The sequence below is a fragment of the Aricia agestis genome, chromosome 10, assembly GCF_905147365.1.
Source record: "Aricia agestis chromosome 10, ilAriAges1.1, whole genome shotgun sequence".
Lineage (NCBI taxonomy): Eukaryota > Metazoa > Arthropoda > Insecta > Lepidoptera > Lycaenidae > Aricia > Aricia agestis.
Genome location: NC_056415.1, coordinates 376,452 through 512,288, shown reverse-complemented (window position 1 = coordinate 512,288; position 135,837 = coordinate 376,452). Strand labels below are relative to the sequence as shown.

The following is a 135,837-nucleotide window of genomic DNA, read 5'->3' as shown; positions in this document are numbered from 1 at the left end:
GGTAGTTTACTTTTTTAAGTGATAAATCTGCCGATCCGGTTTTATAGGTTGAAGACATAACGGTTTCATTATCCATACATATTTTTATAAATCAAATATTTCTGAATGTGTTCCTTTCCACGTTTAAACCGCTAAACTGATTTTGATAAAATTTAATATAGAAAGTTCTCGATAGGACATATTTTCTCCGAAACATGCAGGCATGCAACGTGATGCTAATAAAACCTTTTTTTACTCGTATTGTACCCATACCAGTATTTTTTCAGAATTCATTCTGAATAAATAATCGTGAGCTATACCATGGACGACTTATACATACAGAATTAATAATCTTCCTTCGTGTTCACTGTATGTCTGAAATTCTATCTGCAATCTAATTTTATAAGAACTAAGTTAGTCTTTCTCTCGGCTGTAGCAGTTAGAGGCTCGGATTTATTTAACAGTGTGTGTATGTGTGTCTGTCTGTCGCGGCGTGCCAACGATTTGTGTCGACGATGTATGTGTAATGCGCCACTCGAACGAACCGCGTCTGGCTGCTGCTACACCGATGTGTAACACATACTATATATTTTTTTAATTTTGAGTTAATGGCTATTACTAAGTCTTATTAACTGTCAACTTTCTTTCAATACATAATAAAAGTTTGGCAATGTTTTGAGTAAAATATTTTGCAATTAAAATAGATTAATTAGAAATAGATGCGACTGTTTCCTGAGAAATATGTTACATAAAATGCGGTACAGCTTTACCCGTATTTTTTGTGATTATTTTACAAAAGCGACACACTATTTACCTACAATTATTACATTTGCTATCTGGTAAAAGTAGCTTCAAAATGTGACACATTTCTTTTGTTTAAAATGCTTTTTTTAATCGCTGAATCCTTTTGTATTACTGGTCAATGTTGACGATAACTCTTTGGCTCTGTTTGACGTTAAAAATACTCCGACGTCCTTCGCTTAAACGCTTCATAACGAAATCGGACAGCGCACGCTAACTGATAATCCATCATTATTAATCTGACACTAATAATTACCGCTATTTCGCTTACAAGCGCATTACAATTTCTCTACCATAACTCGCTCGCTGCGGTGTGAGCGCGGCCCGTGCATCAAGTGTATTCAGCGAACTAATTAGTACGGCTGCTCAGTTTGTCAATCATGCACCTCACCCCTCTCGCGCCGCGCCCCCTCACCCCCGCCGTCGCCCCGCGCCGCGCACTCTAATTATTTAACTTCGTCCCGCTTTGAGCCGCCTCCGGATTTACTTTGATTAGATCACGGCAATTTTGTTCGCGCGATACGCGGCTGAACAGATTGTAAGTTGTACCTGTGCTGCGGTTTCATACATGTGCCGTCTAGACTTTAGATAGTTAGAAACAATTAAATAGTAGGCAAAAGCTTCAATTTTGGTTGATTACATCCAGTTGATCAGACGATACGGTGATCTGATAGAGGTACGGTGTTGGTTTTAAAATATTACTTGCTTCTATTTTTTACACAATATGCCTAAAATATTACATCTATAGGCCAACACAAGCTACTCTAAATTTTAATCCAATAGTATCCAGTACAATCTCAGACTTTGTTAAAATTATGTTTTATTCTATGTTGTGAGTTATGCTTTGCGTAAGTGTATTCCAATGAAATTATTATTTTTTAGCAAAAAATTTAAACTGACTTCCAAGGTAAAAACAATAATATTCTTAAAAATATGATGTAAAAAGTATGAAATAATTCTTATTTTTCATTAGTGCCTTTTTCGAAATTTGATTTAACCTCAACCAATTCCATACTCAATTTTAATTTTTTTGAAGTCGGTACCAGCCAAGTTTTATGTCAAGTATCTGATCAGTTCTGGGATAAGAATTATTTCATACTTTTTAGATCATATTTTTAAGAATATTATTGTTTTTACCTTGGAAGTCGGTTTAAATTTTTTGTTAAAAAATATTAATTTCACTCTTTTTAGTTATATCTACAAGATATGGATAGATATCTAAAAGATACGCATAAAGATGCCATTTACCATTACGAATATTAATTACTATTCCCATTGAGTTACTGTAAGCGAAATTGTGGTAAATGCTTGCAGTTATCTAAGCGATGCTTCAATTTCCAAACTTTTATCTTTAAAGGTTCAGGAGTTCTGTTCAGTGGCTTCAGATCAAGAGACACCTTCGTATGAAATTTCACTTATTTGTAACATAATATTATGTTTAAGTTACTAGTAACAACATCTTAACGACCATTTGTGTTTTACTTAATAAACAAGGATTTACCTCGATTGCTCATAGATCCCATCATCAGATCACCACTTTCATAATGTTTATATGAAATTAAGATTCTGTCCTATACAAAACACAAGATTTTTGAAAATCGGTCTACAAACAGCGAAATAATCATCAAAATCATATGCTGCGATGCAAAATATCATGAAAATGTATCATAATGTGATAATGCATTTTTTATTTAAACGGGCTTTGGCCCACCACACATTCCCACCACTGTATCTCCTGTGTCGCCAGGATGGACAGCGGTATCCAACCACGAAAACCTTTTGATATGATCTCAGTGATGATGCATGGCATAATTAAAGTTGTGATGATGATGATTAATCAAATTGATATATTGGCTTATGCTTTCAGTTGTTTAAACAACGCCCAAATTCCCGAACCTGGATCTATAAGGATTCAAAAGTTCTGTTGGGCACCTTCAGAAGCAGGGTATAACTAGGTGCAAAATCTAATTTTTTGGTAGCATATGCCTCAAATACTTCAGAAAAAATCAAAATCACTATTTGTTTCCATTCAAATTTCAAGGAGTCCCCTCGATTCCTCATAGATCCCATAATCAGATCACATCTTTTGTGAACATGGTATCAAATTCGAGTTAAACCCTACACAACACAGAAAGAATTTTGAAAATCGGACTACAAACGGTTGAGTAAACGTTGAACATACATAAAAAAAAATACATAACCTCCTCCTTTTTGGAAGTCGGTCAAAAATTTTACTATTTTTTTTCTAGTAATTCTAGATATTGTGACTAAATATTTGGCTGTACGTTTTCTAATCAAAAAAAAATCTACATAAAACCATTAAAAAAAAACGAGATGATGCCCGCAACTCCGTTGCGCCAAAATTACACGTCCCGCCAGAAAACGTACATTTTTCCGGGATAAAAAGACGTATCCTATGTTCTTTCTCGGGACTTAAAATATCTTCATACGAAGCTCCAACTCCAGCAAAATCAGTTTAGGTAAACAGGCAGACAGACAGACACACTTTCGCATTTATAACATTAGTATGGATAATATATGTATGTTAGTCCTTAAGGTATTTATTATAATATGAATATGTATGTTAGTCTGTAAGGTATTTTGCATTATGGGCCTAGATGCCTGAAATAAATGGTCAAATAAATAAATATGTGTTGTTCGTAACATTAACCTACTAATACCTATTACGTCCAAGTCCTGTACAACTCCACCTATAATATTCACCCGATACAAGTGACTAATGCTCGAGTGATTCCTAAACAGCATTTGCATGTAGGTGAATAGGCAATAGGGATAGGCAAACACTGCACAGTGTCCGTGCACTGGTATATTGCACAAGTTGCTGACCGCCGATCTCTGGCCGACCGCACGCAACTGGCCCGAACTAGTAATTGGACACTCCAGCTTTTTGTTTCTAGATGTAAGGACATGTAACAAAGTATATAAAAGTAAGAAAGTACAAAGAAGAAAAAGAGGATTAAAAGTTGTTTCCACTAAAGTTTTTCACCGATTTTGTTGAAGTTAGACACAAATATAAAAAAAATGTGGCTCAGTTGGTGGGCTGTTGGTAGGGTTCGAATCCCGCCGATGGAGCAAAAAGTTTTCAAAGTTCCTGGGTCATGGATGTCTATTAACCTTTAAGTACACGCGTTGTTTTGGGTAACGTTCCGTCTCGCGTGGGGTCTAGAAGTACCCCAATATAAAATTTAATATTTATATAAATTCAGAATTGTTTAATATTTTTTAAAACCCGTTTTATAATATAAGGAAATATCATATTTTATTTATGAAAAGCATTTATAAATAATAAACTAACCATTATTTAGACAGTAAAGAACATTTTTATGAACTAACCAATCTCGTACATAAAATTTTTAGGGCATATGTTTAATGTATAAAAATTCAACAAAAGTGTCTGCTTCTGACTAACTTATTATTTTTTTCTTATAAAATAAGACTTAGAAATAAGTAGTCAAAAGAAAAATAAACACTAAACATTACAGAAAAAAAATTGACAATCCCTGAAAAGAACTACCCTAACCTTTGTCCTGATAACCTGTATATCAGTCACTGCTGTCGCATACATGCAGAATACAGGCTAAAATAAAATAATAATTGTTATAATAATAAGTAATATTGTATGTTTTTTCTTCAAATGTGACTTTTATTAATGTAATTTGACCTGTACGTATATGAGTCTTGATACTTGAATTAAATGATGATTCTTATTATTATTATTATTATTATTATTATTATAAACTATAAATTATTTCTTGAACAGGCAAGGTAAGTTATAAATAATTTTACTGAATGAGGCTTACAAATAGCTCTATAGCAAGGCTTACGGACAATTCGTTCTGGGACAAAAATAGCATCGTCGCTTCATTTTTGGTGCACTAGGTCTAGCAACCTCTAACTCTTCCAAAATGTTTCCAAAAACTTTCAGAGACATTAAAATTGTATATGATTTGAGCAATTTGATTTTCTTTTAGTCGGCAACACATTTTTCCATTTATATTTATATAAATAGCCAATTCGAAAAAACAAATAAATAAACACTTAACCAATGTGAAAAAAAGTATATACGCTAAATCACGGGTGGGGTCTGCAGGTATCCCCACATAAGCAAAAATGTTACTTCTCTTAACAGAGGAGCGACGGACTTTTACTCACTGAAAGACCTCGCGTTGCATTGAGATTAGCCGAAAACTTGCGATCGTAACTTCAATTTAAAAAAATACCGTCAAAAAACAGCGCGTGGGGTCTGCGTAGACCCCGCCCGTGACGTTAAAGGTTAAATATGTGTATTATATAAAGAAAAAACTTAAATATAATATGTATAGTATACAAGTATTAAATATATTTCCGTTGTCTGGTACTAGTAACACAAGTCCTTCAGGTGCTAAACGGGGCCAGACTGACGTGGTGTGAAGCGTCCATATATATTAAAATATTATTAAAATATATAAAGCTACCTTTGGCACGGAAAAAAGTATAGCTCCCGTAGGATTCGATTTGAGATCAATGCGAACAATCATCCAGATATAAAAAATACTTAAGGTGGGTTGCACCAACTTACTATAAGTATCACTGTAACTTTAACAATAACTTTAACTATAACTACAACGCAAAATGTCAAATCTTTGGTTACAGTCAATAATGGACGCCATATTTAACGATAACATTAACCGCTCAAACTTATATTATCGAATTTTTTTCGTGAATATTTACTATGGCTTACATTGTTGTTGTAACAAATATTTATCCTGATGATTTTTGCGGATAATTCATTTTTTACACTCTCAACCCCATTAACTGCACAGTGTAATAGCTTTAACAAAAAAGTAATCGTAACATACATCTGTCGAATTCTGTGGTCAAGGTTAAGGTTAAAGTTAGGTTAGCCTTAACTATAACCATAACTATGACCATAACTGTAACTATAACCACGCCTCTGGTGCAACCCATTCTAAATCGACTAGCATATTCAAATTAAAATTGCACTTTGTAAGTCGAACTCATTCGAGTCGAGAGCAGTTATACGTGGGAGAGCCATGCTTCGGCATGAATGGGCCGGCTTCACCGGAGAAATACCACGTTCTCACAGAAAACCAGCGTGAAACAGCGCTTGCGCTGTGTTTCGCCGAGTGAGTGAGTTTACCGGAAGCCCAATCCCCTACCCTATTCCCTTCCCATCCCTATCCTTCCCTATTACCCTATTCCCTCTTAAAAGGCCGGCAACGCACCTGTAGCTCTTCTGATGCTGCGAGTGTCCATGGGCGACGGAAGTTGCTTTCCATCAGGTGAACCGTTTGCTCGTTTGCCCCCTTATCTCATAAAAAAAGCCTAGCCCTATTCAGAATTCACAGAATAAAAATAACATTATACTATGAAAATCAGACTGCACTGAGAGCACGTTTTTAAAGTTAAGATTTTACGAAGAAGCGTCACATGATGTGCCATTCATTACTATGTAAGAAGTACACGCTTGAAGTGAAATTGAAGAAATTTGCATACGCCCTCGGCCCGCGCCCCGCCTGGCTCCGCCACTGTAAAATAATGCACCTAAAATGCTGGAGCATTTTATCTCACAGTATCATGATGGTAAATAGACTGCAGCGAATTTTTACAGTGCTAAGTGGGGTAGGATTTTGTTTTTCCTGGTATAAGTAAGGAACTAAACTTGAAAGTAGATTTATATTTTTTCGGATAATAACGCCCGTTGTAGATCTAAAGTCGTTAATAAAGTAATAACTGCCCTCATTATCAGGTAAATTTGTCTACGTTTAAATATTTTTGATATGATGTCCTAAATGGGAAAGGGAAAAGAAACGAATAAAATAAAATAATATTCACAACGTGGAAGAAGGCTTACTTTGTTCACGGCATTGTGTTTATTGAAAATGTGTTTAGACACAAAATCTGCGGGGAGTTGTGTGTTAGAAATAATTGTCAGGCTCTCCGACTGCCGGAATCGGTAATACGATTAAGTGAATTGCCCTGTTAACTCTGTTCAACGGCACCCGGGGATTTACCCCGCGCCCCTCGCCTCGCGCCCCTGGCCTGTGATGGTTAACTATGACTCTGAAACTTAACTTTATTATCATTAACACTGACTGACTTTAGACAACGTGTCACAGTTCATAATCATAATTTCTAATTATTCAATTATTGTAAATTTATTAATAGATTTTGCGTATCCCTCAGTCAGTTAGTCTCCTTTTTGTCTAAACAATGAAAATAGTAGCTTTAAATCTTATCCGCTATCAGTTATCACCATGTAAAAAACTAAACTTACTTACTGAAAATATCTATCGCGAATCGACTATGTCTAAACTTGAATTTCGACACAAAAAGACGTCTCGATAAACCATATTTTCCGGTTTTTACGAGGATCTGTAAACAAACGTCCATCCAGCGTCAAATAGAGGAACAGAGCTGATAGTGTTTGCCATTCAATAGACTGAATTTGGAGTTTCACGAACGATTTGTTCGATCGATAGACAAATGTTCGAATGCAAGTTTGAGTATTTGATGAGTTCGCAGATCAGAACTGCAGACTTCCCCACTCCCCGCCCCGCTCCCCGCTCCGCCTGTCCGTCGTCCGCGTCTTAGTCCTTTGTTTCGACAGTCCGACTGTAAAGCGGCTGGGGACTAATTATAAAACTATATTTGAGCCTGTCTAGTAACTAAGACGATTGAAATCACTTACGACGATACGATTGAAATCACACTTGAATTAAGCGGCTCCTATAAGACACTGTTGTTACTTTCCATGTTTGTGATAGGGCTTAGGAGACTCCAAACTTGAGGTGTTTAAAAATTCGGTAAGACAATAAACGTAAGTAATATTGTAGAATGATTGTAATGTATAGGAAACGAGAAAAGTTCGTTAACGGCGCAGGCCGCGTGACTCATAAAACGGAGCGACAAAAATTCCATTTACGCGACACAAACACGGACAGAAATTGGTATCAACATCGAATATTATCAATGGGACTGTAAATGTTTTTGTACCGAAATTGGGGCTCAAAACCGAATCAGTCTCCCGATGAATAATATTTCACCTGTCGCAGGGCGCCCTGTCAGGGCGCCGGGGCAGGGCGTCGGGGGCTTACGGCGATAATCCTGCGGCTGAAGCGCCTCCTTCGGTTTAATTTGTCGGTTAGACTGTCACCGCGCAAGTAATTGTTTAGAAATTGGAACGTATTTTTGTAGCGGCGGGCGAAAATGAAATTTTCATTGTACGAAAATTCCTTTCTACTTAACATTTTTGGGGTTCGACGGGCGAATTGTAAATTGAAGTGTGTGCTTGAAAATTTCCTCGCATTTATTTAAAATAAGTACTTAAACTGTAGGTTGGGTTATTGCTGTGTAGTTAGACAAATAACGTCCTTACTCCTTAGTTTAGACCTAAAACCACAAAATCTCGATTCTAGTTAGGTTTTAATTAATAATTCATTCTAATACTTAATTAACTTATGTACTAACAGTGCACCTTGCTAAATGTAGTGAGTAGGTACATAAAAATGCAACATTATTCAAATTATTGTAGACTATCTGACCCGGCAAACATTATTTCGCCACAACAAATGTCATTCCAGCTATGAATTCAGACCCATAGAATATGCATAAAAGACTTAACACAATCAGTCCAGCCGTGTCGTAAGTTGTTAGCAATCAACATCGCGACAAGAGAATTTTATGTACAGAACCAGCGTGCCCCGCTCGCGCTTGGCCCCTCACACCGCACAATGAACTCCTCAGCCTCACGCAACAATTTCTCCCGCGTAATTCCACCTCATCATCATGCATAAATAACACCGTGGACCCTGACAGTAATAAGGGAAGCGAAATTCTTTATCCTTTACATCTTAACACAAGAAAAAACAAATATAATTTGCAAAAAATTGTAGGTGTCCCAATGTTTTTCTTTTGAGTACATTTTGGAGATTTAATTATAGATTTTTATATAAGCCAAGTTAGAGGTTAAATGTACTGTATAACCCTCTATAATATTATATTACAAGCTACACGGCGCATGTCCTTCTATCAATCGTTTAGACGTTGTATAAAGTTAAGTAAAATAAAAACGATAAATGAAACAAATAATGAACTTGTGAAACAAAGACATCTTATGTCTGACCTATATCAATTTAATGTTAACAAAAGCATTTTCATAAAATATTAAAATAATATTGTTTTTTTGGAAAATGTGGTAAATTAACGTTGGCCCATTGTATTATGCTCCTTGTCCACTTTCATTTTAACCCCACCATAACATCTGTTATCACCAATCACTTACCATCAGGTACCTCTGCTCGTTTGTGGGAGGGCAAAAAGCGAGCTCGCGCAGGCTACGAGCCCCGGGGGAAATACGCGACTGCAGCTACATTAGCTCTTTATTAATAACATTTTGGCGCAGTACCACCTGGACTTTAGTGGTTTAGTGTTGAGTTTTAGTGGATAAAGGTAGGGATAAAACTAGTAGTAGTCGTAAAGTATGTAAGCGTAATTAATTTTACTTCCATTAGATGTTAGATGCTTGTTGCAATTGGTGCATTGTGGTTCATCCATACTATCCATACTCATCCATACGTCTACTAATATTATAAATGCGAAAGTGTGTCTGTCTGTCTGTCTGAACCGATTTTGCTAAAATTTACCATGGAGATACTTGTCCCGGGGAAGGACATTGGACACTTTTTGACCCGAAAAACTGTACGGTTCTCGCGCAATAAACGAGTTTTGGCGCAACGGAGTTGTGGGCGTCATTTATTATGAAGATATACTGGTAGAAAAAAAAACTTCTAAAATAATAAAGAAAATTTAATACTGACTGTGAGTCTTGTTATCCACAACAATTTTGCACATAAGTATAATTCTATAATAGGTTGCCACTTGCCCATAACCTCGGTTTTTTGGAAATTCGTACATAATGGAAACCGTACATTTTGCTGGCCAAAAAGCAACTGTATGTCAAATAAATCATAACAACGGTTAATGTAACAGACAAACACAGTTTGATGATGTTAACATTATTACTAACCTCGCAAAAGCTAGTGTATTCAAAACAAAGCATTTCAACTGAAATATACCCTAAGCTATAAAGCGTAGTCACTAGACGCCCACTAGGGTAAATACCCTGTCGTTGGCACTCCTTTTATTCTAATGCCGTGAAAGCGCCTGTGGACTCATGAAATATACACCTACCTTGTATGAATATTTTAATTTCACTATCGTATGCGCGTGCTAGTACACTCCTGTTAAACGCTTCATTAAGTTCTTGATTTATGGAACTGGGTTTTAGGCCGGTGTAATAGTCAGTACTCAAGATGCATCTCGGTCTCAAGACGCGGTTCTGCTCTATGATTGGACCAAATTTTGACAGCCAACCAATCACAGAGCCTGAACCGTGTCTTGAGACCGAGATGCATCTTGGGTACTGACTATTTATACCGGCCTTAGTTTTCAATTTGAGAGCATTGATAACAGCAGATAAGACATCCTAACGCAATCCAAATCCGTACTATCCATACTATACATAACCATAACATTATAAATGAGAAAAATAATGTGTTTGTCTGTCTGTGTGTCTTCCTGTATATCTTTTAAATCCTTTTAACCGATTTTTTAGTCTCGAAAAAGAACATAGGATACTTTTTGTCGCAGAAAAAATGCACGGTTCCTGCGCGATAAATTGTTTTTTTTGCAGAATGGAGTTGCGGTTATCGTCTGGTTCAATTTAAATATGGCCGACTTCCATCCAAACTGGCATGTGAACATTTTTACTTACGTTTTGGGAGTGTCAACCGAAGGGAGTGTTAAACGTAGTTAAGGCCCAATTTCACTAACGTCTGTTAGTGTTAACAGCTTCTTATAATATGTAAATGTATTGTCTTCTCTTTCATTCATATGAAAAACGAAAGAGGTAACGTGATACGTCTTATTTGAGCATTAAATTTAACAGTCATCGGCGAAACTGGGCCTAAGTAGCCTTGTAAGAATTAGATTGAAAATTATTTTCGCAACATTGAAGAAAATTATGTTCAAGCAATTTCGTTGGGAGAGGTTGTAATAAATCAATCCTCGCGTGTGAACTCTAAACTGTGAGGTGTATTGTTGAGCTTATCCTACACTGATTAATTATCTTTTATTTAAAAGGCCCCTCTACACTTCATGATAGATGTCCATGATTGCCAACATAATTGCAAAAGCTGTCAACTCACAATCTCACTGTTAACTCTGCGTAAAACTTTTTATCAGTCTATTTACTTCACCTTGATCTCACAAAATATTACCCTTAATAATTAAAGCTAAGCATAGTAATATTTTGAGCTATAACAATAAAAAATAATACAGTTTTTTACGTTTTATAAATTGCTTCTTTAATATTTTCGTTGGGTATTATGTAAAAAGTTTCAGCTTTATGTATTTTTATGCTTTCTAAGAAAAATATTTTGTGTAAATAGCTGTAGGAATGCGATAAGCATAAAATCTATTTCTTCGAAAATGTTAAAACCCACTTTAAAAGTGAGATGTAGTAATATGCATAACATGAAGTCAATTAAACAACTCGTGTAATTAGTGAGTATTCAGACTTCCGTTTCCGAGTTTGATAAATTACCTCCGTGTGAACTTATTAATTTCCAAGTTTTAAGGTGAGACCGCACTAGGCGTAACTACGCTGTTACTGAGCGACAAAGCTACACGTGGGAGAGCTATGCTTCGGCCCGAATGGGCCGGCTCGACCGGAGAAATAGTACGTTCTCACAGAAAAACGGTGTTAAACAGCGCTTGCGCTGTGTTTCGCCGAGTGAGTGAGTTTACCGGAGGCCCAATTCCCTACCCTATTCCCTTCCCTACCCTCCCCTATTCCCTTCCCTTCTCATCCCTACCCTCCCCTATTACTCTATTCCCTCTTAAAAGGCCGGCAACGCACCTGCAGCTCTTCTGATGCTGCGAGTGTCCATGGGCGACGGAAGTTGCTTCCCGTCAGGTGACCCGTTTGCTCGTTTGCCCCCTTATTTCATAAAAAAAGCCAAATATTATTTATATGAAAAAAATCTTACAATCTCGATCATAATAAGAGGTCTGACTACGCGGCAGTTATGCGACACGGCACTAGATTGGAGTAAGATAATTGAAGTGTTTACCTTTATCAATATTATAATATTATGTGTAAACTGACCCTTCACATTGCAATGAGATGCAATGCGATCCATTTTTTGGAGCCAATCAAAATTGTAATAAGCAGTCTTACACCGGGGACAGCAAATTTGATAACACAAGTGTTTATCTACTTGTAGCAGCAGTAGTCAATTGCGTAATTTTTTTATAACGCTTTTAAAAATAAATCGCCTCGTTACGTCGCAATGTGAACTAACCCTAACTTCTCGCATGTTAACCGACTGCGCAGGGTAGCGCGAGGTGGCACGGCCTGCGCGAGGTGGCACGGCCTGCGCGAGGTGGCACGGCCTGCGCGAGGTGGCACGGCCTGCGCGAGGTGGCACGGCCTGCGCGAGGTGGCACGGCCTGCGCGAGGTGGCACGGCCTGCGCGAGGTGGCACGGCCTGCGCGAGGTGGCACGGCCTGCGCGGGAACGTGTTATGCGTCGCGGTGCAATTGACTCGCAACTTACAATAAAACTTGCCGACGGGGACCGAATAATGTATGCGGCGTGAGGCATACGCTGGAGCGAAATGGGTATGTAACTCCGAAAATATATTTAACGACTCTCATAATATAACGACGACGGTAATAATATTATAGTAATCATAATATTATAATTCTTCAAAGTTGCTTACTTACTTACAGACACTTTTTTATATTAATTTAGTATCCGTGAAACCATGTTTTTATATTAGTATCACAAAATATTATGTCAAGCTGTTGTGACTATCACAAGTAGATATGTTCAGTAACCTATAAAATTATAACTTGACCTTATCGCTAGTCAATTAATTTTGTAAAGTTATCTGTCGATGAAATTCGCATTAAACTGTGTTGTAAGCCGTAAAGTTATATAAACTATATTAAACTATGTTGTAAGCTGTTATATTATATAATATAAATTATATTCAAACTTGACACTCTTGAATATTTCGCTCGATGCTTGAACCGAGCGTCATACGTCTGTAGTAAAAGCGTGCTGTGAAAGTCCAAGTTTGGCGGAAACTTAGCGCGAGCGCACCTCCCTAATTGGGTAAATATAAGACGGGCGCCTAAATCGCTCCAAGACGGGCCGTGCGAGCGGAAAGCGGAAAACAGCTAAATGAAAACGATAATCGTGAACCGTATAATAATTATGATCTTAACATAAAATAAAAAAAAACTCTAGGAGTCTCGCTAAAAGTAAAAACGAAATGGCAAGAGCTACTGTTACATTTTCAGGCATTGAAGGGGGACGAGAACGTCCCAAGATGTCTTACGATTTTTCCTGATTCCTGATGCTAACAAAATAGCATTTTTTACTCATTCCAGTAAAGTGCACATGCCGCTAAATGAGAGTGTACTTTAAAAACAGCGGCATCTGGAAGGATGGCGATATAAGCAATAAGATAAAACGTGGGCGGAGTAACGCGACTTCGCGGACAGCATAGAATAGGCGGATAGCGATTTTAAATAATGTCAAAATGACGATCAATCGATCGCATTTGGCAAAATCTAACGTTACGAGGTGTTGCACTAATATACAGTAATGCTGACGGATGGCAGTACTCGGATGCCTGACGAGTCCATTCGTTCGAACATTCCAGTAATTAGCTAGGCCGGTGATAATTTAATTAATGGCAGGAAACACCGCGGCCGCGCCGACCGCAGCGGAATTAACACATTGACGTACGGGATGTGACGTCACACAAACACGTTTCATTTGTCAAAAATTGTATGTAACGAGCAATAACTACATAAACTTATTCGAAAAAATAATTATGTGACTTGTTATTTTAATTATTATACTTTAGCTTAATTATTAGGACTAACTTAAAAATTATATCTTTACAGAGCGATTCGAATGCGTTCATAAAAAATTAAAATTGCGGAAATACGAGATAATTACTATTATAATAATTACGAGACAAAGACATTCTGTGAATAAAGAATTTGAATTTGAAAAAGAGTCTCCACTCTCCGAAAATATCACGTATTTTTATCTAGCAGGTCTAGGTCTAGGGAAGGTTGCATTAAAAGTCCTTAGTACGACGCCCTAACCTCTAAAATACTACTATTACCCATAAATACTAAGTATTGATAAATGTGATACTTTTATAATAACGAGTTAATCAAATCAAAATAATAATGAATATTTTGTTAATCGTCTAATATACTCATTACCTAATAATCTAAATGATATAACATTTTGCTCTTGAACTTGGGAAATACACAGCAACCTCCGGGCATGGAAAATTACAGAAAACGTCAAAATGAACGTCAGAATACATTCCGGCTCGCAAAGGAAAACCGCCCTCAGCAGCAGTAGTGTTATTGTTAGTGGAAATGTAATTTATACACCTACGAAGTTAACATGTAACATTGGTCTATTTGCACCGGTTAGTTTAATATAGTATCATTGTTTGTATGCTTTATCTTAATGAATACGGAAGACAACAACTATAATAATTATTACTATATTAAAGCAGGTTAAGGTTACAAGAGATATTCTGTCGGCAGACAATATTTTTTTTCCCAATTTCACCAACGACTGTTAAAGTTAATGCTCGAATTAGTATTTTCTCTTTCGTTTTTCACATGAATGAAAGAGAAGACATGACATTTAAACAAGCCGTTAACACTAAAAGACGTTGGTGAAATTTGACCGTAGTCTCCCAAAGGCAATAGCACTAGTCAGACGATCCCTCTGCTTTACTACCAATTCCATTAAAAAATTCTAAACAAACGTATATCAGCAAACAAAACAAACCGTATATTATGCCCATATATTAAAAGAATCCGATACGAATGCATAATCGAAATGATAAGCGTTTAGACCGCATGAATCATACATCGTACATACATCACATACACATACATCATACATACATACATACATACATGTAAATCGCCCACGAATGATAATCAAACATGATATATTTGGGACCGGCTCGAACTCATATCCGCTGGCGGCCATTATCGAAATTAGCTGGTGGCGTTGTTTGACAATTTGTCTATATTATTATCACCAACACCTCGTTTTGGGGAATTGAAAACTAGCTGATGTTTGTGGGCTAATTTTGGAACATTATTTGGTCACTGCATCTGTTGTAGATCAGAGCGACTGTTGCAGACCTGTTTAAATGTTGTCCGTGTTGCACATTTTTTTTATTGCAAGGGTAAATTATGTATTCGTCCGCATTAAATATTGTCCTACATATTTTTCGGGACACTCGTCTTTTTGATGACATAAAATGTGAGACGCGTAAATATCAAACGCCATCAAAATTAGTTGAATGATCGCCTAAAGAAGTAACAGAAAGATAAATAGTTTGTATCATGAACTTCGCGAGAATGAGGAATTGAGGGAAGTAGGCAATTAGTAACTGTTCTAGAATTAACACTTTAAAAACACTCTGTTTTGTTTATCTCAGAGTTTGTAACTCATAAATATAGTTTACACAAACTGAGTAACAACTGTTTATTCACCAAACTCTACAAATGTTTTGCAGATAAGCGTGGGATTTGGAATCCTTTTTTGTGAGCGTATAGTGGGTAATAGAATGCTTGAAGTTTTTCCTAAAACTGTCAGAGAGGAGCTGTCTCGCGTCATATTCGGACATAAAAACTGGGCATGGGAAGTGGGGAGTGGGGAGCGGGCAATATGAAGAAAGGGGATTTACCCTCGTCAAAGTGACGACGGGCGTCGTAATAACAGCGAGCAAGTGAGATAAAACAGTACACGCTACATGATGAACTCTAACTAGCGAACAATTTTTGTCAACACTTGAAACGTTAGGCCTCTTCGAAGTAAATATTCTAGACATTTTTTGGCAAGATTTTGGCTTAAACGTATTAAGTCAAAATCTTGCCAAAAATGGGAGAGCGATGCTTCGACACGAATGGGCCGGCTCGACCGGGGAAATACCACGTTCTCACAGAAAATCGGCGTGAAACAGCACTTGCTCTGTGTTTCGCAGAGTGAGTGAGTTTACCGGAGGCCCAATCCCCTACCCTAATCCCTTCCCTACCCTCCCCTATTCCCTTCCCTTCCCATCCCTACCCTCCCCTATTACCCTATTCCCTCTTAAAAGGCCGGCAACACACCTACAGCTCTTCTGATGCTGCGAGTGTCCATGGACGACGGAAGTTGCTTTCCATCAGGTGACCCGTTTGCTCGTTTGCCCCCTTATTTCCTAAAAAAAAGAATATATCCTGATTCAAACGAAGTAAATAGAAAGTAACAAATCTTACATAAAGGGTAGTTGGTTGTGTCAAAATGAAATATTTTACCCATTATCGAGAAAATGAAGCAGTCCTGCTTTTATGGCCTCTGCCACTAACACGTTTAAAAAGACGAGTACCTTTCAAATTCAATTGCGTACCAAATATAATATTATGACTACGTTATACCTAATATACACATGAAAAATAATATCTTCTTTCTGGCGTATTCGGTTGAATAGGCTATTAAATGAACATCACCATATTGGTGTTTTAAATTTTGCTTCTAATAATTTTGGCGCGCCGGATGCCTCCAAAAATCTCCACCACGTATATTCCAATTTTCCATAATATTTTTCTCGCTAAAGAAAATGCAAAAGAATAGACCCCGCTCCGCCCGACAAAACAATAACTTCGGAACCTGCAAAGGGACAAAAAAGGCAAAATAAGAACATCTGTGAAAAATGAAAATATAAATGAAGGGCTCTGTTAATATTATGATCCGCTTGTCTGTTGCACATGACGGGGGTTAAATCTCTGCTTAGACGTCGCACGGTTTACTCCCCCCATCCCCTTTCCCCTCTCCCCTCTTTTTTCCTCCTCTCCGGGCTATTCACGTTTCGTCCGCTGTTATTTGTATAAGATTATCATTTCGGATTAAGTGTCGGTGAAGTAAATATAAAAATATTGTGTATAACATGGTACTGTGTTTTGGAGGCGATCCCACACAATAGTTGTTAGTTTCTATTAAGGGCCAACCCACACGTACCACAATCACACCACGTCGCGTCGCAACGACAAAATGCCGTCAAGCAGTGGTTACGTGTGAATGGTGTCGCTGCAGCTTTTTGTAGTTGCGTTGTGGTACCGACAAAATGTCGACGTGGTTGCGTTGTCGCCAGTAGTTGCGATGTGGTTACGTACGAAAGTCAATGAAACTGAGGGGAGGAAGAGCGCGGGTGGTATGCGCGCACTGTCATTGCATCGACGCAACGTTGTGATTGCGATGTGGTCGGCCACTAGTTCGCTTGTGGTTGCAATGTGGTGGGTATCACACAAGTGGTTGACAACGACTGCAAAATGTGGTACGTGTGAATAGTCCAGTTCATTTATAATACGAAATTTATACGCCCGACCACAAGGTGTGGTGGTGGTACGTGTGGGTTGGCTTGGCCCTAAGTCGTTGTTGCATGGCGACATCGCCTTTGACTGTTACCCAACTTTCCCAATCATGATGACTTTGTATAAAAACTCGCTGTAGATATTCATTTAGAAAAGGGTAGGTACATTGTTATACAACAATCATCCAAGCATTATTTTCTCTCAGCCGAAGTTTACCGTTAACAGTATACTAAGTTCATATTACTTTGCAGTTTCCGTCATACTTTGTAGTTCGGAAAAATCGATAGTAATTAATTTGGGCGAGCGAAACCTCGCAAAGTGAACTCAATATCGATGCAACGATACACGACACCGACCCGAAGTTGCCGCGAGTTGCCGCGTGAAGTTAGCGGGTGATCGACGGGCGAGTAAGGTTTTTATAGTGTAACAAGGCTTTAAATGAACGGCGAAAAAAGGAACTAACGCCGCCATCGTACAAAAAAGCAATTTTCGACAGATCACCTTTACCTGCAGCGCCTCTACCCACGTTCATGTAAAGCGTTGTCGCACTGTACAGGCGAATGGCAGATAAGTACAACTGCAGCCATTGCCACTAATTGTCAACAGCAACCACCGACAGTTGGTGTCGCTTGCAGCTGTTACGTGGCGCTTATAACGGTTTTGTAGGTTTTGGAACGAAGTTCCTTATCGCGCGTTGCAAAAGAAGACAGAACAGAAGACACTAATTGACGTCGACACTTTTTTAGTACCTGCGAAGTAGGGGTACTTAGTATTCCTGTGCGTTAACTAGATTGCATTTTTGAGAATAAACAGTGACATCTACCGGACGTTTAAATATATTTTTTAAAATTCCACAAAATTATCGTTAGTTTTCCTGGGCGTCAATTATAGATGTCATTTTTTTATAACTTCGTTCCATCCGAGTGTCCCAACTCCCATAACACCTCTCAAGTTTTTGTTTTTCTTTAGTACAGTAACCAGTTCCAAAATTACTTGATATTTGTCATGCTATATTTTTAACTCCGCTTGCAATGCAAAACCAAGGCACGGAGCAATATTGGGACTGTTTTGCTGGCTAGTCGATCAGCATCAACTAGCCACGAGCTGCGTCGGTATTTAAAACCGCGGTCTTACTCGCCCGTCGATCACCTCTTTAACAAGTTTCTTACTAATTGCCTGTCGAATATTGCGCTATATTCGGTAGTGTCGCGCTAACTTACTGATTTATTATTCACGAAAGAGTATTGTTCGGTACTTAGCCAACGATTACGCGGTTATTAATTGCGTTTCTTTAATCCGACTGGTAAACTTTTGCCATTGGAGTTTATTGTAACAAAATGTTAGATATTCAGACTATTTGAACAGAGATCTTAGTAACAATAATAATAATAATAATAATAGCTCCCACACCGGTTTCAGTGACGGTGGCCGGTTTCATTGAAACCAGGCCAGCTACGCAGGAGTAATTTTATAGTGCCCAAGTATGTGCGCAGTACACAAGAGCACTCTCTATTCCTTTACTCTCATAACCCAGTGGGACGGAAGACCGACACGACTGGCGAGAGATCAGGCGCAGGACCGACTTTTTACATGCCCATCCGACGCATGGATCATCTTACTTGTCAGACAATCAGGTGATCAGCCTGCATTGTAGTAACAAAACTAAAATATGAAACGAGAAACAGACCCGAGAATACATCATTTGGAATTGTTATTCCACTTTTAAATTAGTCACAAGTCATAACACATACAATAATGACTATTTTTTATACGACGTTTGTATTTAGAACAGTTATTTACCTAATATACCACTTCGAGACCCAAAACATTCGCCAAATTGACGTGTACCTCAAGTAATATATTGTCCATATTTAGTACCAGTTCCAGTTAGTGATATTTATTGGGCGTCACGCGTGTAACTTGAATTTATAACTCGGCAATAATTGTAATATTCCCTCTGGATATAAATAACAGTTACTTACTGTTTATGTCACTTGCGGCTTATATTGACGTTTGTATTGCTATCGCATGTTTTTCTATTTAACATAAGTACTTTAGGCTATTTAATTGCAATGTGTTCATGCTAGACTAAGGCAGTACCAGCGTAGACAGTAAAGAAAAAGTCTTGTACGACGTTTCACAACGTTTCTGTAAATATTTTAACATGACGTGTGCACTGTGCAACATGTCGAATTTTGGTCAATTTTTTTACTACATGACGTAGCGCCCTTTGGGTATGTAATATTCTGTATTATTTTATAATGCTGTAGATCGTTATCATTAAACAGGATAATTATTTAAAATTTATGGAATTTGTACTCATTAATACCTTTAATGTTAGCATGAATAGACAATATCTCGATTTGGTTTTTACTTTGTCAGTAATAATTGATCGAAAATTATAATACCTTCTACGTTGGGCTGCAGTCAGTTTGGCCTTATAGTAATAACTTACATTGGTGTATCATGGGGCGACTTGGAGATACCACTTATCAGGGCGAGTGAAGCGAGCCCTAGTATATCCCACAAGACACAACCTGTACAATTTGTGGTACACTTTACGGAAAAACTATCACATCTATTGATTTGTGCTTAACATAGTCATTTTATTGATATAATATGTAGATGTGTTATCATCAGTCAGTCAAGATGTGACGACGCGAGCCCTCACAAAGCTCGGCTTTTAGCTAGTATTATTACTTTCCTAGAGTTGGAATTAAATATTGTAACGTGTACTTAGATGGATTGTAAATACCACCCGTACCACCAGCAATATTTCTGGACTAATACGACCTGCAAACGAAGAAGAGAGCATATTTCTAAAAGGCCGGCAACGCACCTGCAGCTATTTTCATGTTGCGAGTATCCATAGGCGACGGTAGTTGCTTTCCATCAGGTGACCCGTTTGCTCGTTTGCCCCCTTATTTTATAAACATAAAATTTCGGATTTGAACGATTTTCTTGAAATATTCTGTACGAGTGTTTGTATTATATCCCGTATAACTCTATTATTATACAAATACGGGAAGTTTATGCGCTATAAAATCATACGATACATCTCACGTTTTATCGCAAACGGTGACATAGTCGCACGTACCACCTTTACACCATACCGTATAGTTCAGAATCATTCTACCTCTGTTGAGTATAAAAATAGTCCTTATTCCGTCAGTATAAAATTCTTTCGGAGGTATATTAATCTCGAACGGGGTACATTGGTACCCGCGACACGTCCTGCACTGCACCTTACAACTTCCCCGCGGAATGAAAATTTCATACGTACAGTCTGTTTAAAATATTTTGCCTCGCAGTTTATATGAGTTTGAACCTTAAACAGTAGACATAAAGGTTATGTATAAGGTAGAATAATTGTGAATGCTGTAGTTAAAACATCGCGGTTTATGCAGCGTTTACTTACGTGCCCCGTCCGAGTCGAAACGGTTTATAACAAAGGCTTATAATGTTTTATTTACCATTTGTATTATATAATTTAGATTTCTTTAAGACTCCTTATCTGGTAAGAATGCCGAAATACCAATCATTGCAGTTTGACTTAGTGGTATGATCGTAACTCGTAAAGTGTCTTCTTTTCTGCCTTCTGCAGCTCTACCATGAGTTTAAAGCTATAGTTTTTGTCGATTCTCGATACCGACTAAGTATTTTTTTAGTATGGCGATTTTAGTTCCGCAAGTGACTGCTAGAGGCGCTGTAAAATTTGCCATACTAAAAATTTACGTAGTCGGTATCGAGTATCGAGATATACTATAGCTTTAAACTCATGGTAGAGCTACTGTAAATCGGATCCGACTGCCAATCATCGTGACCATTGTATTCTGTGATCATAATCACTATAGCCATAAGATCATATTCTTTAAATTTTGATCTCTGAAGCTTAAAAATTAGTTTTGTATGAAATATTTATTAGCCGACGCACAAGTAATAATAATAAGCATTATTAATATAACATTAGGTACAATATTTTTTTTAATATATTAAACTAATATAGCTCAAAAAAACATGTTAGATAAAGATAAAAGATGGGTACATTTTAATAGCTAACATATTGATATCATGTGGAAATTTTATTTTCTAACATAAAAATCTGTTAAGACATCGTTGAAACGTTTATTCCTAGTTTATCTTAACATTAATAGAAGCGCAGGATAATCCGAAGACGGTGCAGTAAATATTTGTGTTGAATATAAAGTTATAGTATAACGTTAAATAATATTAGCCATCGCGAGCTCGGATATGCAAACTAGCTCTCATCACTCGTCCGCGGGCTCCGGGACTATTTTTATACAAGGCACAGTGAATTATGTATTAAATTGAGTTTCTTTTGAGGCTCTTTGTTTGGAATAAATATTGTCTTATCATTTTAACCGCAATTCGAAAGGTATACTAACCTACGAAGGTTTATGTTTTTTAAATGGGTAAAAACTGGTTGCGGCATACAAACTATACTTTTGTACAAAAATGTTGCACTTGACCAACTTACATGAACATTGATGTATATAATATGTAAGAAAAAAAAATAAAAAAATAAAAATTGTTTTATTTCTGAATAAATTTGAATCAAATATTTTCAGAATGTTGAACTACATGTTGCCTACCACCGGTTCGGGAACTAACCCGGCGAGAAGAACCGGCGTAAGAAACTCGCAAGAGAAACTGTTCTAACGGCTACAAAACATCTACAAGAAGTTGAAAAGCAAGCAAGATATTATACGTGGGAGGGACATGCTTCGGCACGAATGGGCCGGCTCGACCGGAGAAATACCACGTTCTCACAGAAAACCGCCGTGAAACAGCGCTTGTGCTGTATTTTGCCTAGTGAGTGAGTTTACCGGAGGCCCGATCCCCTACCCTATTCCCTTCCCTACCCTCCCCTATTACCCTATTCCCTCTTAAAAGGCCGGCAACGCACCTGCAGCTCTTCTGATGCTGCGAGTGTCCATGGGCGACGGAAGTTGCTTTCCATCAGACGACCCGTTTGCTCGTTTGCCACCTTATTTTATAAAAAAAGATGAGCAAAACTGCAATTCCCAACAATCTGATATTCAAAGTTAATTCTGCGACTATCGCGAAACTTGGGGAATTTATCGCGGCCATACATTTCATTATAAGTTGGGGCTAGAACAATAAAAATTAGTGCCGGCGATGCTAGACCAAGTTCGGAGCCTTTTAAACTTTTACAAGCGTTTTTAATAATGTTCCGCGCTATGTAAATTCGGCGAAGTTTTCCAATATAAGTTGCAGCTCCAAGCTAGTGCCGCCGTCCGCCGTCGCACGCCTGAAATATCGCATCGTTGCTGAATTATACGATCACTCTTTGCTTCTAGCGGGTCGAAAATTGTTTGCCTATTTAGATTGTATACATGAATATGTAGAATCTTATAATATAGGGGGCTTCAAAATGGGTATCATGATACACTCTTTGAAAGTCGAAAGTCGATAATCGATCTAGCTAGGAATCCTTTTTAGAAAATGTCATTTGATTCGTGTTTTATCGAATACCGAGCAAAGCTCGGTCAAATAGCTAGTATTACTATAAATACCAATACCAATTTTGATAAAATTGACATAGATAAAGAGTAACACCACATATATTATAATGCGTCTGTCTGTGGTTTTTAAGTACGGCGCGTCCGCCGTCGCATGTTCGAATTGTCACATTATAATATTATTGCCTAATATGCATTTTTATTATTTCACACAACTTGTAGTTAGGTTCTTATACCTTAAACTGACAAACCTATTTTGACAACAAAAAGCCAATATCATAACAGAGAACGTTTAACACAAGTATATAGTATAAAATGCCATTCAGCAAAACGCCCAGTGTTCTTTCAATCCGGAATCATTTGGGCGTGCAAAGTCTTTGTAAAACACCTCACCCAATCACTCATCTCTGACCTCTACATGATGTCGGGGTAATCGGCGGAGTGCCCCTACGTCCCCTACGTCCCCTACGTCTCCTTCGTCCCCTACGTCTCTGAAATTGGATGTGAGAGATTTATGACAATGTCCGACTGAGAGAAGCTGATATGGTTTGGCAATCTTCAAAATTAAACCAAAGAGGATTAGTTACAAGGAAACTGTTGGAAAAGGATACAGTATTATAATTCTTCAAGAAAGTATTTTGTCTGTAATAATAACAATAGTATAATATCTATGGACGCTTCACACCACGTCAGTCTGGCCCCGTGCTTAGTACCCGAGGAATACTATTATATATTTTTAATACTTTTATACTTTACTTATACTTGATTAATTATATCATACACACCCATGACCTAGTAACATTGAAAACTTTTTGTTCCGTCGGTGAGATTCGAACCCGCGAGCTTGAGCTGCCACAAACTTAACCATTGAGCCACAGGGGTCGTCAAGTCAAGTGTGAAGGAAGTAGTTTAGTAAAATCTGAGCGGTTTTCTTCTGACTATAAACTACCTTAACTTCTCGAATGAAACTTTCTTTAAGAAAGAGCAGTAGGTACATAATATTATTATACGTGGGAGAGCCATTCTTCGGCACGAATGGGCCGGCTCGACCGGATAAATACCACGTTTCACACCGAAAACCGGCGTGAAACAGCGCTTGCGCTGTGTTTCGCCGAGTGAGTGAGTTTACCGGAGGGCCAATCCCCTAACCCCTACCCTATTCCCTTCCCTACCCTCAACAATTCCCTTCCCTTCCCTTCCCTACCCTTCTAACCTATTCCCTCTTAAAAGGCCGGCAACGCACTTGCAGCTCTTCTGATGCTGCGAGTGTCCATGGGCGACGGAAGTTGCTTTCCATCAGGTGACCCGTTTGCTCGTTTGCCCCATTATTTCATAAAAAAAAATAATATTATTATTTATGTGTATATATAACATTGTGGCTGAACAGTATTATAAATTAGTGGTCGTTTTCTTCTATGAAATGGGGTTTTATCTTCATTTGAAGAAACGGGAAATGTTTTATGTACAATTGGTTTTCCCGCAATAGCCCTAAGTATTTCTCTGAAATTTTGTATACAGGAAGAGAAACAGACTAGCTGGGTCTGATTTCTGAGAAACCGCGCAATTTTAGTACTTTTGACTTAGAGCAGTATGATTTTTCAGGTACTTTTATTTAAATGTTGCCCGTAACTGAAAATGTGTTTAGTTGTTTAAGTGTAGAGATAACATAACATACATACTGGTAATTTATGTGCGTCGTAGTGCAATCGCAAAATAAATAATACATTGTATATTATTGTAAAAACGTAACATAGTAAACGCGCGGCGCGAGGTGTGGGGTAGCATTCGTTTGTTTTTTATTCTTTTCCAATTTACTCAACTGCCACGAAGCCGGCCCCAACACTCACAACAAACAGGCGGGGCGCGAGGCGAATGCTAATAACACGGTCCAAATATGATATTGTGTTTAAATGTGAAATATGTGGGGGTTCTTATGAAGAAAAAGGGTTTACCCTTGTCATGGCAGTTTACAGGCGCCATGCGTCTTCATTGTAGAAACAATGAATCGGTGTTGGTGTCGTATCGCGCTTGTTGCTGCTTGTTGCCGCTTATTGCCGCTTATTGCCGCTCGTTGCCGCTTACTGCTCGAACGAACATGTTACACGCTCAGCTTTGTAAGCGATATAAGCCCATGCATTTGTTGCTATTACCGTACTTTTACAGTAGTTGTATCGCCTCGTTTTCCTGGCTCAACTTAGCGCAGATAAAAACTATTCATAGCCTTAAGATGTAACTGCCAAAGCAATAAATCTATAATAACAACATTTTTCTTTTTAAAACTAGGCTCTTGCATCCATTGTGGATGATTTATACAGTATTTTCAGAACAAAGTAACCACTCTTCAAATACTGTACTGCCTGGGGCAAGATTTTAAATGTCCGTATGGTTGCCCAAGCGCATATGGCATTCTCGCAACATAGTCGGCCTAGTCCAGAGGAAAGAACAGGTTTCCTCACGATGTTTTCCTTCACCATATGAGCATCCGTATTGTGTACTTGAGATCAGAAACTGTCTTATTGGTACACGGCTCCACCCGGGATCAAACCTGCACCCTCTGCAAACCAAAGATCTACCCATTAGGCCACGGATACTTTTCTATTTTTTTATTTATCACTAAAGAAAATTCAGATATACACGCAATAATAGCACTTGTAACAATCGTAAAAAGGTGGGAAGCGGTTTCGGAGCGTGTCGAGTGGGTTTAATTAAAGTTTGATGATGATAAGGAGTTTCCTGTAATTGCTGAGATCCAGAAGCGGAGCGGGGAGCGGGGAAGAGGTAGGGTTGTCAACGATGATGAAATATAATTGATTAAAAAAGTTAGAGATGTTGCCTATGAGGCACATGAACTCCTACTAGCATAGAGACGAAGCGAATTTTTTAATTGAAGTAAGGGTGACCCTCTTAGGGTTGATTCAGACCGCAACACGACGCGTAGATGCATTTCTAAATTAGTATGGATTTGACAGATTCGCAAGATGTCTGACGCAATTGAAATCTGTCAAATCCATACTAATTTAGAAATAATTACGTATTTCGTTACGGTCTAAATTGACTGTGTAATTGACTTACACAGTCAATTTAGACCGTAACGAAATACGTAGATGACATGGATTTAATAGATTTGCAAGACGTCTCATGCTCACGAAATCTGTCAATTCAGTACAAATTTAAAAATGCATTTACGCGTCGCGTTGCAGTCTGAATTGACACTTATAATTCCAATTACTGCGCTTATGATAATTATCATAGACATAAGCATGGAGGCCGCAAAGGAAGATCTTCCGACCGAGCGAGGTGTTATGCCCGGTCAGGCCGAAGCCCACGTGATACATTTCAGCTGTCGTATATACTGACGCGCTTAGAAAACTTCGATAGCGCGATGCAGGAATGTTAGGCATATTGTGGCTACCGCCACAATATAATAAATCGACGCATAGCGCATCACAGACACACTTTGTGATTGCTTGGTGCCATTTTTAATATTAAGGTATGACAATTTCAACCCCTTAAGTTTAGGAATATTTTGTTTTGATTCTAGAAGTATTTCCTCTTTAATAAAGGCCAGACAACTACGCAATATAATATCATCACGTAGGCTTTTGGTATGAAGTGTGTTTGGCGTGTGACAGCCCTAAGCCGAGGGGACCTGACAGAACATTAGTCGACCCTCGTTACACACCTGACCCGTGACGCTTGTTTTTAGTTTTGTTCCTGTTCAGGGTCAACTAATGGTATACTCAGTATATTTGAAATAAATCTAAATAATATATATTTGGTTAATCTTATAATTAAATTTTTTCTTTGAGAGAGTCGCGCCATATTCATAAATACCGATAACTTAGTCAATTTCCCCGATTACTGTATGTAAAATTGACTTTTGATTTTATCTTTTAAGTTATAACCAAATTTTACATAGTGATAATTTACATAACATTATTATAACTGAAGACGTGAACGGAAAAATCAGGTAAGTAACAGTTTAAAATTTGCCGTTTTTTTGCATAAAAATATATGGAGGCTTTAGGGTCGGGAAAATGATTCGAATTAATGATAATTTGATTTTAAGTGTACCCAGATATGTATATTAGCCAGATTATGAAGTGGTGTAGTAAGTAATAGAGTTTGTTCAATTTAAATAAAAATAAGTAATTGTCCTTAGGTTATAAAATGTTAGTTATTATTTTGTTACTTCTTCCACTCACGTCTATAATTGTGGTGGACTGAATCTTAATATTCTTGCTATTGCTCTAAATGCTATTTAGTAACACAAACTTCTAGACGAGTAAACCAATTTCCTAGACTCAACGGAGTTTATCTAATTCTATAAATACTATCTGCGGTCGGATCTTGCGAGTAGATCAGGAGCCCGCGTCTGTCTTGCGAGTTAATTAAACTGCGCTATTTATGCCGCCCGCTCCGGAACTAAATATGGCTGCGATAACCGCCTTTCGTTTGCAACTGTTATGATATTAATATTGTCGTATTCACAAAACTAATTTAATTGAAGTTATACAGTATTTATATAATATTTCTTTAACTTAAAGTTTTAGCTAAAGGCCATCCCCTGAGCAAACGACCTTGACCATACATTTGCCGCATTGCCGAGATCGCGCCAAAATCCTATTTTTTTACTTATCTTAGTTCAAAATTGAAAACCTGAAAAAATTCAAACGTCCAGTATGTAGTTAATAAAATTGTCGATCTATTGGCGTTTGTTTCAAATAACCGTGATTTGTAAATACTAGGGAGAGACTGAATGTATGCTTGAATTTAAATAAATTGGTATTACTTTGGCAGCTGATATATTATCATGATTATAAAAAACCAAAAATAGGAAATTTATAACTATAAAAGGAACGTTCATATTATACTGGAAATTATTGCTGTATTTTTATTATATTTTGTAGCTTTCAAATTATACACGTGAGAGCCATGCTTCAGCACGAATGGGCTGGCTCGACCGGAGAAATACCACGTTCTCACAGACAACCGGCGTGAAACAGCGCTTGCGCTGTGTTTCGCCGAGTGAGTGAGTTTACCGGAGGCCCAATCCCATACTCTATTCCCTTCCCTACCTTCCCCTATTCCCTTCCCTTCTCTACCCTCTCCTATTACCTTATTCCCTCTTAAAAGGCCGGCAACGCACCTGCAGCTCTTCTGATGCTGCGAGTGTCCATGGGCGACGGAAGTTGCTTTCCATCAGGTGACCCGTTTGCTCGTTTGCCACCTTATTTCATTAAAAAAAAAATTAAAAAATCTCCGTAGGGAAAAAAATAATAGTCGGCCAAGTGCGAATCGGAGTTGCGCACGAAGGGTTCCGTACTAATATAGAGCAAAATTAGGCCAAAAATTGTGTTTCATGTATGGGGGCTCCCCATAATTTTTATTTTATTTTAATATTAAGATTAAATATTGAAGTACACGTCATATTACTAAGAATTTTGAGGAAAATTCAAGTACTTACCTGTTGCCATTATTGATATAGAGCAAAAAAGGCCAAAAATATCACGTTTGTTGTATGGAAGCCCCCCTTAAATATTAATTTTATTTTAGTATTTGTTGTTATAGTGATAACAGATATAAATAATCTGTGAAAGTTTCAACTCTCTAGCTATTACCATTCTTGAGTTACTGCCTGGAGACAGACATACAGACGGACTGACGGACAGACGACGAAGTCTTGGTAATAAGGTTCCGTTTTTACCCTTTGGGTACGGAACTCTAACAAGATATAAAACATGACGTGTATTCGTAAATAATAATTATATAAAAATTATTACTATTAAGTGCAGATAGACTTTTAAAATAAAAAGTCAAAGTTTTCAGTTTACCTTTAAGTTTCGAATTGTGTGAATACGTTCCAGATACGTGTATCAATAGTATAGTTATTCTTAAGTCTTAACTCTCGCATTTGCATTTTCGTTTCCAAGTGAATTCAGCATAATGCTAAATTCATAGCGTGGAAAATTCTATATTTGTGTGGAGCTGAACAGTCAACAGTGTAATGTATGTTTTTAGCTCAACACTGCGAACTATTCGGTTTGCGGTGGTCTCTGTCAATTAAACTCGTTTGAGATGCGGTTTTGTTCTGGAAGGCTGCGCCAAATTTACGACAGAAGTGGGTACGGGCTCCTGGCCTATGTCGGGACAAACGTGAGTTATTACTCGAGACTTACGGCCCCCGGGCGGGTGTTTGCTCTTATAGTTTGACCACATCGACTTCATTTGTTTATGTTAAGTATACTTCTAAGTATGCGAACGTTAATTGTCAAGGATTTCAGTAGTATTGTTTTATTTACATAACTAGCTGTCCCGGTGAACTTCATGTCACTTTAAAACCTTCCCTGGACTTCTACGAATATTTTAAGACTAAAATCAGCCCAATCCGCTCAGCCGTTTTCGAGTTTTAGCGTTACTAACACAATTGAAAATCCATTTTTATATATATAGATAAGTTAGATCATCTTGAACGTGATGTAAGTGAGAAGGCCTCACTGCCACTCGACGATAGATTTAGTACTGATGTAGTTCTGTATCGTGTATCATTTAATACCTAATCTATACTCACATTACAAAATATGCGAAAGTATGTTTGTTTGTTACCTCTTCATGCCCAAATCGCCGAACCGATTATGCTGAATTTTGGCATGGATAATATGGAAAGGACATATGTTTATCCCGGAGAAATGTACGGTTTCCGCGCAATAAACGAGTTTTGGCGCAACGAAGTTGCAGGCGTCATGATATAATATTATTATTATGTTTATATTTTATAACGGGCTTAGGTAGTGAATATTGATAGTGTCTGAGTTCTTAAGTTGAATCGCTAATCCATACTAATATTATAAATGCGAAAGTATCTCTGTCTGTCTGTCTGTCTGTCTGTCTTGCTTTCACGCCAAAACTACTGAACCGATTGCAATGAAATTTGTATACAGTTATTCTAGAGTCTGAGAAAGGACATAGGCTACATTTTGATGTGGGAAAATATCTTATTTCCATGAAAATATCGATGAAAATGAATTCGCATTGCGCGTGGCCAGCGCTCATCCCGGGGGTCCTGGGTTCGAGTCCCGCAGGCGGAACAAAAAGTTTTCAATGTTCCTGGGTCTTGGATGTGTATTAAAATAAAATTTCAAAAATCTTAAACATATTTTATGTATAATATTATTGTTGGGATTGTGCGAAATAACAACGATTACCCAAGTAAACTGAGATTTATTCGGACACACTATAACAAGATAATATTACAAGATGCAGCTCAGATGACAAAGAGACCATAGATCAGTGATCACGCATAGACAACAGAAATATACTTTTAAAAACATAAAGCACTGACACACAGCATAGACTATGGACATTGGCTCCAACTAGCGAGCTATTTAGACAACTATGGCAAATTACATTGTTTAGTTTATACTAACTGTTCTAACACCTGCCCTTAAACTAAACAATCTGTAAACCAAGATTTGCTACACACTTAAAATGTTTATCTTTACTTAAACATTTAGTTAAGACATCTGCTGGCATATTTTCAGTAGATAAATATTTAAGCATTACAATTTTATCTTCTACAATCTGTCGTACAAAATGGTGCTTTATATCAATGTGTTTACTACGACTATGGTTAACATGACTTTTACAAATGCTTTGTGCCGACTGACTATCATTAAACAAAGTTACAGATAAATGTTTACCCAAACATTCATAAAGAAAATTTTTAAGGAATTTAGCCTCCTTTGCTCCCTCACACAATGCCATATATTCTGCCTCGGTGCTCGATAGAGCTACAGTTTTTTGTTTTCGACTTTCCCATGACACTACTGAATTTCCTAATTTAAATACATGGTTTTCCTTACCCTTTATCTTGTATCCATTTGGCTGCTCCATGTAAACGGTCTCCTGTAAGTCACCGTTTAAGAACGCTGTCTTCACATCCATATGATCAATGTGCAAGTCTAGGTTTACCGCCAGAGCAATAATAATAAAAATAATAAATAATAAAAATGTTTTATTCTTCACACAACAGGAACTTACAAGATAATTAGGGACATGAAATATTATACTCAATAGCTAAATCTTTGTGTGAACTGGAGCCTAAACTAGGTGACCCTGTATTTCAGGACTCCAGGTTCCACCCGCAGATACAGTAAAAGGTGTTCGCGCGAGTGTGTGTTCGTGTGTGTGTGTGTGTGTTTGTGTGTGTGTGTGTGTGTTTGTGAGTGTGTGTGTGTGTGGGTGGGTGTGTGTGTGATGTTTGTATATTATGTGTATTAATATTTTTATGTAAGTAAGTAATATATTTTGTTATAGTTTTATATTTTTATAAGAATAATATTATATTATTAACAATATACATACATATACTTAAGTCTTAATATATGATATTATGATAAATACACATATACACATATTATATGGAATATTATACTAATTTATAATTTTTATTAGGTCTTCTGATTCATTGTAATTTAGTGTAAGGAGCCATTTTTTAACGAAAGTTTTACATTTGTTGCGTGTTTTGTCGTAGATATTTATTAATTTATTTATTCTATTGTAGATATATGATGCAAGGAAGGATATATGACGCGTATAAAACACAGTTTTGTGTTCAGGTATACTGCATACCTTATCTGATCTTCGTTTGGTATGTATATCAGGATCATATGTGAGCTCAGAGTGTTTGTATAATGTGACATTTAGAATATACAAACGTCTGATCGATAAAACTTGTGAGCATTCGTAAAGTTTGCTGGTGGGATATCTACACGGTTTTTTAAAAATAACTTTGAGTAGAGACCGTTGTGCGCGTTCAACTTTTATCATTTTAGTTTTACATGCGCCTCCCCAAGCAGTAATACAATAGCCCAATATAGATTGAGCTAGTGCGAGATATATAGTTTTGAGTAGTTGAGGTTTGGCGATGTCACCTAAGTTTTTAAATACCCAAATTAATTTTCGTGTTCGTGCTGAAAGCAGATTGATGTGAGCATTCCAGGACAGAGCGTCATCAAGCTGGACACCTAGATATTTAATCTCACGGACTTTTGCCAGCGTTAGGCAACTACATGAGGATAAACCGGATTCGATTCCACAGGTATGTGCTTTTAAGTTGAAGGTGGGCGCAGGTTTAGTCTTTTTTGTTATGCTAAATGTTAAATCAACGTACGTATAGTAGAATATCGTACCACAGGCGAATAGGTTTCCTTGTAGTCAATCCCGTATTCCTGGGTATATCCTTTAGCTACAAGGCGTGCCTTATAACGAAGTAACTGACCTTCTGGTCCTAGCTTCTTCTTGAAAACCCACTTACAGCGAACAGCCTTCTTTCCTTCAGGTAGTAATGTCAAACTCCAAGCCTTATTTTTCTCAAATGACTTGTATTCATCTTCGATAGCCTCCCTCCAGTGTTCCTTTTCAGGTCCGGATAATGCTTCCTCAATTGTCTGTGGTTCTCCATCATGACTTGTTGCTGTCATTGCAATTACAGCATTCACACTTTCATCAACATCTTCATAATAGCTAGAATGTTGATCTTCAGTCATGTCTGGATTCCATGACACGTCATTAGGGTCATCTGAGCTGGAGACAGAAACAGGGGAATTAGTTGCGATTGAGTCAGACAATTCTATAGTGGGCAAGAGATTGACATCACTATCATCATTTGTTCTCTCAACATTTTCTATTTCATTGCTAAAATTTATTTGACAATCAGTAGTGGAGTTATTCTGATTTATTTTTAATTTTAAGTCTTTGTACATCATTTCTTCTAAGAAGCACACATCTCTAGATTTAATACATTTGGAAGGATTTTGGGGATCAATTAGCCTGTATCCTTTTGACTCATTACAATATCCAACAAAAATATATTGTTTACTCTTTGCATCTAATTTTTTACGCTTCTCATCGGGTATCATTACATAAGCAACACAGCCAAAAATTTTCAGAATTGATAAATCAACTTTACAACCAGACCATTTCTCTTCCGGTGTGGTTCCTCTAACTGCTTTACTTGGCGATTTATTTTTAATAAAAATTGCTGTATTCAAAGCCTCAGCCTAAAATCTTTGGTCCATACCTGCATCTTGTAGCATACATCGTCCGGCCTCCATAATAGTGCGATTTGCCCTCTCAGCAACTCCATTCTGTTGCGGAGAGTAGGGCACAGTCGTTTGGTGCACAATGCCATGCTCTTGCAGGAATTTCTGAAAATGTTTATTCACATACTCACGACCATTGTCTGTTCTTATCATCTTAATTTTTAAGTTAGTTTGATTTTCTACAAAACTTTTAAAGATTTTGAATACAGTCAGAACTTCATCTTTGCTTTTAATAAAATAACCAAATGTCATCCTTGTGTAGTCATCTATAAATGTTAATAAATACTTGGCACCACTAAATGAGGAAACTGGCATTGGCCCACATAAATCAGAATGTATGAGCCCTAATTTCTCAGTGGCTCGACTAAAGAATTGTTTTGGAAATGGTATTCTGCTCTGCTTCCCTTCAATACATGCTGCACAGGGATTATTTTTAATAGTAGTGTAATTAATTCCAAGCGCCATACCTTTTTTTAATAAATGCATGCTTCGTCTATTCAGGTGTCCGAGTCTCCTGTGCCAAATCTCCTGTGATTGATTCGCTGCACACAAATTCACAGCCTCTGCGCATTCTTCATCCATGGACTGGATCTGTGACCCCACCAAAGCCACCGTTTGACATGTCGCAGCCTGCTCGTGACCATTTGTTGCTAGTTGACTCACTGTGTCTAGTTCATAAACACCATTCACCTTTGTAGCACTTGCAACTGGCATTTTTCCGCAGTAAACATAACATTTTTCAGTGTCAAAATGAACTTCGAGCCCCTTAGAAGTTATTTTGTTTACAGATATAAGGTTTGTTGACAGTCCTGGCACAAAAATAACCTCATTTAATTTTGTAACTTGAGTTTGGCCTTTCAACAATAATTCCACCTCACCATAACCTTCGCTATGCATTTTCTGATTATTAGCAACTGTAACTAACCGCGGAGTGTCCACAACATAATTTTTCAATATATCTTTATTGTTTGTCATGTGACAAGTAGCACCGGAGTCGACATACCAAGCATTGGAGTCTATGTTGACAGCTAGCGCTGTCAATAATGTTCCGTTCCACGCTTTCTCACACTTATCACTTTCACCCCGTTTAGTATTATTTCTATTGTTCGATTTGGTCGGACAGTTCTTTGCGAAGTGGTTAGGTTTCTTGCAAATGAAACACTTTGGATGTTTGTTTACACCTTTTGAAGAAAACTTGTTTGCAAGCATCGCACCTTCACTCTTGTCAAAGTCTCTACGTAAATTCTCTTGTAATAATTTACTTTTTACGGTTTCACTGCACAATTTAATATTAGAGTTTTCTAATGCCATGATAAGCGGATCATAGTCTGGGGGTAAGCCGCTTAGCATTAATACTGACAGAGAATCATCATCCAATGGAGCGTTTATGTCTCGTAGTTGTTGATCTAAGTCCGTGATCTTCAAGATATACGCTTCCATATTATTAAATTGTTCCAACTTTAATCCGAATAACGTGCGTAAAAGTCCAAGACGACGACATAAACCCCTGTCTTCATAGGCTGTTTTTAGGTTGTTCCATGCCTCGTACCCAGTGGCAGCGTTTCTAACATGGGAAAAAGACGAGGGTTGAACCATCAAACATATCTTTGCGAGTGCCCGTAGTTGTTTGCGGCTGTCATTGACCTTGGGAACACCCGGTTCAGATTCGTCGATGCAATCCCATAGATCTTCGTGCACTAAATACATACGCATCATAAATTTCCAATTTCCGTAGTTAGATATGCCACTCAGCTTCTCGAAATTGATTGTAATTCCAGAGCTTGTTGTTGAGGACGGTGGTCCCGGCGCCGGCATCATGTCGTCAGATGACATCGCGTATTTCTCGAACTTTACCAGTTTTAGACGAAAACTTTTTTCGCACACACATTAATCGCGTATTCTGGGCCCATAACCTGTTGGGATTGTGCGAAATAACAACGATTACCCAAGTAAACTGAGATTTATTCGGACACACTATAACAAGATAATATTACAAGATGCAGCTCAGATGACAAAGAGACCATAGATCAGTGATCACGCATAGACAACAGAAATATACTTTTAAAAACATAAAGCACTGACACACAGCATAGACTATGGACATTGGCTCCAACTACCGAGCTATTTAGACAACTATGGCAAATTACATTGTTTAGTTTATACTAACTGTTCTAACAATTATAAAAAATCCAGAAATATATCGATGGAATAAACATTTTAGTTCTAATACGATTCAACAGATGGCGTTTTATTTTTTACTTTATTGTAACATAGAACTAATCATACTTATTAGTTAGTATGTTTTTGTTTATAGTTTTTAATACGTTAGAATATTATGTTTAATAATATTATCTTATCTTATGTAGAACTCCTACTGCATTTCTAATCCATACTATCGATACTAATATTATAAATGCGAAAGTATCTCTGTCTGTCTGTCTGTCTGTCTGTCTGTCTGTCTGTCTGTCTGTCTGTCTGTCTGTCTTGCTTTCACGCCAAAACTACTGAACCGATTGCAATGAAATTTTGTACACAGTTATTCTAGAGTCTGAGAAAGGACATAGGCTACATTTTGATGTGGGAAAATATCTTATTTCCATGAAAATATCGATGAAAATGAATTCGCATTGCGCGTGGCCAGCGCTCATCCCGGGGGTCCTGGTTTCGAGTCCCGCAGGCGGAACAAAAAGTTTTCAATGTTCCTGGGTCTTGGATGTGTATTAAAATAAAATTTCAAAAATCTTAAACATATTTTATGTAAGTATAATATTATAAAAAATCCAGAAATATATCGATGCAATGAACATTTTAGTTCTAATACGATTCAACAGATGGCGTTTTATTTTTTACTTTATTGTAACACTAGCTGTTGCCCGCGACTTCGTCCGCGTGGACTTTAGTTTATAGCGCGCGGTGTCAACAAAATGTGTGTCAAATTTAAAAACTTTTTAAAACCCTGGTAAGTGGTACCCCTCTTAGGGCCGCGCTACACCGGAATGGCAGCGCTGAAAGTGCTCGCCTCGCCGCTGCCATTCCGGTGTAGCGCGGCCCTTAATTAATCAAAATACCCAAAAACAGCTGTGCAGTGTGCACAAAATCTATACTAATATTATAAATGCGAAAGTATCTCTGTCTGTCTGTCTGTCTGTCAGTCTCGCTTTCACGCCAAACGCCAAAAGTATCTCTGTATGTCTGTCTGTCTGCCTGTCTGTCAGTCTCGCTTTCACGCCAAACGCCAAAACTACCGAACCGATTGTAATGAAATTTTGTATACAGATAGTCTAAAGCCTGAGAAAGGACATAGGCTACTTTTTTACTGGAAAAAAGGGTTGAAAGGGGGTGAAAATGCGTAAATTTGTTAAAATTAAGTTAGTTCCAACAGTTCATAATAGATGGCGCCGTGCGTCTTCTACATCGCGCTGACGCTTGCTCAAAAGTCTTTGTATAAGACGTGGTATCATCTTACATTTAAGTTTCGATTTTTTTCGATTATTATATCTATTCTACGGTATTAAATAAGTCAGTACTTTATCTGTGCAGTGACGTAACCTTAAATCTATCAATGATAAATAGTTTATGGGTAAAGTTGTGTAATTGGAGGGCTAAATAAGCTTTAAAATTTGGCATAAAATATAAAGTTTAATATAAAAAAATGAAAAACTTATTGTGTGCACACTGCACAGCTGTATTGATTTAAGGGGTACCAGGGTTTTTTTATAAAAGCTTTTGACACCAATTTTGTTGACATCGCGCGCTATAAACTGAAGTCCACGCGGACGAAGTCGCGGGCAACAGCTAGTAAGTAATAACATAATATAAATATCTTGTAACATTATAAGTTATTGAATACAACAAGTAGGTATCCACGTGTGTCATGGATGTGTATTGAAATGTTGTTACTTGTAAACAAGTTTGTAAAGTTTTAATGATGTCAAAAGGTGCCTAACTGCCTACATACACTTACGAGTAACTTCCAACATGTGAAAATAATTCCTTCTTATAAAGTAAATAATTCTTGTAATATTTTTTACGATTTCTTTGAAATAACATTATTATTATATCATGCTAACGTTTCATACCCGCTTTAAATTTTGTACCCGACTTAGTACAGCAATACCGAAAGAAAATCTATCGTTGTCTCTAAACTACTGATCCTATTTTAATGGTAAATGTTTGGTTTTTAGGTTTTTCGAACTAGCTATCTAATCTTGTTTGAAATTCCTAGAAAACTAAAAATAAAATGTATTTTTATTCAAAATGGGTATCATGATACACTTTTTGAAAGTCGAACGAAGAAACTACGTTGCCTATCACCGGTTCGGGAACTACCCCGCAGAGAAGAACCGGCGTAAGAAACTCGCACGGGGCCATCTTTTACTAAAAAAATGGAAAATTATAATGTTATGGCTTACAGCTATGTAACAAAAATAAAAGAAAAGTAACCTGCATGAACACAGCTAAGGCCATTATTGGATAAACTGTTTATATTATGCAGTCAAAAAATATCTTAATTTTTACACAAGGCTTTTACATCTTCATCGAACATAAGCAGTTTTATTTTTGTAGCTTATTTAGTAATGCTATGCTAGCATGCTTCGGCTCGACCGGAGAAATACCACGTTCTCACAGAAAACCGTCGTGAAACAGCGCTTGCGCTGTGTTTCGCCGATTGAGTGAATTTACCGGAGGCCCCATCCCCTACCCTGTTCCCTTCCCTACCCTCCCCTATTCCCTTCCCTTCCCATCCCTACCCTCCCCTATTATCCTATTTCCTCTTAAAAGGGCGGCAACGCACCTGCAGCTCTTCTGATGCTGCGAGTGTGCATGGGCGATGGAAGTTGCTTTCCATCAGGTGACCCGTTTGCTCGTTTGCCCCCTTATTTCATAAAAAAAAGTAACAACGAAGGCTGATAATGATGATGTTAGCTCCTGAAATGCACCTTTAAATCTTGGAGGTAGTTAAAAGTGTTTATTCTTTTCCAGTCGGCGATCGCGCGCGGGCTGAATTCCGATCAGCTGTAGACAAAGAGCCGACGCGCGATTGAATCAATTAAATGATCCCGGGGGCCAATCGGGAGACGATCGGGGGCCGATCGGGGGTCGATCGGGGGCCAACTGATAAGGAGCCGCGGATTTCTTTTTAATTATAACCCTCTATCGCCACCGATTTATGTCTTTTCACTTGGACGGGCCGTCGATGTAGTGTTGTAGATCCACGGAATAAAAGAGGTGTTTGTGTGTTTACTTTTATTATCACTTGAACGAAAATGTTTTACGTGTACTGTTAAGCACACCTAAAAACATTTTAGGTGTGCTATATATATATTTATTAATTAAACGTTTTTAAGGGCCTGTATTAGAGCGCTTACAGACGAACGGCACGTGTCGGCGGCACGCGTCGGCGGCAGTCGACGGCAGACGACGGCACGTGTCGGCGGCAGTCGGCGGCACGTGTCGGCGACAGTCGGCGGCAGTCGACAGTTTATCACGCTTGCAGTTGTGACGTAGCGCGTAAAGATAAAGGTCCACAGGTCAGTATCGTACGCAACGGACGTCTCGCATCAAACGGATATTTTTTTACAGTACGTCCACTGTATCGGCAGCGTACGGATTACCGACTAGACAGTATGTTTATCTTCAAATTAGTCCAAACAAAGTTTCTAAGTCAAAATTTCTGCTTTCGACTATTCCATCCACACCCCCCTTTTGAGCATTCATTTACTAGACTATTCGATAATCCATACGCTGTCGATTCAGCGGAAGTATTGTGAAAAAATTATCCGTTTGATGCGAGACGTCCGTTGCGTATGATACCGACCTGTGGCCGCTTACCTTTAGGCGGTACGTCACAACTGGGGGCCTACCACCACCTCTACTAAGCGACACCGTTTGACAGATAAGCAATAATTACTTTAACGTCAAGCTAGCGATCTTAAAAAAGTTGATATTTCACAGCGGATTTAACAATATTTTTGCATTTTTTACTGTTTTTTAGTAAAATTATATTTGAAAAGTGAGTACGGTAATGTTATTGTAATCTTACAACAAAGCTTTCTAGAAACATGATCATTTTAGGAAAGGTCGTGGTAGGTCCCCTGCAAGCGTTATAAATTGTCAACGGCTGCCGTCGGCTGCCGTCGACTGCCGTCAACTGCCGCCGACTCGTGCCGTCAATTGCCGTCGACTGCCGCCGACACGTGCCGCTGACACATGCCGCCGACACGTGCCGTTCGTCTGTAAGAGCGCTAAGCGCTGACGATTTTTAAGATTTAAAAGTGACAGTAGACACAAAAATATAGTAATTTAAATTCTGAAAAAAATATATGTGCTAGTTAAGGACCTAACACAGTGGAATTTATATTCCATTACACAATATAATGAATTTCACTCGATAGAAAAAAATCCCAAAGTTACCTCTTCTTTTAACGAAATTTCCATACTATGTCCAAATTATTTATAATTTTCAGATAATTTTTGCACTGAATTAAAGACAAAGAATATATCTAGGGCGTTTCGTTTTTTTGACTCGATTCAATTGATGTACAAAAAAAAGACGATCAAAAACTATAAAATAGCAGGCGCAAAGGTTCGGCTGGTACGCTTTCAGTCACACACTTTGCGCCTGCTTATGATATATTCTTTGTCTTTAATTCAGTGCAAAAATTATCTGAAAATTATAAATAATTTGGACATAGTATGGAAATTTCGTTAAAAGAAGAGGTAAGTTTGGGATTTTTTTCTATCGAGTGAAGTTCATGATATTGTGTAATGGAATATAAATTCCACTGTGTTAGATCCTTAACTAACACATATATTTTTTTCAGAATTTAAATTACTGTATTTTTGTGTCTACTGTCACTTTTAAATCTTGAAAATCGACCGTTTCTGGGAATACAGGGCCTCAATAAGATAAAAATATAGATTCATTAATCGTTGTTTACACAATATAATATATTATTATCTCGATTCTCGGGCATGGCAACGGCACTTGGATGTTAAGGTCGTTGGGACGTGAATGCGAACCGGCTGATCATATTGATCCAAAATATATTAGGTTTCATTTCTTCTTCTTTTCATAAAAAAAAAAATAATAAATTATATTATAATAATAATTATATAATATATACTCAAATCGCGGAATTCTGTCTGTAGCGGTCATTAACTCCCTGTCAAAAAACTTGTCATTTCCTATACAATATGCAATAGACAATGATGTGACAGATGTTTATAGTCTTAGGGTGATATTGTATTTTGCATACACGATGTGTGAACACAGTATAAATGTATAAATAGTTGGAGATTTTCATACGAAGAGGTAATCAAGATGTTTTACGATGAAACTATAATAGTCCGTTTCTTTAAAAAAATTCAATTTTATTCTTAAGTTAAACAGTGCGACTCATATTTTTCACATATCCCCTAGACTCGAAAGGTCAATGACCGCTGGTGCCACCTTAAATTGTCCTGACTATAGATGAAATTGACAGAACGGGAAACAACTGTCTATTGTCAAAAGGGAATAAGATGACACCAGCGGTCATTGACCTTTCTAGTCTAGGAGCTATGAAAAAATAGTAATTTAGATAATGCAACGTTAGTTCTGATAATATTGACCAAATGGCCAAACAATCTTTGTAGGGTTGTAATCCACGACTAAGATAATATGAGGTTTATTTCTGACAATGATCGATATTCTGATAACATAATATAATATTACCGACTTACATTGTTTGCATACATGATCCATAACAAGATGCGGAGTTATTACATTTTTCAGCCTCACTTCCCTTCGGGCGAATTACTTACATTTTGTACATAATAATATAGGTGTGGGTACATAGGCACTGTAACCACACCTATATTATTATGTACATGTGTAATGGGTAGACTTTCGGTTGGCACTCCTACAGGGTGCAGGTTCGAACCCGGGTGGAGGCGTGTACCTATGAGACATTTTCTGATCTCAAGTACATACTCGTACGGTGAAGGAAAACATCGTGAGGAAACCCGCACATAGTTGGTCCCAGACGTATTGACTAGTTCTTTCCTCTGGACTAGACCGACTATGATGCGAGAATGCCGTATGCGCTTGGGCAACCATACGGACAATTAAAAATCTTGTCCCAGGCACTACAGTATTTGAGGAGTGGTTACTTCGCTCTGAAAAATACTGTTTATATCATCCACAACGGATGTAAAGGCCTAGTTTTATAGGCACTGTACTTAGAACATAATTTTGTTACAATTCTAGATGACGTCCAGAACTCCGTTGGGACAAAATTCGTTTATCGCGCGGGTACCGTACATTTTTATAAGATAAAATATGTATCTTATGTAATACTAGACCAGGCCAAAGTTGTTTTGCCATATAAATTATTTTTAGTACCTATCAATAAAAAAAGTAAATTAAACCTGTTCTCAGGCCTAACGAATGTACAATCGAGAAAATTGATTCCTAGGCAGTTGACAGACCCACGTCATTTGGTTTGCTTATTTCAATAATTGACTGTTATTTGTGATCGGTCGGACAAGTTTGACGTAACGCGTTACGCGACCAAATTACTTAGCTCTTCCATCTGCCTAGGAATAACTTCTTAAAATCGTTTGAGCCGTTTTGGAGGAGTTCGCGCACAAACACTGTGACACGAGAATTTTAAATATTAGAAAGATGTATGTTTTCCCGGGGCTCAAAGTACCTCCATGCAAAATTTCAATGAAATCGGTTCAGTGCTTTGGGCGTCAAAAAGTAACCTACAGACAGACAGACAGCTGACAGGTCAGTTTTCTACTTTTTTGAGTAATAATAAAGAGGGATATAACAAAACTTTTACGTGGGAGAGCCATCTTCGGCATGAATGGGCCGGCTCAACCGGAGAAATACCACGTTCTCACAGAAAACCGGCGTAAAACAGCGCTTGCGCTGTGTTTCGCCGAGTGAGTGAGTTTACCGGAGGCCCAATTCCCTTCCCTATCATCCCCTATTCCCTTCCCTTCCCATCCCTACCCTCCCCTATTACCCTATTCCCTCTTAAAAGGCCGGCAACGCACCTGCAGCTCTTCTATTGCTGCGAGTGTCCATGGGCGACGGAAGTTGCTTTCCATCAGGTGACCCGTTTGCTCGTTTGCCCCTTTCTTTCAATAAAAAAAAAAACACAGATTTATACTAATTCGTTTATTTGTAATATATCTTATTTACATTTTTTTAAATCGCACATAATTTGTACAGATCCGGTGAATATCTAGAGACAACTTACAATTCTTATTTATACACTTGTTCTATGTTAAAATATCGAAGTTCAAATGTATGTGCACTTAGTATTTACATTAAAGCGTGAAGGTCAAGCCGGGGTAATATGTGTGGAATTGCTTAAGAGGACGTTACAATAATTATTATTATAATATCTTAACATACAAATATTTCATTATTTTTCCTTAAACCTAATGAGATGTTTATACAATGTACATAACTAGATTTGCGCGTTTCTTAAGAATCTTACTCAGTTTTTCATGATTTTATCATTTATTATAATAGGCCGTAATAACTAAACAACAAATACAATCAACGTAGCAATGATGTCCCCTTAGCTAATATCTAAAAAGTAATCGTTAAACTTAACAACATAATATTATTTTCTATAACTTATAACGAAAAGCATAGCGCAGACGGGCGACAAAATTGTCTCTGTATTCAGCATTATTATTATTATTATACTAATAATAATTGAAGGTTGATGGATAATTTTTTTAAAGTAGAACACTATTCGCTACGGTTGATTATCAGAATGCAAAATATGGTGGTTGACAGAAACAATCTTGTGGCACATTCGCGCTACGCTTGATAACTTATAGATAAACAATATTTAATTTTTGGCACATGGAGATCTATTTATTTTCTAGTTAGGCTCAATGCGATGTAAATCGGCGACCAATTGCAGCTGTTACATAAGCGACACAATTAAAAGTAAGAAAAATTCTTGCATTTCAAAGCTGTAAGCAGCAGCATTATAAATAATGGGAAATTTTAATGTCGCGTGTCGTTTTTGTTTTGTGCTTAATATCCTGTATGTTTTAGGGCCAACATCTACTTTTCATATCCGAAATTATGCACAGGAAAACAACATTTGCCGGGTCAGTTGGTACAGTACTTATTTTGTTTACGTGCTGTCCAGCCAACGTGTAGCCACATTTAAAAATGTGCACTTCAGTCGCTGTGATCGGTCGCCCGTGTGCCGCGCTCATTATTATAGTTTCGGTGCTGTAATGTTGAGCCAAAATGTTAATTTCACGGGGAAAGGTGCGTTTAATCACATTTTACATTATCGAAGTTATTTCGGCCTTCAATGGGGAGGCGAAATTAATTTTAGTGAAGCTAAAAGCGTTTCACGACATGAGCTACTGAACAATATGAAAATGCACGACAACCAGAGCGCATTGGCGAGATTTTGTTCTAAAAATATTATTAAAAAGAACTTTGTTGAAAAAACTTTCGCCTAATTTACCTTTAATTGTGCCACAAAATAATAGCAAAATGATTTTTACTAAATTGAGTAGTAGTGTGATACTCGTGTACAAATAAATAAGAAAGACTGATGAGTAAAGGCACGAATAGTGCGAATCGTATATTCTGCCATGCCATGCCATATTCCCTGGTCGTTGCGCTCGATGGTTCAACACAATAGTTACAAAATGGAATGTTTCTGATATGTTATAATTACCTAGACATTAATGATAATGTTTTAATATCAAAAAGTGTTAGACAACCGCTTGATGCAATGGTAGAAAACGTGTCATTTAAACTAAGATAAATAAATAATTGATAAGATGTAATTTTTTATTTATTCTGAACTCAAAAATACAGTTCATGTATTTATTTGTTTATTTATGTAAAGGACGTTCAAAACTTTAGGAGCGCTCGGCAAAAACTAACAAGATTTTCAAATCACTTTGATTAGATAGTGCGTCATTGATGACAGATTTTTTTAAGTATTTATTCCATTATTTTACAACATTATGTCCTTATCCTAAAAACCGCCAAACTGCATTTCAGTTTGTTGGCGATATTTGTAACACAAATAATATAATATATCTTATAAAACAAGTAATACTCAATAATAAACTTAAAAAACAATAATAAATTCAATAACAAAATTTTATTTTTTCTTTCTTAATAATATAAGTATAAACACAATAAAAACTTTTTAATTATCTAGTAATTACAATAACATTTTTTTATTCTGTATTAAATTAATGACTCGTTATATTGGTAATCTGATTAGATTAGATAATATAGATGAACGATCTACAGTGTGTAACAAAAATAAGTGATAATACTTTAGGGTGTGTACGTGTTCCTTATAGAGAGTTCACTGTGAAAGTAGCAGCTCTGAAAGACGATTTTTTTAAATTTTGTATGGGCAAGGGCCCGAGCGTCACGAGTTTCCCCATACAAAAGTGAAAAAAATTTTTGGTCTTTCAGCGCTGCGACTTTCACAGTGAACTGTCTACAAGGAACACGTACACCCTAAAGTATTATCATTTATTTTTGTTACACACTGTATATAATAACACGTAGTTGATAGGAAGAAAAACAAAATATAAACAGACGAACATAATATAATCACCTCCTTTTCGGAAGTCGCTTAAAAAAGAAAGAAAGTAATTGGTAGGTATTGTACCTACACTTACATCTGTTTTTGCCGAGCAATCTTAATTTGATGCGTAGGCCACGCCTGATACAATTAACTTCACTGGATAAAACGTCCAAACTTTCCTTTTCAATTATTTTCTGAAAAACTTATTTGAATCATAAAGCTCTTGCTGATATTTAAGATACGAATTGATATGTACGTTAGGGAAACGTTGATGTACTAACTACTATCAAAGTATTATTCTTATGCAGGTGGCGGACCATACGTCTGGTCGCGTTACGTCAAACCTAGCGGCTAGAGCTCAACAAGGTTTTAAATGAACGTGGGCGGGGGCGCTGCTGGTAAAGGAGAACTGTCAAAAATGACGTTTTGTATTATGGCAGCGTTAGTTCCTTTTTTCGCCACGTTCATTTAAAGCCTTGTCGTGCTACTATAGCTGTAATTGACAGAGCCCGACCAAATGACGTAGGTCCGTCAACTGCATAATATATATTATCAATTTGTTCGATGGTACTATACTAGGGATGTAACACACGTGTTCTTATGCGACTTCCCTAGCTATAGCACGTCAACGGTAGATCACTGAAGACTAAATCATAGATGCCTTAGAAACAGAAGGGCAAGTCGGGAATTAGGTCTATGTGGACCAGAATCACCATCGTCAGGATCGAGCGCCGCCAGCACTGTAGGTTGCGCGTGCCTGGAACAAAAAAACAGTATAAAACAAAGGTATAGGTTGAATCAGGTAAAAGTTTTAAGTTAGTACAGCTCTTTTGTTTTACCCAGTCCCTAGACGATCAATTGTATTGTGCCATCAACCAGAGTCGAGCATTACATCAGTGAAGGAAGAGAACCGAGCATTACAATGCGCACCTTGTAATGATACAATGTGTATTAAGTAATTAATAATATATTGATACAACTTGTGACATCGATGCTACGTGAGTTGTCCCCAGTTTCCTCCCTGGATAATGCCGGTAGAGTTATATTTTTTTCCTGAATGTTTTCTTTTTTTTCGTAATTTTATTATTAAAAAAGATAGAACGTCCAAAAACCCAAAAAAAATGGCCAGATTTTCTTCTGTGTTCAAATACCCAGAAAACGAAACTGGCTAGAATATACAAAAAAAAAACATAGGAACGCAGCTCAAGCCTCGCTTTAATTCGTAATGAAAAAGTACTTACTTAAATCGGTTAAGTTTTGGAGAAGGAATTAGCGGACAAAGAATCGAAGATTTTCTGTTCTTTTATTAGAACTTTTATCGTGTTGTCTCTATCGCGCTACGCGGTGGCAGACTTGAGATTGGTGAGACAGCAATACATTTTCAAATACCTATTTTCAATTTCGCCCTTGGTTTTTTTTTTTTTAATGGAATAAGGGGGCAAACGAGCAAACGGGTCACCTGATGGAAAGCAACTTCCGTCGCCCATGGACACTCGCAGCATCAGAAGAGCTGCAGGTGCGTTGCCGGCCTTTTAAGAGGGAATAGGGTAATAGGGGAGGGTAGGAAAGGGAAGGGAATAGGGGAGGGTAGGAAAGGGAAGGGAAGGGAATAGGGGAGGGTAGGGAAGGGAATAGGGTAGGGGATTGGGCCTCCGGTAAACTCACTCACTCGGCGAAACACAGCGCAAACGCTGTTTCACGCCGGTTTTCTGTGAGAACGTGGTATTTCTCCGGTCGAGCCGGCCCATTCGTGCCGAAGCATGGCTCTCTTATATATTGGTGTATCCTCTTAATAGATTATGGAACGAAAAATGTTTTATATAGGTGTTTGAAACTGCTAATCAAAATATTATATTGTCTTTATCATAACACACATTTTATTGAATAATAATTAATAACACATTATTATATTATTATTTATTATACTAATTTACTGTCATTATAATTATACAAATGGGAGTACCTATAAACAAGAAACTTTTCAATCAACGAATTATTGAGTTAACAAACACGAGGCCAGGTATCCGTCTTGACGAAACATAATTTTAGCTAATTGTTTCGAGATCCTCAAATTGTAGTCCCAACTAATTACAATTAATAATGTAATGTGATCTATGGACACATGTAATCTATGGACACTTCACACCACGTCAGTCTGGCCCCGTGCTAAGTACCTAAAGGACTTGTGTTACAGGTACCAGACAACGGAAATATATTTAATACTTTTATAATATACATATATTTAAGATTTTTATTATATCATACACATATTTAATACACATCCAGACCCAGGAACATTGAAAACTTTTTGTTCCGTCGGCGGGATTCGAACCCGCGACCCTCGGCTTGAGCTGATTATTTTGCATGGTAAATAATTAATTTAAATCTAAATCACGCCCGCAACTCCGTTGCGCCAAAGTTCGTTTATCGCGCGGCAACCGTACATTTTTCCGAGATTAAAAGTATCCTATGTCCTTTCCCGGGATTCAAAAAATACCAAATTACAGAAAAAATGGTTTCTAAGCGTTTTGGGTATAAAAAGATAACAGACAGACATAATATTATTAGTATAAAAGTGGAATATTATGGGTATGGACTGTGAAGAATTTTAATTAAAACAATACTTTTGAAAGCTTTCAATGAAACTAACCGATTTAGTTCAGCGTTTAATTAGTTCGACGGAGGTCGTCTGGAATAGGAATGTCCTGTCAAAATATCCCAGGTATTACTGAATGTCCTAGATACCTAACGTGAGTTCTAAGTTTCTGGATACAATTTAAGACTACCATAGTACCGCTTCTTGAAATTGGCTTCTAAAACTTAAAATATAACGCTTAATAAATAATAGATCTTTTAGCGTTAACCAACGCAGCCAGTTATTTAAAAAAATGACAGATAGTTCCTCATCTACCACTTAGATAATGCCAATGTTTTTTTTATGAACTAAGGGGGCAAACGAGCTACCGGGTCACCTGATGGAAAGCAACTTCCCGTCTCCCATGGACACTCGCAGCATCAAGAGAGCTGCAGATGCGTTGCCGGCCTTTTAAGAGGGAATAGGGTAATAGGGGAGGGTAGGGAAGGGAGTTGGGCCTCCGGTAAACTCACTCACTCGGCGAAACATAGCGCAATCGCTGTTTCACGCCAGTTTTCTGTGAGAACGTGGTATTTCTCCGGTCGCGCCGGCCAATTCGTGCCGTAGCATGACTCTCCCATGTATAAATGTAAAGTAAAACATTGCAAACAGAGATGGCTTATAAATAAGGAGACAAAGTATTTCACGCGCCGATCATTTCCTTGTAAAATTAATTAATGAGAAAACATTTTTTCATATTTTTCTTGTAGTAGCTGCAATGTATCATCGAATAAATGAATTCACAAGCAAATGGCAGATCTACGTAATTTGGATGAATAGTGTCATTAAACTTTTTCTCGACGTTTCGGCCGTGTTGCAACACGGCCGAAACGTCGAGAAAAAGTATGTACTCGTAGTAGCATTACTACTTAAATAAGTCGCGTTAAGTCCCGATTAAAAAGTTTAATTATAATGCAACGCGAAAGCTTAAAATGTTATCCGAATAGTGTCATGCCCAGCCGACATATCACAACTAACATTGACTTGATATAACCCAACCAAATTACGTATGTACGGCATCTAACCAATTTCTCTGGACACCTGATGATGATGAATTTAATTCGAAGTTTTACGAGTCGCAATATCAATTGAAGGGTAGAATTGAACGGTTAAGGATGTTCCGGCGTGCGGCGCGCGATAACCCGCGCCGATGGCCCCACTCCCCCCGTATTTATTGCCTATCTTTTTAATATTTTATGCCTCATAAAAATAAAAGTTCTTACGTGGATATTTGATTACCGTTTTGAAATCCTCTCGGAAATATAGGAGGAACGAAATAATTTTGAAATCAAGGAAAAGTGCAAGATAATATTATGAGGTATTTTGGTTCATAAAGTACGTCTTGTCCTCATACAAAAAGCGTGGTCATCTGAATGGTTCTACATTAGGAATGTTCTAAAATTTTGGAGCCATTTTGCAATTACATTTACAAAGAAGGTCCAATTTTTTTGTATTATTTATATCTAATGTGTGTTGTAGCCTGTCTTGATTTTTAAATATCTATTTGTGTAGTTAGCTACAACCGTAAAGATTTTAAAAATACTGGTTATATTTATTTACTAGCTGTTGCCCGCGACTTCGTCCGCGTCAGCAAAATTCGATAACAAAGATAATAAAAAAGAGAAAAAAAAAACCTTTTTTAAGGTTCCTTTACAAAAAAAGTAAAATATATCCTCCTCCTTTTCGGAAGTCGGTTTTAACCGACGTTATTCCTTACTACATCAGCTATGTGCCTAAAAAAGTCCCGTCAAAACGCTCCAGCCATTTCAGAGATTAGCCGGAACAAACAGACAGACAGACAGACATACAGACAAAAATATAAAATGTTGTTTTGTTGTCTGTACCCTACATACATTAATATGCATGCAGTAAACAACGGTTCTTTCAATATTACAAACGGACACTCCAATTTTATTTATATGTGTGTATAGAATATAGATGTATACTGTATAGATGTATAAATGTATGAGACGTGTATTACAGTTATTAATGTATGACTTATGAGCCAGGTTTAATAGTAATTAGCGAGTAATATAGTAATATCCTAGACACTCCAGCGCTATGCAATATCGCTCTACTGCAATCACGGAGTGCTACACGTACTTATAATCAAATTATATCATGTCAGTTATATTATAAACGCCAAAATTGTTTTAATTCAGCAAAGCGCTCGATTTTGATGAAAATTTTATACAGTATGTAACAAAAATAAGTGATAATACTTTAGGGTGTGTACGTGTTCCTTGTAGAGAGTACACTGTGAAAGTAGCAGCGCTGAAAGACGAATTTTTTTTTTCACTTTTGTATTGGCAAGGGCCCGAGCGTCAAGAGTTTCCCCATACAAAAGTGAAAAAAAATGTTGGTCTTTCAGCGCTGCTATTTTCATAGTAATTTCTGTACAAGGAACACGTACACACCATAAATTATTATCACTTATTTTTGTTACGGCCTGTATATTGTGTCATGGTGATGAAATGTTTTTTGTATACTTTATCCATACTAATATTATAAATGCGAAAGGGTATCTGTCTGTCTGTCTATCTGTCTATCTGTCTGTCTGTCTGCTGTTACCACTTCACGCCCAAACCGCTGAACCAATTTTGCTTTTTGGAATGGATATATTTTGAGCCCCGGGAAAGGACATAGGTTACTTTTTATCCGGGAAAATGTACGGTACTCGCGCGATAAACGATTTTTGGCGCAACGGAGTTGCGGGCATCATCTAGTATTAAATAAAAATATTGTTGTTGGGATCGTATAGGCTTTGAAACTGTTGGACTAATTTTGATGAAATTTCGCACAGACGGAGTAATATCACTTAGTATGGTGAAGAGCGTGGGCTTTTGTTTACGTAATAGGAAGATGTACAATTCCCGCGGGATTTTATTTTGATCCTGTGCAGAGTCACGACAAAACATCTAGTAATTTATAAAATTATATGTATAACAAAATCGGAATAATAATGTTACGAATACGGACCTAGTGATTAGTGTTTGGACCTAGTGTGTGCTTGTATGACCTAGACTTAGTGAATAAAGTCTTCAAGAGAGTCAGCAGGTCTTTCTCTCCAACCCTCGAACCCTAGCACGTAATAATAACTAGGTACACTTCTAAAAACATAATCACAACAGGATTTTATTACGTGCTAAAAGTTTGATTTCATATTGTGTAACAAAAAACAATTATCCTTTACATAATATTTTGTTGGAGCATGATTAACCTTTCGACTAAATTAAACGCGATTCAGACAATATGGCGCATAATATTGTATGAGCGTAATATTCTAGCTCTTGGCTTGCTAAGCGTGTAAATTTTGTGAGTAATATTATTATAATAGTTATCATTTTTCGTATTAAATAAAAAGTATCCTATGTTACTTCTGATACCTCCAAGAGTATGTGAACAAAGTTTCATGATGATTCGTCAAGTAGTTTTTGCGTGAACGCGTAACAAACATCCACGCTTTCACATTAATAATATTATTAGTAAGGATAAAGGATCTAAATGATGAAAGTTACGGAGATAATATAATTTGTGTGCCGGTAACGAATCACACGTACTGCAAACGAATTAGAAATTCGTTTTTGTCGCAACGAAGTTACGAGCAAAATGTTTATGTATTGGAACGAAGTTCCTTATCGCGCGTTCGGGGTAAATCTGAAGGCTAGACAGAACGATATTTGACCTTGATTTGACCTCGACACTTTTTTATTAGTACCAGCATGTTAGGGGCAGAGGGCGTTGATAGTAAGTATTCCTGTGCGTCAAGTAGATGGCGTTGTTAGTATTCCTGGGCGTCAATAGACAGCGTTTTTTAAAAAATAATAATAAATGTATACAGGTTTTTTTAACATAAGAAATATCTTCGTTCCATTCGGGTGTCCCTTGACACCTCTCAAGTTTTTTTAATAAAATTGGGAGGCAAACCAACATACGGGTTTTCTGTTGGAAAGTAACTACCGTCGCCTATGTGCTAGCAACATCAGAAGAGTTGTAGGTACGTTGTCGGCCTTATAAGAATACACTATCTTCTTGAAGGTTTGCAGGTCGTATTGGTTCGGAAATACTGCTGGCCATATGATAGTACATAGTACATAAGTTTTTTTTCAATGAAATAAGGGGGCAAACGAGCAAACGGGTCACCTGATGGAAAGCAACTTCCGTCGCTCATGGACACTCGCAGCATCAAAAGAGCTGCATGTGCGTTGCCGGGCTTTTAAGAGGGAATAGGGTAATAGGGGAGGGTAGGGAAGGGAATAGGGGAGGGTAGGGAAGGAAATAGGAAGGGAAAAGGGTAGGGGATTAGGCCTCCGGTAAGCTCACTTATTCGGCGAAACACAGCGCAAGCGCTGTTTCACGCTGGTTTTCTGTGAGCCCGTGGTATTTCTTCGGTCAAGCCGGCCCATTCGTGCCAAAGCATGCCTCTCCCACGTCAAAAATGTAAGTTACCTTTACACTTTCAGTAAAAATGTAAGTTATCTTTTTGTAGTCCAGGTTATAGAACGCGCAAAAACTGTTTCTTATTAAATCACAGTTAATGCCATTTGTGGACAAAGTGTTTCGTTTCGTTTCCAACTACGTTTCACCTTCAAAGTTTACAGCGACAACATCTTACAACAACACTAAGCCGGACTGTTATCGCGCCGCTCTGTGCCGCTCTGCGCCGCGCTCACTTCACAAACAACTTCGCCCAAACAAAAATTTACCTGCAGTCTAAATAAATAACATTCAAAGCCCGTCTTTTAGTTAGAGAAACGCAAAAAGGGAAAACTTGTAACTACACAGTAACTTAGTGCTTAATTATAACCGTATAAAGTCAATAATATTAGTTCAGTTCTCTATCATAGGCTTGAATAAACTCGACCAAAATACCTCAATCCACCATCTGCCTCAAAATCAATTACTGTGACAGAACACAAGTCACAACAGATAAAATATTAGTAGAATCTAAATTAGATGCAGAAGTGTTTACAGATCTCTCTACCAAACATTCGTATCGCAAACGCAACCACAAACATCGACAGTGATTAAAGTTTAAGCCGGCTGTAGATCTCATTCGAGACGCGAGCAGTAGAGCGATAGAGCGGTAGGGCCGTAGTGCTCGAGCGGTAGAGCAGTTATAGTAGTGCTTGAGCGGTAGAGCGGTAGTGCTTGAGTGGTATAGCGGTAGAACAGAGCAAACAGATTAAACATTAAAACAGTTCACATGCCCTTAGGCTGCGTTCACACCAAACTGACTGTCAGCCGCAGAAAGTGAGCGAACGTTACGCAGTTTATTGTATTTTCATACGTATTCACTTTTTCGTTCACACCTAACCGACAATACGTTATTACGCTAGGCTTAGGCGCGGACATTCGGCGGCCGATTAATATAGCACGTGACTACGCTCCGCGGACGCTGATGGCTACGTAGCTACGTCAGCTGTAGCGTATAGTCGGCATAGTGTGAAACTACCATTTCTTTTCACATCTACACTGGGGCTCACAGTGAGCCTGCTCACATTCGGCGGCTTACAATCAGTATGGTTTGAATACGACCTTATCAATAAGCAGGGTCTGCGCAATCAATTTTCGTCTTGCTTGAGAAAAATGCCCGAATCATATCAAATCGTTTGAATAAGTTATGAGCCTCAACTTGTTCCCGTTTTATCAAACTGTTCACTTTCCCTAAGTATATTAAACAAGTCGATCCGCGCGGCTACACCAGCGTAAATAAAGAATCCGCCGGAGGCATACGTTTTCCTGCAACGAATTATTGTATTTATTAGGCTATTAAGACAGGGAAGGCCCTGTGGTATCTATTTTGTGTCTACAACAAATGACTTAAAATTGGCCCAGTAGTCGTGTGATAAGCGCGTTCAAAAATACCATAACTATTATACTTAAGTAGATGTCCCTGATTAACTGCAAAATATTAAGACATAATATTTGAAGATTCTAAATAGCACTTTAAGCAAGATTCCTCGGAACGTGTTACCGTCGAGCCCCCCGGGATTCATATCGAAGCAGCCTTTTAGTACCCTAAAGATTGGATTGCTGCCTATCGCTCGATCGACCCATAGTCAAATTAATCCAGGACAGTTCGCTTTGTAGATTGAAATTTCGATCTTACAATATGACTAAAATAAGGCCTAATGTCTTTATTTCTGAAGTTTTTCGGATTTACATTTTGATCTATTAAAGGTAAAGAAATACGGATAAAAATATACACAAATTTGTGGTGGTCGCTATTGGAATGAATCAAGTATCAGCTTAATCTAGAATTAATACATTCAATTACTGAAAAACCCCGATTCAAAGTTGCGAAATCAAATAATAAAGATGTCACATTCAGGAGAATTGTGGCTTCCACGGCAGCTCTCACAAACACATTTATTTTTTATTCCACAAAGGGGGAAGGCCGCTTTAATAATGCAGTACTCTGTAGCGGAGTCTCAGCTCAATGTTTTGTAGACAATAAGACTGTAAAGAAGGTAGTTTTTTATTCAGGGCTCCTCGTCGGCCCTCGGTTAACCCTCGCCAATTCGGATTGTTAAACTTTTGTGTCCGTGGGTAATAAAATAGGAGGATAACCACTTCGAGGATATAAAAATTTATCACCATACGTTTACGCTGATAAATTATTACGTTCAAAATTTACAGCTGGACGTCTTTTAGGAGTTGGTGAAAATGCGTTTGTGAATATGTGAATATGTTGCGGCTTCGAGTTAGCTCATGATGACCAATACAAGCGATTACAAGCTTGTGGGGTTACGAAGGGTATATTCAGCAATGATCTACGTCGATAATTTTACATGACAGCTTCGCGATGATGGTGGCAGCAACTCAATCCAAAACTTCTGTATTTTATGGCATAGTTAGTAGACTTGATGATGATAGCAATAATGTTCTGAGTCATAAATAAATTATCAAATTCACGCACTAAAAGCGCTTTTTCAAAATTCTGCCGCTATATATTTTAAAAGTTTCATTATTAAATGACTTCCAAGAAGGAGGAGGTTACATTATGTTCAGCTGTGAATATATTTTTAATAGAATATTCCGAGGTAATTTTGAAACATAAACTTACTAGGTTTTATTATGATTTTTATGTAAGGAACGAAAAACCAATCTGCTGATGCTTTAAAAATATTTTTCTTTCTGTAGAAATTGGGCATGAATTGAGAAAATTGACTATAAATCCAATTTAAAGTTAGTATAATATGCGCGTACGGCGTACCTGAGGCGTGGTGCGGGTGCGGCGGGCGGTAGACGGGCGCGCGGTCGTTGCGGTCGTTGCGGTCGAGCTGCGCGCGCACCACGCTCGGCCGCTCCGTCGGCGCGCCGAGCGCGTTCGTCGCGCGGCTCACGTTCGCTCGGCGCGCCGCTGTAACACGACTTCGTTAGCCACTGCTACACACGTTGCATGTTACACGCAACGATATAAGAGCACTTTTCCTATCATACGTGTTGTAACCCGCGGGCGGGTCCAGTCCGCATACGGGTGACAACATCCCCTAGCCGAGTGCGTGTTGCAGGTGCTGTTGCTAGTTACACCCGCATGACAGGAAAAAAACATCAATGAAATGACGGGATGCGGGCAGGTTTCATGGAGACCAATACCGCAAGCGGGCGATAACACGCATGACAGGAAAAGCAACAAACCTGTAGCGATACGTCATTTACAACACAAGATGGTCACAAATTAAGAGTTATGAATCTAGACCCGAATTTCATTTTCACTGGTCGCGAAACCTGAATGATTAATGACGTGAAGTTGCATTTGCCTACATAGTAATAAAAGGTACATAAAAGTATCTACATTAGCAGACAAATAAATGCACAGAAATATAAACAAACATAATATTTTGCGATCCACATTTTGCATAGTGTTAAATACAGTATGAGTTAAGTAATTTGTAGCCAGCAAAGAGTCAATTTGGCGCTAAGCAGCGCAGCATCAAGACGATTCATTTACAAATTTCTATTAGATTTCGAATTTATACAAGAATCGGAAGTGTTATCGAGTTACACCAGTAACACCACGCTACGCAGCGTGGCGCTGCTCTTGTAACGTAAGCGAGTGACGATACTCTGTAGACCGACATATGAATGAACTGATGCCTTCCGATTCCACCAAACTATCGTATATTAGGCCGAGTCTACATGAGAGTGAGTATGAATTCCTATAGACAGTAGCTAAACTCAAAATACTAAAATGTCAAGTGTTATGTGTATTTTCACTGCGCTTCGCTCTTTCTAGAGTCTATACTAGACATACACGGAATGTATTCTGACAAGTTTTGTATCGCAAAAATTCCTGTCTGTGTGAGCTGACTAATAAATTCTTAAATTCACATCCGCGTCGGTTTATTTATAACGATTGGAACAACTAATCTTGGAATTAGAGCGAAACTTATTGGTGACCCCTGGATTAGATATCCAGGGGTCACCAATAAGTTTCGCTCGAGGTCCGTTTTATGCAATGAAATGACCTTCGCAGTCCACACATTTTATAAAAAATATATTTATTAAACGAAGATAATTACCGAAATTACAAAGGCATTTATTTACATATCAATGAAAAAAGTGTCAATTTTTGTAGCTTATTATCTCTCTGATGTTTGGAGAAAAATTGGTGCAAGATATTGATATTAAATCCTGTGGACGTTCATCAGTAAGTCGAGACCGAAATTTATTTTTTACGAAGTTCATCTACGAAATTGCTTGGTCCGCACACAATGGGTCGGCGGTCCGGATGCGGTACGCGATCCGCCATTTGGTGACCCCAGGGGTCCATCTATCCAATCGATATCTAAGTTACTTTAAAACTAATGTTGCATGAAAGAATATCCAATAAAACCGCCATTTTGTTTTCAGTTCCCAAGTTGCAGCAGACAAAATAACCAATTAGTTTTATGCAACATTTGTGAAAAAGTTTTACTTTAAAAATAAAACAAATAATATATCGAAAATATCATTCAACCGAAGCTAATTGTATTTTAAAATAGATTATTAAAATTATAGTTACGTATACGACAATACAAATTTATCGTAAAAGTGTTCAAGGGTTGAAATATAATTTGCGGGACAATGTTCATTTTTGTTACGCCATTAAACTTATACATATTCACACAAAGCCATACTAAGCCACTATTGTTTGCGAACCTACTGAATTATTACACATAAATTAACCCTCCATACATTATGTATAGCTTTGACACGTTAACCTTTCTCCGCGCGGGGTCTTTTGCGCCCTGAAACTATTTAATTCGTCCCCGCTGACGAATAAGTGTTAATTAGAAGGCAACAATAAAACTAACAAGCGGGTTCAAAGTTTAAAGTACTTACACTCTTTATTCGCGTTGCTCTTCATCTCTGTTGCCTTCGGGGATGTCGACGGCATCGGGATTTCTGCAACAGAAATATAATTATTAGGACCCACGATGTCCATTATAAACATAATGGATAATATTATACTAACGCTCTAATTGAAAACAATATTCAAATGAAAAAACTAGCAATCTGGCGGCACGGTAGTGCACCAGCCAAGCCTCTAGCAAATAGGCATGGTCGTAGCACTCGTAGCACAAAGCAGAAATTTTCGAAGATTCGCGGCCTTATTCAAATGTCAATTTTTGTTGAGTAAACCCTCTGACATAATATTCAATCTATTTAAATTGCTTTTGATAGTAATTTTTGCGAGTGTTGTAAAATTTAAAATACTTTGAACTTTTTGAACGTAATTTCAATTTACGATACAGTTGAAAAAAAATATTATGAAAATATTGAATTAATTCACGCCTGAATTTTAGTTCTGCTTCTAAATGAAACACAAGCCACGCTAGCTAGCATTACACATTGAAATGAAACAGGTGACACAATTTCAAAACAGTATAACTTATACTCGACTCATTTCTGGACTTATTAAAATTAATTAACGCCGACCAAACACGTTCTAGATCTAAATTAAACAGGTGCAAGCGAATATGAATTCTTTTGAAATGAGTTCATTTGGAATAGAAAAGATTTTGACATAAAATAATTGAAGACTTGAGTGGATTGTAGGTAACTAACATTTTACAACATTAGATCAATCACAATTTTTTTCCATCATAATAATATTTTGAATGAACCTTGTAACTTAACTATTTCATCATCTAGCTTATATATCTAGCATACAAAAAATTTACATTTATATTTTGTTTTCAAATATTTTTTTAGGTGCTAAATCCTGCATTCATGCAAGTAAACGATAGTTTTATTAGTTAGTCACTTCATTCACTCATGTCTTCAATAATTATTAAAGTGGTCTAATGTACCCAGCCCACGAGTTGTAGATTCTGCCAACGTATTTGTGATATATATTATATCATTTGGTCACAATTATAGTAATCTTTTTCTTGACATTGTAGGAATATACTAGTTTATTTCGAAAACCTAATTTTGTCCTAAAAGTTCACATATTTTTATTTTGTGTTTACGATTTTAGTAGCTAGCGAAGCCTTTGTTCCTATTTGTTAATATTAAGCAATGATATTCTATGTTACTAACGTAAAGTAAATGAAATTTACTGACAGATTTAATCAATTGAAATTGTTACCCATCATAATTTTCGCCACTACTCCTGCAATTATGCTGCAGTCTACTTGAGCTACGAAGGCGGCGAATCATCGACGCTATGACCAATATCATGGAATCCGTATTTCAAAAATAAAATTCATTGTTTCAACAATAAGCTACTATTCAATATGGATGTCACCGGTCATTTCTGTCATTCATTCGTGATATGACGTCATCAGCACATCACCGTCGAATTGATTAATTATTATTATTGTTTTAATTCTATTTTAGTACAAGTATAACATTTTACCGTATAGTCTGATGGATCCCTCTGTCTCTCCGAGGGAGTTCTTGGATATGCAGCGGTAGTTGCCGAAGTCACCCGACTGTAGGTTTCTCACTGTCAGTTTCATGTGCGCTCTGGAACAAGAGTAACAAGATAAAGATGTCTCATGACTATTACACGAGCAAGTGAAAGATATAAGCTAGTCTATTTACGAATTTCTAGGTAGTCTGTGACTTAACTCTGTTTTATTGAAATTATAGTGGAACAAGAAAATCTATTAGGTAGCATTAGACAAATTGGTAAACATTTATTTTATTTAACCAGCGATATGTATGATTCCAATGATAATATAGAACTTAACGCGGAAGAAGACACGAGTAAAGCAAGGAAGGTAGCACAGGTGATTCCCGCCGGGGCGGATAATGTGAAACATTTTGCAATGGTAATGGGAGCTGATAATGCAGCGCCGGATAAAATTGTTGATGCTGAAAATCGAACATCCGAATCAACCGACATGTAAAAACCGAATTGTAAAATCAGCTTATAGGAGTAATGTTGATAATAGAACTGGTGGGGATAATGCTGGTGGATTACCTGATTAGCTTATTAGAAATATAGAAGGTAAAATTTAATAAGAGTAAGCGAATAAAAAATAATCTTGAGTATTATACATAGATACTGTCATAATAGCTTCTAATATACCAGGCTTAAATGCAGCTAATATCAAAATTTGTGTGGAAATAAGTACAAATAGTATATTTGTTTACTACAAAAATAGCCCCTGAGATCTACGACCAAACTTAAACGCCACTAACATAGCGTGGGAATGATAACAAATATTAATGAAAGAATACATTGTAGCTTAAAAATATCTCCGTAATCTCCATAGGTCACGGCGAGTATGTAGATTGAGTCGTGATCTCGCCTAATGCAGGGTCAAAAACCGCTCTCCCAAAAATATAGAAATATTTTCGCTTTTTCGTTTGCAATAAACTGAATGGAACAGGGACAAGTCAATTTGTTTACGTTGTTCCCCGATATTGGGCCTATCTTTTATCTCAGTTTGGTATCTCGCGCGGCCTCTGGTCCACATTAATATAAACACGATATGCTCTGCATGGCGGCGGGTTGTAAATTATACGTGATTGTTGCGTCATCGTTTTGAGGGTGAGCAAATAAGCCATCAGATCCTCGTCTCCAAATAAGCATTTACTTTTTCTACCAGGGGAAGATTTTGTGTTTAATAGGCGTTGAGGTTGCTACATCAATTTTGATAGAGGTAGACACGGACAGATTAACAAAAGGACATTATTATATTGAATTCTTTTATTGCGATTTGGAGTTACATAGATGCTGCAAACTTTACTATTAGAATAGATAATTGTTGACAATCTCAAGTAGCTAGGAGGCAGGAGGCAAATAAATATGGACACTAAAAATAAACTAAAAGACTTTACTGATAGAAACGCCCGCAGCGTTTGTTGGGTTTGTTGAATATCTTTTTCTTTGTTATCCTTGTAGTAAATTATGTCACTAAAATTGCAATTTAATTTAAAACATCCATTAAACTATTAGCTCAGAGAGCAGATTATAGTCGGGCGGAGTGCTGGTTACAATATTAAAATTCTCCTTTCATAAACTTTGAGCTCAAAAGTGCTTTGTTTTACAGGTTTTAATGGTTTTAATATTGTATGCCACATTACCTATTATATCCGATGTATATTTGAATTTGGTACGTCAGTTATAATAATAAAACTTATTCTTGTAATGACTTATTCACATTGGCAGCTTTCCATGAATCATTACTAAAATTGATACGTTTTTGTTTACATAAACATTATGGTATCACATTTTTATTTGACTGCATTAGAAAATGTTCTTCAAGTAAGTCAATATCGTACTATTATGTTTGTTTGGCACGCTCTTCACTCTAGTGCCTAAACGCTCGTCTCATTTGAGCTCAAAAGCGATAATTAGGTTCGATAGCTTGTAAGTTAAGCTAGGTGTATATTATACTAATATATGTATTATGTGGCTGTATATATTATAAAAGCAATTAAGTTTTCTATTTTTTATTGCTAAATGCTCATTGATATCAATTGATTCATTGAATATTAGTTTAACTAGAATTACACTGGAATATACAATTTGTGATCAGAATTCCAGACAGTTCAGTGTAAATTCTGGTTCCGCTAATTTTCATATTTTGGAATGTGCTCCGTGCACAATTTCCTCCGTGATTAGAGCCATATAGACTGTCGGTGCGACACATTCATAATATGTAATTTGTTTTGCGAAACGAGTTAAGCGCTTAATTACTTCCATACAATCCCGAAACTACTCGCGCTTGGCACCATAACAGGAGAAATATTTACGTTACTTAATAAAAATTCTAAATATTCCCCCACGAAATGTAAAACCAGAAAATGTGAGGATTGGAGCTTATTTCATGCTTATTTTCTATACGACAAAATTTATTCCTTTGTGTTTTTCTATCTCGCGACCCTCGTAAACATCATGAAGTCACTAATATCTTTGTTCTGTTTTTAGAGTAACGCCGTATTTGCGGGAGAAAATTTTGAAATAGAAAACACAAAGCTAATTTTAGTCCCCGCAATATTCAGGACGAGATGATTTTTGTCTCGTACTTTTTACATTCGAATGCCAGCGATTGGAGCACTAAAAGGCGATGACGCAACCGATTGCCTTTATTTACTGCTATCTGATGAATCGTCTTTCTGTTTTTTCTTTATACCATAAAAATGTAATAAAGTACCAAAATTGCGCTGTAAAACTGGCGTTATAAAGAAATGTTATAATAATTTTCGATAATGTAGATGATGATGAAAATAAAAATGGTAATTATAATCAAAGAGAAATAAATGATATAGATGTTACTAACAGTAGTATTAATAAATATTATATAGCTGTAAAGACGAATAGTTTCTATTACATGTTTATTGACAATAGTATTGTTGTACACCTAGATAAACTATGCGTCAAAATACAAGTTGCTTTTATAGAAAAGGTGAATAATAAATCGAACACACCTATAAGAGTTCTCTTCGGTGTTGATAGCGTACTTCTTCGTAGGCAACACCATAACGTTGTCATAGACCCAATAGGAGATAGCGCGGGGGTGCGCCTCGGTGTGGCAGTCCACGGTGACGTCGGTGCCTGATGGCGCTCCGACCAGCTGGTTCGGCACCCAGATCATGGGGGAGACTGGAACAAGACTTTATATTAGAACGTAGATCTTCGCTGGATTGTATGTTAACACCTCCATTGTGGGTATCGTAGACACAATAGATTTTCAATTGTAATGCGGCAGCCAGCTGCCGCTAGGGGATTGATGGGTTAAGGTACTTGTGAAGGAAGCAATTATTGACTAACATAAGAATTAGGGTTAGATAGTTGGAGCATTGCTGCCCTTTCTAAAAAATTGAAATGGAAATGAAGTAAAATATAAAAAATAAGAGATATTAAAAAATAAGAATCAAGAGTTGTTACAAAACACGCGCAATAAATATTTAGACGAGCAACTGTAAACAACATGATATCTAAACGATTGTTAAAAATAAAAGTAAACATAGAATAGCTGCAGGAGACGCTAATAATGATATGAATGCCGCGGTACATAAAACGCGAGCAAGTTTAAGCCATTAAAGTTATTATTAATAAAGCAAACGGCGACGCCAAAATGCCGGCAAACTTTTTGACTCGGGGATCAGGGAAGGCGATACATAAAAAGCGTGATGAATTTTATAGAATGCACTTTGGCGCGCGCCCGCACCGGGTCACGCGGGCACGGGTAAGGGGTTTCTTAAACCGCAAATACTTTCCCAACTTTACGATAATGCCAGATTAAATAAACATGCGAAATAGTTCGGAGTGCAGCGCTCCCGTATCGAACCGCTGAATTGCAGAAGGTTCGGATTTCTGGCGTTTAGCCGCAGTGTTTTATAGTGTTAATAAAGCTGCATTGTCCACTACTGGGAAGTATGAGATTGAAGGAAATATGTTATGACCATGGACTGTGTTAGTTTTATTCCTTGCACAATTCCAATATATTGGATTTAATTTTAAAGTACGCAAGGACTAAGATCCTACTGTTTTTCTAAGGAGAACTAAAGCTTAAGTGCACTCGTCTAAGACCCAGTAACAGATGATCTACAGGTCTCCGCCATTGTTTATTGTTTAAGCTTCCTGCGACGTGCAAATCCTGCAGACCTGCAGGTAGCACACATAAATCGCGCACCGACCACATTAATCATATCATATGGAGCGCCAGACAGCGCGCCACGCTCAACTATTGGAAACTCTAGCAATTTATAAACTCCCGGTAATGATAGATGGCGCCGAACTTCCCCGAACTTGGCCGAGCAAGTGCGAGCGTTTACCAGCATCTCGAGCACAACTGAACGAACGCTTCAGCGGATTTTTCTCAGCCATAATAAAATGTACTCCGAAGGTAATTCACATTTGAGTTTACGACGGCAATCCCCCCGAATATCACTGAAGGCGTGTGATACCTTTTAATATTATAAGACATTTTAAAATATTTATAAAGAGCACCTTTAAGCGAGATTAGAATGTGACTTCGTTATCATATTCATTAGCATAGACATGAGCCTTATTAGGTGGCTCGACATAAAAATTACTTCGCCCCTTTTTTATGCCTCTCCACTTTTCGCTAATCCTTCCATGAGTTGGTTAAGTAAGGATTATGTATTTGTGGAATGTAACTTTACCATCCATCATTATACTTTTCATGTATTTTTTTTGTTATTTTGTGTTTTTTATGAACAAATATTATTATTAATTAACCTTAAATATTTGTACTAAAATTATCCTTGGTGCGATAACCTATATTTAAAGATAAGTAAAAAAGGATATGGACGAATAGCCCACAGACGGCCCCAAATTGCATAAATAAAACCTTAAATATCTGACTTCTACTATCCCTATTCCCTAGCCTGTCCAAAGTCTACTACGTAAATGGAAACATAAAAACGCTAATGTAGGAAAAAAAAGTGTTAAAAAAGTTTTCGAACAAAGACACGTTTTGACCAGAATTCAAATATAGATAAAGCAATTAATGCTATTACTAGATTTAATTAATTGCAAAAAGTAGCAAACTTATTCGATAGCGATTGCGATTTTGTTCAATCGAGAAAGAAGTAATTAATTGCTCAATCCGAGGCGGTTAGTAAGCACTTTGGAATTGAAAAAACATCGCTTCAATTAGGTCATACCATAATTGAACAAGAAATTATAGTACAATTTTCAATTATGCCGAGAAATTTGAGGTTGTTGGCTGAATAGCGAATTCTATTCAAACACTGAGCGCCCGCCATTGATTTTGCTATGGTCAGTAATTTATAAAAGCAAATACACTTTTCTTCAGTACAATATTTTCTTTAGCTCATTTTGTGTCTAGAAATGATATTCTGCACTGTATTTTATAAGGTTAATTTCCTTCGGTGGCCCACTAGTTTTGCATGTTACAATTTCTGGGAACCAGCCGACTTCACATACAATAGACCTAAATTGCTAAACTCTTATGCGACTTAAAATATCTAGGAAAGGTCGAACAATACAGCAGATTCGAGTTAAATTATGGAGAATCGAAAGATTGCGAATCTTTGAATTTTCTTTTAAAGTAATTGAAAACTTAAGCGGAGCGTTTTAAACAATATCCCTTTGAAGTTATTTAAGAGGCGGCAAAAAATGGCATTGTTTGTGCATCCAAGTCGGGGACAGCTGACAAAACAAAATGGCCGCTGTGATAATTGAAAGATAATATTTTCGCGGTGCATGCCTCGTCGGAGATGATGTTTACATCAACCTTCCCTCCGCAATCACCGAGTTTGGACTTCTTTCTATTTTTTGTTCGCCTTGATTTCTATTTACTTCTTAAAATTCATTTCTTATCAAGAACTTTTTAGGGGAAATAATAAAAGGCTGTGTTTCACTCGATCAGGCTACTTACAAGTCGAATAACAAGCTCCCGACCGAAAATTTGAAAGACTAAGTTTGCGCGAAACTGCAGCTGAATCCACAGAATTAGACTAGGCAACTTGTTATGAATTTTCGGCCGCAACCAATTCAGTGTTTAAACCGATTAAATTTTTGTACAAAACTTCGGACAATAATTTAACAAGCGAGAAGTTTGACTCCGCGCCAACTGCACGCTGTAGGCTGTAGTACGAATGCAATTACAATCATCAATATTTTTGGCTCGAGTGTTTTTAAGTAGGACAACTTTATTTTATTACTTTTATACAACATTTATACGATGTTTTTCGTTTTTATAACAATTAAAATCGAAATGTAATTAGTTCTGACTGTGTTATAGTAAATTACATTGGCAGAGAACGTTTTTTCGGATGACTCCAAATAGCAAACCGACGAGATGTCATATATACACACGCATAAAGATTGCGAGTACTTGACATATATACAATAAACTGTATTATGCATATTTTATGATAATATTATATTATAATTATACTGAATTTCCTCTTGAATTACTCTAGCTATAATGCTGTAAGTTTTCCAAATAAAATAAATAAATAAAAAAACATAAACTCGCTGCACAGTTTATGCATAGGGACAGACAGCAGGAAACGATTTTACTTTAGTTATTACTAGAATATCCCACAGTCACTACCATCAGAATTCAGCATGTACTCACACTCGACGTCGACGATGATCCGTTTGGAGACGGAGGGCGGCACGGCGTTGGTGGCGATGCACAGGTACGCGCCCATCTCCGTGCGGCTGATGCGCTGCAGGCTAAGAGTGTCGCCCTCGTACACCGTCACTGGAATAATAAATACGTTAAGCGACGTACACGTTTTAGACGTGGGAGAGCCATGCTTCGGCACGAATGAGCCGGCTCGACCGGAGAAATACCACGTTCTCACAGAAAACCGGCGTGAAACAGCGCTTGCGCTGTGTTTCGCCGAGTGAGTGAGTTTACCGGAGGCCCAATCCCCTACCCTATTCCCTTCCCTACTCTTCCCTATTTCCTTCCTTACCCTCCCCTCTTAAAAGGCCGGCAACGCACCTGCAGCTTTTCTGATGTTGCGAGTGTCCATGGGCGACGGAAGTTGCTTTCCATCAGGGACCCGTTTGCTCGTTTACCCCCTTATTTTATAAGGGAGTACCCTCATTTCATTAAAAAAAAACAGGTCAACCTGTTCAGTATGTATCTTACAGAATGGTGCAGGTTTTGCCTCAACTTTGTCTGGCAGGCGTAACTGCACAGGCAAACGTGTCAGGTACACCCTTGCGCTTATGGCCTGCTTTAGCTTCCTATTTATTGCTGGAGAAAGATGGAATCAAAGAGTAAAAAAAGGCCGAAGCCTCAATGACACTCCCAAAGTGATTAGGTAGTTCTATCCCTTTGATCTTTTCTATTAGCTTTGTCCACACTGTGCCTTTTTGTGTTCGACAAGGGCATGCGTTATAGCGCAGTCAACAGCGAACGTGAGGAATGCCCGCGACGCGAGGCATGACCGTATCCAAAAAACAAAAATGACAATTTTGGCGTTGCGTTCGTTGTCGCATTCAATTATTGAATGCGCCAAAACGAAAGTTGAAAGAAAGAAGATGACGAAAATTGAAGACGAAAGCGCATAGTGTGGACATAGCTATTCGAGGATATAAAAAAATGTTAGGAACCTATCATGAATAACTCTATACGGTTTAGTTTCACATCAACCTCAATTTTACTTGGATACCGATAGGGGCACTGAAATAAATATTGTGTGTGTTATATATCGAATGTGATGGATAGGCAGTTGTAGTAACTCCAGAATTTGATACACAAAGAAAACTTGATGCCATAGTTTTTTACATAACTTTTTAATCAACATCAATATAACAAATTATTATTATGCTAAGTACTCACATACGGTTTTACTCGATCGAGCAATAACGTAGAGTAAAAACCACGGCTCGGGCTTTCACACATTCAGTATTACTCGATAGCTTTACTCCAAATCGAGTAAAAATTATCGTGTGGACCGCAAAACTCACACGCTTGTGTAAAGCACGATGACTCGCGTCGAGTAAGTTCGAAGGAAATTAGATATTTTATTTAATTCCATCGAGCCGGCTCGATGCGAGCCTTCGAGCTGTGAGTTTTGCGGTCCACACGGTGGTTTTTGCTCGATTTGGAGTAACCGCATGTGAGTACTTAGCATTACAGTACCAAGTCAATCGTAAAATCCAGTAATTGGCAGTAAATTTTCCCGCGGACTGTGAAATGTGTATGTTATTCTCAGTCAGTAAATCAACGATTAGCGGCAATAGATGTGATCGCGCGCGATCGCCGAATAACGCGATAATTACCGCGTTAACAAACACGCCGAAATGTGGTCAAAATATTACACGCAGAAATTAATTTCGCGCCTGCTACCATTGGGTTTTCATGGAATGTCGTGCCTAGTTAACTTCGCCGTGTTACAACATCTGCAGATGATCATGTTACCACTTCTGGCTCTTTACTTCTTTGAGACATGCATATTTGTATGGAAACATAAAAAAAAATTACTACGGCAGGGGAGATAAGTGATCGTAGACGGGACCCCCACCGACTAGTAGTGAGCGACAACCCTAGATTAAGCAAATTTAATAATAGCTGCATTAATATGTGTATCCAGTTATACAATAGAATACCAAAATCTATTAAGTCGCTTAGCACAAGAATATTTTAAGTTAAATTGTTTGAATGGATAGCTAACCAGAATTTCAACAGTGTTAAAGAGGTTTTTATTAAACTAACTTAATAATAAATATTGACAACTTTTAAACGTATCATTTATAAATATATTAAATTAATTGTAAATTAAGAATATTATACTCTAATAAATTATGACCTCTAGAGATTATCTAAACAATAATGAGAACAAAACTATGTTTTTAAATTTTGCACGCTATTTTCATAGCAAAACATGCCGCACTGTCATCTGTAATATAACAACCCATGTTATAACCATGTTTTTTAGCATATTATAAATATTATTGATTTATTGACAAAATATTCCTTACTCCAACTATATTTACGTTGTACATAAAGATTTTTAATGACTCATATAAATTAGGTCTAGCATGAACTGTAAATGCAACAATATGACACTCATAAAGTTTGTCGCTCATATCCAAGCTGATATTAGTTGATACTCCATAATTTGGGGGTAATTGCAAAGGTCCCCCATTTTCCCGCTGCAGGTGATGTGTACACTGTACAGCCCAAATTTACATATTGCGGGTACGCGGGACCGAACACACTAATTATTATTATTATTATGTAATGACTCACGCCCCGGGCTACCCTTTTCGGTATTTTCGGGGCGTCTGGAAAGTAATATTAAATAGAAGGAAATTTTATGGGGTGTTTAAATATATAATTTTAGTAGGATAACTTTAGTCAATATTCGTTTTAATTAGGACTTCAAACGAGTGAACAAAAGTTTGTCTGCCTGTCTTTCACTTATTTTCCACAGCTTCTGAAATCATTTTGATTAAATATCGTATAGAGATATTTTGAGTCCCACGAAAGATATAGTATAGTTTTTATCAAGAAAAGAAGAAGGTATAGATTTTCGCACATTAACCGAATTTCAGCACAAGAAAGTGTAGTAAGAAAATGTTCCGAGAAACTTAAATATAGAATTTTCTAAGACAATATTAATTTTAATAAGTGCTCAGAATGGGTGAAGGAAACATTCGAGTCTTAAGGGAGCGTTGCGCGGCCGTTGCCCTCCGTAACAAAGAGTTTGCAGAATAAACTCAAAAAGCAAAGTGACGGTTTCTATTCAAATATTAGAATATCTGAGCTCCGGCGTCAATTAAATACTGCAGCTAAGTTGTATTTTCTTTTGAATGTTTTATATAAAATAATAAGAATATGACTGAAAGTTCGCATGGTTGTTAATAATAATAATTTAAGTTTGTATTTAAATATTTAGGACATAATATCATTTTATGATAATAGCATCGCCAAAACAACTTTTAAAATAGGAAGTAGTCTAATCTCTTATGAAAATATGCCATTTCAGAAAATAAAACTTATCAGTCAGCTGCAATAGATCAACCAGACAGATCTCATAAACCCGATCCCTTAATGAGAGCGAAAAATAATTTTAAAATTTGCATATAAAATGGAGTCACGCCGGTTATTACAGCTTAAGCGAGCATGTGTTGTATTAAGTGAAGGTTTAATTTGTGCAGCAGCTCGGAAACCACAAGAGGCCATGATTGTACGTTCCTGAATATATTTAGCAATTAAACGCAACTGTACTCGGCATTGCATTACTTATTTTAGAAGCGAAAATTGCCATTAGAGGCTATTTCCCCGGCCATTCCACTGAAATATTCGGACCGCTCAAATTGTCATTAACATAATATTTCGCATCGTTATACTCGCAGAGAAAGAATCTCGAAAACATTGCAACAGCGCGTGTTGGCCGCATGTATTCAGATGAGTTTAATGAAACATAACGAGAATAGGATCACAAATTAATTTATACATTTAATAAAATACGTGTTTAATGAGAAATAAATAATTATTGTAGCCACTATTGTTAATGTACAAGAAGCAACACTATAATATATCACAGCATCTGCAGCTCTAGATTGTAATTATGATAATAACGATTATGCAACACTCTCACAAGAACAGTAAAGAACACGTGTCTATATCAATAAACGTCTCGATATAATTGATATCGGAATAATTAAGATTTGTAAATTTAATCAAATCGACTGAAATATAAGAGGAGCGAAATTAATTTAGAAAAGTAAATACAAGTAACGGAACCGGCGATTCCCGCGGGACGCTAACCAATCTTCATGTTCCTCAAAATTTATTACAACGTGATTTAAATAGAGCGTATTCTCAAATTAATTTTCAAAGAAAAGAAATTGTTGGAGAAGTTTCTGCAGAAGTGTGTAATGAAAAAACTGAGATGGATGTTATTGATGAGACTAATTTGACTATAACTTATGTGTTGTGTTATTTAAAAAAAGAAACTGGTAATTTTTCTGCATTACTTAAAAATATTGCGCACCTGGTGAATGGTCAATTACTGAAGCAGGTTATTGAAAGCATTGCCGTTAATAGCGATAAGCAAACTCCTAATAAAGGTTTAACATACGCCTCTATTGCACAAAAAGAATAATTAACTGAAAAGGGAGTACTCGTAAGCTCGCAAATCAAAGGCGTTAATGTACTCAAAGCGGAGTGGAGTCCGAACGGTTAACACTTCTCACCTCTGAATTACCGGATATTGTTATAAAGGGACGTGGGATTTTTGACGTTGATCGTAATTAAATCGGCGGTGCGGATGACGTGAAGCAGGTGACAATTAGCGCGGAGCACCCTCACAACTCCCGGGGAATATTTAAACACAATTTTTCATTGGGCATGGGGATTTCATCGGTACCTTTGTGTTGAGTGGGTTTTTCGGCCGTTACCGTCGCTTTGTAAGTCAAGACTGGTGACACCAATTGTAATTTCACTGAGTGTACTACACGCAAGACCTTTGTTCATGTGTGAAATGTGCTTAATTAAGATGAAGGTGTGAACAATGAGGTATATATTGTTTTCATAAGATATAATTAAAATGTCCATAGAAGTCCTAATATAGTTACTCCTATTTCTGTCGATAGGAACGAGCTCCTAAATCAAACAAAATCAAATTTCCAAAGCAGAAAATTAATAATTCAATTTGTAAACGCTTTTGACGCCACATCGACGGCAATTAACATTTCATATTAATAAGCGTGGTGTTTTTATTCATTCGAATTAAAAATTAATTACATCACACACCCAGCTCGCTGCGAATGTGGGTCGAAAGCCCACGAGAGCTCTACGTTTGTTGAGCAAAATGTTCCTCAAATGCACCGGAAATTATGTAATTTTTCCAACATGTACAAATTCGAAGCCACGTACGCCGCAAACGAATTGAATCAACTAAAAATGTTTTCGTTTGGTTTTTTTCGACTTTTGTTCATTAATTCATGTTTGAACATTCTCATCTCTCTGACAAATATGGTTAATAGTCTGGAATTATTGCCAAATGCGTAGGAATTTCAACGTTAAGGTTATAAACATCAAAGTTTTTACTAAGCATAATAATAATTAATGAGTACTAAACATAAATTTTATGAAAATTTTACTCATAATGTGTAGAGTTATGTCAAAATCTTCATTTAATATAATTATCGTCAGACGTCAATCATTAAATTTCCAAATGCGATCATTAATCTCTCGTTTATCTTACCTTTCTTCCTCCTATCTACTGAGATGGGCTGCCCATCCTCTCGTCTCCACATGATCTTGGGCGCCGGGAATCCGTCGGCCTTACACACGAGGCTGATGTTCTGGTTCTCGCGGACCGCCACCGCCGACTGCGTACTCTCCTCATCCAGAATGTTCGGTGGCACTGTAAGGAAAAACATATTTAGTCCTTATGTCTAATTACTATACATGTGTTTGTTTTTATGAGATAAGGGGGTAAACGAGCAAACGGGTCACCTGATAGAAAGCAACTTCCGTCGCCCATGGACACTCGCAGCATCAAAAGAGCTGCAGGTGCGTTGCCGGCCTTTTAAGAGGGAATAGGGTAATAGGGGAGGGTAGGGATGGGAAGGGAAGGGAATAGGGGAGGGTAGGGAAGGGAATAGGGTAAGGGATTGGGCCTCCGGTAAACTCACTCACTCAGCGAAACACAGCGCAAGTGCTGTTTTACGCCGCTTTTCTGTGAGAACGTGGTATTTCTCCGGTCGAGCCGGCCCATTCATGCTGAAGCATGGCTCTCCCACGTCGGTGTAACAAAACTAAGTGATACTTTAGGGTTTGTATGTGTCCCTTATATTGAGTTCACTGTGAAAAAAGCATTAAAAAAAAAGCATAAAAATTTTTCTGATATTTGTATGGACAAGCGCCCGAGCGTCAGGAATTTTCCCATACAAAAGTTAAAAAAGGTTGCTCTTTCAGCCCTGCTACTTTCACAGTAAACTCAATACAGGGGACTCATATATACCCTAAAGAATTATTACTTAGTTTTGTTACACCTAGTATTTCGAATTCTATAGAAAGAGTAACGGTAGATGTAGATGCGCTTAACACATCACCATCACAAATATTAAAAGCGAGTGCACGCGCTTACTGGGTTGAACTGTTATACTAATGGTACGCCTCCGTGGTCCAGTGGTATAGAGCGCGGCTCTTCACTCGGAGGTCGTGGGTTCGATTCCCGCGTTGGAAACATGTTATTTCCAAGTTTGGTTAGGACAATGCAGGCTGATCACCTGATTGTCTGACAAGTAAGATGATCCATGTAAAAAGTCGGTCCTGATCTCTCACCGGTCGTGTCGGTCTTTCGTCCCACTGGCTTATGAGAGTAAAGGAATAGAGAGTGCCCTTGTGCGCACACACTTGGGCACTATAAAATTACTCCTGCGTAGCTGGCCTGGCTTCAATGAAACCACCGTCACCGAAACCGGTGTGGGAGCTATTATTATTATTAATGGTACTAAATTGCAAGAGTGTAATTCACAAAGGAGCGATTGAGCAACTAACATAATACATCAAAGTAACACCCATGAAATCACTGAGCTGATAATACTCGGCATCAAGGTAGATCACATCTAAATCAACCTGTAATTGGTCGTAACGTAGGCTGTCATCGGACGGCAGTGAAGCAACAACCTGGACTAATGCTTTCCGAAACCATATTACAGTGCAGCGGTCACACGCCTTAGATCACACACAACTGTGCCTATATAATACGCATTTTTAACATAGAGAAAATGCCATCTATATTTACATGCATTTTTATCCCGTGATGAAATGATTGGGGTGTTATAAGTTTGACGCGTCTGTCTGCCTGTGTATGTGTCTGTCCGGCATCCAAACGGGTGGGCCAATTTATTAATTATTTTTATATTTTTATTTGGAAGCTGATACGATATAAAGTATTCTTAGTCATAATAATTCATCACCATCAGCTCGCTGACTGCTACAAAATTTTAGATTTTTATGGAAATTCACTAATTTATACTCATTTATCATTTTCTATACCAAGAAGCAGAGATCTTTCACCATTTCCGAGAAAAAGTTTTTCGATTGTATATTTAGTTTATTAAGTTATAGGCGGCGTGAACGTTAAACAAGTTGAATGAGGAAAGTTTTAACGTAACATTTCATCAAAGCAGCCTTTTAGCTGCTTGCTTGCTCGCCTTAAGTGAATCTGCATTCCAAATGAGCTGTGGATTCTCGACCTATTTCTGATCTTATGATACTGTTGTTAAAATACGTTTGGATATTTCCTCGAAGAAAATATTGTAAAGATTATGATCGAACTCAGACGTCATATTTTCTGGTCTGTTTTATTTTAATGAAATAAGGGGGCAAACGCGCAAACGGGTCACCTGATGGAAACCAACTTCCGTCACCCATGGACACCCGCAGCATCAGAAGAGCTGCAGGTGCGCTGCGTAGGATAATAGGGGAGGGTAGGGGAAGGGGGGGAGTAAAAGAATAGGGTAGGGGATTGGTCCTCCGGTCTGCGTTTTCATTTATGGAATTGTCAAATATCTATTTATAATACGATAGGGTAATAGGTATAATATATTTGGTGGGAGCTAAATACTACCGAATTATTATTCAGTCTATTCTGGTAAATTTTTCATCATAATTTATTAGATGCATTCCAGTTTCAATGCCTTAAAAGAAAAGCTCCGTAAACGTACGCTCAATAAATTTCAAGACTTATGGCAACAGATTCGCTGCGGCAGACGCCAGGCGGCATAGGTTCCAAAAGATCCAATAAATTTCATTTACGAATCCTACTTTAATCCGAGGAAACCGTCTCAATTCCGATTACTCTCCGCTTAGGATCTTTAGTAAAAATGTAGCAGCAAAATAACACTGCGATAACTTTGTAAGTTTAATAAATAATTTATCGTTTGACATCATAACCTAAGTCGGTTCGAAATTTGAAAGTTGATAAATTTCACCTTTTATTCCCTTTTACGTCGTCGGTTGAACTTTCACGGATGAAATTCTTAGGAACTTTAAATTCCTGCGGGACGTGATATTTCAGCGGCGGTATCGCTGGCGGGGCGCTGCCGGGGCGGTGGCGGTAGGGAAATTTAAAAGAATCCCGAGCAAATACCTTTATACATTCAAACGGGTATTACGAGCGAGATAGGAGGTAGACTTTGCATTCACCCAATCCAAAGTCGAACTTTGAATTTCGCTCTTTGAATAATAAGCGCTAGTTTTGACGTAATCTTTTAAAACGTTTGCTTATCCTTTCAGCTGCAATTAGAATACCTTATGGAGGATCACTGCATCGGTATATTGTTCGGAAGCGCCCGTGGCTTAGTTAATAGACATTCGGACTCGAGAGGTCACCGCTTCGATTTCCGTTGATGGCGTGTGCTAGTGTGACTTTAAAATATCTCAAGTATACGATACGATACTCGCTCGTACGGTGAAGCAAAACATCGTGAGGAAACCCGCAGATGACTAGTTCCAGATGTATTGAACAGTTCATCGCTCTGGACTAAGTCGACTATGTTCTAAGAATGCCGTTTGCGTTTGGGTAACCATAATATTATGGACGGTTAGGTTAACCTAACCTAAGACTGTAGTATTTGAGGTGTTACTTCGGAGAAACTGTAGTATAAATCATCTACAGTTAGTGGAATTACTTTTATTGTGAAATCTAAAGGTTAAAACAGATGTAGATTACATTTTTTTTTATAAAATAAGGGGGCAAACGAGCAAACGGGTCACCTGATGGAAAGCAACTTCCGTCGCCCATGGACACTCGCAGCTTCAGAAAAGCTGCAGGTGCGTTGCCGGCCTTTTAAAGGGGAAGTAGGGTAATAAGGGAGGGTAGGGATGGGAAGGGAAGGGAATAGGGGAGGGTAGGGAAGGGAATAGGGTAGGGAATTGGGCCTCCGGTAAACTCACTCACACGGCGTGAAACAGCGCAAGTGGTATTTCTTCGGTCGAGCCGGCCCATTCGTGCCGAAGCATGGCTCTCCCACGTATGATGCTAATATTTATAATACATTGATATTAGCTATTATATTTTTTAACAAAAATACTATTACAATAGTTTGTACTACCCCTATAACACAAACATTAACCTGCTATCATAACTTCATCGTTATGTGCTAAGTACTCAGAATTAATAAAGTTGAATAAAAACTTGAAAGTAACCGCAGGTCGCCGAGCAGAGAGTCGAGACGGACGCAAAGGGACGTGCGAAGGTTGAGAGCATCCTTTTTATTTCCACTTAAAAGTTTGCGTGGAATTGTGGTCGTATAAAGACGGCGCTCTAAATCGGCGGTTTGCGCCCCGCCCACGATTTTAGCGTCAGCTAGTTTCTCTACAAATGGGGTTATTTGTTTTGGAAGCGATCCCTGTTTGAGCGTATTATGCCTATTCCAAATAAAACTCCAGGCTCATGTGGATTATGTCGCACGAGTACCAAAAGTTTTGCCTAACCATTAGTGACTAAGTTGGGAATTGGGATGTAAATTTAAAACATTTATTTGACTAGTAGATACAATTAACATTTTTATGCGCTTTTTTCACGTTCGCAAATAATGGGCAATTTTTTTAAAAACTGAAATAAGGGGGCAAACGAGCAAACGGGTCATTTGACGAAAGCAACATCCGTCGCCCATGAACACTCGCAGCATCAGAGAAGCTACAAGTGCGTTGCCGGCCTTTTAAGAGGTAATAGGGGAGGGTAGGGAAGGGAAGGGAATAGGGGAAGGTAGGGAAGGGAAGGGAATAGGGGAAGGTAGGGAAGGGAAGGGAATAGGGGAAGGTAGGGTAGGGAAGGGAATAGGGTAGGGGATTGGGCCTCCGGTAAACTCACTCACTAGGCGAAATACAGCGCAAGCGCTGTTTCACGCCGGTTTTCTGTGAGAACGTGGTATTTCTCCGGTCGAGCCGGCCCATTCGTGCCGAAGCATGGCTCTCCCACGTAAAAATACCACGCAATACAAATATGACGCGGAGTCACACTCATACATACAACACTACGGCTATTGACTTTGATCGTCTTCGTCGACCATGTTCCAACGGACAATCATTACTACCATACCATATTTTAAAAAGCCAGTTCTAAGTTTTAATTAAACATTATCCCACTTATCTTCCGTTACAACTCCTACACTACATAATATACAGGCGCGTCTTTTAAATGAAGTGAAGGGTTGTGGCCGCAAGCGTAAGATCCCCTGTTCCCCTCCCCTGGCACGGGTGAGAGTAATATTTATTGCTCACCAGATTACCGTCGGTTATCAGCCGGTGCTAAATTATTCAGCGCTGATTCAATTAACACGCTGGTAATGGATGCGCGGTGCGGTGACGACATTTACATTTTACACCCATTGAGATTTGAAGGAATTAAATATTACGAGCTTAGAACAAAAATGCTGCTGTAAAGTTATTTTGGGTGACTCGACTTGACTGTATCAGTCTAATAGAGCTTAAAAATTATCTGGTGCATTCCCGCTTTGAAATGCACCAGATAATTTTTACCAGATCAGTCTAACAGAATAATGACGTTTAAAAATATTGCTCTTCGTGTAGATTTTAATCTTTGGATACTCGTAGTAGTAGTTTGCCTGGCAAAAAATCATACAATTTTAGACAGAGCTCAAGTTATTTATCATCAAACAAATGACTCTTCTAGTACATTATCTCATTGCATGGATCTTAATAAACGCGAAAGTTTGTGAATATATATTATGTTTGTTGTTCTTTCACGCAGAATTTTTACAATGATATGGCGTACGTAAGAAAAAGTGAGCATCATTAGGTTGGGGACGGTACTCTAAAGCGAAGGAGTCACAATAGATCATCAAGGTTTGCAGTGACATCAGTGGTACTATGACCTGGCTTCAGGACAAAAAAACGTAAAGGACAATGTTGACTCCTCACCTACAACCTGCAGGTAGCCCACTTGGCTGATCATGGGGTTGGTGTTGACTTGGCACATGTAGTAGCCGCGGTCCTCCTGCTGGACCTGCGACACGTGGAGCAGCCACGTCATGGCGTTGTCGTGGGAGACGCTGAAGCGCGCCAGCCGCGTGATCACGTGACGGTGGATCGTCAAGATCATCTGACGGTCGATGTGGATCCACGCCACCTGGGGAAGAAAAAGAAGTTATATTAAGTTAAACAAGAAAATATACTTAAGGTAGATGAAAAAGAAAACGTTATTTAAAGTAAAAACTTTTTTTTGGAGGATGAATAAAAAACAACATTTCGGCATTGCCTGCAAAAATGAAAATAAAAGAGCAGGTGTAAGAGAACCGACGCAAATATAATGATGCAAACTTGTGTCACTTAAAAGTTAAAACTGTAAGTTTATTGAAGTACTTAATTATTAATCTCTTGACAAGTTCTGCCATCTACAGCTGTTCCTTCACTTTCTCTTTTACAAAAAATACTGAACCGAAAATACGCGAGAGGCGTATATTATAATTTTTTTTGGAGATAAATAAGTATAAATCTATTAATATGCTGTGTCTGTTCGCCAAAATAAGTAACAAATAAGTAATTTGTTACTCAAAAGGTGATTGTGACAAAAGCCCTAATAATATGGATGGCTCCCTAACTAATATTTTAAAGATTAATAATTTTGATGTTATTGTAAACAATATATACAACATAGCAGCCACAAGTCACAACCATTGTGTCGTAACTGTTGCAACATCATAACATGATTCTGTTAACGTGTATAATTATTTCAATTTGACCAGCGGATAAACGAAATTTTAAATGTAAATTGTTTTAAATGTTACTGCGAATGTGTTTCGTTATTGAAATTTGAATATTATGATAACTGTGCCAGTGATATCATTATTAGTAATTGTCATTACAAAGCTATATTGATAATTATAATGATTGATCATTTGAATACAGGCTTTTCACTATCAAAGTGTTTACAAAGTCAAAGTATAATAACTAAAGTGATCTATAGGAGCAGGTGCCTTAGCAGTCGACTTGCCCAAGTTAAAGTTAGGTTTAGGTTCCCTTTTAAGCTAAAATTATGTAATAAATAAAGTCGCGTTTTTTTAATTACATCTCAATTTTGGGCAGTACCTAAAAACAGTTTATTTATTATTACAACCTATTAACTTTAATATAGATATCTAGATAATAGCTGACGTATATGAATTGCTTATCTCTTAGTGTCTAAACACACTATACCGAATTTCCGCGGCGGAGGTTCGGCATGATTCCGCCTGTAATGTTTTTTAAATTACCGATGACACACCATGCCCAAGTTCCGTCCCGTGTATGCGTTTGACATTGCTGATATAATCATGCGGAATTTCCGCCGCGGAACTTCAGCATAATGTGTTTAAGGTACAATCGCGATGCACGAAATTGTACCTTTGGACACTAATAGTGCAGGTGTTTTCACAGTGAACTCTACACAAAGGTGCTACGTGGAGTGAATTCTCTATAAGAGACACATACACACCCTAAAATAATAATTATTACTAATCATTTATGTTACACACGTTTTTAGCCGATACCATAAAGTAAAATATACCTAGCGGAATAGAGAAACAAAGGCCTGAGCAAGCGAGATGTGACTATCAGTAACACTGCGTGATAAAAAGAGATGTGTGATACATGACAGCAGAACTCTTTTTTTGACGCCCAGTCAGCACATATCGGCACGTTGACAACTTAATGTCATAGAATTCATGTTCTATCGTGCTTGTGTAAGTGTATACGTACACATATTTTTACACACAGATGTAAACCAATTTCGGTTTCGTTTGACAGCTCGAGATTGTTGCTCTATTCCGCTAGGTATATTAACTTTATGGTCGATACGTATTGTATAGAGTATAGACATTAGACATCCACCGGAACATAATTTCGACTTCACAGATAATGGGGCGTCTATCTATCTGAATGGCCGTTAATATTCAATGTAAAATCAATCATCAATATGTAGATCACATAATGGGAGTTATGTGGATTCGATTTCCCGATACAGCTACTGGGGACCTAACTCGGCTAGCGCTGAACAAACGAAGATGGGGATGAAGTGGATAACTGACATTTTATCATGTGGTGCCCACGCGCCATAAGGATTGATTCAGAACGCAACGCGACGCGTAGATGCATTTCTAAATTTGTCCATACTTTAGAAATGCATCTGCGCGTCGCGTTGCTGTCTGAATCAACCCTGATCCTGCATTGCAGTACGTTGTTCCTGAGAACGGCAAGATAACGGCTATTTGTGACACGACCTCGCTCGATCAGAAGAGCCTCTGCGGCCTCCACGTCTATTCCCACATTGACATATATACAGGTAACTCATTTTTTCCCTTATAATTTTGACAAACCTCGTAGTTTATTTACTTAAATCTAGCTAATACAGGGGTTCCTAAATTGTGCACCGCAGCGCCACGGTACGCTGGGGAGAGGCAAGAGGGGCGCCGTAAATCGATCATCCGACCTCCATCTCTATTTATTTTATAATATTATACTATATAATGTCATTTTTTATGTAAACGGTGTCTTGTGTGCAATAAATGTTTAAATAAAAAAATAAAGATGTTTACTTATGCATCTTTTTCTATTAGCTAGGTAAAGTAGGGCGCCGTGACAAAATATTGTAACGTGTAAATGCGCTGCAGGCTGAAAAGGGTTGGGAACCTCTAAGCTGGCCCAATATATTATCTGGCTATACATAAAATCCACATTTTTTATTTCAAACTATTTTTCCAATCGTAATTATTTTCAAGTCGTCAGTTACCCACTTCAACCACTAACGTCTTCAAATACGAATTACCAAGAAACGGACTGGAATCCCGAGCCCGATTGAATGTAAACACAATTTCGACGTGTTTTTGTTTCGCATGTTATTATTTCATATTTTAACGACATTATTATTGTAATCACGTTACAACGTTACTGGTAATGTACAATTATTTTGGGTTATTACGATTTAATATGGTTTGCAATATAATTCGTTAAATAAAATATGAATTAGGTAGACAATTGAATTTAAATTGCTCTTTAAAAAGACATCTTGGAGACGTTTATGATTGTAAAACCCTACGAGGGGAACGATCGAATTCGGTCAGACGGATCGCAGGCCGACCTTACCGAACTCGTATACTATACACAATACAAATGGGAGTATACAAAAAAGTATGGGGCCCTAAAATAACATATTTTTAGCGTCTGTCAAATAAAAATCATAGTAGATTACATAACAAACCGAATCTATTAATTGTACCAAGCAAAGGAGCTACAAATAGCAATGGTAATTCAGCAGGAACCGACCCGCTCCAAAAACAGCTAATTATTAGCATAACGTTCGGATGATATTTCAACGAGCATTTCCGAACTTAATGTTTTGACAGCGAACTATTCAAATATGCGATCGAACAATAACAGAATAAAATATCACACAAACAGCGTGCATTAAGCTGAAGTTAGCAGCGGCACGCATCACTGTTTGCTTTGACGAAGTCAGAGCAGCGTTAAATTCAGTCGGCGCGACCGCAGCTGGGCGAATGTTGGCATGTCGCAGTGCGCCCCGAGCTGCATATTTTATGAGACCCACGATATGCTCCCGATCGACGACTTCGTTAAACATTCGTGAGCCTCCAATTCTGAGGAATCAAGAACAAATAGAATCCAAGAATACAGGGAATTTTAGGATTTTATAAATTGGTATTGTTTTATAAGGCGATTCGTCAAAAGCTTCCGAGTTCAGTCGTCGGATGTATTTTGGAATATAGTGCATTTCAGTCACTTCTATTAAAATACTTCAGAAGTTCATCCACATAAAATAATGATCCGATTATAAAACTGTTCTGACAGGCGGTATCTTTGATGTAACGTAATGCACCGTGAATTACGTTACATCAGAATTTTCCGGCACCTGTAGCGAGGAAAATTTAGACGGCAACAAATGGCGCCCGTCAAAAAACTACTCGGCCGAGAGAAACAAAACTCTATCGGCAAAGGGAATGAGTTATGATGGGCTAATGGCCCGATTGAGCCCATTAGCGCCACCTGCGACTATTGAGTCTTCGCGCTCATTGTCATCATCAGCCCGACGTCGGGTTGAATAAGCTTATGTGTGCAGTCGTCAATATTCACACTAGTACATTCTTTCTATATCCTTACTAATATTATTTCTCTGTCTGTTTGTCACTTTTTTCCGCTTAAACTGATGATCCGATTTTGACAGAATTTGATATGGAAATACTTTGAGTTCTAGAGAAGGAAATAGTTTTAGGGCTGGCGCGCACTACGACATTTTGCCGCGCGATTATTTTACCTACCGAGGAAAATTCAAATAAAATGTCACTTTATGACATAGGCTACAGATTTCATTTTCTACCGACATTTGTCTAGCGACCCATGCTGCCGCTGCTTTTCAATGGCGTAATGAAATCTATAGCTTATGTCATAAAGTGGCATTTTATTTGAATATGTGTAGGTCGATAAAATAATCGCGCGACTAAAAATCGTAGTGTGCGCCAGCAATTAGTCTACTGATCTGTGATAGATAGTGATCCATAACAACTTGGCTAAAGTTTCTAGTCTATCGTCATTATTTTGAAGCTACTTACAAGTAAGTACAATAGTTCCAAATGCACAAAGAACGTGCACAGCAGCAATTTCTCTAATTTACACCTGAACCTTTCCCAAATGTTTCCAAAACAAAGTCGCGTCATAATCACGCCCGGTAATCCCACACTCACGAAGTTCCGACAAATCGCTTAATCAGCTTGAAAATATCCAAAACAAACCGAAAGAAACAACGCAACTCGTCTCCGGGGCGAAGCCACTAAGTCCCCTCTCTCCCCCTGGCAGCCCCCCTCTCCCCCCGCCGTCGCCCACCACATACTTAGCAGCAATTTCGAGTAAACCGCGCGTTATCTCAGGAATTACGCCAACTTTGGCCCGCCACAGCTAACTTTGTATACATTGACTTTACAATTTATTCCGTAATGTATTATGTATGTTTGTTTCGCGCCTCAGTCTTGACGAGTATTGATTGACGCGAGCTTATGATGAAGGAGTGATCTTGTCGGGTTACCGATGTGAGAATATGAGCGGAAGCCTCAAAGGAAGATCTTCCGATCGAGCAGAGAACTATGATCGATCAGACAGAAACCTACTAGCGTATTGTATAATAATAATATAATCTATACTAGGTAATATATTATTATAGACCTAAAGAGTTAGTTATTCTGTCGTTTGTTTGAACGCGACAATCACTTTTTGTTTTGGGCAGTACATTTATCGAGGAAGACTTTAGGCTATACAACATCATGCTGAGACTAATTATATGAGCGAAGAGTATAAGAAAAATGTGGAAAACGGGTTAAATTATTAATAGTACCTTGATCGTGGAAAAACCAGACACACTAGCTTATCTATTGTTACCGCGGCCGCATGTGGCCGCTTGGGAGTTGGAGCTTTAAAACCCTCTAATTTCACGCACTACAGGGCTGACTTTTATTATATTCAGCATTGATACAGGGTAGACAACAGGAAAAGACATGGCGGGAAAATGTTTGGTTCCCGCAAAATACCTTATTTAGGCGGGCGGAAGCGCGAAAAAACTTGTAATAATATTATTATAAATACACGTGAAATCTGAAAGTTTAGTGCCTTGTGACCACAGAAATAAATCATTGATTTATTTCTGTGCTTGTGACAAACAACTAAAAAGTGTGCTCACCTCAACTTTTTGCATTATTTCTTAAAACAAATATAGTTTAACACTTTATAGTTATTAAAAATATTCAACATTTTTTATCATTCTTTGAACACAATTTACAACATAAATTTTAACACTTCTTTGAACATAAACCTGCGAAATTGGTTAATATAATTATAAATTCTGAAGCACTTTCGTAGCTCTTAAAAATGTATGAACAAGCAGTATCATGTTAATAGGGCTCATAAAATAAAACAAATAATTAGGGACTCGGAGGGATCATGAATTAGTTAGCGCTCGAAATGAGGGGGCACTCATACTTTACTATGGAACACAAAAATTACTTTTCAGTTTATAGCGTTTGAGTAACTAGACAACTGTTACTATCAGCAACACCTGTCATATTACATCCATAATATTATTATAACCGCGAAAGTGTGTCTATATTTGTCTGTATATTACCTCTTCACATCCAAACCGCGAAACTGATTATGCTGAATTTTGTTATATTTGTACTATGAGTCCAAGTAATGAACGTGGATACTTATTTTTTTACTACTACTACTATTATCTTTAAAAAAATCTTGTTGAGCGTCCGTGGTTTTTCCTTTGATTCGCACTTTTAGAGGGTGCAGGTTCAAACCCGGGTGGAGGCGTGTACCTATGAGATATTTTCCGATCTCAAGTACATAATAGTCAGTGGCGTTACGGCATTCGTACGTATCAGTCGCGTCCTAAGTTATTTGGGTATTATTAAGTGCAGCGACAACACTGCGCTCGTTGCGCCCGGTAACTCGGTAACAAACCGGTTAGCCGGCGCGAGCCGCGCTTATCTATTGATGACGGACGATTCAAATAAATATGTTTCTGAACAATTAAGCTATTCCGATATAATATTGTGTGACAATGATATAAGTGAACTTGAAATGGTGGACGAGAATTTACAAATTGAGCGAGAAGAGACCTAATACAATCCGAGATGAAAGCGAAGGAGGAAACAGAAAGTTATACAAGACCAATGAAGCGAGTACATACACTCAGTAGATACTGATTGGAGTATTGTAGAAAATAGGAAACAAAAGAGGAGAAAATACAAATATATATATTTCGTGCAAAGACGGAATGCCTAAACAATTGGCGTTGGCGAAGTTGTTAAAAAAAGAGGAAATAAATATAAAAGATATTGCAAATATTAAATATATCAATAAATATAAAATACATATAGATTTTTTGAGTGATTTGAGTGTCTCTAAGTTGGAGTCGAATGAGTCACTTATAAATCAGGGATGGAGGTTTTATAGGGCTTACGAAAAAAGCTATTCATATGGAGTTATAAGGGATATAGATATGGAGATTTCGGACGATGACATATATAAGAATATGACCTGCCCAAATGGGATTCAGATAATGTCTGCTCGGCAACTCAATAAACGCGATTTTGTTTCTTCTGATCATCCGTGGCTTCCGTGCGAGTCGGTTCGACTGTGTTTTAGGGGGTCAAATGTTCCAGCGTTTGTTTATTTAGACGAGTTACGTATAAAAGTATATCCATACGTATTCCCAGTGACACAATATCTAAAATGCTGGAAATTCGGTCATCTCACAAGATTATGTACATCTAAGTCGGTAGTGTGCCCAAAATGTGGAGAAAATCATGTCAATTGTGAGACCAACACATTCAGATGCATCAATTGTAGCGGAAGACACATGGCATTGTATAGAAATTGTCCTGCTTATGTCAGAGAGAAGAAGTTGAGAGATATTATGGCCGAGCTCAATTGCACGTATCGAAAGGCCTTAGATATGTACCGGGACAGCGAGAATACAAGTTCTGAATTGCATGATAACCAGAAACCAAACTCTGAAGAGGCTTTGTCGGTGATACGCGAAGACGTAACTCCTTCTACTTCATCTTCGGCCACACCGAGAATGTCTTATGCAAATGTACTCAAAACTACAGCGACTATACATAATTCCGAGTCCCCAAAAAATTTTGCCCAACCGAAAAATAAGGGAAAGAAGTCTAAGATCGAGTTTACGGATGTAACCAAGATGGAGTTGGATGTGGATGAAATTCAAGACGGAAACAACGATGCCGGTCTTTCTAACGAGGAATGCTCGGAACCAAATGTTAATAAAAATCAGCGTGAAGTGCACTTTTCTGAACTGTTGTCTAGGCTTCAGGAAATATTTTTTTTAAAAGGTCAATCTTTTCTACAAGAGATTAAAAATGTTATTAAGTGTTGTGTCGAATGGTTGGTTTTAGTTGCAGTTGACAGTGTATCAGCAGATTGGCCCGTGTTGAATCAAATAGAGGATTATTTGAAAAATGGATAGAACATTTTATTGTGAAAAGCTTAGCATTATGCAGTGGAATTCCCAAAGTTTGCGTCCTAAATTAATTTGTTTAGAAAACTTCCTTGTCCAAGAAAGAATTCATATAGCTGTTATTTGTGAAACATGGGAACCAACCGCAGAGTTTTCTAAAGGTAAGTGGCTACAATATTTTTTGAAAGAACCGAGATGATAGTTACGGTGGTGTGGCTATTCTGGTGCATGCCTCAATTAAATATCAACCTCTTAACGTACAACTTAGAAATTCTCGAATCGAGGTATTAAGTATAAAATTATTTAATGTTTTAGACATAGATAGTATAATGTCAGTTTATTGTCCGCCTTCTGTTAACACGACACAGTCGGATTGGGAAGATTTATTTTCGTTTAGATCAACAAAAAACTTAATTTTGGGTGATTTTAACGGCCACCACGTGAGTTGGTCGTATAAGTCAGATAGCCGTGGATGTCAAATTTTTGACGCCCTTCTGGATAGTCAATATGTCGTTATAAACAGTGGTTCGTCTACTCGGATCAATCCGGTAGGCGGATCACAGAAGTCAGATCCAGATATTTCGACAGTCTCTTCAGATGTGGCTTTAAAATTTCATTGGAAAACTTTGAATGAATCGCTAGGAAGCGATCATTTAATTATAAAACTATCTTTAAATATTTTGGACTCGTGTTTTAAACATTTTAATACTTTACGAAGAACTTTTAAAAACGCTAACTGGGCTTCATATACTATTTTATTTTCTGAGCTTTTCACAAAGTTCACTTTTTTGCATGATAATTTACAAGGTACGTACGATAATTTTGTTGATATTTTAAATACAGCGGCTAATAAATATATACCCTTCTTAAAAGTTAATCCAAACCCGACTAGTAAATTTTCGCCAAAACCTTACTGGAATGTGACCCTGTCTAAATGCGTAGCAGAACGTAGATTAGCCCTTTCAAGGTTTAGACGGAACCCGACCCCACAAAATTTTGATATTCTGCAGAAAAAATCGCATATCCCAGAGACTCATTCGAAATGCTAAAAGTATGGCGTGGCGATCGTTCTGTTCTTCGCTAAATGAAACATCGTCCTCGAATGATATTTGGAAAAAAATGCAATGGTTGAAGGGTTACAGAGTAGTTAGAAACCACGTAGATATTAGTAAAGCCGATCAACTGTTACATAACTTGAGTCCAGACTACGTAATGCCTGCGGAGCCTACTTTTGTGTCCAAAAATTCTACGCTTAGTAAGCAAATTATTATGCAGGAATTAGAGAGAGCGATGCGGCTTAAAGATACATCACCGGGACACGATAATATTTCATATTCGATGATAAGTCATCTCCCAGATATCGGTAAACAGATATTGCTTTTATTCTATAATAATTTCTTTTCGCGTGGTTTTGTACCTATACAATGGCGAGATGTAACTATCGTGCCGAGACCCTAATGAACCATCATCGCTTAGACCCATATCTATGATATCCTGTATCTGTAAAGTTTTTCATTCCATTCTAATGTACAGGTTAGAATGGTTTATCAAAAAACATCATTTATTATCAGAGAATACTACCGGTTTTCGTAAGTGTCGTTCGACATTGGATAATTTGAGTAATTTCGTTATGAATATTGAGATTGGTTTTTTAAATAGGGAATCAACTATTGCTTGTTTTATTGACATTAATGACGCGTAAAATAATTAACGGCCGTTCCCAATATTTGATCTATCTTTGGTTTTGCCCTACTAGAGATAGGAATAGCTCACATTAGACATTAGAGACATATATTTTATGTCAATTGTGAGCTATTCCTATCTCTAGTAGGGCAAAACCAGAGATAGATCAAATATTGGAAACGGCCGTTAGATTTACTGCAGATTATGGATCAGCTGGGGTTGGGAGATGTAATGTGTCGATATTTTTGGAATTATCATAAAGAAAGATGTCTTAAAATTAATGTTAATGGTCAAATTTTATGTCGTAGTACAGGTCGAGGTTTGCCACAGCGGGACCCAGCGTCGCCACTCCTGTTTAATATCGCGACTATTTTTATATGTAGGAAAATTTATAATGTAAATAGATCACAATACGCGGATGATTTTGTATTATTTTTGACAGACAAATCGGGCTTCTGAAAAATTGCAAACGGCGTTAAATATTTTAATAAAGTTATTAGGAGATTTAGGATTGGACATTTCTACGACAAAAAGTAAAGTATGCCTTTTCAAAAGACGTTATAAGCGCGAAGACATCGCTTTAACTGTTAATAATACTAGATTGCCCGTGGTTGATAATTTTAAATATTTGGGTCTATGGCTCGATCGATCGTTGAGATGGGCTAAACATTTAAATGAATTACGGGATAAAATTTCAAAAATAATTAATGTCTTTAAAATTCTTGTAGGGTCAAACTGGGGTGTACATCCTATCCATATTAGGCGTTTATACATGTCACTAATTAGAAGTCGGTTGGATTACGCTTGTTTTTTGTATGATAATGCGAGTAAAACCCATCTGTCTAAGTTAGATAAAACTCAAAATCAATTATTAAGACTTATCGGTGATTTTGTAAAATGTACTGCAATTCATGTTATGGAAAACGAGTTACATCTTCAACCTTTGTTTATTCGCAGGTATTATTTGGCAGGTAAATATTGGCTCAAGGCAGAATGTTTACAAAATAATACAATAATTCCTTTATTGAATGAAATACAAGATCTCAATAATAATTTTAGAAACCCTACTTCTAGAGGTAAGAAAAAACCTCTATTAGTTACGATTAATGAATCCTTTAACACGATTGCAGTACATTCAAGTGCTCAGCTAGAAATGTATATACTAAGTACGTGGGTCAGTTATATTAATGTTTCTGAATTTATTAAGCCTAATCTTGATATAGTTAGGAAGTCAAAAAAACTTACAATTGTCATTCGCTCAATCAGATGTGTGCTAAATTTATAAGCGATAAATTTTCTAATTTCTATAAAATATACACAGATGGATCGAAAGATCGATACAGGGTCGGAGCCGCGTTTCTCGATGCTATTACAAATTTCTTTTTGAAGTTAAATATTAAATCGAATATAAACATTATGAACGCTGAACTTATAGCAATTTCGGAAGCCCTAACTTACATTGATTCGTTAAAATATACTGGACAATACGTAATATTAACGGACTCGAGAAGCGCCCTCCAACACTTGTCCAGATGCTCCAGAACTATAAGAGGAGTACCTATAGCTTACACTGTACTGACTCAGTTATGTGATCTTGATAGTGCAGGTAAACATGTGGTATTGCAGTGGATTCCGGCTCATATTGGCTTGATCGAGAACGAAAGCGTTGATACATTAGCCAAAGAAGCTTTGGTCGATGGTAATGAATTTGATTGTGCTCCTTTTTACACGGATCTTTTACATCTCGTGAGGACGAGATGTAATAAAATGTGGTCGGAATATTTTGATGTGACGTCTCTCACGAAAGGCATTTGGTACAAAACCATCCAACCTAATATCAGGCCAATATGAGCAGGTCGGAGATTGTAATGGCCCTGCGACTCCGTTCGGGACACATCCCGTTAAACAGTTTTGCGTTCCTTATGGGTAAAGTGGAGTCACCGAATTGTTGTTTATGTGACAAAGTGGAAGATGTGCATCACGCGTTGTCGGAGTGTGTCCGGAACGAGGTCGAAAGGACACAATTTTTATCCTTTAATAATAGTTTGGATAATTATAATATTGGAATTTTTAATAGCATTCTGGCTTTATCCGACGAGGGTGAAGGTATATACAAAATGGTCAAAATTTGTAGTGAAAACAGGCTTTAGCTTTATTTATTTTAATTAAGTCAGTACTATTTTTATTCATAAGTTCTTTATTGTAAAGTGATTTTGATTACGGGGGTGACTTAATCACTAAGTGATCAAACCCCCTTAAAAATAAAGATAAAAAAAAAAGTACATAATACGGAGGACGCTCGTACGGTGAAGGAAAAATCGTGAGGAAATCCGCACATAGTTGGTCCCAGACGTATTGACTAGATATTTCCTCTGGACTAGGCCGACTATGATGCGAGAATGTCGTATGCGCTTGGGCAACCATACGGACATTTAAAAATCTTGTCCCAGGCACTACAGTATTTGAGGAGTGGTTACTTCGCCTAGTTTTTTTTTCAAATCTTAAAATATGTATGGTTTTCGCGTGATAAAAAAAATTTGGGGCAACGGAGTTGCGGGCATCGATAGTGGTCAATAATATTATTTATTCCATTTCTAAATTTTGAAGATTTACTATATTCTATAAACAAGACTTTTATGACAGCAACCTAATTATTATTATAGCAATAAAGTAAAGTAATTCGACTACGTTTACAACAAAATCGCTAATGTATGTATGCTTACATCTTTAACACTAGGCATGGGTTAAAAAATTAAGGGTGAAGCCAAACGAGCGTAATTTGTGAGTTGTGAGTCGCAGAATTTCGGCTGGCAGAAATTCTGCTGCATTCTGTTTCATACAAAAGTCCTGTTTGATTCACATTAGCGTAATTTTGTGAGTCATGATTTGTGTGAAAAGGTATTTACGCGACCGAAATTCAGCGACTCACGACTCACAAAATTACGCTCGTTTGGCTTCACCCTAAATACCTCTTCATTTAATGCAAATTGTTATGGACTTTTAAAGCATTCAATTTTAATAAAATTTTCAAAGATAATATTACCGACTTAAAATGCAGGGTCTATAATGATGAATAGTCTATAATGATTTACAGCAAACGTACGCGTTTAACATTCACTTGACTTATGTAGGGGTATCATCGTAGCGTTCAAAGCCGGGGCGGTTCGCTAGTTTATTATCTAAACGAGGTACAACAAACACGAGTAACCAACATACGAGTATAAATTTAATTAATTTGACTGCAGCATGCACAAAGTTTTCAGCGTGTAACATAACGGAACATGACGGGGAAAAGTGTACTCCCTAATTACTCAGGGGCGGATTTTGACACCACAACTTATCGACTTGCGGTGTATAATATACACTTTATACAACTCGAGGTATACACAACTGTGTAACTTTTAACGGTGCTTGTACTTTCTTTAACCTGTTATATTTACTTGCGGTACGTATATTATACGCCGTGTATATTATACTCCTTGTATATGAATGCTCGAGGTATACCCAACTGTGTGTGCAACTTTCACCAGTTGCTTGTATTTAATTTTCTTTAACCTGTTAACCGCCGTTGTTAGAAACTTTGATCAAATTCTTGGTTTTAGAACGAGTTTTTGTAACAATGTTGCGAAATGTTAAAAATGTTAAAAGTATCTTACTCTGATGAAGCCTAAAATAATATTTTTTGGCAGTCTATGTAAAGAATTTACTGTGCGTGTGTATGTCCCACTTAATGCCAAAGCAACAGGATCAAATTAGGAATCAATATAGTTTCGTATTTAAAAAAGTTTTTGTATTCTACCGTCTTTAATTTTCAGATCTGGGTCTAAAATGGAAGATCTTGTATGTCACAATGCAGTACTGACTTTAGTTGGAAATTCCACAAATATTATAATACAAACTTAAATAAAGACTTGAAATATAAATTGTTATAGCTTTCAAGAGAAACAGATATACGTAGCTATCTCAATTATATTATTTTCGCAATAAAAAGAAAATATGACAATAATTAGCTGATAAATACGTTAAGAGATTTTTCTACTTGCTTTCCAGAATTTTAAATAGTAGTCAAAACTAGACCATCAGCTGTAATTATTCTAGAATAAGCACGGTTTAACAAGGTCTCTACATTATAGCTTTTCCGAACAATTATTGCTAACGACTTTCAAACTTCTTCGTGTGGTTTTTTCAGCTGAGTAGTGACCATTAATTTATTTCGTTGACTCAGCCTGGATTTGTGGGCGATTGAGATGTGAATTAAATTTTTCGTACTTCTGTCTATTATGTACATTTTCTTTTGAGTGAATTTACCTCTAGCATACAGAGTTGAGAGTATTATTCAGTCAATGTCAAAACTTAAATGAGTTTTCTTGAGTAAAAACAAAATTAAGACCCAATTTCACCAACGGCTGTTAAAGTTAATGCTCGAATTAGTATCTAGTTACCTTTTTTGTCTTTGATACCTATGACAGAGAAGACATGGCATTTTAACAAATCATTGAAACTAACTGACGTTGGTGAAATCGGACCTTACTGTAAGGTTTTTATCTACTTGAAAAAATTTAAGCTGTTCCTTACATAAGTGCTAAAGCGATGTACTTTTTACATCATTTGGAAGTCTCAGAATTAGGTGTATCATTAATTTATCTACTAACCTGAGTGCAATATCTCATTATGTGCTCATAATTGTAAATTATGTGAAGCGCTTGTTAGCTAGACGATAGTGTTACAGGCTTCATTTCGCAGGAACTAGAACTCTGACTACGGTTTAAGCTATCAATATTCGGTTACCAATTATCCGAGTCAATACTACCGCCGTATTAATGTAACGAGCAAAAATACGACTATCATTCTGTGTTCCGTTCCTGGATGAAAAAACAACTAGTATTATAACGAGGCTGCAGTAGCAGACATTAATAGCTTCCAACTTCAAAAACTTTTTTGCAATTATGTACAATGTACATAATAATTTATAATATTTTTATATCAAAATACATTATAAACAAAATACATACGTCATAGCATAGCGTTATCGACTAAGAGCTGACGACCAAATCGGTCATGTGGTGTCAGCTGTATAACTTTTTTGGCGGTAAACTCCGTTTTTTGGCTTTTTTTTTTTTTTGGATTACATACTAACTAATCTCGCGTCAGAAAAAAAGCCAACACAGCTGAGCCCACATTAATAATTTTCCTACTTTTAACTAACGCTGGCAACCTCTTCCCACCGCCCGATCAATTAAATTTTTTTTTGGGTTACAGAAATGACTGTTTGGAAAAAAATAATAAAGTCGCTTATCCTACATTATTTTTCCATTTTTTCCCCACTCCACTATACCCACACCTACCGCACACGGCCTGCCAGCACGCAGATTATCAGAAAAGGTTGTTAAGGGAAGTAGCTAACAAAATTTTAATACAGCTGAAGCCACATGACCAATTTGGTCCCCAGCTCTCCGTCGATTATGCTTTATTTACATCACGCAATAGATCTTTCTAATAATAGCAATATCCACCTATCTTGGGGGCGATTATATCACTATATGCACTACCTCTCTTGAACATGACATTACTTCTTTACCTCTATTGCACCGGCGGTCTATTCACCCTCCGTTTTAAGAATAATTGTCTTGACACAAATAAAAAAAAATGCCTATCCCAAAAAACTGCACAGCCGCCCCATGAAGATCTTAATATCACTTCCAAATATAAGAATGTTGACGCCAGCCAGAAAGAGAGAAAATCGGAAAGAAGAAGACACAATTAATCTTCAAGTCGGGGTCCACTAACGTAAAACAGATAAGCGAAATTATAACCCGGAGATAAGCGGGAATCTGTAATTATCATCTAAACGACAACGCACGGCCGGCACTCATGAATAATTTAATTGGCTGCAGCTCAGATGTAGAGGGTGGTTGTAGACTACGAGGGGGGGGGGTGCAGCCATTTTGTAAAACGCCCGGAGGAATGAATCGGGATTACAGGGTTGGGTGATTAAGGAGCCTGCGACGGAGCTAAGTGAATTGTCGTGAGTTGTGATCGCTTGTGATGACCAAGCTGACTATTATAGTGCACGTAGATACGGTACCCCGTAAACTATAGTCTATTCGTGCTAAGCTAAGAGGTAAGTGACGTCACCAACGAAATGTCAAAACTGACGCGTCCGTAAGCTCCGACGTATGTAAGTCAAAAGGGCTATTTGACAGCCATATCCAGGACGTACCATTAATATTTGGTTGTGCACTTAATTTTGTTATAATTTAATATTTAATATATTATATTTCCTTAATTTCCTTAATAATTAAATAATAAGTTCTCAAATTACACTCTGGATTTGTCTTGTGTTTGATTTCCACTGTTGGGATGTAGCTCAGTTTGGGAGTTTCTGTTCATCAACCGTTGGATGAACCTTTAACATAATATGGCAATTCACCACTGTCGGGAGAAGACGAAGAATACATATCTTTGACACGTGACAGATGACAAGTGTTTGCTGGCCGCTTTTGCCGCGGACCGGGCTTGACGGCTTACGAGAAAATTTTGTTTTGATAATTTTTCCTTGAAAAGGCTTAATCCAGCTGGAATTTCAACTTTCTTTCTCTTTTGGTTTTTCAATATAATCGCTGTGAACTTTTTGTGTGGTCGGCCGACCAAAGTGCATCAAAATTCAAGAGTACTTCAGCTACGCTCCGGAGCGGACCACGCGCTACAGAAGACAATCATCTAGCTCCTACAAGATCCAACGGGCTTGCTGCTACTGCAATCCTGCTGACTATGGAACAGGTTAGTCGGGCATGATACGGATTCGGAGTGTTTTTTTTTTTTGAGAACTTTATATTATCCCGCAGGCAATTTAGCTATTTACACGCTATTCCCTTTCAAATATTGTTTAATCAAAATTTTGAAAAAATATATTTTGCCCATTCAGTAGTTGTCAGGATGCCATGATGGCGTGAGTATTTCAATTTTGTATGCAATCGCTGACATTAACAGCTAACACTTTACTACACAGCGGCATTAATTACAAAAGTCGCGGCCAAAATTATCTTATTGCCGTTATTGGGCTATACAATATTATGCTAAAACTAATATGTATTCTGTGCTATTGCATTTATTTCTGTTTTGTTATAAAATTATGCTTGTTGTAAAACGTCACTTGGTACCGACTAGTTTTTATTTTCTTACTAGCGACCTGCCCCGGTGTCGTACGGGTATAAAATATATAGCCACTGAACAAATGATTAAAATCGATAGCATATGATACTTCACGCGGTCTACTTCTTATCTGTGACAAATAACATAAAAATTGCTCCAGTAGTTCGCGAGATAAGCCCTTTCAAATAATTTCCCTCGTTTTTTCCACATTCTCCTATTAGTCTTAGCGTGATAAAATATAGCCTATAGCCTTCCTCAATAAATATGCTATCTAACACTAAAATAATTTTTCAAATCGGACTAGTAGTAATTCCTGAGATTAGCGCGTTCAAGTTAGCCTTTTCAAATAATTTTCCCTGTTTTTTCCACATTTTTCTCTATTTATTCGCTCCTATTAGTCTTAGCGTGATAAAATATGCCTATTATAGCCTTCCTCGATAAATGGGCCATCTAACACTGAAAGAATCATCAAAATCTGTTGCGTAGTTTTAAAGATTAAAGGGAACAAAGGGACATGAGGGAAAAAAGCGACTTTTATAATTATTAAGTATGTATAGATGCGAATTTATTACAAAAAAACTAGGCAGAGATTTAATATCTACACTTCAAATTTTATTTTATAAGAATATCTTATGCTTAATTTATGTATTTAGCTAATTGATAAAGACGAACTAGCGTAGAGAAAATTATAAAATGTATAAATTAGCAAAACATTAGTTAGCTAACAATGTGTCTGTGTGAACAGCGGGGATGGCGGGGAGGGGGGAATATGTAAATCATGGCCCCAATTAAGTACAAGCTATTAATCATTGACGCTCCCGCCGTACAAACTGACAAACCTTATTTATTTTATCGCCCGAATCTATCGGAAATGTAATATATTGTAATACGCTTTTTGAACGGGTTCGTGGAAGTGTACAAATAATAGAAAAGTAATATATTTTAATATTACGATTACTAAATAATTCATTTTTTTTACGTTTAACAGCGAAGAGATAGCAGAAAGACATACTTTCGCATTTATTTTATTAGTATGGATAAATCCTCTATATACATTACACAGATTATTTTTATTACCTAGGTTATACTATAATTTCCCTCTTTAAAGTCTTGTCACATCATTGTCACGGTGTAATTCCTCAGCCGTTTATCGGCAGGCTGTGATTTCCCTCAGCGCGATACACACGTCGTTACAAAGACGTTTCCAATTGATATTACATTGCATACGGGATATTTTAAAGAGAAATTTTACTCGGGAAGTATTATTTTAAAGTAAATGATGACAAATGATAAAATAATCTGCTCAATCTTTAAAAAGACTTACTCGATTTGGATATTGTGACAGGAACTTATTCATTTTCTGTGGCATAATCCTGCATCACGCTACCGAAGTTTTTGTAGGAAAATATAATTACTAGATGATTCCCGCAACTCCGTTGCGCCAAAAATGATTTTCTCGTTGGAACTGTTTTTCTGTGATATGAAAATAAATATCCTATATGCTTTTTCGGGACTCAAAATATCTCCTTCCCCAGCAAAATAGGTTTAGAAGTTTGGGCGTGAAGAGATAACAGACTGACAGACACACTTCCGCATTTATAATATTATTAGTATGGATACATATTATATGAAACCAATAAAGTAGGCTTCGGGCTCACCGAGCGTCTCCAACGAACCTCACTCGGTAGTCGGTACTTCTAACAGTGTTTGGTCATATTTTTGTAGAATTATGATTATTTAAATTTTAAAATTCAAATAAGCATGGTTCTTTCAGATATATTTTTTATTCCCCTCATTTGATTATTCCGTTTCACAAGTCTGTCTTTTACTTTTCTTATCATGAAGCCTCTGCGATAAACGAACTTGTGGCTTCATCGGTACCAAGAATTGAATACGAAAATGTTATTCTGCGTATGCTATATTCCGAGAAAGCTATCACTGTTCCCACCCTACCGTTGACGTCCAAAAAAATCGTAGAGACTGGCAGACAGGGAAAACACTTGATACTGTCAACAATGGAAAATTTTAAAACTTTATGTAACATACTGTTCTATGACCATAAAATTAATATATCTATCGGAATAAAGCAACAATCTCGAGCTGTCAAAGGAAACCAAAATTGGTTTTAATCTGTGTGAAAAATACGTGTACGTGTACACTTACACAAGCATAATGAACATGAATTCTATGAGATTAAATTGTCAACGTGCGGCACGTGCCGACTGGACGTCAAAAAAAGAGTGCTGCTGTCATGTATCACACGTCTCTTTTTACCACGCAGTGTTACTGATAGTGACATCTCTCTTGCTCAGGCCTTTGTTTCTCTTCCACTAGGTATATTAACTTTATGTCTATGACAGACAATGGTTGTGTTTGTAATATTATTATGTTGCTAGCTATTAGGATCAAACCGCCAAGCCTTAATTTTACACAAAATATGTTGACATCTTTTACTTTTATAAAGTGTTGTGATTTCTAAACTACAAAGTTTGAACCATGTAATGCTTCTTACATAATAATTATATTAAGAGTGTTTATAAAATTCGGTTACAAAAAATATATTTTTTAACAAATGCTAATCGTACTTAATTTCTCTCTACTTTTAATTCCATTGTCACCATTTTCAACGATTTTCACTATCAACTTGTGTATGCGACATCCCTAGACAATACATCATGGGTTAACGCTAAGAATACCACTAAACGTTACAATGACGTGTGTTCTGCGTGAATTCCACAAGTCAATTATTTGATTGTATTACCTTCCGCTTTGTGTAAGCCCGTACATTGAAATTACTCGTTGTACGTTAATTCTATATTCTAAGCTATGTTTCTTTAACTATTTTGTATTATTGCTTAGACATGCGGAAAATCAAGAGAAGATGTGACTTCCACTCTTCTTTGGTGAGAAAGCACCTAATTAAAAAGGTAGCATTTTCTTGTAACCCCTACTTGTAATATTATACTGTATACACCTTATTATAACATAACTAGCTGTTTGACCGAGCTTTGCTCGGTATTCGATAAAACACGAATAAAATGACATTTTCTAAAAATTATTCCTAGCTAGATCGATTTATCGCCCCCGAAACCCCCTATATACTAAATTTCATGAAAATCGTTGGAGCCGATTCCGAGATTCCAAATATAGGTATATAATACAAGAATTGCTCGCTTAAAGATATAAGATATTATCAGGTGTCAATAAAAGGAATGTTATAATAATAATATTATGTTCTACCAAAATGATTAAACTTAGATACCGGTTTCAATGTATCCAAAGTATTCGCAAAGTTATGCGTCGCTTTATTAGTTTACTGAAGTCTATATAACGGTAAAATATTTCTATTTATAACACTGTTTTGTCGAGTTTATCGATAAGTTTATTTCTATAATCTATATACATATATAAAAATTGATTTTCAATTGTGTTAGTAACGCTAAAACTCGGAAACAGCTGAACGGATTGGGCTAATTTTGGTCTTAAAATATTCGTAGAAGTCCAGGGAAGGTTTTGATGTGACACGAAGTTCACCGGGACAGCTAGTGAAGAATATTATAGAACTGTGTGAAATACTTTTTAGTTTTTAGGGTACAAAGCTAAAAGCAAAGATCACATCCAAATGTTTCACGAAGTAGATCCAATCTTACAAGTTAGAATTCCCATCGCAGTTATTTATCTCACACACTCACACATATACATCTCTTCTCATACATGAGATTTACGAGTTATCCGCGGAGGAGCCATTCAAAGGCTTTTTTATTGGCCCCAATAAATATTACTTATGCTTATCGGTATTGCATAAACCTGTCCAAACGCCGCACTATTTTTAGATCAGCGCCGACCGCGTATGAAGATGTATGATGGACGATTCGTCTTCGCAAAAAATGAACTGTAACTCGGGGAATGGAGTTATTCTTTTCGGGGAGTTTGTTGTCTAGTTTTCCCCGAGCAGTGAATACTTATTGTGACAAAACAAAAGTTTGTTTCGTGATGTAATGTAGCAGAGCGGTAGCGTTTGTGAATATTAAAATATCACACAGAACGTAGGACAGGTAAAACAAAAAAAAAGTAAAGATATCCGAAAAAGAAGCCTCACTATTAAAAAGTATCTACTACATAGCCTCTGGTTTTTGGTGGTTAAATGTAAGGTGCCTTCACGCAACTATTTTATGCGTCCGTCGCGACCGTCAGCGGCAGCCGGCAGGCGTCTGCCTAAGCTAGCGGAGGCCCTAACACTCAATATCAAGATAGAATTATAAAGGTACTAGATGATACCCGCAACTCAATACAAACAGACAAATAGAAAGACAGACAGAAAAAGTTGCGACATTACTGCGTCTAAACACACTAGGCCGAAAATAAGTGGCCGAAGTTCTGCACGATTACGCTTGCAATGCGCTACACATACAATATAACGCGACGCTATTTCGGCATGGTGTGTCATCGGTAATTCCAAATACATCGCATGCGTAATATTGCCGAACTTCAGCCGCATATCTTCGGCATGGTGTGTTTAGACACTTATGGTCGATTTACACGGGTGACTTACGGGTCGATTTTAGTCACTCGGCAAGTCACCAGTCGAATCGCCTGTCCAAGTCGAATCGCCACCCTATTTACACGGGTGACTAACGGGTCGATTTTAGTCAACCGTTAAGTCACCAGTCGACAGTAGTATTCGCAGCAAGCGATCGCTTGCGATCGAGCGTTTGCACGGTCGATTTTAATCACCAGCCACATGCGGCCATTGGCCGCACGCCTTTGGAGCTTGCGACTTTAGCCGCATGTGGCGTAGTCGAATTGCCATTTAGACGGTCGATTTTCGCCGTGCGGCGTAAATCGTGCGGCTTTAGTCTTCCGTGTAAATCGAGCATAAGATAGTAAACCAACCTTGTAAGTGCCGAGGTGTTCGACGACGCAGGGCAGGCTGGCATCCCGCCCCAGCGCCACTGTCACATTCGGTATCGGCTCAGCGAACCGCGGCTCCTCCGTTAGCACTGAAACAACGTGTTAATCCCATTGAAACGGTGCATCTTGTGATATATATATATATATATAAAACTCAAAGATGACTGACTGACATGGTGATCTATCAACGCACAGCCCAAACCATTGGATCGATCGGTCTGAAATTTTGCATGCGGGTAGATATTATTATGACGTAGGCATCCGCTAAGAAAGGATTTTGATCAATTCCACCTCCAAGGGGTTAAAATAGGGGATAAAAGTTTGTATATAATAATACTTCTTAACGCGAGCGAAGCCGCGGGCAAAAGCTCGTTTTAAGAAAAATCGGAAAGGTAGAAAGCGTGGGATGTAAGTTTCGTATGTGGAAATTCAACACTCATCTAGCCTGTTTTATTTACTTTTATCCTGGCTACAAATTTCTTGTGTTCGAAAAAGCAGTACAAATCCAACCGTTTTGAACAGACTATTAGTCTAGAAAGTTATTTTCAGTTAAAAAATGTAACTGTATTTTATTCGTAGATAACGGCCGCAATTCCGTTGCGCCAAATTTTCGTTAATCGCGCGAAAACCGTACGTTTTCCGGGATAAAAAGGATACTATGTCCTTTACCAGGACTCTTACCAAATTCCAGCAATATCGGGTCAGTGGTTTGGGCGTGAAGAGGTAACAGATCAAACGGATACACTTCCGCATTTATACTATGATTATTATATGGATTATTCATTCTTTCAAATACCCATTGTTATATTATGCACATTACGTTTTACGTCGCAAAGTAATCTCCTCCTTAAAGTACACAACTTTGCGACCTCGTAACAGATAGCGTACTTGCGGCGCATAGTGACGAACTAACATAAAACAAACACAATAATTCTGAACAATAAAAACTTTCGCGCTTGTAAAATATCGCACATCATAAGGGAGGTTCTAATGAGTGTAACTTCTCGAATAAAACAGCCTCCTCGGTGTAATGAAGACGATATTTTGGAAGTTGCGTAATTAAATCTTCTCATATCTGCGCGTCAATCAATTTGAATCAGTTAACACGTGGATCATTACATTATTGCGGTAATGTTAAAGTGAGTAAATTTACGAATATTGAAATGTTAAATCTTTACATATAACCAAGTAAATCGTTTAAGATTGACGTGATGATAGATTTTAACGTTTTGTTTGAATATCCAAACCTAACTATTTTTTGGATTCGTTTAATTGCGTTTAACGTGCGTGCTGTTTGTCGAATTTATTTCTGACCATAATATACTATCCGTCTTTTAAATAATTATTTTTATGCATTAAAATTATGACTACAATATTATTGTTATGAATTCTCGATACGTATACATTTTTATTGAAAATAGAAAGACAATGAAAGAAGCAAATTAATACAATTTGTAAGACGTGCAAATGACAATAGTTTAATTAATCCAGATGACAATCAAAGCTAATAAAATACGATCCTAAAGTTAGGAAGGTGTTAAAATTCCCCGAAGAAGGGAAGGTACCGGCAAGTTGGAACAATGTGTCTCAAAACTCCCAATCATTTTTAATTAAGAATCTTTGGCACTTTTAAGATCCAATAGAACTGAATTGAAATTTTGTGATACCTTTGTTCTATTTAGTTACGGATCTATTTTCAGCCCCCGACGGAAGCGTGTTTGTTATTAGCTTTATAATTCCTTATCTTTTTAATTTTATTTATAATATCTTTAAACGAGCAATTCTTGTACATATAACTATATTATAATTGGAATCTCGGAATCAACTCCAACGATTTTCATGATATAGGGGGTTTCGGGGGCGATAAATCGATCTAGCTAGGGATCAATTTAGGAAAATGACATTTTATTCGTGTTTTATCGAATACCGAGCAAATTCATGCCGAAGCATGGCTCTTCGCGCCAAAATTCGTTTATCTTATCGTACATTTTCTCGGTGTAAACAGTATCGTAATAATAATTATGTCTTGTCCTAGACCTCAGAGTATCTTCATACCTAGCAAAATCGATTCAGCGGTTAACCGCTGAATGCCTTAAGGCAACAAGAGGTAACAGACAGACAACACACTTTTGCGTTTATAATAATATTCGTATGGATGTCAGCTATTAGATATTTTTTTTTATGAAATAAGGGGGCAAACGAGCAAATGAGTCACCTGATGGAAAGCAACTTCCGTTGCCCATGGACACTCGCAGCATCAGAAGAGCTGCAGGAGCGTTGCCAGCCTTTTAAGAGGGAATAGGGTGATAACTAATAGGGGAGGGCAGGGATGGGAAGGGAATAGGGGAGGGTAGGAAAGGGAATAGGGTAGGGGATTGGGCCTCCGGTAAACTCACTCACTCGGCGAAACACAGCGCTAGCGCTGTTTCAGGCCGGTTTTCTGTGAGAACGTGGTATTTCTCCGGTCGAGCCGGCCCATTCGTGCCGAAGCATGGTTCTCCCATGTATTTTTTTTTTTTTCATTTTTCTGCATAAATAAATTAAATAGAGATAATTATTGTGTTATATTTTATTTGTATTATACAATAGACACGAAGACTCAAAACACCGCATCCGTGCATATGTCATATACATTTTTTGGTATAAGTATTCAGAAAATTATGTTTGCAATATTATGATAAAGCGTCGACACTGGGTCTTTCGCTGGTTCACACAACAACAGCTTTTCGAACCGCGGTCCGAAACAGCGAAGAATTGTTTTTGAAAGCCCGATTCATACTGCGGTTCGAAAAAGAGAATAATTTCGAATCGCAATATGTAAAAATAGAAATATCTACACTCTACAGACATTTCTATTAATAAATATTCCTTTAAGTACAGTTAAACTCAACATAATTAAGAAATCAAAAATATTAATTTTAAGTCAAGACCAAACTAAACTGTTTCGAACCGCGGTTCGAAATCCTGTGGTATGGACCATGGAGCTAATACTAAGCTCCGTGGTGTGCTGTGTGTCCTCGACACTGTGGGCTCACTCTAAAGAAGATTCCGCCTCTAATATTAATATTTCTAATGCACTTCATAACTTTTATATTTTTTGCTCATTTTGTGCTAGATCTTAAGTAATAGTTTTCTTAATCCCATTATTAATTTTCTTCTTATTCTTTTAGAACAACGAGTAATTCACTTTCTTAGTTTTATTATATTTTATAGTTATTGCTTACTATTTTTTTAAATTTATTAAATAAAAAAATAAGCTCAGCATTACTTTAAGTTATTAAACACCATAAAATAATACCATTGATTTTTGATAACTCGTTTGAAACACGATATACCTTTCCGTTTTGCGCTTGAATTTTTAAAAATCCTTTTATACAGCCGCGCATGTTATAACAGACATTTTTGTGCAACGTTTTTGTCTTTTTGAAACTACCAGCTGCTGCGAAACTAGCCCAATATATGAGGCAAGTATTAGGTACAACAATACGATACGACCTGCAAACCTTCAAGAAAAGAGCGTATTCCCTCTTAAAAGGCCGGCAACGCACGTGCAGCTCTTCTGATGTTGCGAGTGTCCATGGGCGACGGCAGTTGCTTACCATCAGGTGACCGTTTTCTCGTTTGCCCCCTTATTTAATAAAAAAAAAAACGATAATAATATAACGATTTGGTATATTATAAATAATCTTAAAATAAACATTCTGTGAACTTTTTTAACCAGGCAAACGTAGTGTAGGACGTCAGCGGATGGGTGAGGGCTGCCCAAAATCGGGACGGTTGGCACTTGGCGCTCATTGGGGAGGCCTACGTTCAGGACGGCAATAGGATGATGATGATGATGAACTACACTTTAAACTTCCGTTTAGTGCGGTTACACATATTTTACCCACCTTGACATATAATAGTGATGATCTGTATGACGCTGATGGCGAAGCTCCGGAAGGGCCCCCTCCTGCTCATCGTGGCGACGCGTTACATATCACCGCTTACGTTCCGCACATCTGAAATTAAACATAATATGTATTTATTTACTTACACAAAAACACACATTATACAAATATTTACCCTCCACTCCATAAACCGCTAAGGCTACCAATATTATTGTATTGAAAGTTACTGGCGTAAGGATAGGCTCAGCCTCCGCGCTACATTGATCCACGTGGTTGTTTATAATTGTTATTATTATTTGTGAAAAGGAAAAAGGTATAAACAGAAATTTAAATTGACTGGTTTTACTACTAAGCCTTTTCCTGTTTAAGGTACTGAAGGCAACCTGATTAAATATTTTGATTTGACACTTTCAGTCCCAGTAAAAAACGTAGGTATTTAGTTTTTATCGCGGGAAAATCTACGGTAGCACGATATTAAAAGCTAATTTCGGCACAACAAATTATAAGGGTAACATCTTGTTATTTATAACCGACAAAACGTAACCCGAGCGTCAAATGAAATATTTTACAGAACAAAACCAAATAAAATTTTTATATTATTTATCTGTTTTACCATCTTCCCTTTTCTTTTCCAAATATATTCAAAGCTCGGAGTTTGATTAATACAGTCGAAATATTTGATGAAGCAGGTAAAAGGAGTTCAGAAGTACGAATACGAACTTACAAATTTTTGTCAAAATATTGTTCTTTGTGTAACTTTTCATTTTTATTTCTGCAGCTATTTCCAGCCTCGCTGAATCCGTAATGCCGCGTTATGAAATTTTCACACGAGTGCCCCAGTATTTGCGTAGGGATATTATTATAATGAATCCACACTTGATATATTATGAGAACACGGGGGGAATTCTAACCTGTTCTACAATTTCTTGGTGTGTGCGTTGAACTTTATAAGATTATGTCAAAATTAGCCAAAAAATAGTGTTTTGTATACCAGATTCTAAGATATTATTCTGTTTCACATATAAACTTAATGAAGATGACTATAATATAGGTATAGAATATTAGCAACATAATGCTTACTTCGCCTGTATTCTAAAGATCTGCAATATTCAACCTAGTTACATAATTTTCACCGTTGATAAATTACAGGTGTTGATCCCAATGGGGCACACACATAGAAGACATTTCATCTACCATTACGACAGTACATTACAATATATCACATCCAAGAATATAGGCAATTTATGACATTACCGCCATTATTAGGACCTCTCCAGCATATAACTCACAGCAGCCTGTAATTGGCTGTTACAGGCGCAAGCTGCAGCTAACGACCGGTTTACATGTGTCCGATATGGCTCGCCTAACAGCTTGAAATTAGCGCTGTGACCCCCTTGTTTTACATTCACGACGATTCCCTTTAAAAATGTCCCCGGATTTGAGGTGTCATTAGTAACTCTATGATACAGCGCAGAGAAAGGACAAAATAGTGTAGCATGATGTTTTGTATTTATCCAGAATCGTCACATTTTTACAAGCACACAATAGCACGATGACAAAATATTTGAGAGAGAATATCAAAATGTGAAATACAATTATTTATTTTAAAATTGGTGGTTTCATACTAACCCGGTAAGTAAGAACCAGTGTAAGTAAGTACTTATAAATTATTATTTTATAAAGGTTGAGCTTCAACTACATCCAAAATGCACACTCGTCTTGCATTTTACAATATTGAATTCTATTCTACACAAACTGAAAGATTTTGCCTGGGCATTGGATTAAACATTTTCTTTTAGATTTCCTCAAAAAGATAACACTACGGTTTAACTTTTAATAGTTTGGACTTTGGAATCCTTGAAAATCCATGAATCCGATCCGTGAAATCCTGTCTAAGAAAGAAGTTCGTTATCATAGATAAGTAAAATAAAGTCCTTCGGTCTAATTTATTCATGTGACAGCCAACATTTTGCCTGGAGGTCTTTTCTCTCAGTGTTTTAAGTGCTTCATTTCGTTTCACTTGTGTAAGTCCATCATACTCTACTGTGGTTAAGTCTAAAGCATTAATCAGTAGAGGATTATTGGACATTCGTCCAGATCTTCTTATGCATAGATAATAATACTAATACACCTTATTAGCTATATACCTTGTTTAGTAGTAAGAGTTGAAATAATATTTTTTTTTAAATAAAAAAACAGTAACAATTTATGTTCTTCTCACTCTTTTGTTGTCTTTCAAGATGACAACAAAGTTATGTTTTAAATCCGCTAATTACAATAATCGCGAGATGCTAATAATAATGAATTGAGTCTAAAATACTTAGGTTAATAGATTTTAAGAAAATGCTTTCAGAATGTTGATACTACGGTGCCTACCCCCGGTTCGGGAATCAACCCGGCGAGAACTAACCCTCTCAAACACGTCAGATTTAAAACAAAAATATACATAAAAATCGGTTCACCCTTTTAAGACCTACAATGCCACTAAACACAGACAAATCGAACAACAAAAACATCGTGATGATAATGATATAATCACCAAACTACCAAGTGTACAAAATATGGCGTCCCTTTTGGAAAGGACGATTGAAGTCAATTTGTGACAACGATTGCCCTTCGCATACCGACGGGCGGGGGCTCGTTAAGTAGCCTCAAACGATTCATCAGATGCCAAAGTTTGGACAAGACAAAGGGCGGGGGTGGCCCAAGTCACAGGATTATGAGCTCGACTGCGCTCATTACTTTTCCACTCCAGGAAACATGGACTATTTACGAATATGGTGAAAACGGAAGGGAAATGTTTTAAACAATGTTTGTTAAATGTATGTAAGTATAGGGCTATCCATACTAATATAATAAATGTGAAAGTGTGTCTGTCTGTCTGTTATCTCTTCACGCCTAAACCGCTGAACCGATTATGCTGAAATTTGATATGGATATACTTTGAGCCCCGGGAAAGGAAATAGCATACTTTTTATCCCGGAGAAATGTACGGGTGCGCGTTGTAAACGAATTTTTTCGCAACGAATTTGCGGGCATCATCTAGTACTTTACATTTGAAACTCTACACTATGTTTTAGTTGCACAATGTTTTATTCTTGTTTGATACGTTAGAAAAGATGGCTAGGTCGTTAACGACCAAACATAGTACAAAATATTATATTGTCTGTTTGGGCGATATAAGTCTTTGTTTTCTTTTGCTTGTATTGAAATGCTTCGAATGGGCTAAATAAATTTACAGATTACTCGATCTGAATCCGAATTAATTTCACAAAAATCAATCAGCCAATTACTCCATTAAAATATTTATTACAATATTATTATTTGTAAGCTAATAATGTAACTAACCGCGGTATAAATATTTCATGTAATAACTGAGTGTAGCGTTCACCGCAGTGCTAATTGAATCGGCACTGAATTATTTAGCGGCGGTAATCGCCCTTCACTAAAGCCCTACTTGTGCTGGAATTAAGGGTCTTGAGACTACACACTTACATCACATCTTACATACATCTATAAAACAGTCATAGGCAGCAGACCTAAAGGTGCCCGTTGGTAGCGGACGACATAAAGCTACCGCAGACGACGTGTCGTCGCGACTCTACTGTTTCTATGTATTTCTATGAAAGTGTCGCTAGCTGCGCAGGGTATTTCATAGAAATACATAGAAATCAGTAGTGTCGCGACGACATGTCGTCTGCTGCAACTTCATGTACTCGGCTTCCAACTTGTACCTTTAAACTGTTACATGCTTTAGTTTTGATTTTGGGTACAAGCCTTATAGAATTGTATGTAGAAGGTTAAATGACTGGATAACCTTTTAGCGTTTTGTAATTTTGTTAGTCTCGCTAAGACTCGCGAACGGCTGAACCGATTTATCTTATATTAGTCTTGAAATATTCGTGGAGGTCTAGGGAAAGCTTACTTAGATGACACAAAGTACACCGTGTCATCTAATAAGAAATATACACTGTAATCGCGTCGCGATTTTGTACACAACGGCTCTACCGATCTCCAAAACTAAATCCATAGGTCTGAAAATTTGCCAATATCTATTTTATATCTGAGTTGCGACGTTTTTCTGAACAACCTCTGACATGATAATAACAGCTGTGCTGCTCTACATATACACGGTAAGAAGCAAAACAACGAATATAATTCAGGTTGAAACTTGACTCAGCTGCTGAATGAGTCTCGACAGTTTCGCTAATATACAACGATCGCTTGTACTAGTGAATAATGTAACATAATTAGCCCGCCTCAGTCCGTGCCTCACACGAAATCTCGCCTTCTAAAACTCGATTTATCCGGAGATCAAATTCAATTGTGCCAGACGAGAAATTGACTAAAAATTCGCCTGTCGTCGACGGGGATCTTAAATCATCGAGACAGACCGACACGTCATTCTTTTTATATTAAAATCATAATTCTTTCGTATTATGACGTCGGAAGATATCGATATCGGAAACAGTGGAGATATTCTTTCCTTTATAACAGATTTATTTTTGTTAAGATTTATCTTTTGTTTGTCTTTTACTGTACAAAATATTACTTAGTCTTAATTCTTATCTACGTATTGCTGTGCTTTAGTAAGTATAGTAAGTATAATATTTTAGTCACATCTTAAAGACATAGATATTTTACGTGGGAGAGCCATGCTTTGGCACGAATGGGCCGGCTCGACCGGATAAATACCACGTTCTCACAGAAAACCGGCGCGAAACAGCGCTTGCGCTGTATTTCGCCGAGTGAGTGAGTTTACCGGAGGCCCAATCCCCTAGCCCCTACCCTGTTTCCTTCCCTACCCTCAACTATTCCCTTCCCTTCCCTTCCTTACCCTCCCCTATTACCCTATTCCCTCTTAAAAGGCCGGCAACGCACTTGCAGCTCTTCTGATGCTGCGAGTGTCCATGGGCGACGGAAGTTGCTTTCCATCAGGTGACCCGTTTGCTCGTTTGCCCCCTTATTTCATATAAAAAAAAACATAGTACCGTTGATATATTTTTTTACTTATTAGAAAATAATTTAGTGGGGTTGTGTCAATTCAATATTATTCTTCTACTAGACGTTCCGCGCGACTTCGCCGGCATAAATTAGTAATTTAACGGTAACCGTACATCATCCCGCAAAAAATAGCCTATGTACCTTCATGTGGTTTACTCTACATCTGTGACAAATAACTTAAAAATTCATCCAGTAGTTCACGAGATAAGCGCCTTCAAATAATTTTCCCGGTTTTTTCCACATTTTCCTCTGTTTCTTCGCTTCTATTGGTCTTAGAGTAATCATTTATAGCTTTCATTTTCATCATTTATAGCCTTTCTCGATAAATGGGCTATCTAACACTGAAAGAATTTTTCAAATCAGACCAGTAGTTCCGGAGATTAGCGCGTTCTACATAAACGCGATAAACAAACAAACGAGTTTGTTCGTTTTGTTTCCGCTTTATAATAGTATAGTATAGATGCAATCTGCATTTGACATAACGCGACCAAATTACGCAGGTCCGCCATCTGTCTATAAATCGACTTCTCTGATTAGTACATAGCCATAATAATTACTGAAGTTTAGAATTTAAAAGTGCATTACTCCGCACCATAAAACTTTTACAATTTTAAGGCGATTTGTTGACACCGTGCGTTTAAAATTATGAAAAATTTGACCCGCTTTTGAAATTCAAACGCTCAGTTAAGCCATCATCTCCAGCGTTTAATATCGGAAGATGAGCAGAAATTCCCAGTCACGCTCCTTATTACCTCCGGGTTCCCGAACATTCGACATCTCACCTTAATCGCATTATACCCCTTGATATTCATACACAAAAATTTCAAAAGCCCTTTGAGTGGGACGCTTTTTAAATAGAGTACCTCTTTAACCTTTTATATATTAAATTCGATATTATTATTGTTGTTAACCGCAACCCAATAAAGCCTATATTTCTGTACAAATTAAAGCACGACCTCTTTGATACCAACGTGTAAAAATGTGTGTATATTGTTTTGCAGAATGTCTAGAAGAGATGAAGAGCAACGACAGATCATGACAGTGGATAGTTGAGCAATAAGCATAGGGAACGAATTTAAATCTAGTACTATTGCAACTGCCGTTTGTTTTATGGAAAAATGATTTATCGGGGTTTTTTTGGAGCGCAAACATCGTCTAACCGGCCTGCGAGCTGCGGCCGAACAACAAATCTAATAAATACCAAGCAAACACCACTATCACGGACGATAAAAATATTTTCAACAAACATTTTGACAAATTTTCGAAAAGCTACCCGAATGTAGCCCGTGATACCCGGTAATAGAATAGAGAATCCCGCGGCTCGGGAATGGCTGCAGGCGGCTGTGTAATTCATCTTCATGCTACTTTGCCCCCGGCCTTTTTGAGACTTTGTTAGCTTAAGTAGCTCCGAAACATGCTCACTTTGTTGGAATCAGCGCTCGCCGCACTTTTAATTGCTTTGTGCTTATTTCGCTGCGATATTGAAATTTTAATTGCAATTGAGACGCTGTTGCACTCGTTTGGTATCCAAATTATTTTATTAGTAGTCTTGTTAATTATATTGAACACTATTGTTAGTTCGACATTAAGCCAGTACTTATGATTAATTTTAACTGACTAAGGATAAAGCCAATAAGGTTAGTAATATAAGTTTGCAGTATCTACAACAAAATGAAACAGCAATGAAATCACCGTCAAATCAAAGGTTACGCCACTTCATTCATTTTTCATCCAAATTAATATGATAATTGAGTTATAAAAAAATATGTAATTTATGACCTAATAGTCAATAGATTTAATAATTTTAGAATAGTCGCATGTACTTTAGGTTCTAAAATTTAGAATATTGGAACAAAAACATCATATAATGTCTTTCATAACATAATGTCATAGAACTCACAGAGCTCTGTTTTAGTAATTACAATGCGATATATAATGCGAGCATTATAGTGCTAAAACGACATTATACATCGTTAGCTTTTCAACTGTGCCATTAAACAATCTAAAAACTAAGTACGTAATGGACTCGGGAACTTCTAAGCGTTTAAAACTTTTAAAATACAGAGTGCTCCGAGGATGAAAAATATTTCTCTGTCGCAGACGCGCCTCGGATATATCACTTCTATTTTAGAAGTTTGATTTTTCAATTCTCTATCGTTGCTTTGTGTTTAGATGGTCGATTGACTACTCTGAAGATTTCTATACTTGGTCTTTATGTTTATATTTTTGGTTCTAAAAATTATTTATTAAACGTTTGAGTTTGTTATAAATTATGAAATCATATAGCATAAAAGATATTGGAAATAAAAGTTAGTCAGAAACAACATTTCTGATTGACTCTTATTTCTTATAAGGTGTAAAAATCAACTACCGGTAACATATTATTATTAATATATTGTTGTAATGTTGCATGCTGCCGTTTTTTACATAAAATCGGCTTATAGTTATACAAGATTTTGTCCTTGCCTCTCTAGCCACTTTTGTAACATTCCAGACCAGAACAAAACATTGTATACACACAGTGTTTTTTTATAAAAAGGGGTAAATAAACAAGGTCCTATTGTCCTTCAACGAAAACGTGCCCCACATTATTTTCGGCGTTTAAACTTTCCGCAGTGGGACGCAGCTGTCCTCTGCGAAAGGGGGATGATATATTTATATGAATTGTCTCTACGACGATACTGTTTTAAACGCTGTCGGTATACATCATGAGGTAATGGATATTAGATGCTTTTATAGTGCTTTGGAACGAGATAATTAACTACGTGGCACTTTCTTTTCATAAAAAAAATCATAGATTGGCAAAGTAAATATTATGTCATTATTATAATTTAAAATTCATAGTGTTCTGTTGAAAATAAAACATCATAGAAGTTTCTAAGCTGTTATATGTAATAATTTTTGAACGATTGTTAAGTAGTTCCTATTTTGCTCACTTGTGGCGCTTGTGTGTTCCTTTTTCGCGGTTCCGCTTCTTGTCGCGTCTTGTCGCCATTTTGCCTTTGTATAATACGCTGTGCAATAAATGTACTAAACTTTATATTCGGGTTTATATTTATCTCCTACATGTTCATACTTTCATAGTATATAACTTATTACTTTCTCATTTCTATGGTTAATATGGTTCAGAATTCAGTCAACCAGTCAGTCGATGATCATCTAGCCAGCTTCTATCATCAAGCATGCAGCAGGCTTAGCATGGTCACTATAGAAACGGTTTTTTTCTACGGAAGAATTTTTTTTAATGGAATAAGGAGGCAAACGAGCAAACGGGTCACCTGATGGAAAGCAACTTCCGTTGCTCATAGACACTCGCAGCATCAGAAGAGCTGCAAGTGCGTTGCCGGCCTTTTAAGAGGGAATAGGGTAATAGGGTAGGGTAGGGATGGGAAGGGAAGGGAAGGGAATAGGGGAGGGTAGGGAAGGTAATAGGGTAGGGGATGGGGCCTCCGGTAAACTTACTCACTCGGCGAAACACAGCGCAAGCGCCTTTTTCACGCCGGTTTTCTGTGAGAACGTGCTATTTCTCCGGTCGAGCCAGCCCATTCGTGCCAAAGCATGGCTCTCCCACGTCTATTAAGACTATTCTTAATAGACGTTCTTGAAATAAAAGAAATTGCTTCCAGCAAGCTTTACATCAAATTAAAAACCGGACAATGTACTGACAGATTTTAGTGATAAAATGGCAGATTTATATTGTCTTTGTATAGACAAATCTTTTATTTCAAGAAGAACAAGCCTTCTAATTCCAGGCCACGAAAAGGTAATATAATTTAAACTTACAAAAATATCCTTTATAGTTTTACCTTTGACCTTTGCAAGACACATTTCTTCTCATATTAGATACACTTGGAGCTCAAATGTAAATTGTTCGAGAAGCTTCCGAAATGCAAATGATGAATATTTCATATCTTTCGACGCCATTTTATCTGGGCCTCATCTTGTTACGGCGTGAATTACATTAGCGATTCAGTGCGAATAACAAGTGTTAGGCCCGCAATAGGGGATTGTGTGTAAATTCACAATATTAACAATTCTGAGCTAATTTGCAATATATTAATATATTAGTAACAAGAAAGTCTGTCTTTTCAGTTTAATTGTTCGTTCGTTTCACGACCTCTGTGGCTCAGTTGGTGGGCTGTGGATAGCTCAAGCCGGGGGTTGCGGGTTCGATTCCCGCCGACGGAACAAAAAGTTTTCAATGTTACCGGGTCTGGACATGTATTAAATATGTGTATGATATAAAAAATCTTAAATATATGTTCAGTATGTACAAGTATTAAATATATTATTATTTTCGTTATCTTGTACCCGTAACACAAGTCCTTCAGTTACTTACCACGGGGCCAGACTGACGTGGTGTGAAGCGTTTAAAATGCGTAAGTAGTAAGTATTCTGCTTATCTGTTGCCTCTTCACGCCCAAACCGCTGAACCGATTTCGCTAGGTATGTAAATGATTTGAGGCCCGGGAAAGGACATAGGTAAGTTTTAGTTTTCAGAAAAATTGTTCCAAAGTTTTGGCGTAACGGGGTTGCGGGCGTCATTTCTAGTACTAGTCTATTACTATTCTCTATAGTCTAGTACTATTCTAATCTTATATATTTAAACGAGCAATTCTTGAAAAAGAACAATAATTGGAAAAGAGGAATCGTATAATATATCTTTATAACCTTAAAAAAGGGTAGGGGTAAGCAGCATTTTTAGAAAATGTCATTTTCATTGAATACCGAGCAAAGCTCGGTCAAATAGCTAGTAATTATTAATATGAAGTGTCTGCCTGTTGTATCTAATCGTGCTTTCTCGGGAATTGAACTATGTATAGTATGCGTACCGAGAAAGATATAAAGGGAAAAGGGACAAAAACGATGTCATAATTAGGTGAGGTAAGAATATTTGCAAACTTCATAATATTTTCTGATATTTAAGACGTTATAACGGATTGAAGCCCAGAATATTGCAAAAAATTCGGATATATAACATATTAAAAATACAGACTTTTTAAGCCCCGGACATATTTTAATGATGTCCGGCTCGGACTCGCCCCGGGCTGGGACAAAACAGGGAAACCCGGACGGATGGCAACCCTAATTTAACATACTTAGGCGAATTCACTTAACAGCAATTGTCTTGAATAATATACATAGAGTATAGACTCAAATTATCCATACCTCCATACTTATATTACAAATGCGAAATCTGTCTGTCTGTGTGTATGTTGCATCTTCATGCCTAAGCCACCGAACCGAGTTTGCTGAAATTTGGTATGAAGATACTTTGTGTCCCGAGAAATGACATAGGATTATTTTTATAAAAGGAAAGGAAAATGTACGGTTCCCACGCCATAAATGAAGAATTCGGACGTCGCCTAACCATATAAAAGTATTGGCATAACTACATAAATAGCGATTAATTTCATTAGTATCTAAGCCATTTTTCATTCAATTTCAATTTTCAATTAGCCTTTCCTATTTCCGTAGCACGTCCCCACCTGTCCGTCACTTCCGGTGTGGACGGATAAAATTATTGAATCACGGATATCTCGCAAAAATTTATTACACCGCTGGAAATGACAATTTATTTTTGTAACAACAGTCTAACGATACAACAGCTGTACATAACAATGTAAACATAATATAGAATATAATTTAAGGTAGTTTCAACTTTAGTTATTTCTCAAGTCTTTCATGAAATAATAAAAAATGAAGAAAAGAACAATAATTGGAAAAAGGGAATCGTATAATATATCTATATAACCTTAAAAAAGGGTAGGGGTAAGCAGCACCAATATTTTTTGTCTTGTTGGAGGTCCGTATTATATTGTTTTGGGCCTAAAAAATTACGTTATTGCTACAGTGGCGCCACACTTATTTGATGATCTTTTGCGGACATTTTTCTGTCCTAGTCATGATTGACCTTACTTCTACACTCCATACTCCTAAATATATTAATACTAGCTATCCCGGCAAACGTTTCTTTGTCATATAAAGTATTTCACTCGTATTATTTTATTGAAGTGACTAAATAAGTATGTCACCATGGCTACGTCCATCGCTATCCCGTCGCACAAACAATGGTCGCCGTCAGTCTCGAGTTGTAATAATTTACTATTATTTATTCAACAAATGCACTTATCAATATAAAAAGTGCCCAGTAGCCGATTCTCAGACCCACCGAATATGCATATAAAATTTGGTTAAAATCAGTAAAGCCGTTTCGGAGGAGTACGCGGCCTAACATTGCGACACGAAATTTTATCGAAGCATAACGACATAACGCAGTGCTAATAGTTAGTTAAGTGGTTATATCTCAGACGCTGCTGCAGTTAACATAAATGACGTCACAGCTGCTACGTCATCACACGGGGGTACAGGCGAAACCACAAGTGTTATCAAAATTTATTAAAAAAGAAAACGTGAACCTCGAAATTGCAAAAACTTTCTATAACCTCGTAGTCTCGTAGATATTAATTAAAATAGAAGAGTCTGCCAGTTAATCTAGTATTACTCACGTAACTTAAACGACTGAACTTTCCCGTACTTTTTTAACGTTAAACGCAAGCTCATGCTCTAAAATCTACAACCTTTTTTTATGAAATAAGGGGGCTAACGAGCAAACGGGTCACCTGATGAAAAGCAACTTTTTTTTTTTTTTTTAATTTTTTATGAAAGAAGGGGGCAAACGAGCAAACGGGTCACCTGATGGAAAGCAACTTCCGTCGCCCATGGACACTAGCAGTATCAGAATAGCTGCAAGTGCGTTGCCGGCCTTTTAAGAGGGAATAGGGTAATAGGGGAGGGTAGGGAAGGAAATAGGAGAGGGTATGGAAGGGAATAGGGTAGGGGATTGGGCCTCCGGTAAACTCACTCACTCGGCGAAACACAGCGCAAGCGCCTTTTTCAGCCCGCGGTATTTCTTCGGTCGAGCCGGCCAATTCGTGCCAAAACATGGCTCTCCCACGTCAAAACCTGGGGGACACATACAGCGTTTGCCTTGTCAAATAAAAAAGGCTCTAAAGTCTAAAGGTAGAGCGTGCCAAAGAAGTTATCACCACGCATGATAAACATAACCCTCTTTTTAGGGAAGCCAACAAATCATGGCACGAAATTTTCACAGACAGCTGATGTTACGTTTAGTGTTTACGGAAGCTAAGTATTAACAAACAGTTATTTCAACTCGTGTCGGTGATTATACTGTATGCGCAAACTTGTACTAAGTTATTAGTTAATAAGTAATAACGAGAAATTGTTGGTTCTACGAGCTTGTTCCATTGCTTGTGTTAGTATTAAAGCTCAAATATTGACGCGCTAGATCCTATATAGATTCTAGATCATACGAACACGGGAACTAGTTTTTATTGAGATAAGTTGTTTTAGCTAAGCAATGCTAGTCTAATGCTAAGGCAGGCCGCATACACTAGTATTCCGCATAGGATTTCCGTAACCGTTTTCCGTATTCGGAATACCGAATGCATTGAATCAGTAGATAATACTCTGACGACCTCTGTGGCACAGTGGGTGGGCTGTCGGCAGCTCAAGCCAAGGGTCGCGGGTTCGAATCTCGCCGACGTAACAAAAAGTTTTCAAAGTTCCTGGGTCATGGATGTGTATTAAATATTATGTGTATCATATAATAAAAATCTTAAATAAATGTAAAGTATAAAAAGTATTAAATATCATATATCCGTTGTCTGGTACCCGTAACACAAGTCCTTCAGATACTTAGCACGGGGCCAGACTGACGTGGTGTGAAGCGTCCATAGATATTGTTATTAATTATTATTATTATATTTAAATGAATTTTTGTCTCAGCAAATATGCCGGTGAATGATTCAGGTACGGGCATGTGCCAAGTACCTGATTCAATTTGTGTGAGGGGAGAGTCATGATTGTGAAGCAGCAAAGGATGATGATGGATTTAGAAAGCGACGAACGATGGAGCAGGTGTCAATTACGATGGATTTTTGTAAGTGGATGTAAATATTTTTGTTTAGATCGAGTGATTTCAAAGCAGCAATGAGGGTTTTGGGGATGACGCCAGTTGAGGAGATGACGATGGGTATGATTTTTACGGTATCCTGGCGCCACATTTGCTTTATTTCGTCTGCGAGAGGTATGTATTTTTTTGATTTTTTCATTATGTTTTTGTTTCAGGTTATTGGTATTTCATTGTTAGGCATATATCAGGTCTATTACTTAGTATGGTTCGGTCGGTGATTATATCTCGATCCCAATAGAGCTTAGCGGTACTATTTTCCAGGACGTTGCAGGGTTTACATTTGTAATAAGGTGTGTGTGTGTGTCAATTAGTTTATATTTCAGAGCTAGCAATTGATGGATATGTTTGGCTACGTTGTTGTGACGGTGCGTGTATTATCTATTGGCGAGTGCGCTACATCCTCCTGTAATATATGGTCTATCGTTTCGGTGGTTTGGTGGCATAATCTACATTTATCAGTTTCTATGTTTTCTTTGAGTACATATTTGGAGTAGTTGCGAGTTTTAATTACTTGGTCCTGGATTGCTACTAGGAAGCCTTCTGTCTCACTGTATATATTGCCTCTTATTAGCCAACTAAACGATGCGGTTTGATCTATATGGTCCTGTTCTAACTGATGAGGGAATTTACCGTGTAGCGCTTTACCTTTCCATTTATCTATTTTATCGCAATCGTTTGTTATTTTATATTTCAGATTAAAATTACTATTGTTTAGCTGTAGAGGAGTTCCAGAGTTTGTAAGTTGTGTTAAGGTTTTGTGTAGGTGACTAGTTTGAGCTTTAACTTTAAAGTATGTTCTTAAATTTTCTATTTGGCTGTAGCATAGGTTTTTTATGTCGATGCAACCTCGGCCTCCTAGTTTTCTCTTAAGAGTGAATCGTTCGACTGCGGAGTGTATGTGATGGATATTATGTTTGTAGCCTGCGGTACGGGTTCCTGTATTAAGTGCTTCGAGTTCTGTATCTGACCATTTTATAATTCCAAACGAGTAAGTTAATATAGGTATTGCGTAAGTGTTAATTGTTTTTACTTTATTTCGACCTGATAATTGAGTGGATAAAATTTTATCTAATCTTAGTTTATATTTCGCTTTTAGAGTGTTTTTAATATCCTTGTGATTAATGGCGGTGTTTTGTATGTAACCTAAATATTTGTAAGTATCATGTGCTTGCATGCTATCTATAATGTCTTCTTGTAGCTCTAGGTTATGAGGGCTTATTTCTTGATGTTGGCCCTTTATTACACAGTTAATTCTACACTTATCGATTCCGAATGCCATTTTAATGTCTATACTAAATCTTTCAGTAAGTTTAAGGAGATAATCTAGTTGTTGTCTGTCGGTTGCGTATATTTTGATATCGTCCATATATAACAGGTGGGTAAGTTTTATATTATTAGTTCTGTCGATGGTACACCCATAGGAAGATTTATTAAGAATTTTGGATAATGAGTTCAGGGCTAAACAAAACCATAATGGGCTGAGGGAATCGCCTTGAAAAATACCTCGATTTATTTTAATTGGGGGTGCGGAGAGTTGGGCATTGGTTGTTCTTAAAAAAAGTTGGGTGGACCAGGTAGACATAAGATACATAATAAGTAGGTAGCTGTATTAATTTGTTATTTACTTGATGAATTTTTAATACTTTAATTAACCATGAATGCGGAATACTGTCAAAGGCTTTTTGATAATCAATGTATGCGAAGTAAAGGTTATTACGGTTTTGATTAGCATTGTTGTGTATTTCGGCATCGATTACCAGCTGTTCTTTGCAACCCATAGACCCCTTCGCGCATCCCTTTTGCTCCTCAGGTATGATCTTATTTTGTGTGATATATGCATTAAGCTTCTGCGTTATGATTGATGTAAATAATTTGTAAACGGTGGGTAGACAAGTGATCGGGCGGTATTTTGTTGAATTTGCAGTATCGTCTTTGTCTTTGGGCTTTAGATACGTGATTCCCTGTGTAAAAAATAAGAGTATGGCTTCCGGAGTATGTATAAATGAATTAAATATGTTTGCAATGTGGCGATGCGTCGATGTGAAATACTTTAACCAGTAGTTTTGTATCTTATCAGGTCCGGGGGCCTTCCAATTCAAAGTTTTCTTGATAGCGCGAGTTACATCATCTCTATCTATTGTAATGTCCGGCATTTGGTTTATGTTTTGGTAATCTTGTTCTTCAGACTCGATACAAGAGCAATCGCTATTATGTTGGACGTTTTCCCAATATTCTTGAACATCGTTTATATCGGGTGAATGCGTGACTTTAATGGTTTCGGAATTAAGGTTTTGATAAAACATTTTTTGGTTGTTATTAAATTGTATATTGTCTTTTCTTCTAGCGTTACTAATTTTAAGTCGACGTAGACGTTTGGATTGTGCTTTTAGTTTTTGTTTTAAATTATCTAGGTGATCGGTTAATTGATTTTCAGGGAGACTTTTTGGGTTTATTTTCTGTTGTTTTCTGGGGTTGATATTTCCTTTTAAATATTATGTTAACTGTCCTAATTCTTTACGTAGCTGTTTGATTCTATTTTCTATTCGTATCTGCCATTTTGGATTAACATTGTGTATTCTATTTCTTTTTTCTTTTTCTTTATAATTAACAGTTTTAGTATGCAAGCTTGCTGTGGTCATAGCACCACAATATAATATAATGCTGTGAACTTCCTCCAAATTGGGTTCTTCTATTTCTTCCAAATATTTTCCGATAGCATGGTTTAGTACGTTTACTGTTTTAATTACATTGTGGGTAATCTTTAGTTTAGGTATCATAGGTCTTAGATTTGGGTCCATGCCCTTGTATTTTATCAATATTTCTTGAAAAACATTTTCAATCTTTTCAGTTTCTATTGGGTTGATATTTGTCGGTGATCTCGGGGTTGCGTTTATTTGCGTTTCTATAGTCTGGGATGAGTTCGGCGGGATAATTATTGGTTTGTGTGATAACATAGAATGATGTGGCGGTATGATGTTGGTGACAAATTGATCATCAGTTTGTAGGTTACTACTAGGGGTATATATCTGTTACGTAGTCGCATATCATAGGTTTGAAAATATAAACACAAGGTAAGAGTTAACTAAAAAGGAAAGGTAGTACGAGATGAAATAAAGGCGGTGAAAGATAGTAAAAACACAAACAAAAACATTGCTCAAACAAGGTTGATTAAAAAAGATAGTGAAGACAAGGACAGAACCGACGATCTGCCACATGGTTGCCCTACCCTGCAGTGGGCAGAGTGGCGCAGCCATTTGTTGCCTGGGGACACTAACTAGGAAGAATCGGCTTCACCCCCTTATTATTATTATTATTATTATTAATACATTAACTGGCGCACACCGCACGTACGTTTCAAGTGCAAGTCGGCGCATTCGCGCGAAAAAAAACGAACGTTTGTGGAAAACTTATGCAGAAAAAGTATGTATGCGGCCAGCCTTATAATAGTTCTTTATTCAAATATTGACGGTATATAAATAATAATTATTGACTTTTTTTCATAAAGCGGCTTGGTTCGCACATAAAAAAGCATGGTTACTTAAAACTCATTACAGAGTTTTAACTATACGCAACTAATAAAAGCACAAACTGGAAGTTTATTAATTATTACGTACCCGTAGGTACGTAATAATAATTATTAAGTGTGTCATTGCTGGCAAAAATGTATTCAAAGTGATATTTATAATAATTTTATTGCGTGCCTTGTCTCTTCTTCTTATCACGAAATAAAATTGCTTTTATACAAAGAAATACACTTTCCGAGTCGCTTGAAAACTACTCCAAAAACACTTTGTGGAAATGAAAGTTCAGTGAAAATAGAGCACTAGATCTCCACGAATTTATTACTTGTAAAAAATAATGGCTTTAATTACCTTGCATTATTGTTCTGCATCCAATTTACATTGTATTTAAATTGACTAAAATATACTAGGAGGGCTCTAGAAATCTAGAGTCTTATTAACGTGGTTCACGGGATAATGTACCTTGTAGTGCAGTAATTAGGTTAATTATCGCCTGCCGCGCTAAATTAAAAGAGGTTTTTCTCACTCAAGTGTAAATTTTCTTTAGCCTTTGTCTCAAGATAGAAGATGGTGGCGAGTTCTTTAGATTGATGATGTCGGATGCTATTATTAATTACTTTAATTACTGTAGATTCGTATTACATTTTATTTTTACTTTTTGGACTGTGTGCAAATGTGAAATTTCATGAACATTAACCCTTGTTATATTCTTATTCTACTATATATTCGCAGGCTTTTCACAATCAGACATTGAAATATAATAATACGAGTATAATATATTCAAATCCAAACTAATATTATAAATTCGAAAGTGTGTGTGTCCGTCTGTCTGTCAGTCTGTGTGTCTGTTACCTCTTCACGCCCAAACCACTGAACCAATATTACTGAAATTTAGCATGGAGATACTTTGAGTCCCGTTATAGGACATAGGATACTTTTACCATGCAGTTTTACCCGGAAATTACTATTAAAAATGTACGGTTTTTCCGCCATAATTTTGGAGCAACGGAAACCCTCTTCTAGTAATCAATAATTTAGTCAAATGACTATCCTGAATTGAGTCTTAACAAAGTTCAAAAAGTAATGCAATATAACTCAAGTGTAAAATTATTCAATTTCCTTTTTACTGACTGGATGTTTTTCAAACTAGAAGAGCTAATAATATTAAAGCTTATGTGATATCATTACATTTGTCATAGTTCACAAATAATCATCAGACATTAGGCACACGAAATAAGTATGTGATATTTTTATTTTTGAAGAAAAAAAACTGATAAAATCTAGCTCGCCTCCGTCTATGACTTAACTCGTGTCTGCGTCGACAGGCGTCGCTTAGGAAGTTACTTTTTTGTCGGTTTTTCATAACAATACCTAATTTCGTAGCTTAATTAACCAGCCGGGATCTACCCTCCACTCGGTGAAAAACTTATGAGGTGCTTTGTTACTGCGATGGGGTAACTCTGACAAAGCCAGTATAATGGAGCCAAATCTCATGAGCCGTTCGCAGTAATAAAAGCAATTGAAAATTGGGATTCGTTCATCACTGTACAAGAGTTCAAATATTTGTTTTTTTCTTATTATGCATATTTCCTTAGAAAACAAATTTTCAGGTGGCATTTTGTGACTATTGATTACCTACTTAGTCGTTTTACACAGGATATTTTTTTTAAGATTAGTCGCTTAGTTTTTTTGAGTTTATTAAATTAGTTTTTATTGATTTACAGATTAGTTCAGTTACTTGAGTAATGAGATAAAATTTGACATAGAAACTCAAATTAAATAGGTAACAGATATTTCTTTATTTCTTAATAATAACAGTATATACTATCTTTTTTTAGATCTACGCGAATATTGTTCATACTTTTAGGCACATACGGATTGTGTCTTCCGAACTTTTCGGCTGCTTTCCAGCCCCGCGGCCGAGGTTACAGTTGGACTATATTGTCGATAGTATGACAAAATTTGTACATACTGTACAAATTGACGCATTAATGATTGTCCTATTACGAGAATCTTCTCGCCTGAATTAAAACGAAACGTCACATTATGTACATTTCCATCCTTTGACGCTCAGCAAAAAACGAGTACGTGAGAAGTCGAAATAAACTTGCCCGAATCAGTCCCCTGGAGGATGAATAGGGCCGGTCAGTCCCCCGGGCCGGCAGCAGCAGACGGTACAAAATTAAATTACTACCAAATATGCTGATTTCATTCCACGTGAAGTTTGTAAACGATTTCCCGTTTTACACAGATTTTTGGACGATAATGTGGAGAATGGCATACGAGATAGCATACAATTTTTCTGCATAGATACGTGGGTCACACTGAAAGTGTTTAGAACTAGCCAGTTAGAATTATTACTAATGAAAACTTTTTTTAAATTACAATTTTAGAACTCTTTGATAACATAATTTGGTATATTACATTTATTTGTCGTTTGTTTTGGTGAATTGGCGACAAATCTAAAACTCTTGTTACACGTGAAAATGAACTTAACGCGAGAAAATTTTCTGTTAATAATTTTTTATGACTTCAGTTGTGGGCTTACTCAATAACAAAGCTTTGATAGGCTGCTATAACCATTTCATAATGAAGCCCCATCTCGTGTCACTATTTACAATTGGTTTAACGAGTTTAAACGTGGACGTAGCAATCTCACTGATGATCCGCGTGAGGGACGTCCTTTAACAGCGACTACTGAAGTTAACATTAGTGTTGTGCGACGCATGATAGAGGGAGATAAAAGAGTGACCTACCAGCAGATACGGGCAAGCCTAGGCATTGCTATGAGTCAAGTTCAAAAAATATTACATGAACATTTAGGCGTCAGGAAGCTTTGTACCAGATACATTCCCCATACTTCAATCGACGACCAGAAACGCCTTTGCATGGACTGGTGTCGCCAAATGATAGATAAGTTCAACGGCGGTGACTCAAATGCTGTATTTAACAACCTCACAGTGATGAAAGCTGGATATATAGCTACAAACCCGAAACCAAAAGACAATCAGCTCAAGGGGTGTTTCCTTTCGAGGTTTGGCCAACTAAGGTAAAGAAAGGAAGAAGTCAAGGCAAAAAGATGATTGCCTCATTCTTTGGTCGGAAATGTAATTTTGCGACAGTTGTACTAGAAGATGAAAGGACAGTTACTGCAAAATGGTATGTAAATCGCTGTATGCCTGTCGTCTTGGAAAAATTTCGACAGCAGCGCCCTCGAAGCAGGACACACCTTCACCACAACAATGCTTCAGCGCACTCCGCGAGACGGACTGTTAAATATTTGACTATGGCACGTGTTGAGATATTGAGTCATACGCCATATAGTCCTAGCCTGGCGCCCTGCGGCTTTAATTTATTCTCAAGATATAAAGATAAAATTTGAGGTACTCGCTTTACGAGCCCTGAAGATGCGATGAAAGCGTACGAAAATGCCACAGAAGAGACCCCTAAGGAAGACTGGGCCCACTGCTTTTTTCGGTGATTCCATCGAATGTGACGATGTGTAGAGAGGTACGGAGATTACTTCTAAAAACAATAAAAGTATTGTCAACTTTCTACATTAAGCCGTTTTTCATTTTCTAAACATTTTCAGTGTTACCTAGGTATATTTTTAATATTTTATGTTTAATCTTGCACCTGCGAACGGCTTGCAACATTTTCCAGCACTTCAGCACTTATCAAGAAGTGGTGAAACAGGCCCTGTAACATTTCAGAATTTATCCGTAAGAGAACCTAACTCCTATATTATAAGACTTATAATATCCAGACATAACGGAATATCCAATATTTCAATGTACAGAAACAGACACATAATATTTCGGCATCAAACGCGTACGGAACTAAAAATTGAAACCTGAAATAGATTTTAAAACAGAAAGCCCGTGATATACGTAATGAACACGACGTGATCCGTGATCCATCTAAAAATATTTTTAGAACATAATACGGATGTCGATCACAATCCTTATCGAAAATGACATTATATATTTGAATGCAGATCAAGAATCAGAATAAATATTATAAGGGCAGCTTCATGAAAGGATTTTTTAAGAAAAATGTTTTTAGGGTTCCGTACCCAAGGGGTAAAAAGGGGCCCCTATTCTTCGTTCTCTATCCGTCTGTCCGTCCGTCCGTCCGTCTGTGTGTCTCCAGGCTGTATCTCAAGAACCGCTATAGCTAGACTTCTGAAATTTGCACAGATTGTGTACGTATGTTGCCGCTATAACAACAAATACTAAAATTAAATAAAATTTATATCGGGGGGCTCCAATACATTCAACGTGATTTTCCAATACATTCAACGTGATTTTTTTGGCTTTTTTTGCTCGTTATCAAAAATGGAAATAGGTAGGCACTTGAAATTTTCAAAAATGCCTTAATCATATTATGTATACTTACTTGAATAATTTATAATATTAAAATAAAATAATAATAAACCCATACAAAAACAAAATTTTTGGCCTATTTTTTGCTCTATAACGGTACGGAACTCTTCGTGCGCAAGTCCGACTTGCACTTGGCCGAAATTTTAAATAAAAGTTCCTACAATTTTTTATACATATAATTTTCAATACAATCGTACAAAATGAAGGCTTTTACCTAGCAGGGAATAAAAACTCAAAAAAATATTATCGTAAATTCTAAAGAATTTAACAATAGTATACTGCTAGTTTTGAAATGAAAACTAGAGTTACAAACGATATATTCGTTTGTAACTCTAGTTTTTATTGTATTCAAATATTTTACAGCCGTAGAGCTCGATCTACTTCTGAATGCAAATATTTTGGCGTCTAGGGCCTTAATTCACTCGTAATTAAAGACGAGAGTGGAAGAAGCCGGTAAGTGACTGCTTTAATCTACGCTTTAATACAGTACGGCGTGGCGGCCTACAGCTGAGGCCTTTGCATCCGTTGTGAATACACTGATTTCAGAGCAAAGTAACCACTCTTTAAATACTGTAGTGCCTGGGACAAGATTTTAAATGTCGTCCGTATTGCCCAAGCACATAATATGGCATTCTCGCAATAAAGTCGGCCTAGTCCAGAGGAATGAGCAGGTAAGTACGTCTGGGACTAACCATGTGAGGGGTTTCCTCATGATGTTTTCCTGCACCGTACAAGCGTCCATAATACGTATTTGAGAACTGAAAATGTCTCATTGGTACACGCCTCCACCCGGGATTGAACCTGCAACCTCTCGAGTGCAAACGAAAGTTCTTCCCACTAGGCTACGGATGCTCCTGCGTATCAACTATACAATTAATAATTTTAGTTTAGGGTAGGTATATTAGGGTAGGTAGGTGTTATAGACGATTTTATAGACGTTATAATTTAGAATATCAAGGCGATAGTTTAAGCGGAGTTAAGGCTAAATATTACAGTTGACACTTTAATTTTTTTTTAAATGCCTAATTATAATAAACTCAGTAATTGTAATGGGACTCCCATTCCCCTTCGGGTACGGAACCTGGAAAAGACAAATAGACGTGCCATAAAGGTAACGTAAACGTTTTTTGCCGCTTGTATTGTTTACTAATCCTCACAATGAAACCGTAAGCACCTACAAACCCAAACGCTTCCTCAGACCTACACCCCAGACGTATCCTCGGTAATTAATTATTCATAACGCGAACGTAAAGTAATTGTAAGGAGCGGGGTTACCGTGGGAGGGGCTGTCACTCGCAGCGGCACATCCGAAGAGTTGTGTCAGACTCAGCCCATACACACCCATTGTAAGCGAAATTGATTGTTATACAATTCACAGCTACTGTTACGTTTTGTTACTATTTTATTTTGTAATTTAAATTACAATTATAACAAAATACAATTATATATTTAATTTTGTAAATTACAATCACAAAATAAATAATTGTAATTTTTGTAATTAACGCCACCGTGGTCTAGTGGTATAGAGCGCGGCTCTTGACTCGGAGATCGTGGGTTCGATTCCCGCGTTGGAAACATGTTATTTTCAAGTTTGGTTAGGACAATGCAGGCTGATCATCTGATTGTCTGACAAGTAAGAAGATCCATGCGTCGGATGATGTCGGATCTCTCGCCGGTCGTGTCGGTCTTCCGTCCCACTGGGTTATGAGAGTAAAGGAATAGAGAGTGCTCTTGTGTACTGCGCACACACTTGGGCACTATAAAATTTCTTCTGCGTAGCTGGCCTGGTTTAAATGAAACCGGCCACCGTCACCGAAACCGGTGTGGGAGCTATTATTATTATTATTATGTAATTAAGTATAATATTACAAACACTACGTAGTCCATACTAATTTTATAAGACAGTAGGTTTATTGCCTCTTCGTGATTAAACTGTTGGATTGATTTAGATGAAATAAATGAAGTAAATTTGAATCACAGGATAGATTTAATCGCAAATATATGTTGGTTCCCGCGCAATATTTGGTATTTTGTACGTTGGTAACGTTAATAATTTAATATTAATTAAGTAGATAACTTTTATTGACCTACTAGCGGTTGCCCGCGACTTCGTCCGCGTATACTTCAGTTTATAGCGCGCGGTGTCAACAAACTTGCTGTCAAATGCTTTTTAAAACCCTGGTACCCCTTAAATCAAAATACCCAAAACAGCATAATATATATATTTTTTTAATTAAACTTTTTTATACCAAATTTTAAAGCTTATTTAGCTTTACACAACTTAGCTGCATTATACAACTTTAGCTTTACCCATAAACTATTTAGTATTTATTATTGGTAGGCTGTTGTTTCTGATATCTATGTTGGTAGGTGAGTCTCAGTACTTTATAATATATTATATTATCTATGGGTGAGTTCGTGTACCACCTCTTATAAAAATACGTATGAGCAAGCGATAGCACGATCTAGGCGACTCTTGGCGCCATCTAAATTTACACATAAACACCCCCTTATAACCCCTTTTCCAGTAAAAAAGGAGCCTATGTCCTTTCTCAGGCTTTAGACTATCTGTGTACAAAATTTCATTACAATCGGTTCAGTAGCTTTGGCGCTGTTAATAATTAATAACGTGTATAATCGAAAGAATCGAAAAACACTACTCATCATGGTACTACCTCTTATAGAAATACATATGAGCAAGCGATAGCGCGATCTAGGCGACTCTTGGCGCCATCTGTTATGAGTTTTTGGAACTAACTTAATTTGAACAAATTTACGCATTTTCACCCCCTTACAACCCCTTTTTCCAGTTAAAAAGCAGCCTATGTCCTTTCTCAGACTTTAGACTATCTGTGCACAAAGGACAATGCCCAAAAAAACCCATAGTCGATTAAAATAATTTATGTGCAGCAAAGTAGAGCATAAATAGTAGATTGAAAATATGCAATTCATTTTTTTTCTAAACCATAACCAAAACCGATAATTTGAAAAAATAAATCTGAGATACACAGTGTGGTATCTACTTCGGATCAACTAGTTATTCCCTTTGTTTTTGTGATCTTTCTCGTGATAGCGATGTTGATAGACAATAATGTACAATTAAATAGGAAAAAATCGGCCAAGTGCGAGTCGGACTCGCGCACGAAGGGTTCCGTAATAGAGTGAAATTAGGGAAAATTGTTTTTTGTGTGGGAGCCCCCATTAATTATTAATTTTATTTTAATTTTGCGATTAAATATTAAAGTATACACATAATTGAGGATTTCGTAAAAAAATATTGCGTCTACATAATATAGCCATCATAATATTATGTAGATTAGGAGCCAAAAAGGGCAAAAAATAACGTTTGTTGTATGGGAGCCTCCCTTGAATCTTAATTTTATTTAGTTTTTAATATCTGTTTTTACAGCGGCATCAGATATACACAATCTGTGAAGATTTCAGAAGTCTAGCTATAGCGGTTCTTGAGTAAGAGCCTGGAGACAGACAGACAGACAGACATCGAAGTCTCAGAATAGTGTCCCGTTTTTACCCTTTGGGTACGGAACCCTAAAAAAGTATGTCAAATAATTATATTTAGTTTATTCTTGAAATATATTAATATTTTAAGAATAAACTAAATCACAAGTGGCTTCACTCTACATCCTCTATCGGTTGTATCACGGGGAGTGCTTTAAGAAATAATCATACCTCCTGCAACTTTTCGCCATCGATGGCGAAAACGCGAAAAATATACCATCCTCATCACTTTGATGAGTGGCAGTCTTCTACCGTGCGTTTTTTGCGAAACTTTCTGCTGCCCCCTGTAAAACTCTGAAATAAACTGTCACTATATTTTCCATACGACCTGCAAACCTTCAAAGGTCTGCAACGTAGCTCTTCTAATGTTGCGAGTGTCCATAAGCGACAGTATAGTTGCTTTCCAACAGGTGAGCCGTTTGCTCATTTGCCCCCTTATTTTATAAAAAAACGATCATAATATGATCGTTTTTATCGATTATATTACAACCGATATCGTGTACTTAATAATCCTAGAAAACAGTACTTAATGTATACATATTATTTTCTATACCAACCTAACATTCTATACTGTCAGATATAAAAGTGATAAATATTTAAACATTAAATTCATAAATACATAATTACAACACTGTACATCTGTATTAAAAATGTTTTTACTACGTACTAATCCCCACACTATCGTTTGTAGCATCGCGTCGTCCTGAATATCATATCCTATAAGAAAAGTCAATTAGTTACGATCGTTTTAAAAGTACTCGGTGATTGTTTAATCCAAAAAGGACATTGTATTTAGGATACAGTATAAGTAGTCTACTATGCTACATATAAATGGTTTCAATCGATTACGGTTTTTTGGTCCATACATTTTTGGGCATTCGCCTTTCATTACGATCGGTTCAGTAGTTTTGGCGTGAAAGCGAGACAGACAGACAGAGATACTTTCGCATTTATAATATTAGTATAGATTAGTTATGTATACAGTGTATTTTAAAATTTTAGAATTTAAGTTTGTTGTTATCTCAATAAAAAAAATAACGGGCGAAACTTAAAGGTAACATAATAAAATAGTAATACTATTTGTGATGATGAAGAATTTGTTCTATTTCGGGAGTATGCTAGCCATAGTTCATCATTATCAGCGCACTAAGTGTTAAAATATTTATGTCTTTCTAGTTCATGAAAGATTGTAAGTAACTTCCAGTTAATTAATTGGTTCCGTATTATTTTGCGTTAATGGTTTATCTGACATTTATCCGGGAAACGACTTAATATTATAATTTTTACTGTAGCAAATACGTTTTTTAAAATAAAATATTATGCTTAAAATGAAGTATGATCATAAAACAGATAGTGACAGGGCCCCCTTTATGGTAAGGTTTTTCAATTATATTTAATAAAATACTATATAATTGACGACCTCCGTGGCTCAATCGGTTGAGTGTGTGGTAGCTCAAGCCGGGGGTCACGGGTTCGAATCCCGCCGACGGAACAAAAAGTTTTCAATGTTCCCGGGTCTGGATGTGTATGATATAATAAAAATCTTAAATATATGTATAGTATAAAAGTATTAAATATATTTCCGTTGTCTGGTACCTGGTCAAGGGGCCAGACTGACGTGGTGTGAAGCGTCCATAGATATTATTATCCCAATATTTTCTTTATAAAAAATGCCACGAATATTTTTTTATTTATGAAATAATTTTTTTTGTTATAAATATTTTAATGAGATATCACAAAATATTAAGGATGATTGCATCTTCAAACAACACACAACTTTTTGATTGCCCACGCACCGCGGCTTCGCAATATGTTTTTGTAGGCTTTCACTAAATTGCATCAAAATTAAAATTGAGTTTCCAGTCACAATACACTAAATACCTACGTCCAAAAATTATAAAATATTAGGACAGTTTTTTTTAGGTTTTGATAGATTTTTTTTTCTATTTCAGGTTTTTTTTAGTTATTGAATAGTAAACATTTTGAAATTAACTAATTTAAAGTGCCGTTGAAAATATAAAGTAAGCTTAAAAACTGTGCATTAGTCGGTTTATAAGTTTTGTGATAATATTTTTAATACCTTTTTTAACAGGTATATAATATTCAATATCTTAATTTAAATATATATGTTAAATAACGGGAACGGGAAACGCCCGCAACTGCGTTCCGTCAAAATTCGTTAATCGCACGGGAACCATACATTTTTCCAGGATGAAAAGTATCTTACGTCCTTTCCCGAAATTTAAAGTATCTCGGTACAAATTTTCAGCAAAATTGGTTCAGCGGTTTCGGCGCGAAGAGGGAGTGAGAAAGGGGGAGAAAGACAGACAGACAGACATACACACTATCGAATTTATAATGTTAGTATGGATTACAACAGTTTATTTGACCGACTAATGCACAGTTTTACTTTATCTTTTTAATAGCACTAATATTGATATAACATAGTCGAAATTAAAAATACTAAATATTACACAATGATTTTATTGTACTACTATTAAATATAAATATTTTTGTTTAAAAAAAATGGTTCCGAAACAAAAATATTTTTATGCATTACGGTTTTAAATGCAACAATTGAATACAGTTAAGTTTGTTTGGATGTATGGATGTATGGATGTATGGATGTGTGGATGTATGGATGTTTGTTACTCTTTCACGTAAAAACTACTGAACGAATTTTAATGAAACTTTACAATAATATAGCTAATACATCAAAACAACACAATATAGGCTACAAATTTAACCGACTTTCAAAATGGGGGAGGTGTTATGTTCGTTTTCTTATGTTCAACGATTACTCCGCCGTTTGTTAACCCATTTTCAAAATTTTTCTTTTGGTATATAGGGTATCATCCCAATTTGGTATTATATTCACAAAAGTGGTGATCTGATGAAGGATCCATAAGTAATCGAGGGAACTCCTCAAAATTTATAGGGAAACATGTGGTGACTTCGGTTTCGTGAGAAGTATTCTAAGCACATGCTACCAACAAGTAAGATTTTGCACCGAGATATACCTGGTATACCGTGGTTCGGAAGGTGCTGAGAGAACTCCTGATTCTTTAAAGATACAAGTTTGGGAGTTTCGGCGTTGTTTTAAGAACGGAAAATGCTTTCCGTTCTTAAAACAACACCGAAACGCATATGCATGCTACTATGCAATTTACATTCATCATCATCATCATCATCACTACCATATTATTATACCATACATCGTCCCATGGTTATGACTTATGAGCCTATAATGACCCTGTCATTTTTACTTTTCATAGTCTTTTAGATCGAGACTCGAGTTTGTCAAGCGATAATTGAAAAAATCTATACTTAATATTATATACCTGAAGAGTATGTTTGCTTGAACGCACTTATCTCAGGAACTACTGGTCCGATTTAGAAACTTGTTTCAGTGTTAGATAGCTAATTTATCGAGTAAAACTATAGGCTATATATTATCACGCTAAGACTAATACGACCGAATAAACTCAGGAAAATGTGGGAAAAACGTGGGAAATATTAGAAATTACGAACTACTGGAGCAATTTTTATGGCAATATTTGGCACAGATATAGAGTAGACCAAGTGAAGGGAGTAGGGACATAAGCTATATTTACGCGAGCGAATCCGCGCGGGACATTTAGTTAGAAAATATAATATATGAAATCATATGAAAAATATAAAATACTAGCGATCCGCCCCGCGTCGCACGGGTATAAAATATATAGCCCCTGAAGTAGACCACGTGAAGGATCATAGGCTATCGATTTTAATCATTTTGAATATAATGGATAGACTATGATCCTTCACGTGGTCTACTTCTTATCTGTGCCAAATAACATAAAAATTGCTCCAGTAGTTCGCAAGATAAGCCCTTTCAAATAATTTCCCCCTTTTTTTCCACATACTCCTATTAGTCTTAGCGTAATAAAATATAGCCTATAACCTTCCTCAATAAATGGGCTATTTAACACTGAAATAATTTTTCAAATCGGACCAGCAGTTCCTGAGATTAACGCGTTCAAGTTAGGCGTTTTATCCATATTTTCTTCTATTTCTTCGCTCCTATTAGTTCTCTTCCTCGATAAATGGCCTATCTAACACTGAAAGGATCATCAAAATCCGTTGCATAGTTTAAAAAATTAAAGGGAACAAAGGGACATGAAGGAAAAAAAGTGACTTTGTTTTATAATATGTATAAGTAGATGTGAAAGTGTGTTTGTCTGCGTGTCTGCTAATGCTTATCTGATTTGGCAGGTGTAAAAATATTTTGAAATCCGAAAAATCTTAAAAAATTGTTTAACTGACTAAAAATTTACGATCCCGAATTATATTACACAACGAAGTTGCTGGCAACAACTAGATACTAGCACAATGAAAAAACGTAATCTATCTACGACCTACGTAGCACATACGGAAAAAATTGGTATGAGACAGACTAAATATTAGAGTGATAATAATTTATCTAATATTAATATTAAGTGTTCGACATCTTAAACTTTTTTTAAAAAACATAACGAAGATCATTCAATGACATAACAATCCCAACAATACCTTTACCACATAAAAAATAAATCCAAAAACTCGTACGTACCGCATCACAACACAAACACAGTCACTACGTAAAGTTTTGTGCGCGGCGAGGACGCCCGTCCCCTCTCACGGCCGGCAGAAGACTGAGCGGGCCGCCGGCGAGCCCGCGCCGACGATAAGCGATCTTCGCCCGACCGACTAAGATCGAAATTCGACCGACGACGCTGAGCGAGTCCCCGACAACCCAGTGCAAACGATAAGCGACCTTCTTTCGACCGATTAAGGTCCAAATTCGACCGAAGAGGCGAGTATGCGCGCGCTGCACGCTGCATCTAGGAGTTGTATAATTAGGGTTTCATTATCCGATACCTGGATGGTCTTCGTGTTGTAGTCTATTTACTTTGATTTTTGTTGTCTCATTAAAAATTTTTAGATCGAAGGTTAAGTTTTAGGTGGAGAGAAGATACTTGTGAATTTGGTAATTACAATTATATAGTGTTTATTCAACTTTGAAATACCTTTTTAAAAATGTAGAGAAAAAACTTAATTAAACATTAAAAATTTTAAAAAATTAATAACAGTTATTATAAAATGAGCTGTTCTAAACTAAAAAAAAATTAATACTGCATAATTTTTATTATGTACTCATGGTGCCATTAAATACATATTGAAAAATATGTTGTACCCACAGTAGAATAATGTAAAATAGCAACAGTAAGGATTTCGTAGCAATCAGCTACGAAGTTCGTAGAGGGCTGTAGCTCGTTTAAGTCTTTTCTAATAACGTTATTTCTTTTCATTACGCGACGGGCGGCAACGGCGCGCGGCGCGGAGCTGTACACTCACTTTGTGGTTCAATATTTAATGTACATTTTGTTTTTTTTTAAAACTATATACTCTAAAACTAAAGGAATTTTTTAAGCTATTTATTACTAAATACATAAGGCAAACAAAAAGATGCACTTTCGTTCTATGAATCAACAGGAGTTTAAAATTTAAAGGATTTTACACCCATAGACATTTGAATGTTTACGTGTGACTAATTGAATTTAAATTTTAACAGGAACTAATATTTGTAAACTATTTAATCAGGAAATATCTCCGACGATCGCACTCAGTAATGTAGTGATAATCTAACTGTATGTGAAGAGTTGGACTAAAAATATATGGAATTTAGTAATCATTAAAATTCTTTGAGTGCAGCTAATATTAATTATTTCAAAACAAAGACTTATTAGAACTAAACTTGCGTGCAAAAAAATCGACCCACCTTTGTCCTTATGATTCAAACGGTAATAACTCAAGAGATATAATAAGTATTAAATAAATGTTGGTATCGTTTTAGAGGTAGTACAATAAGGATTTAATTAATGCTATAGTTATTGTAACTGTAAATTGTTTACTAATTCTACAGCCGTAAAACAAAAACCGGTCAGTTTGGCATAATATTTCAGTAGGCGATTAATGACATCTTTCTTGTAAAAAACACTAACAAATTGATTTCAATGGCTCGTAGTGCCACCTATTACCCTAATTCAGGTTTCGATCCGGGTTTTCCTTGACCTTATCAAAGTTATGATGAACTCCTGAGCGATATCATGCCGATCTTCTTGTACAGCCACCCGGAGGTCCTGAAGGTTATCTGCGGCAAGAGTCCAGGCCCTGACCCTTTTTTTGAGTTCTCCCCATGGGTGCTCAATAGGATTAAGGACTCCTTGCTGGCCAGTCCAAACCCGAAATTTCGACGTCGGAGAGATATTGACGAACTTTCGCAGCAACGTGCGGTCGAGCATTGTTCTACATGAATATGAAACCTTCATCAACAAAACCAGCACATGGCACCGCATGTTGTCCTAGTACGCCCTGAATGTAGCGATAGGTACTCAAAGTGCCAAGGCGCGGCCCGTTTGCGAACTCAAGATTGGTTTTGCATCAAAAGAAATCTCGCCCCATACAGTCCCCGAACACCTACCAAATGGAAGCCTTTCGTCAATGCACGCCTGCGCAAATCATTCTACTTATCTACGGTATGCTTTTCTGCGACCATCGTTACCATAAAGACTGATTTAGCTTTCATCAGAAAAGAGTACGACCCTCCATTGCTCCAATGAAAAATCAACATGAGAACGTGCGAAACTAAGCTACGCTTGACGGTGTGCTGGGGCTAATTTTGGACCGTTAGCGAGTTTTTGTGAAGTCAAACAGCTGCCTGCAAGTCTTCGTCGTATAGTCTACTCAATTACTGTAACTTGAACTGAAATGAGATGTCGATTTCGCAAGGATGTTGACACCTTAAAACAGTCATCACGTTCAAATGTAGCCCAATGTCTTCCTGAACATGGTCGCATGGTAAAGTTTAGAGTCTCTAGAATACTTCGGTATACTCTTGTAACCGAAATTTGACTTAAATTAAGACTTCTAGCCGCAACTCGTTGTCTAAATTCAGTTCATAGCAAAGCCTCTGCTTGAGAGGTTTTATTCGGAATAATATCCATTTGGACCCAAAGAAATTACGTTTACAATTAAGTTAAATGAACAATGAATCAATGAAAATCGAGACAAAACAAAAACAATAAGATTTGACCGATTTTTCATACAGAACATAACCGTTTAATTAACGATTAAAAAACCTAGTGATGGGGGTGCTTAGTGATTTGTGTCGTTTGTAGTCAAGCATGTTGGTTTTAGAAAATGTAGAGTAAACGTACACATTCCCTATCATATTAACTCGCATTATTAATGAAAAGAAATAATAAATAACTATAACTTTTTAAGATATAGCAACTTGAACAGAAATGCGCGGGGTGGGTCGATTTTTTGCACGCAAGTGTACTACAGTGATAAGATATATTATGTTTACTATGAACATTGAACTTATTGTGTCTGTGTATAATGTAGATGTATATATTAATGTATGTACGTGCATAATACGACAAAGGCGGTGCTCAGTACATATTGGCGGGTAATTACATCTCATTGTTTAGGTTAATTAGTCCACAAAATAGAGGATAAAAGGGAAAGGGTGGAACGGGAATAGAACCCCCATATATAGGAAAATAACTTTTGTTTATTTGAGTTGGATTTAATATTAGGCATATTTTTAGTCCTCGACAAAAATAGAGGGGTACCACAAGTTTGACGACGTCTGTTTTTCTGTGAATTCGTGTATCAGCGGCATCGCTGCGTCCAAACGGCTGGGCCGATTTTTTTTTGTTTGATATTTACATTTTATTAGCCATATTTCATCATAGCTCACTGCTGGAAATACCTCTCTTCTAATTCGCTATGTTACTTAAGTTTTAGTTATAAATTTAATTATGATTGAAAAAAATATAAGTACTAAGTATGTAATGAAGTAATTAGATTCTAGAATTTCTAGAATCTATCTAATATTTTTTTTTATGAAATAAGGGGGGAAACGAGCAAACGGGTCACCTGATGGAAAGCAAATTCCGTCGCCCATGGACACTCGCAGCATCAGAAGAGCTGCAGGTGCGTTGCCGGCCTTTGGAGAGGGAATAGGGTAATAGGGGAGGGTAGGGATGGGAAGGGAAGGGAATAGGGGAGGGTAAGAAAGGGAATAGTTTAGGGGATTGGGCCTCCGGTAAACTCACTCACTTCTTTCTTTTCAGCGGTCTACTTTATGATGTAATATTCTCCTATCATAATCATACCATTATTTTTAGAATCCATCCATTTTGACGACCTCTGTGGCTCAGTTGGTGGGCTGTAGGTAGCTCAAGCCGGGGGTCGTGGGTTCAAATCCCGCCGACGGAACAAAATTTTTTTAAAGTTCCTGGGTCATGGATGTGTATTAAATATGGTATTAAATATGTGTATCATAATATAATAAAAATCTTAAATATATGTATAGTACAAAAGTATTAAATATAATATATCCGTTGTCTGGTACCCGTAACACAAGTCCTTCAGGTACTCAGCACGGGGCCAGACTGACGTGGTGTGAAGCGTGCATATATATTAATATCATACAAAGTTAACAAAGTAACATTTCAATTCATAATATTATTAATACCTGTCTACTCGTGTGGACGAGGCCCATTACAGTTTGAAGGTAATCAGCGCGGCTCTAAGAAACAGAACTCGATCAATACAATTATTATTTCACGGGCATCGATCCCAGGACCTCCGAGAAACAATTATTCTGAGTTCTGTAAATGGAAATTCAGAAATCAGAATATTATTTTCTTGTGAATTATTCGAAAAAGACGTCACGTGTCACATTCTTTAAATATTTAAATTATAATTCATAAAACGCCTCTGTGGTCTAGTGGTTAGAGCGTCGCTCTCGACTCCAGAGGTCGTGGGTTCGAATCCCGCGTTGGAAACATGTTATTTCCAAGTTTGGTTAGGTCAATGCAGGCTGATCACCTGATTGTCTAAAAAGTAAGATGATCCATGCGTCGGATGGGCATGTAAAAAGTCGGTCCTGCGCCTGATCTCTCGCCGGTCGTGTCGGTCTTCCATCCCACTGGGTTATGAGAGTAAAAGGAATAGAGAGTGCTCTTGTGTACTGCGCACACACTTGGGCACTATAAAAATTACTCCTGCGTACTTGGTCTGGTTTCAATGAAACCGGCCACCGTCACCGAAACCGGTGTGGGGAGTATTATTATTATTATAATTTATATCATTCATCATAATATAATGTGTGAAACTGTGAAAATGGAAAATGAAATATTATCTTCGTTCAGTATCTTTACAACCTCAGAGTAATATTTTTCATGGACTTATTCCACTTTTATTAATAACTAGCTGTTGCCCGCGACTTCGTCCGCGTCAACATAGTATAATAACAAAGATTGATAGTCCGCTAACAAATATGAAAAAAGTAAAATATAACCTCCTCATTTTTAGAAGTCGGTTAAAAAGTAGCCTACTACTTACTACATCAGCTATCTACCAAAAAAGTCCCGGCAAAATAGCTCCAGCCGTTTCAGAGATTAGCCGGAACAAACAGACAGACAGACAGACATACAGACAAAAATTGTAAAAAATGTTGTTTTGGTGTCAGTAGCGTATATAGGTTCATATGCATTATGCATGTATTAAAAAACGGTTCTTTCAATATTACAAACAGACACTCCAATTTTATTTATATTGTTACGTGCTAGGGTTCGAGGATTTGGAGAGAAAGACCTGGTGACTCTCTTGAAGACTTTATTAACACTGCACTAAACACTAGGTCACAACA

General features: G+C 37.1%; 1 protein-coding gene across 1 annotated transcript; it reads right to left on the bottom strand.

Moving 5' to 3' along the window:
• Nucleotides 1-45,000: 45,000 nt before the first annotated feature.
• Nucleotides 45,001-130,738, bottom strand: LOC121731276 (lachesin-like). Its single transcript, XM_042120640.1, has 11 exons — nt 130,684-130,738; nt 101,668-101,778; nt 97,760-97,866; nt 75,928-76,135; nt 70,235-70,396; nt 64,636-64,764; nt 60,989-61,163; nt 57,963-58,072; nt 56,441-56,503; nt 54,330-54,476; nt 45,001-45,232 (listed from the first exon to the last, which is right to left on the bottom strand). Exons 2-11 carry the CDS (start codon nt 101,735-101,737, stop codon nt 45,138-45,140), a joined length of 1,266 nt encoding a protein of 421 aa, XP_041976574.1. The 5' UTR covers nt 101,738-101,778; nt 130,684-130,738; the 3' UTR covers nt 45,001-45,137.
• Between the last annotated feature and the right edge of the window lie 5,099 nt (nt 130,739-135,837).

Excerpts from the sequence above, each read along its gene's own strand:
- LOC121731276 (XM_042120640.1), bottom strand. The coding sequence starts at position 101,737 with ATGAGCAGGAGGGGGCCCTTCCGGAGCTTCGCCATCAGCGTCATACAG. Across the intron at positions 97,867-101,667 it reads CATCACTATTATATGTCAAG|TGCTAACGGAGGAGCCGCGG; the intron begins GTGGGTAAAATA and ends ACGTTGTTTCAG. Across the intron at positions 54,477-56,440 it reads GAGCAACGCGAATAAAGAGT|CGGCGCGCCGAGCGAACGTG; the intron begins GTAAGTACTTTA and ends GTCGTGTTACAG.